The following is a 144,179-nucleotide window of genomic DNA, read 5'->3' on the forward strand; positions in this document are numbered from 1 at the left end:
TCACTGGACTTCCTCCAGTATGTCCATGTCTCTCTTGTATTGGGGAGCCCAGAACTGGACCCAGCACTCCAGGTGTTTCACATTAGTGCTGAGTAGAGGGAAAGGATCACCTCCTTCAACCTGCTCGCAACACTCCTCCTAATGCATCCCAGGAGGCTCTTGGCCTTCTTTCTTGCAAGGGCACATTGCTGGCTCATGCTCAAGCTGTCCACCGGGTCCCCAGGTCCTTCTCCGAAAAGCTGACTTCCAGTTTGTTGGCCCCACCGTATACTGCTGTATGTGGTTATTCCTCCCCAGGGGCAAGACTTTTCATTTTGTTTTGTTGAACTGCATGAGATTCGTGTTCGCCCATTTCTGCAGCATGTCAAAGTTCCTCTGAATGGCAGCACAACCCTCTGACATATCAGCAGTCCTTCCAGTTTTGTATCATCAGTACTGAGGGTGCACTCAGACCCATCATTCAGGTCGTTAATGAAGATGTTAATAGTACTGGCCCTGGTATCCAACTGGACTTCATGCCACTGATCACAACCCTTTAAGCTCAGCAGTTCAGCCTGTTTGCAGTCCACCCCGCTGTCCTACATATCTGGTCTGTAATTTATCCGTTTGTCAATGAAGGTGTTATGGGTGATGGTGTTGAAAGCTTTGCTAAGGTTAATATAAAAAAATGTCCATACTCTTCCCTCATCTGCCTAGCCACTTTTCTCTTCATGGAAGGCTATCAGATTGATATTGAAGAGCTCATCTAGGAAATGAAGCTACAGCTACCTTGTACAATGGAGCTAGATACAGACACTTGAAGTAATAGCGTGTTTCTCTGTATGAGGCTCTCGCTTTACATGACTGTGTATAAGAACTATGAAGAACAGTGTAACATGGAAAGCCATATTCACTCTGAAGGCAGAATTGCTCTAAAGAAAGGAGTAAACTATTCCCTCCCTGCTGGAGGCTACCATAAGTGAAACACCCAAAGACTAATCTGATCGTTCAATTTTGTCCAAGATTTTTCGTTTTGGCTGGAGTAGGGCTTGGACAAAGGTTGCTTTTCTTTATAGGGGAGGATAGAAGGAAACTTTCAATGCTGTATTTATATTAAAAGAAAATGCTTAATTAAAAAGAGTTTAATTGCATTTGTAGCCCAACTTCTATCTACTACTTTCCCCATGGGGTTTTTTTTTTTTGTTACACATCTCAATTCGTAACCCATAAGTCATTTGCTGTTGATTTAAATTTTCTTATCATGAACTGTACTTACTGTTAAAGCTATGGATGTAATTTATTTATTTTACGTACAGTGGAAATTTTGTCACTTTGTACTAGAAACTCCCTATAATGGTTAAGATCATCAGCTGTTCTTCAGCATATTCACGTGTAATTTCTTCAACAGATATATTAAATAAAGATCAATGCTTCACAAAGTAGTGCTACTGTACAAGAGGCTGACTTGTACAGTTATTTATTCACGGCTAGACCTCAGGTTTTGTAAACCAGGTTCAAATGCCAGTGTGGTATCATGAACAGTTTTGTACTAGGGCTGAAGTGTGTCACCTTCATAAAGTCAAACTTATGTGCATCTGTTTAAAAGGATTAGGGCTTAAGTCGGTACTGAACCTCTAAAAACTCATGACCTGCAATTTGCTGATCATGAGTGACAATTTTAATCTGAAACATTCTGCCTAACTCTGGTTATCTGAGCACAGAAGTTGGTTTTCAAGAGTATGTGAGTTTTGAAAGAAACTGTATTGCTGTCTTCCTTATATTCAGATTCAGATGACATAGGAACAAAGAGCTGTAGTAATTAGAGCAGATTAATTCACAGGAAATGAATCAAAGCAGTTATCAATAAGGAAGTTGCATTATGAGAGTAGAGGTTTTTGGATTCTCCACCATGTTAGCATTGTGATGAAAGAATATCTGCATTGGGAACCAAAAGAGATTCTAACAAATGGGAATTAGCACTTGATTGGGCAAAGAGAAAAATATCTATCCTTTTTCGTCATTCTAGGGTATGTTTATCAATCCAGAAGCAGACAAGATATCTTGCTATCATATTGTGTAACATTCCAGCTAATACCTGATAACATTGGGGTTCAGTGCAAGACTGTATTAAGGGGAAGACAAAGAATGCAGATCCATGTATTTAGTGAGATTTTTTCGCCAACATAGGCTCTTCCTCTAGCAGTTGCTATAAAAATTGCTGTACTACTCAGTCTGATTAAAGATGCTGTTGCTGAACTCAATAGAAATGAATGCTTTACATTATGTCTTGAATTCTGGTACAGAGTACAGAGATAAGCAGCATCCGCTACTTGTTTGACTTTTTGGTCTGTCATAAGGCCAAGCATAACTTGGAATGGTAGAAATGCCACTGTGTGATGATAGCTCCATCAAGAAAGATATTTTTTACCTTGATCAACAAATTCTTCCTGCTGAAAAATATTCAGAATGGGAAGAGGGACGTGTGTTTAGTTTTTGCTTAAGGCATGCCAGCATTAATATGGGGGAAAAAGTCTGTAAAAATCTACTTTAGAAGAAGAAAACATTATGTATATGAGTAAAATTATCAGTCATTCGTTTACTATATCTGCCAAAAAGGATAGTGTATTTGGCTGCTCAGACTATTTATATTGGGTCAGTTGCCTAGTTATTTTTTCAAGGAGAACCAGAAAAAACAAAGTGGTTTTATACATAAATCTGACACTAGAACAGGAAGAATTACTAACTAAATAAATGCTTTTAAAAGCTCTCAGTAAGAAAGTTGAAGGCTTATTTTACCAGGCTAGGCGAAATGGATATTCTGAGTTCTCTGAATACTTCTTAGTGAAAGAAAAGGGACAGCTCTGGAAAAGATAATTGGTAGCCAAATTAATCCAGATTGTGCTTCATCGCTAGCCTTCTCTCCTGTCTTCTTGTGAGAGTACTGTATGCTAACACATACATATGTCTGCAAATAGAAAGGAAAGACCTCTGAAGTCCCACCATTTTTTTCTGCTATATTTTTTCTGCCTTATCAAGTAATTTTATCCCCAATTTAGGTCAGAGAGAAAATATACCATAGATCTGTGGCAGGGATAAATGATCACAATGGCTGTTTTACAAGGTGTTAAGTGATTTCCATATTGGGGAGATTTTTAAGCCAACTAGCTTTGGAAGTGAAATTGATACTGAGGGGTCTTGTGAACTCAGACTGGACCAAATGTAAAACCCTTGACTTCATCTCTCACTCTTGGGCTCCACAGGAAGTTTTGAAGCTAAAGTTCAGATGTACAGTGTTAGCTGATTTGCACCTGCCCTGGCTGGACTATACAAGAATGTAAAATCTGATGTCTCAGCTTCTGCTGAAACTTAGAGCAATGACAGAACTATGGTTTCATAGATGATTCAGGAATATTTATATTGCCTCATTTAGACAAGTACTCAGATGCCTAAATTAGAATCTTAAACTCCTTGCTTAGGTAATGAGGAAAGTATATATTGTGAAAGAGCAGCTACTGGCATCTTGGTTATATGATGAAAGTCACTGTCCTTGAGCTAACCATTTTGTTGGTGTGTTTCATAGGAGCAAGGATCTTAAATTAGGCCCCTAAGTAATCAGTTTGAATTCCACCTTCTATGACAGATAATTGGGAGAATTTGTACCCAGAAGTGTTTTAGAGTTACCAACACATGGAAGACTTACTACACAGGTAAAAGGCCTGAACATTTTGTTCATCCTGCTTGGTTAGTGGTAATAGGTGATAGGATTGGTGTACTGACTAGGAGCAAAATATGATGCATGTCATACAAACAGATTTCTGGTTTCAGGACTTCTTTCAGTTTGTCGGTTATTGGCCTAACTGAGTCTAAAGAGAACTTGAATACTACCTTTTTGTATTATAATTGGCCTTTATTTTTAGAAAATGAAAAAATAAGTGCACTTGAATGACATGGGAGTTATTCAGAAATACTTTCAGAAAGAATCTGCACAGGCTCTGGGAGTCCCAAGAACTCACAGACACATTGTGACTTTCCCATATGTGATATCAACTAGGAAAATAGAGCAGTTGTTGGAAGAATGTGAAGGTTATCATGCAAAGCATGTTTATACGGTTCAAGTGAGAGGAAATGATGACAACTCCCAGAGTAGTGGGGGAACTTCCTCTTCAGAATATCCTGACTTTCATTCCCCTTGCTCAAAGCCAGATTAGTCCTGATCATTGTCAGAAGAACCAGGAATATTGTGAATGCACAAAGAAGGTATCTTCAAAATTAATAGTCACCAAAATGAATGCATGTATAGTTATAAAATATAATTTTACTAACTAAAATACCATTTACCTTTTTTTTGTCTCTACATTTGTCAGCTCATTCTTAAACTTTAAATTACTCTATGATTTTTCAAAGATTTTATTTTTCCCTTTTTTTTTCTTCCTGATTAGATATATATGCTTCCCATTGTCCCATCTTTTTGCCCTCAAGTCCCAGTTCATAATTGTTGCTACTTTCTACATCAGCCGTTCTGAGAAACTTCATCATATGGTCAGAAGCCACGTCTTCTAAGGCAGAGAAAGTTCATACTAATTGGAACCACTTCAGGACTTGCTCCTAATAGCTACTGCAGCTCATCACTATTCCCTGTTGTCTTCAAAGTAAAGCTTAACTTTCAATTTTACATTATTAACCTGCTTTTGTTGGCTTTATGTGAGCTGTTCTTTCTAGGGCTGGATGCTATTTCACCACCTTCCTGAGCTCACAGGCACATAACAGCACAAGCACTTAAAGAATATTTTCTTTTGTACTAATATAAATAAATAAAAAGTATGTTCTTCAAAGTCTGTGAGGTTATTGGAATAGCATATCCTTTAATACCAAGAAAACATGTTGGTAGAACAGTTATTTGTCACTTGCCCTCTGTGTTGTGGCTGGTCTACAGTAGGCCCAGTTGTACAACAGGCAACACTCAGAGCCCTGCTTAGAAGTAAGTTCCAGAAGTCCAGATAGATCAGAGACATAAAAATGAGAGCACAGAAAACAAAATCTGTTTGTCCAGAAATAGGTAAATACTGCAATGTAAATTTCAAAATGTTTCTGCGCTTTAATGACACTAGCTTATCAAGGTCAGAAAATAGCCCTCTGACCCTTTCCTTCTAGCATTCATTCAGACCATTAGCTATACCTAAAAGAAGAACCACCAAAAAGATACTTTGTTTTTTTCAAAAGTGTCCTTGTGCCAATAGAAGTCAGAGGAATAGCCTAATTCTTCTGTAACCTATGTGTAAAAGAGGACAGAGACTGTAGGAGGCTTGAGTGCCTGGAGTTAGTAAAATGGAACCTTTGACTATTGTTTTAAATGGAGTTGTATAAACCTTGCCGAACTGAGGGCACCCAACTGTCCCACCTAAACCTGCTCCCAGCTTTCTTGGCTTTATCGTAAACTAGCAAGGTGCTTCAGCTCTAGGTCCAGAAGTCTCAAATAAGGTGCAAGCTTGAACTTCCACATAAATACTGTTTCTAGCCACCTTTTTTGTCAGGGAAAGCTCAAAAGTGCAAACTCAAAATGCTCAATAGGCATAAGGCCATTAAGATGCCCTAAACTTATTACCATTTGAGAACAAACTAATAGCTATTTTTTGAAATGCACAGTTTGCAAAACGGCAATATGAAGATACTCTATCACATTTTTTTGCTGAAAAAGTTAGTTTAAATATAATCTTTCAGAAAATGCTGCTGCAGTATTCATTTCTTTGTATAGATATGAGGTGATTGGATCTGATGTCTTTGCCTGAAAACAAATGTTTACAAATATTCAAGTCCATAAATCTGTAGGGGAAACAAAATACACAAAATTCTTGTTAATGCAGTACATTTTCTGGTAATTTTATAGTCTAATTTTCAGTGGTTCCCTACAGAATGAATGCAGTTCAGAAGGCAATTCTATAAAGTACTTTGTGGATAACTATTATCGGCTAATTATTAGAAATTGCATGTTGTTGTTAATTGCATAAATAAATTGTTTTATCTGAAAGCCATTAAAAAAATGCTGGGTGTTTGAAGCATATATGGTTTTGATGTTCCTGTATAAAACATTTAACTGTTTAGCTCTAAAATAATGGCATGGTGCTTTAAACCATTTTTTTATTCTAATGCATTGAAAAGGGAAAGAAAAAAAGTGAATTTCAAAGAGCTTTTTTTTTTGTGAAGCGTAGCCTGATGAACCTTTACACTGAAATGTAATACAACTGCTGATGGTTTTGGCAAATACTGAAGCCATCTCTCTCTCTCTCTCTTTTTGGAATAATGAAAAAAGAAAGTTATGCAAATATATTTTCACTGCCTTATTAAAATTTAGGGTAGCAGACATACAGAAGATTTGAGAGAGATGGGGATATTTATTGTGAATATTCAAATTCAAAAATGAAGTGAATATATTTGTATGAGATTGTTGTTAAATTTGTGGGGCTGACCTTAACAAACTAGAACCTTTAACTGTTCTTGTTTTAAGTTAGTCAAGGAATGTAAAGGTTTTTTTTCTAGCTACGTGTGTTGATTATGCTGATTTTTTATGTATGTCTGGGCAAAATCAAGTTCTGTAAAAGCTTCTCTCTCTGCATTCCTTCAGCTTTGTAAACTCAAGGACAAACTGAGGTGTTAGGGCTGAGTAGATAAACTTTTTCCATTGACTTCCTCTGGGTCAGAATTTTATATTGAGCATCTAATTGTGCTATAAATCCAAGCAGGTCCTATTTCTCTTCTGAAGTAGTCAGTTACAGTGGCACAGGAAGAAAACACGCTTTACCCAGGAAAAGGGTGTAGCCATGGATATTACCTTAGCATTTCTACAGGTATTGGGATTATGCCTGCCAGTGTAAGCAGTGAGCTTGTCCAAAGAAGAGTAATCTTGAGCAGGATATGAATGTTATTACACATATTGGATATTTTTAAAACGGTTCTGTTTTGTGCATAAGAAAATAGGCCAAATCACACTTGCTTATACACATTAAAAAATAGGAACCCAGGGCAATAGGATAAATGGGACAGAATGTAGATGTCCTTATGCAAATTAGTTCTGCAGCCAATGGTGAGAAATTGACACTTCTAATCTACAGTTCATCTCTTCATAAGGTAAACATCTAAGCTGTGCCTTCTAGACTCAAATGAAATGAACCTCACCTCTGTAAGGTGAATAAATTATTGTAGTCAAGGATGCTGGGAAGATTATGGAACAAACCTCTAGAAAGCAATTTCCAAACACATAAGCACATGCACAGTCTTCCACAATATCCTTATAGTCAAATTGGGGACATATGGTCTGGGTAAGCGGACATTAAGGTGAGTTGGCTGGACCATTGGGGTTGAAGGGTTTTGATCAGCGATAGAAAGTCCAGCTGGTAGCCAGTTAAGAGTGACATCCGTCAGGGATTGTAGCTGGAGCAATACTGTTTAACTAAAGTTTGTGGGCCGTACCTAGTTGAGGAAAGTGACTGATAAGCTGCAGGACAGGGCTACTTTTCAGACAACATCAGAAAAGAACCTGGAGGTCCTGGTGGACAGGTTGCATGTAAGTCAGCTGTGTGCCATTGCAGCAAAGAAGGCCAGCTGCATAGTGGGCTGTATTAGCAAGAGTACAACCAGTAGGTCGAGGGAAGTGATCCTTCCTCTCGCTGTGGCATTTGTGTCCCGTTTGAGGCTTCCCAATACAAGGAAGGCATTGACATACAGATGGTCAGGGAGCTGGAGGATATTCTCTATGAGAAGAGGCTGAGAGAAATGAGTTTGTTCCGCATTAGGAAGAGAACGCTGAGGGGGATCATTTTGCTGTCTACAGCTGCTTAATGGGAGGGAATAGAGAAGGCAGAAACAAACTCTTCTCAGAGGGGTACACTGGTAGGACAAGATTAAATGGTCACATGTTGCAACAAGTGAAATTCTGATTAGCAACAGGAAAAAAATCTTCACTGTGAGGGTGATCAGATGCTGGCACAGGTACCCAAGAGAGGTTGTGGAATTTCCATCCTTGGAGATACTCAGAACTTGCCTGGGCAATTTCCTTAGCAACCTGATCCAATTAAACCTGCTTTGAACTGGAGCTGGAATAGATATCTCCAAAGGTCCTTTACAACTTAAATTATTCTATTCTATGCTGGAAAGCCGAGTCTAGTCTTAATGTTTGTTTCTGCACTACAAAAAAAGGTCTATTTTTTTTAGAAAACTAACTGCCATTTAGTAGTAATCAGCCAGTGATATTACCTTTGCGACTAGATGGATTTTAGAGAAAAAGAATTGTTTCCTGGCATGTCACTTGTGGGGAGGGGGGGAGTGGGATGAGAAGAAAAATTTAAAAAAATTAAAAAGCATGACTAAATGCAGCAGGGTTCAGAAAGTACCACTGAACCCAAATCAGTCTGTGGTGGCTGCTGATGCTTTCTCGCAAGTTGCCTCCTGGTGTCCTCTGTGCTGATTCTTATGTAAGTCACATTGAAACCATTAAAAATTATGAGTATTTGTAGAACATAACATAAAAAGTCATATTACAATTGATGTAATCTACTGCTATCTGGGAATTTTCATAAACTATTACAGTATAATGGTGCCTGCTAGCACTGCTATAATTAATTTAAAGATAGCATTTCCACTAAAACCTCTTATTTTCCAGAGCTTATACATCTGATAAAAATTCCTCCCAGGCTGAAACTAGGTACACAGGGTCTTGACTGTGGAATGAATTATTCACAAACATTAACAGAAGAAAATATGATCATTTCTTACGACATTTTAAAATGGGCTTTGTTTTACTAAAATAAATACGGCAAGTGGAAGCTGGAAGTGACAAATGGCTGCTAGCTTTAGCAGGAAGGGTAAAGAAGTGTCGACAAAGATACTCTGAGTTCCACAAGGAGATTGTAACAGCCACGGATCACACCTCCTTTTCACTAGCCATGCAACCTCAACCAAATTTCCCATTTTAAAACATTGGTTTGATTTACTATATCTCTCTTTTTATGCTTACCAAAAATGTGTCTATGGATTTTTCTTTGGCATACAATAATAGTCGAAGAGCAGAGTGATGTTCTTGATATTTCAAAAGTAATTTTCTTTTCTTCTTTGAAAGTCCTGTTACCAAATGAAACTTTATAGTCCTGTTAGGGAAAAAAGCTCAGCAATAATTCTGTTATAGTCGGTGAAGATCCAGCTGTTGTATTGGAGGAACGTCAAATGTCTACAAGTAGACTGCCATTTTGAAAAAAAATCTCCCCAAATAGTGCCTGAGAGCAGAATGTAACACCCTTCTAACCTCAGCCTCTTCCAGTTAGTGGATGGACCTTTGTTACTTTCACATTAATGAAGAGTCTCAGACCTCAAGTTTTAACCAATTTCTTTCTCCACATCAGGTCCATTGCTTTTGACATTGATCCCCCTTATAGCTATTCTCCATTATGGAGGACAACAAGAAAACGCAAAGAGAAATTCTTTACCCAGCTCATGGGTGAAGTGTCATGGGATATTCATGGGTGAACATCACTTAGGCTTTTGATGTTCACCCCTCTTCCTGAGGAAAATATGACATGGGAAGGAGCAAAGGCTGTTGCCGAAAAGACGATAGACCTTCTTTTAAGAAATCTGGCTTAGGAGATTCAGTTCTCGATGATATGGGAGACAATGAACTTGCAAGGGAACAGGGTCAGTTTGGTCATGATGACCTGTGGCAACCAAGGGATTTGAGCCACCTAGAGTCCAGTGAATTAAAACTCCACAAAAGAGCATGACTATCAGAAGTGTAATGGTGTAATGCAAGACACAGGATTCGTAGCATGTCAGATGGTTTTATAACTGTTTAGAAATTGCTTCAGTTGAGATCTATTTTAGGAAATGAATGTAAGCAATGGTATTTGGATCTTGATAGATATTAGAACTTTCCTAGGAATCAGTACAATGCAGTTCTGTTTCTGATTTCTTGGGAAAGGAAGCTTTTTTCAGAAACTTCCTCAGTTCCTTCTTACTAGCATTCCTACAAATTATGCAGAATTCTGTCTTCCCTCCTTTTCCAAACCCACCATCATATTCATGTTCATTCTGAGAGAGCTGTGTGTTGATACAGTAATTTTTTAGCCTGGTCAAATCAGTTGAGATTCACATAAAAGCATCAAAGGAACTTTGAATGATAGTAGGTAGAATGTGTTTAAAAAAATATTGTACATAAATATTCACTGAAATTTTGAAAGAACACTATGACTGCACATTAGTGTTTACTTTTTCTAAACATTTTAATAAGGATATATACAAGTTTGATGGAATTTTGAAACCTAATTGCAGAGGGAAATGAGACAAAGATTCAAAGCCCAAATTTAATATCAGTTACAGGTTGCATTGCTTATAAGTGTTCTTTGTCACCTATACTTCAGAATTTGAATACCTTCGAATATACCTAGAATATACCTAGAAATACCTTCCATGAAAGCCTGTATTCTAAGAAAGGATTCATCACTGAAAGGACCTAGAACATTTATAAGAAAGCTTGTTAACTTCCAGATGATGTTGAGTAAGACAGTGTATAAAGAGTGATATGATGTATATTAATAAAATTTTATTTGGATTAATAATAATTGCCTTTAGGGCCAGATTTTTAAAAAATGTCCCTTCACTCTGGGTTCACCATCAACTGCAAAATTGTATTTCATGTTGATGTGCAAGCTAGTTTTGAGAACATGAACAATAATTCATTTAGGTATCTGTCAATAACCATTATACACTCTGACTGATTAGGGTATAGGAAGCCATGTTTGAACTTGCTAATCAGACAGTAGCAAATTAATTGCATTTTCTTTGTGAAACTAATTGCTAAATTTAAATGTTAGGGAAAAAAACTGATATATGGATACTTAAACATTTAAATGGAATTCACTACTCAGAACTTTCATTTGAGCTACAGGATTTATATACCGTAATGGTACAACTGCATTTGTAAATCTGTTCTTGCTACTGAAGATGTAACATTAAGATGAATGCTTTATGTGTAGGTCATAATGGCTTGACATGCAAGAACAGGATTTACTCATCCTTTTTAATAAATTGTGTAAATATGAAATCTGTAGGTCTGCTTTAAAATAGAGACATTGATTTATGAAAATGTTTATAGTATTTACTCTAACCATCATTTTGGTAGTTCTGATTGACAAGAAGATTTTATCAGCCTTAGGACAATTCTGCAATTGTGCAATATATGTATTAGCAACAAGTTTAGCATGGTGTTTTGCACAATGTGATTGAAAGTTCATCAGAAGAGTTCAGAATATTGCCTTCTGAGGTGACAGAGAAGTTAGATGCTGAGGATTCTGATTTAAATTTTACCTATAGAAAAATCATAAAAGAGTGTCAAGGCAGAATTACTGTTTTCTTTTTTTTTTTTTTTTTTATTTCATCAAGAAAAAAGACTGACTATGTTTAATGCTTTTAATTCTAAGTCTAGATTATGGATAGTTGTCCATAGGGAAAATGAAGTCACTTCTGTGTCTTGATCCTGAGCAAATATCAGTCATAGTTTGATGTCTGAGAAAGCCATAGTTCTTCAACTGATTTCAGTCTTTTCACTGGCAAGGGAGAGGTGGGAAAATAGGGAGGAAGTTATAAATGGCTCTACCATCTCCCTTTATTGCAAGGAGCAGCAAACATCACTCACATCTACTTTAAAGTACAGATTGTGGTGGATTTGCTGCTACTTGGATTTATACTGGAATATAATCCTTATTTCCTATTCAACACACATGGTATCATAAAAAATAGGGGTGGAAAAGACCCCAGGAGGTCACCTGCCCCATCTTTCAGCCCCAAAGCAGAATCAACAGTACATAAACCATTCCTGACAGTATTTGTCTCACTTGCTTTTAAAAACAATGCAATGACAGGAAAAACACTAGCTTCCTAGGCATTCCATCCCAGTGCTTCATTATCTTACCATTGCAAGGTTCTCCTAATGCTTAACTTCAGTCTCACTTCTTGCAGTTTAGGCATACTAGTGGTCTTATTGCTGCTGAAAATGGAGAACAGTTTATTACATTCCTCACTGTGGCAGGCTGTGGTATATTTGAAGATGAGTATGTCTCCCTTCAATATCCTCTTCTCCATAATTCCTAATCATCATGGTAGAAAGGATGTAGCAGCAACATGAAGGAAGTAGCTCAGGGCCATTCCATTTTGTGATCGTACAGGTTTATGCTACATTTAAGTGACCATGAAACCACAACTGAGGAAAGACTTAAATGAAATCACAGCTATTCAAATGGGGCCAAGTACAATGCACATTATAGTCAGAAGGACTGAATTTGCATCTGCAATATGTGAAACCAAATGTCTCACTACAGAACACCTCACAAAATAGCTGTAATTACCTAATTCTGTATGAAGTCTCAGTTCTGCTCAAGAGATGTCAAGGAGTAGCTGGAGAGTGTCTCCAATACTTCTGAATACACTCAATAGGTGCTGAGTATATTAATATCGTATCTTTTTATCTTATCTTTTTATTTAATGCAGATGCTGTTAAACAACCAGAACACAATTTTGCATTTCACTTACAGGCTTTTGATTCAGCTTCTTTTTTGCATTGCATACTGGCAGAAAGACTTGAAAATGAAGCTTCTGTGATAGCTCACCCAGGAGACTTTGAAATGTGCTTTCATAAGACTTTTCCTCTAGTAAATCTTGGTCACATGTCTGTTGGTGGAAAGTGAGCCACAGTCAGATACGGGAGGAAGGCCACTTGAAGAGAATTGATTTAAAATGAAAGTGTAGCTATGCAGATGATGATTTAAAGTTTTTCTAAATTATTCCACCTTATCAGGAACTTCACTTCATCCCCAGAACATTATTGGCAGGGCATGACCACTGACATCTCTTGTTCTGTGTTGCTCTTGTGTAATTGCCTTGTTTCATTGCTTCAGCTTTGGTTGGAAGGTGTTAAAAAATTTAGTAAGTACTGCTACATAATCTTTACTTGGTATCTACTTGCTTTCAAGAGTACAGTGATCTCCTATTTCCTGCCTGGAACTTTTAAATTTTGCACCTGGCTTGTGAAACAGATTCCTAGACAGCCTTAATTATTTAACAAAAACAATGACTTGGTGTTCTGCAACATCAGGGACTTTTGTTAAATAAAATGCATCTGAGTAAACATGAGACTCTCATCCCTCCCTAGTCTTCCTCAGTTTCTTCTATGAAAGATGAGAATAAATGTATTGACCCTTCTTGCTTCCAGTACCAGCACTGAACAGTTTGTTTCTATATTTTCTTCTTTGTATTGAGGAATTTTTTACAATATAGGGACTGATGGGTCAATAAACTGAGGCCTCCTTTTAATTTATTTGTAAACAGCAACTTTGCCTCCAATGCATTAATGACAAGACATATGGATATTCCACTATGCCCAAAGTTTAAGGCAGGCTCTTTTTTTCAGAAGCCAGTTCCCCTTTTGGAGACATATTTCCTTTTTATAATTAGAATATCATCCTCCCTCAGTTTCTATTGGGTATTTCATTACCCTGCTCTGACTTGACAATGATATTTAAAGTAGAACAAGTTAAAATGGAAAATATTAGCTACAAAAAGTCAGAGAGAAATGTTCTTTTTTTAATTAAAAAATTCCATCCACCTTTGTGTAATTCTAATTAAAATATTATAGGTAGGTTTGGTAGCATTGATGATTATTAGCAGGTATTTGGTGCTTTCTGCACTAAACTCTTTGTCAATACTTACATGCTTTCTCAAGCTGGAACTTTTTTCTAGAGCAGATGAAGAAAATTACTATAGAATTTGTATAAGGAAAACTAGAGCCCTAAAGGCTGTTTTGATTCCTGTGGCTGAGAATGGGTCTGGGCAGCAGAAATGAGGACGGAGCTTGCCTCTCCTGTGCCCTCAATTGCCCACTTGCTGGACCTAAACAAGCACCGGACTGGAAAAGAGAAAGTAGATCAGGGAGCCAGACCCAACTGGAGGGGAACTGTCAGGGGGATGTTGTAATGAGTTGCTGGCAAGGGGGAGGTGGAGACTGTGACTGAGAGCAGGGCAAGGGCAAGGTGAACAGCATCTTCCCTGGTCTGCTGGTTTTCTTTTTTAATGGAAGGCTGTTGGGAAGGGGAAGGACAAGGGAGGTATGAATATAGGTATGATTTTAGTTTCTGGTGCAGTCACCCAGAGCACAACACTGATCCTTCGTAGAGTTATCACAGTAATGTAAAGAAATTAAATGTAAATAATGTATCTTATATAAAAGTATATATAAAAGAAGGGATTGCAGAAGCAAGTAATTAATTTAAGCCACTTATCTTGCTTACTGGCAAATTGCAGAAGTATTTTGTCCTAATTTTCTTCTCACTGCCATTCCAGCTCCATCCTCTCTAATGATCTCCCTGCTGTTTTGGCTCTAACTGCTCTTAACCACATACAAAGGTTGTCTTTCTTTCTCCTATCAGTACCATCCCAAGGCACAGCAATGGGTATCAGGAGGGATAAACTGCTGACTTTTGCTCTTGCATGTATTTAGGAAGGACAAGATAGCACTACATGCTTCTCCTCATCTAGCCTAGAATATTCTCGAGCTGCAGAATTTTTAATACTGAAGCTCTGGAGTTAAACGGAGAACCAAAACTTTGATTTCTGAACCCTGTCATTACTTTATTAATTATTAATCACACAAAAAAATAAATAAATGCTTATTTTAGGAAAACAAGTTGCAGGCTTTGGAGAACGAAATTGTCAGTGATCCTGTATACTCTCTATATGCATGTGTGTGTCTACATAAAGATAGATGGGGAAATGTTCTCAGTCATACTTGCTCTACAGAGGGGTGCAATTTGTGGCTTAACAGAGATTCGCTGAAGGAACGTCAAGGCTTCTGACTTACGGAAAACATTGCGGTCACATCTTGCCAAACACACTGATAAAAATCAGCCTTTGTGTTTCTTTATTTCAGGACAAGACTCTTTAGGGATTTCTGGATTGAGAAATGACAGATGTTTCAGCTCTTGCAGTTGTTGAGGAAGGATTGAACTGGAGAATTAAAAATAATATTTAAGTGCCTAAAGAGAGGTTGGCAAACAGAATGTGGTCTTCTGTATAAAGTCTTCTTGAGCAGTGGATGAAGGGATTTGTTTGCCATTGTAATAAAGCAGTAAATGAACAGGACTCTGTTCCTGTCAAATGAAGCTGGAAGACTGGTCAGTTCAAGTAGAGGTACTTGGGCTTTCTATCCCAGCATTCAAATTGTGTTTTGTTGAAGTGTCACACATAAAATGTGCAATGTCTGTAAAAGCTAATGGGTTTTCCGTGAGGGAAGGGTTATATTTAACCTCATGTCAAAGTAAACAGTAAGATGGCTGTTCATTATTTTATTAATGCTATTAATATAGTAAGTTTATGAATCAAAATGCTAGGCTGATAAAGCAGAAAAAGAAAATTATGAACACATTTTCATGAATTCTGGCAACTTTCCAGTCAGTCATTATAGGTGGGATTATCAAAACACTTCAGCCTTGAGCTAATGCTCTCATTGTCATCAATGCTTGTCAGCCAGAGTGGGCCTCACCGACTGCCTTTGTTTTTGCAGGAGACGGGATGATTCAGGCCCATCGTTTTTTATCCTTTTCACATGCTCATTTTAGGACTAGCCACAGACTCAAAGTGTCAGGCAGGAATACTGGAATATACACCTATTTAAAATAAAGCATGCGGTCATGCGTAATTTGCACAGCCTAGTTGTGTATGAATGCCCTTATAATGGTATATAACAACCATTGTAATGACAAAGACTAAAAATGCCTTTCGAGGCCAATATGCAAGTTATTTAAATTTTGCGTACCATTTTTTAGAGAGGATTTGTAGTATAGGATTCAGAGCTGGGTAAAACACAGGGTGGCACAGGGCTATAGGCTCTCCCATTGATCCTCTCTCTTGACAAGTGCTAGATGCCCAAGTTAAGCTGCTGACTGATTGTTATTGACACATAGTGGATAGGAAAGAAGCAGATGCGGCTCTCCGGGCAGAGGGACCTGTGTGCTGGAGCAGAGACCCTCCTGAAAGACCCTACAGACAGCAACGCCTCAGCTGCAAATTGCATTGTTCTGTTTATCATTTACTTCGTTGATAAGGCTAAATCCCAAGGAGTGGTGGAATCTGCTGCTTTACATAGTGCATACATCCCCTTTTCAGGGTATAATGAATACTCCATCATCAGAGAGACTGGGAAAAACTATGTCACCTCCAAACAGAGGTGGTTTATTCTGGCAGGCACAGGGTATTGTACGTCTCTGGAACTGACTGAGGGATATCCAGGGGGCAGAAGTGTGGTGCTGTTGCTGTTGGGATTATTTCTCCCTTTCTTCTTTTTTTTTTTTTTCTTGAAATAAATAAATAAGAAGGAGGATATTTTAGATTTAAAACAAAGTTGTAAATTTAAAACAACCTCTCTCCATAATGAATTGTCAGTTACTTATTGATTTTTTTAGCTACACAGTCTGTAAACATTTCAAATTAAGTGTGTCTTGTCATGCTGCCTCCCTGCTTGAAGGTAATGTTACCAAAACCCCTCCAAAGCCACATGCAAGGGCCATTGCTGAGGTGTTTTGGGGGATGAGGAGGCTGTTACCAGCTCTCCTCCATGACAGCCAGTAGTGCTGGGCATATGGGAGCAGAAAGGGAGCAAGGGAGCTCCAAATTTCTTTCACTTGCTCTTCTTCACTGCCTTAGCTTATCATTTTTGTCATTTTTGCCCTTTCCGTCTTGCCTGTACTCAAGGGGTCAGAATGTGAAAAGCACTATATAGTGTAAACATCGCTGTGAAATAGCTAATTTGCCACAGTGGCAGGGGGTCTCATTGCTACTCCTCTACCTCCTTTTTCTTTCAAACATTTGACAGCACTTCCTCCTCCTGCCACCTCCTGACCTGAATCAGGGACGCAACGTGTGATCATTTGTTCATCAATTATGTAACATCAGCACGACAGGAGGTTTTCCGAGGTCTGGATCCCCCCGCCCCTTTCCCCCAATCTTTCCTCTCTCCTAAAACTGTACTGTAACACAAGGAAAAACAAAATCCGGACAAATCAAGTGTTGCCTAAAGACCAAGTGCATGTACTGGGGCAGCGGGAATGAGCGAGGGTGAGCAGAAGGGGACGAATGTTTGTGTTTTGAACCTTTTTTGATGCGTGAGTGCTGATTCCCATGTACCGTCTGCACTGAGTCAATGCAAAGTCTTCGTGCCAGTTCTTAGCCCTCTAGTGCCTGAGTTTTGTCACATCCACAGTTTTCTTTCTTTCTCCTGTAGCTTTTATGTGACCCCCGAGCTCATAATATTCCACACGCTGAGTGTCAGCTGAGTCCAAACAAAGAGACCTTTCTACTCTGGCAGAAATTCGTTAAAGTCTCCAGCATCAGAATTTACGGCAGCTTTCTTTTGAAATGCTTGACATTTCCTCACAATTTCTTAGATATACTTGGTGGGTAAAGTGCGTCATCTTTGTTTGAATTTATCACACATAATAAGCCATTTTCTCCCAGTTTAATGTCATCCCCTCGGTAACCAGGAGGTCGGAGGCAACAACGCAAAAACAGCAAATTTGTCAATGGAATGTGTAAAGCTTAGTATAAATTTATCTTGTCCTAATCCCTTGGCCCCTTTTCATACCATGATTTTTCATATGCATATGAGAATTTTCAGAGTATTGGTTTCTCACACATTTCACTGCCCGTGGACAGAGCTGAAATACAGGCTGAGCTGTCAACTTCCATCAAGGCAAATTAAAAAAAAAAAAAAAAAGGTTCCATACAGTAAACTGCATTTCACCCTCCCAACCTCCATGCTCTTTGAAGCTGAACACTGTTCTCTCTATATTTTTTTACTTCCATAAAACTCGCCAGATTCTCTGTAGAAATAAAATCAAATAAATTAAACCAATCAATAACTTTTTTCTTCTGATGAACTGAAGTGAGTTTCACTGAGGCCCAGAAGTCCTGTTTTCTAGAATCCTGATTTAAATAAGAAGAAAAAGAAAGTAAGAAAGAAAGGAAAAGAATCTCAGTTTATGCATCAGGTCGTGCAAAGACTTCAGATGGCAGTAAAACTCACAGAACAGTTCTCTTTGCCTGGGTGCTCTCTGCCTGCACCTAGCCATTGCTGTGACATTTCAAAGTGAAGATCCTCTGTTGCAGAGGTTACCTAACTGTTTATTCTTAAAATAACTTTGAAACTTCAGGCCTGCTTCTTCTTAGAAATTGGGAAAAGGTCAGTACATTTATTAAAGGGATAAATAGCTGATGTTAACTCTTAAAACAAGGTATCCCTGAAGACATTTACTGTAACCAGGAGTTACACTGAGTTTTATTAGACCAATTTTGTGTGTTAAAGGAATCTTGTGATACTCCTGTAGTTCCAGGTTTAGTGTGCTTTTAAAAGAGGATTCCACACCAGCAGGAATAAACAGAAACAATTCCATGAATATTTCTCTAATTTATTAGTTGGGAAAAAATTAATCACACATTTGATCAAAATGGAAATAATCCAGGCATAGCAATTTTTTTTGTTGTTGTTGTGTTGTTTATGAAAAGCTGAAGGTGAAACAAACCAAAACGTGATGGCAAAACTATCCATTAAAACTATCCATTTAATTACCTGATGGCAACACTATCCATTTAATTTAATAAAATTGTCCAATCTAGCTGAGGACTTCACCAGGGCAAGTTCTTAAACATGGATTTATCAATTTGGAGTCCAAGAGAAGTAGCAAAGCAGAAACATACATCTCAAATACCTAAAATACATCAGGTGTGTTAATAATCTTATGTTATAATGTGAAGGTATTATGACAAACATTTTCAAGGGTGGTGGGGTGGGTTTTTTTTCAGTTTTAGTTTTTGTGTGGGCAACATCCCTTTAAATGAATGACAACTGATTATTCAGAGTAACTTTACAGTCTTAACAACTATGTGGTAGATGAACCTCCTCTGCTACATAACCATTAGACTCCAAATACGTTTTGTGTAATCAAATGTTCTTTATTATATGGTTTGCTGGTGGGAGCCGCACAGCAGGAATGATTCAGTATTATTTCCTTAGTAATGGTGGGTGAGGATTGAGAGGGTCTGAGACTCAGACAAACTGTGTCCTGCTTCTCTGTTCATTTCCAGTCTCTTAACAATAGGCACAAAATCTTATCAGGACAGTAACATTTCTGTTCATGGTCCACTCTAGAGCTAGGAGAGAAAAAAGCACACAGCAGTTTAATGTGAAGGAAAACTTGGTTGAGGAATCACAGGACTCTGCTTTGGATTCTTGCTGACTCTTCTAGTCATTAATTTCTTCTGTGATGCAGCTCATCCAGCTCTGCTTTTGGACTCTTGCATCACAGGTCGTTATAGTTAAAGTCAGTGAAAGGAAACATTTACACAGCACTTAGTCATCATGGTATTTTCTGTCAGTGGAGGTCACTGAGTCAATTTACTGGAACTAACTGGAGAGAGGACTGCATCATGTTTTGACTACCAACAACATTTGTGGCTATGTAATCAAAACTAGTGAAATCCAGCACTTCAGCAGATCAAACATTTGCCTTTGAGGATCAGAAATTAAGGCATGCCATTGGAAGTACTGTACAAGTCGTCAAGTACCTGAAAAGAAATTCATCCTCTCCTGCAGCACAGGCACTTGCCTCTGCAGGAAAGGCAATACTAGGACAAACTGACAATTAGTCTCATCTCTTCTGGCAAATCTTGTAGCATTATTAAAGACCAGCCCACAGGTCACTGTTTTGGAGTTAGGTTAGGTCTGGGGTTTGTGTTGGTTACTTCCTTATGGAAGAAGGTCTGTAATAGCTAATAGAAAAAAAAGATATATATTTAATATAATTCCACTGGATGCCTTAAACATATTTTAAAAGATGAACACTGGTATTTTTGTTAAATAATTTTGACCAAAATCTCCAGAAATGATACATTTCACGAAACACATAACATTTATGGAATAAGACTTGAATTCAGGAGAAGAAAATTTATCAAGAAGCCTGAAATCAGTGGGTTAAGAAGCACTTTTTTGTAACTTTTACAGTGTGGTTGCTCATTGTCAATACAAACATTGGCAGTCTTGTGGAAATCTGCTGTTTGGGAAAGGCATTTGGAAGCTAACAAACACTGTGAATTTAACTCATGGGAGGAAAATTGTGTTGACTGGGTTAGGAAAAAGAGTTAGTAAATGGATGGGAGTTTGGGACAAATGTGGAGCTTTGAGTACGTTACAGTATGCTCAGTTCTGTGCTATTCCTTCTATGACCTCTTAGTCGGTTCCTTTGGAGACATTGAAACAGAAAGCTTTCCAAGGGGAAAGCAATGGAAATACAGCTAGTGGAAAATACAGTACCTCCTCCTGTTTCTCTGGGGGACTGTTTAAATCCATTTACATATATGTGTTTGCCATATTTTTCTGGAGAATTTGACACTTTTTTATTTCCACAATTTCAAGCTGCAGTAGAATCTTTGTAATACAGATGAAATCATACAAAATAACCCCAAATAATACCATTGGAAACATTAAAGCAGATAATTATAAGGCAAACAGGCAATTGATTTTGAAGACCAAAATTGTTGACCATTGTTGAAAGGATATGTAATGATCATTACCTTTATAAATTACTACTATGATAAATATCTTACATAGAAAATAAACTGAACACCTGCAGTTTCCAGTGTCACTATGAAGGACCATCAAAGATGATGATGACGACGATGACAACAACGATGACAATGACGATAGTGATGATGATTTTTTTTTCCTGGAGAAGGAGAGGAAGTTATCAATTTGGGACTGGTTCTTTTAGATAGGCAGTATTTTTCTTTAGTTACTTAAAGCATAGTCCTATCTGGTCCTGAGCTACCTACCTGATTTTCTTTTGTCAAACTAGCACATGAAGATTTAGATCTATAGTTTTGGCCTTTATACACCTGACCATGTTAAGAATGAAACCAGAGAACTAGAACTGACAAACCACCTCATTTTCTCCATTCTTAATAGTCTTTTTTTCTCATAGAATGAGCATATTTGATCAACTGGCATTGCCTATGTGAATATGTATGCTATTACAACAGGTAGTACACAGTTATCCATATTTCAAGCGAATATTTTATCACCTGGCAATGGTTAATGTTCTGAGACTCTCTTTGTCATTCCAGGCCTTGTGATTTTACATGGCAGCTGATCTTACTGATCTTTTTAAAATAAGTGGAAACCCAGTGTAACTTAATTGACTTAAACTAGGTGAATGCAATAGGAGACTGGCAGGAAACTGGCGTAAAGGGCTGCGAGTCCAGTGATGACAATGATGATCATTATAACATAGATAGCTGATGTCACTGCTAGTGCAGGAGGATGGAAACATAACATGTGGAGAAATTTTCTAGTTATGCTCCTGCTGGTTTTAGCTGCATTTGAGTTCCTACTGAATGATTTTCAGACACAAACTTGAATTTGAAACATTCTGATGCTATCCACTGCACTGAAGTAACTTTGGAAAATATATGACTGATTGGCTGCCAAGGAGGTCAAATATGGAGTCACTGTGAAGAAATGGGTCTTGACCTCATGCTACATCTGAGCTCCTGTCAAGTTCTCACAGTCAAAGATAAAGTTCTTTTCAAAGCCTTAAATACATTTTCCTTCCTCTGGTGTCTAATCAAAGGTGGAATTTTCTCTAGTAAGTTTCTCATGGTTGTGTCATTCTGTAGCTCTGTTACTCATCATGTACACAAGCAGGGTCTTAAATCTGTGGCCCTTATACTGAAATTGATTTTTCAGTAAAGATAGGAACTGTTGTATTCCACCCACATGGTAGAGAGATTTCTGCACATAAAGTGGGAATGTGCTATCCTGGCAATACATTGTATTTACCATCTATTTACGTCATTCTGTGACCAGTGGGAAGATAACCACTTCCCACTGGAAGACTGTTACAACTGAGTAGTCTGAGGCAAATTAATTACAAACATCCAACTTTTATTTTTTTTTTAAATATGAAGTCTATTTTTGCATTCATATAGTTTTCAAAATGCCTTAGATGTTTATATCTTTTTTACTCGTATAATTTAATGTGCATATTGCAGTTGCAAAGGACTACATGAAATTAGCTGCATTGTGGTGCTTACTGTAAGAAAACATGTTGGAGACAAATGCTGTGGTAAAGTATTAGTGACAAATCACCAAGGACAAGTGAATTTGAGGTTCACTTCAAAAACAAAAAGGTTGTTGAGATTAGAATAATATACCGTACACTGGGAAACTTAAGAATTGGGTCCACTTAGTTCATCAAAAGACAAACTAAGAGGTGACTCAATTCCAGGGTGTAGGACAGAGAGGCAGAAAATGCCTAATAAAAGAGTTCTTTAACCTAATGAAGAAAAGCATGACAAAAACTAACAGATGAAAGCTTAAAGAAGACAAATTTGAATTAAAAATATGGCATGCGTTAATAACAGTGAAAAGGTTAAAAGCTGGAACTATCAGGGGAAATGCTGGATTTTCCATCTTTTGATTTCTCCAGATCAAGACTAGTTCCTTCTCTGGAAAATATGCATTTGTCAAACACACATTACTGCACTTAATATGGTGGTAACTGGGTGAAATCTATGATCTGTGATATATATGAGGTCATACTGCATGATCTAATGGACTCTTCTGGCCTTCAAGTATCTGTGTCAGGGGATTCATTGTGTATCATTTCACAAACTAAGAGGTAGAAGAACAAACATGAACAAACAAAGTTAATACACAGAGTGTGTCCTGTTCTTTTATTTCAACAATGATAGGATGCAAGTGCAAAGTATGCACTTGTGCAGTGTTACTTGATGATAACTCTGAAAGCATGTGGCACTCCAGCTTTGCTGTCTCTTTACAAATGAGACCAATGACCGTTCACCTGATGTTGGACTTACATGAGAAACTGTGACCTGGTTTGAGTTAGGAGTTTATTGTGCGAGCTGAAACTAGGCAGGTTTTATGTTGTTCAAGTTTAATTTTATACATGTTGTGGAACTCTATCTTAAACCAAGCATGAAGTTAGCTCTATAAGGATCTTAAAATGGAGCTTGGTTGATTGTTAAGCCCTTGTTGCTGAGGGCCTATCTTTATAATTTTTATATATTTCTGTACTTATGAATGGCATGTATTGAGAAGCTCTGTAATCTAGCAGAAAGGGATGCAGTGTTATCCAATGGCTGGAAGATGACACCACCAATATGAAATAAAGTGTAATAACAGTGAAAATGTTTGCACAATGAAAGGGGATACCAGTGGAGATGGGATTACCTTATTTCTTGTTGTCATTTTGGAAGGTTGGTTTCAGGCAATTGGAAATTATAGGGTCAATATAGGGACAATGGGGTGAAATATACTGCCCTGAGATATGAAGTCATATAAGATCATCAAATGATTCCTTCTGGCCTTAAACTCTTTGAATCTGTCCTTCATATCAAGCCAACATTATATGCTTGCTTTCCTCCCTCAGCCCCTCTGTTCTACTTAGAAATGTCTTGACTGCTTTATTCCATTCAGATTACTTTAATCAAGTGGAGAGAGCCTCGGTAAAATAGGAAATCTGACCTCCCAAGCTTTAAAGTTACTAGCTGGTAATGGGTGAGAAGTGACAGTAAAGGAGAGGGAAAAGACACTAAAAAATTTGGTTTCATGAACTTCAGATTTATAGATAGCAAGAAGTCAGAAGTAATTAAGTATTACTCTGCGTCTATTACTAAATTCTGTAAGTGACACTTAGCCCAGAAAATATGCTGGCATTTTTAGTAAATGAAATTAAAACAGAAACTGAAATAAGATACTGAGAATAATCAACGAGATAGGGCTGTCATACAAGTTATAATAATGGTACCTTTCATTCTTCTCTGGGGTGCTGTCTTTTCCTTCTCTTCAGCATATGTGCCCCAGAACAGAGATCTAGCATCTATATAACAGTAGTGCTGTTTAACCCAGAACATATGATTAACCGATTCACCTGCTAATGTTGTCAGCTGGACCTCTCATAAATATTTCCTCCCCTTTAGGGACATTGCCTTCTGGAGAAGAACATAGTTAATTAATAGATTAATAAAGAGAGAGAGGGAAAAAAAGGTTGTGATCATGTCATCTGTGTTTAATAGGGCAGTTTTTCCATGAAAATGACTATATTTTGTTCGTTGCTTTGTCCATACCATCAGATAAATCTTCATTTCGGAGATATATCTTCCTATTTACAAAAGGAAAGAGAAGCAGTGTGAAGAAAAGATGGATTCATATCTGAGAGTGGAACAATCATATTTTTCCTTGAAGCTCTGAACTCCAGGTATGCCTACCCTTTCAAGCTAGATATAGAAAATACAGCTGCAAGTGTCTGTCCTGGCTTTATGTCAAAGCTGCTTTAGGCTGGTGACTTTTTATTGCTATTGTGGGCTTGGTTTCTCAATACCCTTTGACAGATGTAAATCAGATTATATAGGAAGCTCACAAAAAGAATTACAGTAAAACAGAGAAGAACTTTCCATGTGTTACTCCAAGTTTCATCATGACAGCTTGCTGGCGACTTCTCTCTGTGAGTCGCAGCCATCAGTTTACTTTTCATTGTCTGCCTGAATGAACATATTGTTATTTAGGTGTGACAAATAGGGAGGATGAATTTAACAGATAAATTTAACAGCACAGACTTTATCTATAAAATGCAGAAACCATAGGTGTTTCAGAAGCACAAGTTAATGGATAAAGAGAGGTTCATATCATCAAGTCATTGTATTTTTATAATTTTAAAATTTTTTGCTAAATATTTCTTTCTGAACCAAACTTGCAGTCAGGTTGACAAATGAAGGAAAATGAGGAGTGAATGAAAGGACTGTACATTAAAGGGGTAAAGATTCCATTTGTATATGCAATGTTACGAAATTAGAGAACATTTTTCTACATGCCGTGCACAGAGAAAGTTAGACTTCTCAAAAACATGGTAAAGTTTCTGTCATAGCTGAGTCTACAGTTTCTTTTAAGAGAAAAAAATTGTCAGCAAAAATCGAATTCCGACTTAAAAATATTAGTAACAATAATGGAAATTTAATCATTAACTACCAAGTTGATTTAACCCACAACAGAATCTGCTTATTAGGAATGGAAGAAAAAGATATATGCTCAGGGAGAGATGTCCAGGTCCTCTGAAATCAATGGATCCTGTGTGAGAGGAACACACTGCCACCTTTCTTGACATTGCTATCCTATTCCCCATTGTCTGTTAAAAAAATAAAAATAAAAAAAAAAAAGGATCATAAAAATGGCATGTTTTAAGTGCATCTGAAAGACTGCTTGTACCTTATGTCAACTTCCCCCCCTGCCTCTAAACACCCCCTCAAAGTCAGCATCTGATGTGTGAACCTTTTTCAGCCTTGACATGCTAGATATATCAGAGACAGTTTGATGTATTTGCAATAAAAAGGGAACTGCAGCAAGCTTGGAACCAGTGAAATTTACTGTTGTGAAAATGATGGCATTTTGATCCTGTGCAAGCCTCTAGCCCCTGCCCCCATCATCCAGAATAGCAGAAAAACAGTTGCTGTATAACGTTTATTGAGGCTTTGGAAAGCACCCATAACTTCTGGGTGCTGTAGTCCCAGGCAGTCTACTTTTTGTGAGAACCCCCAGTGACTCAACAGTAAACTACAGTATACCTAAAATACAGTCTAGACAGGAGCTTGGAGTGGTGTTGGCCACATATTTCTTCTGATAATAAAAAAGAAAATTAAGATCTTTTAGAGGAAAAGTACAGATTTTGTTATAGATTTTCCCTGTATAAGTAATTTTAAAAGTATAAATATTATAAAAACTTCTCTCTTTAAAAGTATGCATTGGTAACCAATTCTACCTGATAATAATAAATCAGAGGACTAGAGGTTCTCTTAGCTTAATCTACAAAGCCCCCTATTTCAAAACCTAGTACTGTACTATGATTTTTTTCCACCCAGGTATCCACAGTTTGTGAAATCCTGAATACTGTTTCAACACTTCCATGAGAAGATTGCAATTAATCAAAGATTAAGATTTTTCCAGAAAGAAAAACAGCAACAGATTTGATGCCACTGATTAAGGCCAGATGCTGCCAGTTTTAATCCAGTGAGTAGCACCTTAGGCCATTGGACTAGCTGGAAGATAGGATGGCAATTCAGTTAAATTTCTTAGGGATGACCCCTAATTTTAAAACCTGTACTCTAGAAAGAATAGGAAAAAATTAGGGAATAATTTACTAGGGTATAAAGGTTTGACTGGTGGATAAAATTACTGTTTAGTGCCTACTGCATTTTCTGCCTTTGGAAAAAGGGGGGAAACGGCCAGAAAAAATTCTAGCTTTGCTTTCAAGAAATTTTAGCAATACTTTATCCATGACCAGTGGAGTTTTTCAAACGCCTGTCAAACAGTGCTGGCCTGAATTCTGAATGTGTTTTCTACTTATACTGTGTCTTGTGCACTAGCCATGTGAATAAATCCTTTTTAATGTTAAATTCAACTGCAAAATCAGCAGAGCAAATAATACCTCCCTGATTGCCCAAGAAACAGAGGTGCAACTTCCAGAAATACTTCCAAAGGATTTTCTGTATTTGTAGGCCATTAGATAAGGAGACTGCAAGGTTCTGCTTGGTTTCTAATTTTATGTCATCCATATACAGTGCAGCAGAAAAACAGCTGAAGAACATGAACCATCTAGTAAATACAAGTCAGCATTGAAATAGAAATGTCAAAATTAGAATAGGTTTAACTATGTTTGGGACATGCTGAATCACAAATGTCAACCTAGGCCATGCACGAGCTATTAAAAAAAAAAAAAATTAACAAAATATCTTTTTGTTCAAGTAAAAAATGAATGACCACTATTAGCACTGAATGTGACCTGTAAGTATTGAGAATCTTTTGAAAATTGTTACAGATAAGCTGAGATGAGCTGGCAGCAAAAATTGGAGATCTCTCGGCTGACAGCAATGTAAAGTATCAGTGGCCTTTTAAAAGTGGAAAAGAAATGCCTGTAGTTAAAAAGATTCAGTAGAGATTCAATGAGTGCAGCAGCATGAAACGCACAGTTGAGCATCAGCTGCTTTAGATCCTGCTGCAGTAGATGTTTAAGGGCTAGTAGTCAAACTGTTCAGCTGTTTTCAGACCAAGATTTGTTGCTCAAGGTAGTACGTACCCGCAGACCTTGTCTTGCTTATGCTTTTATGCCATCAGAGCTACAGCTGCTTTCATATTTATGCAGTGAGTGTAGGACTCAAGGAGAAATATAAGAGCAGGTACTGGTTTATTCAAATATTTGCACAAGTTACATGAACCACAGTGGGTTTTTTTCTCACTTGCTTAAATGGCACTGTCCCTTTTTTTTATACATGCTGAAGATACATAAGGGGTGATAAAAAAGCAGCATAGAAACTTGCCTAGTTTGGAAGGACCTTGTCCCTCACTGTAGGAAAAGAGAAGACTTTTATCTTGGTGATAAGAGGACTGCTGGAAGATCTGGAAGAAGACAGTTTAATGAGAATGTATTTATTTCAACACACCCTTTTTTCCTCCTTAGATGTAGCTATGAAGCGTTTGAATTCAACAGGTCAGAAGATGGCTGACCTTCAGGATCTGAATTGTTCGGGGTTTAGGTATTTCTCTGGTAAAGAGGAGTTTGCCTATATACAACATACACTTTTCAGTGTGAACAGTTGGTATTAATGCTGAATAACTTCATGTTGAATCCACCTATATCAGAAGATTTATGCCTAAAAAGGGAAAGTCTTGGCCAGAAGAGGGTGCAAAATTACCTAGCAAGCAGAGACACATTTTGTGTATTTTAAAGACGACTTTATGGCACACAAAAACATTGAGCAAGAGTAAAAGTTGTGTTGTGCTTACCAGATGGCTGTCCCCTAGCTGAGAGGAGCTTTCTATGAATCTGCTCTTTCTGAATCACACAAAACATCAACAGTGAATGTGATAACACCAAAAGCAGTGCTCATAATAAAAAGAACAACTGCTCAGTACTGAAAAAGTTATCAAGAAGACAGGCAATATTGAAAAAATAAAGTCTCCTGTGTACTACATAGACTGTTTCAGGCTGATGTATGTGCTACATGGAATGCACGTGTGGTACACTTCAGGTATACTCTAATCTGCAAAATAAGTATTTGTATCACCAGATGTCTCAAAATCCTATGATCTTTTGTAACAATGTAGTCATATCTCCAAGTGGCAGTATGATAACTTTATTCACACTGACAATATGCCTGACATTCCACTGTGGCTCCATAGAAGAATAAAAAATAATTTAAAAAAGGCTATTTTAAAATAAAATGTTATTCAACAGTAAGATAATACTCAGCATAAGTCAGAATTGCAAACTGCTCCTCAAATGATGAGCTTTGAGAAGAACTCCAGGAATGCTTCCATCATGTCAGAATGACTACATACTTGAAAAAGCATCAAATAATGATTAATTTCATTACTGATTAATTAATTTTCCCAGATTGCCCAAAAAATGTTTTTAACTTTTTTGCTGCATCATTCACAGTAAATTGAAGTTATTCACTGAACAAAAGTGAAAACAATGTTTTGATCTGTGACTCTTCAAAGAGGACATTGTTTTGAGTTTGACATTCAGAGTTTGAAAGTCAACCTGTTTTGGTGGGATACCTCAGTCTTCCCTTCATGTAAGAAAGTATTTCAGATATAATTACTTTCAGGGTAGCACTAACTGTTAAATACTTAGCTAGGGAGAAAGAAAAGATATACTATTAAGATACGCTTTCCTTTCCAAGACATCACTGTAACTCCAAAAGTAAGTTTGATGGGATACACCATCTCATTACAGGAAAAATGAACCTACTGTAACATCCATTGCAGTATTTCCCCCTCTCTCCTCTGCTCTTACAGTTTTCCTGTGGTATAAAAAAAAACAGTGAGAACTTCAAAGTTACACTACAGCAGTGATACAAAGACAAGTAGATATTAATAAGGCTATGGGTGGGATGTTGTTTATCGTACAGTATTTACAAAGAAGATCCAAGATGGCTGCGGCCGAAGCAGAGTAAATCAGTCCAAGCCCTAACTGTACATACCACAGAGTAAGACATCATAGTCTGTAGGTAAATAAAATCCTTTTGGGTTTCTCGCACAGATTTCTTCAGTAAGAGGAGTTCCAGTAATCGTGGAACTACAAAAAACAGTAGCAACGAGTTGTAAATTCAGGTAAGGTAAGTGCAAGCATTTATTTATTTCATTCTTTCATATAGTCTCTGGATGGCTAGTATTAAGGTAATCAAAGATGTTTCCTGATTTACAGGCAAAAAATGCAATACAGCAAGTTCACTGGTTTTAATCTGGGTGGAAGGTTAAAAGCAGCTCTGTGCCCAAATAGAGAAGAAATAGTTGCAAAATAAATGTAGTAAGGGAAGCACACTTAAATTTTTAATCCTTCCTGGTACCTTTTTTCTTGTCTTCTCCTATAGTGGAAGACTGCTGATGAGATTGCTTGGACTTTTGCCCTCATGAGACCCTGGGCAAAAATGGTGTCATTTAAAGTGTATCTACCTCAGCATTCATCAGTGGCCATCACAAAAAAAAGTCTGCTTGTCCTGAAGTGTTCTAGCAGCCTTGTTTTTTTCCTGGCAAACTAAAAATTACAGATTATTGAGAACAAGGACTACAGAAACCTTCTAGGACTGCTGTTACTCTCCAGTTCTAGGTTATGTCTATTTCTTTTGAGAAGCTTAAGTGTATGAAGGAGTAGGAAATAAGAAGACTTGCAGAAATTAATAGCTAAAAAAAAAATTTAGCTAATGCTAAAATTACGTAATGCAAAAATGTGGTCCTAATTTGTACTGAAGTTGAACACACAGCCTCCCAACGGATCAAATCCTGCTACAATACCTGTTCTGAAAGAGAACACTGCACTTACTGAACTGGCAAGTGGTACTTAATCAGGGACTTGTTTTACATACGTAGGTATGAATCCAGCATGCTGTTGTTTTTCCCAAGTATATTTTTCTTGGATGGGGAAGAGGATTTTTGAACACTCATCCTTGTATGTGATTTCCTATCAAGCTAATCCCAAAGAGCAGATGCCTATCGCTACCCCCAGCCGATGGATTTAGGTCCAGATCTTTAAAGTCATCTGAGTAACTAAAGTAACAGGAAGGGATCAAGAGGGGTTTACAAGCAGTGCCTCTTTTGAAGTCATACATTATGCAAAATTTCCATTCTCACAACAGGAGTTACATTACTCTTAAATCCTACCTCATCTATTTTAAGTTTGACCCCCAGTTCCTTGAAAAGCTACTGTCTATGTGTTGGTGCCTTTTCATCTGAGACTCACAGTCTTCCTGCAGGATCTGGGCTTTGCAACTAGAGATTGTGAGGGACTGGTAACAGTGAAGCACTGACAAGCTCTTTCTCAGCTCAGTGTACCAGAAGTTTATCTGTCTGACTTTGATCCTGAAAAGTTCTGTTACCCACACACTTTTTTCCCTCATTTTCATCAGGTATTTCATGCACAAAACAGACTCAGCTGGTGTTACTTCTCTCAAGAGGAGTTCTGGAGGATTTGCAAGTGAGCTGCCTGGCAGCAGGGAAGTCAAGGTGTTCCCTTTATGGCATTTATTTCATTACAAAATAAAGAAGTGGCACATGGGAAGCACTTCCTAGTAGGGCTTCAGTTAAGCATCTTTGACCCTCCACTACTGAGCAGCTATCTTCAGCCTTGTTTTTCTGGACCACTCCTGGATTACAGAGAATAACCATGCTGCACTTATTTCTCCTCAGTCCCTTTTGTTAGAATAGAATAGAATAGAATAGAATAGAATAGAATAGAATAGAATAGAATAGAATAGAATAGAATAGAATAGAATAGAGCCACCAGATCCATGGTTTGACACATGCAAGGGCCTGTTGTCTCTTCACACTGAGCTTGCATCAAAATGTTGAGATTCTTTAACATGCACTTCAGTTGGGCTATTGATCTCTTCTCCAACACAGGCATACCACCCCTAGGCTCATCCTGAGCAAGCCTGGTTTTATCCCCTTCCCCCTTTGAGTCTAGTTTAAAGCTCTCTCAATGAGGCCTGCTAACTCCTGAGCCAGAATCCTTTTCCCCCTTTGCGACAGGTGAACCCCATCTGTCTCCAGCAGGCCTGGTGCCATGTAAACTGCCCCATGATTGAAAAACCCAAAATTCCACCTCTGGCACCAGCCTATGAGCCACACGTTAATGAGATGAATCCTCCTGTTCCTTTCTGTATGCCTCTCGGCTACTGACGGGATGGAAGAAAACACTACCTGCGCTCCTGATCCTTCAAGTAATCACTCCAGTTCTCTAAAGTCCCTTGGCACCATCCATCTCAATCTATAGCTCTGGTTACACTTCAGCTTTCCTCCAGGCTGCAGCTGCTGAAATCACCCACCTTGTGCCCCCAGAAAAGGGTTTGTGTCCAGCCAGATCAAGTCCCTGTTCCTCCTCGCTGCGTGACCTCATGGAGGTTAGCACTGACACAGAGAGGGGACAGTTAATAGGAGTGGTCTCTGGGCTGCAGGGTTGGTTTCTGCCATTGCCTGAGAGAAGAGTAACAGCACGAGGTTTGTCCTTGGGAGCCGAGTGGCAGAGGACGCTTCAGGGAGGCCCAGCAGCTGTGCCCAGTGCACGGCCACCAAGGGCAGGGACAGCCCCCTGGGTCTCCTGGGCAAAAACTTCAAGTCAGTCTGGGTATTTATTTTCCTCTTGGATAGCTGCTTAATGATAATGAACTGCAGCAGAAGTTCAGATCCTCTCGTCCCTTGAGATGCAATGAGATTTTAATTCCAAGTTATTATATATGAGATTATTACATGATAATATGATATTAGCATCTTTTATTATAAAAATAAAATAATGACCTTAAGAAGAAAATAAATTGATATTATGGATGATAAATAATTATTACTTCCATCTATTTATATATTGTATGATCTTTAGGTCTTTCAGAGGATGGGCTTATTTAACATTAAAACAATTCTGCATCTCACACTGAAAAACGTTTGTCTATATTGATAATAGAAAATATTATTTACTCCAGTAACCACTCTTTTAAGACTCCGTGAGCATAGCTTTGCTAGATTAGAGGTGACCATTACAGCACACATCCTATAACAATATCCTCTAATAAACCCATTTACCATAGTGCTTTTTGAGTAGCAGTGGCCACAAAAAAATTAAGTTAATGAAGGAAGATACCAAGAAGTCAGTGTGTTACTGAACTTAAATAAGGCTACTTTTCCATGACATCTTGGAGAAGACTTTTTGCTGCAAAAGTGAGGTACTTACAGGAGCAATGGTTACTCTGTATGTAGTGGTGGCACCTTCAAGAAGCTGCTTACTTTTGATGCAGGCAACACTTAATAGAGAGACGTACAAGAAAATAATGATGTTTGGAGCAAAGGGAAAAGTTGTGTATCTACATGCAGACATACACCTAATGAACCACTGGAAAATCAAATAATAAAACTGCTCAAAGCTAGAGGCTATCCACATATTCATCCTGAGTTAACAGTTCTGGAGCCTGACTGGAGGCAGTGTTTATTCATGTTTCGTAAGTTACAGGAGTTGCCAATCAGGTGGAGACCATTAACCATTAAGGAGATCATTAACTGGGGAATTTGCAAAGAAAAATGACCAGTAGCTTGAATCAGAAGACCTCCCTTTGGTACTCATTCATATACAATGTTCATTTAGCAACCCCTGCAAAATGTCATGCTTAATAGATGGTGAAGGTTGTTTCCTTTTCTGCTTTTGTTGCTGAGATACTAAATGCTTATTATTTCAAGGTCCTTCCCAGTACTTTTCTAACACTTTCTCATCGTTACTCCTTCATTTCTGTAATATACTGTTATATATGACTATTCCAAAAATCTCAGAACACATCATAAGATCCTACTCATTACTGAACTAATTTATTCATAAAACTGTTTTGCTTACAAGGCTGTATATGTGTCAGTAGCTCACAAAGCAGCTTCCACTGAATGCTGAAACTGTTGTATACAACCATCCTCACATTTCTTCTGAGTTTAAAACTGGATCCCAGCTGTGGATTTTTATCCTTGTTTATGGTAGAAGTGGATGCTTGGAATCTGTTATTGTCTATCATAAGTCCTTTGCTCATCTGGTTAAGTCCAAAGTTCAGGCTTGTAGGTGACAGAAGATTTTATAACACTTTCTTTCTTTTCCATAGTTTCTTATAGTAAAAAAAAAAAAAAAAAAGTTAATTTGACTGTATATGAAAAACAGCAGAAGATGGCAAACAGCATGAGTAATGGCTAACAAGTTGCAAATTAAATACCAAAGAGATAAGCGCCAATAGGAAAAAGCCTAAGCATATCAAATTTTGTTATGCCTCTAGGGACAGGCCAGTTTTGTTCTTCCATATAAAACTATATATAAAACTCTGCTATTAAAACATTGTTGTTATATTTTCTTTTTAAAGAGATGGCTTTAATAAATGTAGACTGTTGGGTTTTTTGGGTTTTAGGTTTTTTTTTTCCTTAGCACAACTGTCTGCGCACAAAAGAAGACTAGGAGCATGGAGAAAAGTTTGCTAGCTGATCTTGACAAACAAGCCACATAGCATAATAATTTAAAATTTTTAGACTTTTTGACCATTTGACTTACAGAGGTTCATTTCATACAGTTCAGAGGACCTACTAAGGCTAATATGTTCATAGCATATGTCTCTTACCCATGATTTCGCTGTTGATTTTATTCCATGTATAATTGTACAGTAGGAAGATACAGTTGAGCATATGATAAACAAAAAGAGTGATCCTTATTATTCAAGTTTCTCAAGTGCTTCCTCATTGTATGGATTGCGAATTTTGCTATTACAATCCTACAATGTAGAATATTTTGAAGAACCTGCCACACGTTTTGGCCTGCAAATAATTTAATATTCAGTTTATGCAAAAGGGCTAGATAAGATGGGCTACCTTAGATTCTTCACTGGGATTTTAATTGATTCAAAGAAGGATTTGTCTATTGGAATTGCAAACCAAAGACACTAATTCTTCTTATCTTCAGTTGCACACAGCTTTAAAAATGCTTGGTTTGTGCACTCGTTGCTGACCCATCAACTTTGGAGGAAGGAGTCCCATCAGCTTCATTAAGTGTTGGCTTAAGACAATAGTAAGGCCATGAATGCAAAATCACAGGACACAGTTTCAAAATTCATAGCAAGAATCCGATGGGATTTCACTGATTTTCAATAGCAGGCTGTTCTCCATGTTCTCTGTGTTCTTCTCATGTTAAGGCCTTAGTGAAGCTCCCTGCTGGCTCTTTTTGCATTTTCTTTCTCTTACTCCATTTTCTTCTTATTGATCACTCTTTGTTCAGTTGACTATACTAAGCAGACAGCTGATGCACAATAAAACAGGTACTTGATAATGAAACATCCTTGTGTTTAGGCCTGTAATAGTCCTTTTGCCCCATTAGGACTAGCTGGTTTCTTTGTGCATCAGTCTTTTTTTGTATGAGAACGGTCTTCACAGGCAAACACACACATCCCAGCAGTTGGCCTGTATTCATACTAAGTTGTGCAATGATACAGATCCAGTTCCCCAAAACATCTCATGTTTCACCTTCATGAGGGCAGAGCTGGTGGGCTACAGCAGTCTAAATCCCATCTCTTGCTGTTCCAATGTTAGGTGGTTTTGCTATGTGGAAACCACTGTTGAAATACACCACTGCAGACCTGTCACAGGAAAGTAGATTTATCTGTAAGTGGGGAATAAAAAATAGATCCTGATGGTTTCCTGGCAGTACATTTCAAGGTGTATTTGCTTTATAAAAATAGGTAAACATCAAAACCCATGAGTATATGATACACCTCTACTTTGTATTCTAGGCTGGTTTTCTCAGCATCCTTCTGATGCAGAGAAATCTACTCCTGTCCCGTGACGTTTCCTCAAAACGTTCAAATCTTGCTTATATTGAAATTATATTTTATTATGTATTATATTACTAACCTAAATGTGTATTTTTCTATGCAAAACAGAGGCATGTGCAGCTTTAAAAGAACCTTGCTTGTTCTTGTATTTCTGCATTTGCTTTACATACGAAAAAAGCATTAAAAAGTATAACAGAATGTGAATGAACAATATTACAAAAGAATAAAAATACAGTGCTGTGTTTAAACCTCCCACACTGCAATTGAGTACAATTCCAACAAGCCACAGGTGTACACCATATGCATAGGTGAAAATGTGATTATGAGAGGTCTGATGACAGTTCTGGGTCCACAAAGCATTCATCTCAATATAAACATCTGTTAGGTATTCAAGGCAAAACTGTGCGGAATATAGAGCTATAATTGAGGTTTTAAATGCAGAGATATCAGGAAACTCCAGGTTATTGCCCCAACAGGAACTCAAATTTGATCACATTATAAAAAGATAGTATTTTTTATTAGTGTACATGATGCTAGGCTTCATGCCTTATTATACTGAGATGGAATTGTTTCAGCTTAACAGAGTGTAGGGACTACTGACTTGGAGTGATGCACTTATTTCTCAATTATGGGATTGATGCACTCTTCTGGCAGAGGGGCTCTAATGAGCTGGGCTGTTGTTAGCTGTCAATATACATTGTGAAAATCCTGTGGTTTGATTGGCTGCTCCCTGTCATAAACCAGCAATAAATATGATGTCCCCAACTTCTGTATTCCTCTGCTGACAGCTGAAGTTGCCAAATCCTTTGCATTATATATAAAAGACCCTGTTATCAGATGCTCATCATTTGGCCAAACTTTAGCCATGCAGGATTAAATTTCCTGTGCCTTGTGTCTGCCTTTAGGCGAATGTCCTTTTTAATTTCTTCTAAAACCATTTCTGAGAAAGAAATAAGGGAAAACTATATTAACCACACAAGGTCTCTACACAGTTCTCTCTTCATGTCTTGCTGCATTTCCAAACGTGCATACTGAAAGGCAAAAAAAAGTCAGCCTAAACTGCTGGGCACTGAAAACCTTGGCGTTGTGCAGTTCAGCAGCCTGGGACAAGAGAGGGTATATCATCTCTCCTCTTTCCCTCAGCATTTTTATTCTTCTAACCCCAGATCAGCCATGTGTAAACAGGACTAAGGACTCACTCCTACGCCAGATCAAATGGCTTTTCACATTGTCATGCTTCCTGAGATATCAGCACTACACATATAGTTTTGTGTTGTTTTCTAAACAAATATTATAAGGGCAATCTTCCTAGCACCAAGGTGTCTCAGACTAAAGGTTTACTGTGCCCTCTCAGATGCAATAGCTCAATATCATTAATAATCAGAAATCAGGAAAACACCAGCATGTTACTTTGGAAGCCAGAAGTGTCTTCATGCCCAATAGCTGAGGTTTGGACCACTGTTTTGGTCCATCCTGATATGGACCTATATTTTAATGAAAATTCACGCTAAAAATATCACTGAGGGCTGTCAGGTGGAATCTTTTGTGCAGATTACAAAAGTATTTCCTTCCTCTTTAGGCCATTTGTCCACAGAAGGATGGGGTTGTTGTTAGGCTTTCCAGTGAATATGAGCCAATGCTGTCTTTGGTGGAAGAACATCACCCGCAAGAACAAGACTACAATCCATATCCTTACCAGTGCCAACACAGTGCCAGGGAGGCTGCACTAAATGGCACTGGTTAAGGCTCTAGTTTTGTGGGTTTTTACTTTAACAACAACAGAAAACCTGCACAAAAAAGTTAGGTGCAAAATTTTCCTAAGCTTTTCCTTTAAGGAAAAATAGTAGTGACATTTTTAACTAAGCCTTTTCCAGGAGAAAAGTAGCCAATTTTAACCCCTCCAGCCTTCATTCATAGAAACAGATTTGCCCCCCATGCACACATCAGTGTATCTTTGTGAACTGAGTAGAAATGAAAGCAGAATTTGACTCTATGTAATGAAATCTATTTTTTCCTCCAAAAAAAGCCTGTCAGGTTACAAATGCAAACTCTTTCTAGTTAATTTTCCTTTCATTTTATTTCTTTCCTGTTCTTTTTCCTCCTCCCCCCCCCTTTTCTCTCTCTCTCTCTTAAGCAGAATGAAAAGAGTTCTTTAACCAAACAAATGTAAATACGTAAGTGGTAGGGATTTTTTTAAAAGTATGTTTTTCAGTTCATCTAACAAAGACATATCTGTCTGCTCGAATGATTCCTTACTGAATATGAATGAGAAGCCCTTTAATGAGGTACGGTAATTAAGCTCTGGCAAGCCCCCCTAGCCCCCTGTCAGCAGCTTCCCAGGCAAACAGCCATTGAATCCGATGATTGACAAACCAGACGCTGGACATGTACTGTAGCTGATGGGGAACAATGGGCTGGGGGGCCACGGTATCTGACGTACCCGGCTGTTTCAGCCCCATCAAAGGGCCGGGCTCCTGGGGTGTCTGTCTTGCTGTCCTCATGGGCCTGAGCTGCACGTTTACCTGCTAGACTCTCCTGGCTCCTCTCAAGGTGTCCGTCCTCGGCAAGTGCAGGTTGGATGTGCGCCTTGCCCACTCCGCGTGTGGCTGCGCAGGAGTGGGTTCGCTCCTCCGGCACTCATGTGTTGCGACGCTTGGCTCATAAATCTTTTTAATTGTTAAAAGTCTTTAACTATAGAATAGGATTCATTATCCATTGTGTTTGCCAAAATGCTATTTAATAAGTTGCTTGTTTTATTAACCCTGACAGAAAAGAAAACAGGGTTCTTTATCTCCAGCTGTTGGAGACAGATATGGGATTTGTCTGAGCAGTTTTGCTTAACACTTTGCAAAATGAGTGTGTTTAACAGGTTTGGGGTGACTGGCCTATGGATGAATTGCACACCTTTCTCTTCTGTCCCGTACCCTGGTTAAACAGTACCCACGTCAGCAGCCTGTGTATGTCTCAGCAATCATGCAGGAAGGATTGGTAAAGAAAAAAACATACCAAGAAACAGCCACAACAAAAAATTCTTGAAGCCCCAGTTTCTACCACCCTGTAACTCTTGCTGTATGATTGCTCAGCAGCCTAGATGAGAAGGATGCATCTTTGTTTTAATTGATTGTAGCCATATGGATTGGCATTGTGAGGGACTGCTTGTTTTCCAGGCCAAGAGGTTAATTTCCTTCCTGTATGTCATCCGTTCTATAACACATGCACGTGCATTACACTGTCCTCGTGGTCTTTTGGAAATACAGGTAATGATGGCCTGGATGTAGGCTTTGTAAAACAAACTGGAAGATTATTTGAAACATATGAAGCCAACTTGCATTTTGCAAGCATATACAGGGAGGAGAAATGTACTTTTCAGGGAAGAGATGGAAGAGAATGAATAATTTAAACATTTCCTCTTTCCTAAATAACACCAAAAATATGTGCAAATATGTAGATATGCAAACATTATCTGAATAAGCTGTTAGTGTCATTTGTCAAAATTGGCAATCTTCTGTTATTAAAATTGAAAGCTCACCACTCTTTCTTCCTTCCTGGACTTTTTTTTTTCTTCAAAAAGCAGAGATAAATCCCAGTAGTACAATTAAAACACTAGCTAAATATTACTTTGTTGGGCTTAACGATAGATTACAATGTGTGCATAATGACCCAGTTCTAGTAATATCATCTGATTTAGTAAGGAAATCAGAGTCTGCCATATGTTCACCAATAAGGTCTTAGAAATTCTTCTTCTTGTTCTTGATGTCTCAGCCAACTGCTAGCAAGGATGCTGTTTTGTCCTGAAATCGTCTTGGTTTTGAGCACCAAGCACATTAAAGTCATAAGCATGTGGCTCATTTTATCACACCACCTCTAGGAATGAGCAGGGGGTGAATTAACAACCTGCCACCTGCCTGCCCTGAGTACCTTTATGCATGGAAGTGTTCCAATTGCAGGCCAGTCTGAAAACTGATTTCCTGTTAACAGCCCCAGAAAGGTATACACTGTGGCTTTGGGAATATTTAAAACCATGAAAATTAATCTTGACATTTCCACTGAATATATTAGCACCCAATTGGCAAGATTATTTCACTCTTGTGACAAACCAGAGAGCAACATCAAAACCCAAAACAAGAAAAAAATCAAAATAGGTAGCAAAGCAAGACTCTGCTCTGCCATTTAACTATATATTTGTTACATTTGATATGTATTTGCCATTTGTAGACTCATGAACTATGATGCATTAATGAGCAACATATCTTTACTGTGTATGGGCCAAATCCAGACAGCGATTAAACACTTGCTGTGCACCTGTATCTACCGTGGATCATAATGGAAGCTGCAGATATTCATCATCAATTAAACTTTGATTGTCAGCTTGTTTATACAAACCCTTTTTTCTTACTAGCCCTCCTTAAATTTTGTCAGACCCATGTGCATATTAGACTCTGTTTTCCTTTGGCAGGCAGACTGGACTTTGAGCTGCCACTTAGTAAGTGTCTGTCCTACCCACCCTTGACTCCCATTTTGAGACAGCAGGAGCTGTGAAACTTAGCATCACTGCAGGCTAGCAATGAAGTGATCATATTGGAATATGAACTGCTGATGATGGGATTTTTCGACAGCTGACAATGATGACCTACAAATTGAACCAGTGTCTTCACTGTTCCATCAATATTCTGACAAGTAGGAGATAATTTTGTTCTTCTGTTTCATATGGTTCGCTGTTTTACAATTCTTTTTTTTTTTAAATTAGTTCAGGGGTTTAATTTTGTGTACTTAAATAACATATTATCATTCTCTTCTTCCAGTGACTCTCTTGATCTCGTATTTCTTAGAGTCACGGAGGCAAAAAACTCTTCTGGCAAAACCTAGTATAACTCCTTTGGTATTAACGGAGTTGCAGTAACTTATTCCAACATTGAGTGCATCCAGTATTTGCATATATATATATGTAAACCTCTTCGTATATGTGTAACATTTCATAACAATTTATAGATCTGAACTTTTATCTAAAATGTTTGTTTTAAAGGAAGCAAAGTTGTTTAACAGTGCTAATGACTTGCTTAACTTGCTTCTAGATAAAGAAATCTACCCTGAAAGAGGGTAAACTTAGATTGGCTATAAGTAAGAAATCCTTTATGATGAGGACACTGGAACAGGTTGCCCAGGGAAGTTGTGGATGCCTCATCCCTGGAAGTGTTCAAGGTGAGGCTGGACAGGGCTTTGAGCAACTTGATCTAATGAAAGATGTCCATGCCATGGCAGGGGGGTGGACTAGATGATCATTAAAAAGTCCGTTACAACCCAAACCATTCTGTGATTCATTCTATGATTCTATGTGATGTAAGGTACAGAAACTAAGTACTGTGTAGTAATAAAATTTTGTATTTTACCAAAGTATTGTCCTTATATAAGGACTAGAGGAAAAGAGAGATGGAGGTAGTAAAAGCACAGTGGAAGTCTCTTTCATCTGAACGTTTCACTTCTTTCCAGTTTGAAATTGCAGCACTCATTCCAGAGATATCAGCAAGAAAAGAGAGTACTCACTAGTTATTACAGGTCTTTTTCCATCAAGATAGTCGTATGAAATGCTTAGCTAATTTTTCACAAATCTCTCTAGCACATTGTGAACAGTTAAAGATTCTAGTTAGATTGAAATGAAATTAGCTGCTACAGCTTTTAGAGTCCCAAAGCTTTTCATGTTAGTGTCTGTTCGATGCAGTAGCATAAGACTGGGTGGACAGTTAGTGCAGATATCCTCTTTGCACACCCTACTTCTTGGACTTCTTCCTGAGCATCCATAATTGATAACCAATGGAGACAGGATATTTCAGACTGGGAATACAGTTAGTGTCTTTGTATGGTCCTTGAATTTTTATGATGGACTAAATCACACCTATTTAGTGTGATAAAACCAAGATATTTCTCTTGAAAACTCATGAAAAGCAGTCATTTCAAGATGTATTCTTAATGTTTTTTTTTATTGCATGAACCTCGTAAACAACAATACATTAATTTATTGATATTAACAAATGCAAACTGATTAATTTCTATATGCTTTGTGTTAAGAAGGAAAGAACAACACTGAACTCTAAGAATGCAAACCTGTAACACAGTACATGGGGATGTGTTTTTTAAAAAAAAGACTATGTTAATAATAATAATAATAATAATAATAATAATAATAATAATAATAATAAATAGGGCTTTAAAAATATTTTGTAGTCAGATATAGGAAGAAAGTTAAAACCAAGCCTGCAAATCTCCTTTCTTCCAGTAAGCTGGACCTTATTTTCCTGCCAAGCTATCATTTTTTTTTCTGTCTTTACAGTTCCACACACCTATCCCTGTTGTCTAATACATTGTTTTGCTGGGCTTTTCTTTTTCATGTCTCTGCAGTTGCCATCGAAATACCAGAACCTCTTCCTGTTGGTTATTGTTCTTTCTCCTTTCCAATAGATGGTTACTAGGTTTATTTCGAAGGTCAATTAGTCATTAGTTGAATTTTAAGGGCTTTATTGTTAGGCTAATGCTTGTATCTTCAGACCCATGGTCAGTTATCAGGACTTCATCATGTAGGCATGATAATGAAAAGACAGTCCCTTCTCTGAAGAGCTTGAAGAATAAACGATATAGTGAAGACAGGAAGAGCAAAGTAACGGGGAAATTATGATTCGTGTTATTGTCCAATTTGTGTAACAGGAAGGGTTTGACTGAAGAACCTGGTGCATGTGAGACTGTCTGTCATTATAAGTGACAGCAGTATGCCTACTACACACTTCTTTGTGCCTAGATCCCTGAATCAAGCCACTGAGCAGCAAGCGGTACAGAGGCATTGCCACAGAGCTGTGTCTGAGCTCATGAGCCCTGCACAGTGAAATAAACTAGAAGCTACTGACATAAAACTTAGACCGAATTTTTCAGTTCTGGAAGTTGCTTAATTTGTATAGCCTAATAAAACTGGTAGCAGGCATTCTCCTTGCCCTTAAGGTAAATGTTGTGACTGCAATGTAGTGTCAAAGACAGCCACACTAGCTTTAAACTGGCTAGACAAGACATTGCTAGCACTCTGATTACTTTAATGCTAGAAGGTGGCTACAGCAGGGGCAGGGCCAGATAGCTCAGAAGGAAGTGCTGGCTGTTGAGATATTCAGAGCAGAAACAGAGAAAACCTGCCGGGACCCACTGAGGAACCTGCTGCCTCTCACTCTCCTCTGGGGCATTGGTACATGGCAGGGTCCCCATGAGGAAAGGCTGAAAGGCAACAGCCTGGCTCTGCAGCTCCAGCAGTGGTGGGCTCCTCAGTACCGTGCCATCCACCATGCCATATGTTTTCCCCCATGCTTTTGAGAGTGGCCCATAGCTTAAGAACTGCTACAGACTCTATTTTCCTCTGCAGTCCTTACCAGGAAGCAGCTGGTTTTCCCAGTTGCCAAGCCAGTTTCTTCAGAACTTGCATTTCTCCATGGCTTGAGCAGACCCATACCTTATCACTGCACTGTGTGCATATCAACTATCCCTAACTAGAACTGATGGGAAATTTCTAAGCACTTCAACAAACAGTTGTCTGTGATAGCCCAGAAAATAAAACTCATCTTCCAGTTTCTTATTTCATGAGTCCTTTATGTTGAAATGCTTCAAAAAGGCTTTTCTTCTCTTATACTTCACTCAAGTCACTTTCTTGAGGGTAGGTGATTATAGAAATAATAATAAAAAAGTTGGTAATTGCTTTTTTATTTTATAGGGACAGCACTGATTTTATTTTCCTCTGGCAGTGAAGTATTATTAAAAGTTGTTTGATGTGATTTTTTTCTTGCACTTTTAAAAATTTCAGCAAATGCTCAGTTAAGTATTTTGTTTGCTTTCTGCTGAAACAAACATGTCACCAAACTCAATAAGGGAAACCCTGAAGGTGGATGTGCTTTTTTAATTTGTTCACTACTGAGCCATGGTTTTCATTGAATTTTGGAGAGTTGACTCGTGTTGGAGGGTAGGTCCTCATTTTAAAACCTTGAAATCCTTCACACGGACAGCTGTTTTAGCTAATGTAAATTGATAGACAAATGTAAATTCCTCATGGGAGGCTTGGCAGAGCCTTGACAGGAGTAACCAGATAATCAGATTGCAAATCCACTGCGTGTAGAGAGCACTCTGAGCACAAGAGTCTCTTCAGACCAAACCATTTGTTTACTGTTCCAAGGTATGTGTTCTGAGATCTTTGAGGGGAGGTGCACAGTCTCTGCTTTTTTGCTCAAGTGGAGCTTTGCAGTATGGGTGACGAGGAGTGTTGTATAAAAGACATTGAGAGTATATATGGCAGAGAATTTGGTAGAACTGTTGTGTGTAAAAAAATTGCCCAACTTTCTTAGAAAGTAATTCAGAAGTTAATAAATTTTGTGTCCAACTGCCCTGAGTTTCTCTGCTTATTGTATTATCTCTGATGTTTTACAAATTCTGTATCCAGCTCTATAGGAGTTGCTTCTCTCTCTCCCTCTCCCTCTCTTTTTTACTTCTAAGTCAGTAAACTATGATGTATGTGTCTCTCCCTGAATAACGTTATTATATGATGCTGCTGGAGCCCTGAATAGCTTGGCTGTGGACTGCTGAACCCTTTGAATGTAATTGTTTTAACACCATGAAATGAAGTAATGCATAAAATTGATAATAAACGGATATCTCTCTGCCTCTGCATGCAAATGAGCACTTAGCACCAGGGCACAGATGCCACCATTGTTTCCCCCCTGAAAATGACAAAGTAAGTGAAAATATCTACCAAGAGCTTAGAAAGTACGGTAGCTGCATTTTCATTATATTTTAGAATTTCACAGAGTTGGGAAAGCAAACTCTCCTGCCAACATTCAGAAAGGGGCTGGATAATGCCTGCCTGTAGTACACTGGAACATACAGCGAAGCAAGGTTTTGTTGATTTTTTTTGAAGATAAAGAATATAGTTATTAGTGATTCTCTTCCACTTTCGTGTTTTCAATTTTACAATCTCATTTTTGTTTTTGAAACAAAGACTGTATTTTTTATCTCAATGTCTTGCCTCCTCCTCCACCTCCTCTAAAAAGTACAGCTAGAATCAATGTGTAATACCCGTTAATCTGCAGTGCATATTAAACAGGCATGTTTGGAATACCTTGGGTCTGGCTGCAGCTTTGGGTTTAACCTTTGGTTGTTTTCTAATTTATACTTTTACTTAATAAATATATCCAGGAACTAAAATGATTACTTTGTTTTAGAAATGTTGTTCAGGCTTGGCTTGTTTCTCTTTCTGCTTTAACGAAAGGGTAGAAATCCATAAAAGAGGGGTATTATTTTACGGGTTAATCCTTCCATTTTCAAACATTAGCTGTATTGCTGTTCATTTCACAAAAAGATCTTAGAGAAAGAAGGTCTATATTAGCTTGTCATATATTTTACTTTTCCTCCTAGGTTAACAGTTTGAAATTCCTTATTATGTGACTCAAATGTTTATGAAGCCTTAAATAGCAATAGATCATATTCATATTTGATACCATCATGGTTTTCACAGAGGTTTCCTAAGAGTGCAAAATTAACTCTGCACTCATCTTCTAGCTTTATGATAAAATTATCACTTGAGTCGGTGTCCAAAGCTTTGTTGCAGTCCAGACATATGACATTTGTTGATTCTGCCACATCTGAGTGTGCGCTGCCCATTCATAGAGGACTGCCTTCTTTTTCCTTTTCCCTTTTTTCTTTTTGCACATTGCTTGATTCCTTGCTCCAATACTCTGTAGTTTCATGTCTACCCCTTCCTCCCCTCTGTCACCTCCTCCCCTTGCACCCCAGTAGCTCTGCTCCAGTTTGGAGCCTCATCCCTCATCAGTAAGTCCTCAAGATAGTCCCCTGTCTGTGCAGAGAGCACTTCCACCTCTTTTGTGAGGTACCCAAGGATGACTTTTTTTAAACATAGTTGATTTGAAAAGACAAACTTAAATAAAAGTTTCATTTTATGTTAATTTAATTCACTCCAAGTGTAAGCTATTACTGCAAAGGCCAGTCCCAGCACCTGGCCTTTATCCCTAGCTGCGTGTCCCAACTGTATCTCCCATGTTAGATCTGGCAACTGTGTGGCAAGTCAGATCACTGTGTTGATCTGACAGAACTCCCCTTTTACTTTTTTTTTTGGGACATTAGGGTTTTTTTGTCCAGTCACAAGCTGACCTGACCCACTTGTAGTGTCACCATTGCCAGACCTCATGCAAGAGAAGTGGCAGAGGAATGTAATCAGGGCTTGGGGAGAGAGGGGCCACTCTTGTCCACAGTAGCCTGCCTTTTTATCAGGGTGAGTAATGTGATGTGGTACCTTAAATTCTCATTAGTTTGTGCTTTCTCTGTTTCAATCTGAAGACCCTTTGCTGATGCTATTCAACTCTTTAGTCATCTGTCCTTTCACTTTGCTTCCTTGCTCTATTTCAAGTCAATGAAGTTTTAGCTAAGCCAGGTTTTTTTGTATATTCTGTCATTCCTTTCCACTCGTATACTTGGCACTGATATGATTGTGTTCATTTTTTCAACTCTGCTATCTTAAACTCCCATTATCAATTCTCCAAGTTTTTTAATTGGTATTCTTGAAAATCATCATTTTTATTTTACTTATATCTGTTCTTCGCTTTCTAATAATCACAGGAACCATTTCATGGCCTCTCCTACCTATTTCAGCTTTCTTCTTCATATTCTCAACAATTTCTTTCCCACCATTTAGAATCATCATTAAAAGATCTTCCTCTCCAAATGCTTTCTCCTTATGAATCAAAAAAACTATTACCAATGGAAGAAAACTGTCTCACCCATTAACTCTTTTCCTGACAGATACAGGGGTGGTTGAAATACCCCCTTAAGACTGAGGCCAGAGTCTTGGATTAGTCTGGTAGATACTCACAAAAAGCTTTGTCTACTGGTCTGTGCTGTATCCCTTGTCCCAGCAGCACACTATTCTTCTACTTTCTAGTCACTGCCAACAGACTTTCAGCAGCTCTCTCTGTCCACATTATGGATAGTTTTTCCTTACCTTGTGCTTCCTGAACAAATTATAGTCTTCCATATTTATAGACTGGTCATGAGAAAAAACCACTGACACTCCACTCCATTTTACTAATATTTTGATCACTTAGGAAAAAGTCCAGATCCTCCCATTTATATCCCTTGTTCTTGTACCAGTATATAGACATCTGGTCAGTGGGATTGTCCAGCCCTCCACATTTTGTTTCACCTCTATGTTAAGATTAAGCTTGTCCTCCTTGTGTTATTTAGGCCTTCTCAAGTGACTCCTGTTTTATTTCAGCTTTTTGCACAAGTCCACACTTCGATCGTAATTTGCAGTCTTAACCTGGTTAGCAAGGGATAAACAATAATACACCTACCTGTCTTGACAAGGACTTGATGCTTGATGAACAGTTTATGAACATCATGAAAGTGTTTAACAGAAGTGCATACTTTCACTAAAAGATTATCAATGTTCTGAAATGCTTTACCTAGCAGTGAATGAATAGATGATATTATTTCCCATTTAGAAGCATAAAAAAGTATTTAGTTAAACAGTACTGTTTTGAAGTCTTTGGTTTAAACATTATAACATTATTTTTAAATTTATTTTTTAATTTTGCCATATCATAAGTATTTCTATGTATACATGTATGTCATGTCCAACGCAGTCCTCCCAATGCAGAGTGAGAAATCTGTCTCCTGAGAAACCTATAGAGAATCATAATTCTGTACTTAAAATTAGATCAAGTTTCCTCAGGCTTTCAATTCCAAGAATCATTGATCAAAGGGAAGAGAGAGAGATTATTAATAAGTTGTTTTCAGTGATTAATGATAAATGGGAAAATGGGATCTAATAAGAATAAGTAGCAAAAGAAGGTATTTGATGGGAGTTCTTTAAATATCCCAACTTAGCTTAAATACCAGAGATGGGAGAAAAAAAGAAACCCTGTATCTTCCAATAAGTAATTCAGAAAATATACACAGTGAACAGATACTAAAGTCATTTTATGAAGTGTTTAACTAACATACAAATAACAAATCCCTGAACCATACAAATCTCGTATCATATTCAGTGTGGTTATGAGTATATTTAGTTGATTTATGCTGCAACATAAAAATCATGAGATGCTTTATGCATGGCTTTGATATAGAACTCAGTGAAATGTGATACTTTTTCTTTGAAATTCTGTTGCTTCCTCAAACTTGACCCTCCATGTAAAACCAAGGAACATCATAAAGAAATCATCTTCACTAAAACAAAGAACAATGTATACATACATATATTTCACTCCTTCCCATCCCACCCCACCTGCTCAGAAAATATAATTGTCCCTTTAAAGCGAAACTATTGTCTTAGGATAAGACAATCTGGACAGCTTCTCAAATAATTGTCTAGGAGCCTATCCAAACTCTGGTTAAATCAGTAGGCTGTTCCTCTGCTTTCTCAGTACCACGGTTGTGGATTTGACATGAGAATCCCTTCACATTATTGTAATCACCCTCCACTTTAACATAGAAATAGTGTCACCAGTTCTGATAAAATGAGAACAGAATGATTTCAAATTCAAATCACAACTGAAGAGTTATTAAGCTAAAAAATACTTTGTTTTTCTGTATTTTGCTTTCCAAATATACATACCTTCAACCCCTTGTTTGCACAGTGACACCAAATTGTTGCCTGAATTAAAGCTGTGCAACAGTATATTTAACAATATTGAAGTACAGAAATACTACACATCTAACAAAGTTTGGTTTATAACTTTTCATGGATTATTCACCTAACAGTCAATGATTTGAGCTTCGCTTCATTATGAACTCCAGAATAAGATACATTCTTCAGTTCCTTCTCACTGGCATCGTTCAGTTCTTCCTTAGAGATTATATTTGAGAAACAAACAAATACTGTTGGCAGCCCATGGACTTGTATGCCATCAGTGATAACAGTACTTCCTTTGTCTGACTTGGGTGTATGTTTATAAGCTCCCTGGGTTCTCTTTTACTTTGCATACACACAATACCAATCATGAGGATCTTCCACCTCAGTGAGACTATAAATTAAGATCTCATCCTTGGTCATTATAGATAGTAAAAGTAGTTCAATTTTAAGGAATTACAGTTTCTTTCAATGTGGCTTTGAAAGAATCTTGTTTCCAGATGGCTTGAGGTGGCTAGACATATTCTCAGGCATACAAAATCCTATGCTCAGGGATGTAAGTGTGTAGGTTGAAGGGTTCAGAAGCAGAGGTGTGTTATGAGCTCTGCTGACAGTTACTGCTATACTGCAAAAGAAAGTAGAAGGCTGAAAAATGAAGTAATGTGCTCAGTCTTTATCCACTATGCGTACTTGACGTAGAAACTTAATGAAAGCAATGCATATTCATAAAGAGCGAAGACTGAGACAAAAAATAATAGAGAGCAAGAATAACACAGACTAAGGAACAGTGATGCATATTGTCTTTCCCAGTCTTATGTTCTGCAGATCTGTCTGCAGAATGAGAATAATGAGAATACAAATAGTAACTCTTTGTCTTCTTATACCTTCTGTCTCTCATATATTTAATACTTCACAAACTCACTGTATGCCAGAACCTCCCCTCTATAGATTTTTAAAAACTGTAGAGATACTTACAAAAAACTTTAACATTCTTGGGCAAATGGTAGGGAGGATTTTCAAAGCAACTTAAAGGAGTTGGTGTCCAAACCCTCCTGAGAATAGTTTCAGCCAATATTACTTTGCATTCATGTTACTTCAGAGTAGTTTCAGGAGCTTAAAATGTAGGTATTGTCTACTCTATCAGTGATCTAGTAGGTGTCAGTTCAGCTACTACCATTGATTAGCCAGAAAACATGTTGGTATTTCTAAGAACAGATTTTGCTCTTCTTGAGATTAGTGTCTAATAACTGCTGGGGCAGTGACATGTTTTACTCTTCTCCAGGGTGCTGTGTATTATGCCTTGACAAATAACCCTGGATTAATCCTAACTGAAAGTACACACTTAACTGAGGCACCAGGGAAAGGAGGCTAGTTTCCCTAACCTATGGCCATTGAGAAAGATTCACATTGCAAAACAATTATTCAGCCAAAATAGTTGTGAGTTGCCTGTAGGAAATATCCGGCTCTCTTTGTCTGTTGGCTGCAGAAAAAGTGTGTGGCAAACGGACTTGCAATTTGGGCACCTAATTCAAGTGTTTAGATAGCGTTCATCTAAGCCACAGTATCTAGGTCTCTCCCTCCTTTATGTTCTCTATGCTATCCAGCCAGTTACTGTCCTGGTTGCCTCTATACCTGATCAAAGAGCATGGACTCTCAAAGTTGATCATCTTGCTTCTAGCAGATGAACCAACCCAAACAACTCACACCTCCTTCTCATTACTGTGGTTCGTTTATGTTACCTGTTCTACCTAATGCATTACCTTTGGTTCAATTCGATTTTGTTTAAATTAAGCTTTACTAAAGTAGTAAGTCAGATGTGTTCCGCTTTGGCCTCACTCCTCCACTATTGACATAAGTAGGAGAAGTAGCACTAGGTCAATGCTTATCACTCTTCATAGATTTTTATTGCCAAAAAAGGTCATTGTGATCATCTTTTCTTACCTGCTGTGTAGTATTAGCCTATAGTATCTCACTAAGTAAATCATGCATCAAAGCTCCTACCCTGTTACAGTCAATGGGTATTTTGTCATTCCCTTTAAAGAAAGTATGTTCAAGCCTCAAGAGTAATTTTGTTTTTAAGAATTTGAGTGACAAAGAAACTCACATCTTTTGCAGAACTAGTTCACTTGTTTCTGGAAATCCTACTCTAGAAATCTTGCTTAAACAATGATCTTAACCTGAAGACTCCAGATAAATTAAGCTCACGTGAAAACACTTTATGGTCATGTGAATTCATTTCATTACACCAAAGGTCTATCTAAATCCCAGGAATTTTATCACAACACGTACATTAACGAACATTTTCCTCAGTGGGTGTTTTTGATTAAGCCTTCTTGTAACAGAAATAATTTCAAAGTGCTAAGAATATACAATCTTTTCTGAATGTAGTAGTGGGCTTTACAGCCGTAACAGTCTGTAAGATGCACAGTTTTTAAAGAGCAGTAGCATCTTTTGTTACTTAGAACATGTAGTTGGAAAAGAAGGTGCCAGGTGCAGAAGCTGAGTCCTGAGGTCTGGTAAAGGGCTTATAAATGTTTGTATTTGCAAACTACGTTAGCTGGTCAAACAAAAGACATTAGTTCCTCTCAGAAATAAGAAGTCTCAGATGGTAGATTTTTACCCATACCCTGGCTACACAAAAAAGGGTGGTTTGCTAGTAATATTTGTAACTCCTTAAAGAGTCATTTATACTAAGATTCCGGCTACTCGATCTCAGCTACAGTGTAAGGCAGAGATATGGGTAGTTGCAATCAAAATTCTTCCTTAAAATAATTAAGAACCAGAATGTGTGGTGGACTGTGACTTTTTTTCTATTTTAGAGACCAGAGTGGAGAATTCTTTGGAGAAAAGAAACTTATATTCTGTACTTGCATTTTTTTTTATTGTTGATATGAAGCCTCAACAGCTGAGGACACCCATGAGCAAGGCCTGCAAAGCCCCCTGCAAGGGGAAACTGTAACAGCAACACACAGTGGACACTGTAAAAAGAAACGACGAGTACTCATAGTGGGTGACTCTCTGTTGAAGGGTACTGAGGCACCCATCTGCCGACCTGACAGGGAGTCACGAGAGGTATGCTGCCTTCCAGGAGCTAAGGTTCGAGACGTGGCCGAGAGGGTGCCACAACTCATCAAGAAAATGGGTTATTATCTGTAGTTACTATTTCATGTAGGCATGAACGACACTGAAAGCCGAAACCTGGGTAAAATCAAGAAAGACTTTCAAGCCCTGGGGGTGCAAGTGAAAAACGTTGGTGCCCAGGTTCTCTTTTCCTCCATTTTGCCAGTTCGAGGGAAGGGGTTAGCCAGAAATAGGCGCATAATGCATATCAACTCCTGGCTATGTAGCTGGTGCTGTCGTGAGGGTTTTGGCTTTTACAACAATGAGGCATTCTTCGATGACTATAACATGCTAGGGAGGGATGGAATCCATCTGTCTAGAAGGGGCAAGGGAATCTTCAGCAACAGACTGGCTAACTTGGTGAGGCGGGCTTTAAACTGAAGGACTCAGGGCGTGGGGTCCAAAACAGAAATGCTCATGCCACCACGTCCAACTGGGGAGTAAGGCCAACCACAGTGGTGACGGGTGTTCCTTAGCTGTCTCCCAAGATGTGTACCAGAGGAGCAACCACCTCAAGTGTATGTATACAAATGCACACAGTCTGGGAAAGAAACAGGAGGAACTGGAGCTCCGTGCCCAGTCAGAAGGTTATGATATCATAGGAGTAACTGAGACATGGTGGGACAAGGCACATGACTGGAGAATCATGATGGACGGTTATAGGCTGTTTTGCAAAGACAGGCAGGGAAAAAGAGGTGGAGGAGTCGCACTCTATATTAAGGAAAACCTCGAATGTATCGAAGTCAACTATGGTGATTGTGAGTGCTCTATTGAATGCCTCTGGGTTAAAATCAGAGGGGTCGTCTCCAAGCAGGACCTTACAGTGGGCATCTGCCACCAATCCCCAAACCACAATGATACAGCCGATGAAGCAATATTTGGGACACTAAGGGAAGCTTCTGGTCAACAGAACCTAGTTCTCATGGGTAACTTCAACTACCCAGACATTTGCTGAAAGAACAATACAGCAGTTCGCACATCATCCATCAAGTTCCTGGAATGCGTAGAGGACTGTTTCCTCTTACAAATGTTGGATGTGCCAACCAGGAAGGAGGCACTACTGGACCTGCTATTCACAAACCAAGAAAACCTGCTTTGTAATATCTCGGTCAGTAACAACCTTGGCTGCAGTGATCACAATATTGTGGAGTTCGGGATCTGGCTGAGCATGCTGAAGGTTAGCACCAAGACAAGGGTTCTAGATTTTAGAAAAGCAAACTTCAGCTCGCTCAGAACTCAGTTGAGAGGGATTCCATGGGAAGCTTCCATGGAGGATAAAGGAGCCAGTGAGTGCTGGGAGTTCTTCAAGAATGCTCTCTTGGAAGCACAAAACCAGTTCATCCCCTATAAAAGAAAAGGAAATAAGTAGAGCAAGAGGCCCCCTTGGCTCAACCACGAACTCCTGGGTCTGCTTAAAGCCAAAAGAGATGCATACCAGAGATGGAGAAGTGGAAGATTGTCCACTGAGAACTACAGGGGCATTGCCAGAGTGTGTAGAGATGCAGTTAGAAAGGCAAAAGCTCAACTTGAATTGAAACTGGCCAGAGACGTCAAAAATAACAAGAAAGGGTTCTTCCGATATGTAAGTTGCAAGCAGAAACAGAAGGAAAACATAGGCCCACTGTTAAACAGTAGAGGTGAATCAGTCACCACAATGCTGAAAAGGCAGAGGTTCTCAACACCTTCTTCACCTCTGTCTTTACCAACACTGTTGGATCCCAGGCTTTGGGAACAAAACTCCAGGAGGATCCAAACATAGACCCACCATCAATGAAGGAGTTAGTATGTGAATTATTACAGAAGCTTGACCCCTACAAATAGATGGGCCCTGACGCCATACACCCGAGGGTGTGGAGAGAGATGGCTGATGTCATTGCGGGGCCACTCTCTATAATCTTCAAGAAGCTGTGGAGATCGGGGGATGTCCCAGAGGATTGGAGGAAGGCAAATGTTACCCCTATCTACAAGAAGGGCTCAAGGGAGGATCCGGGTAATTATAGGCCCATCAGTCTTACTTCAATCCCCAGGAAAGTCATGGAACGGATCCTCCTGGGGGCCATCACAAGTCAAATGAAGCACATGATTGGGAAAAGCCAACATGGCTTCACAAAAGGCAGACCATGCCTGAGAAATCTGGTGGCCTTCTATGATAAAGTGACCTGCTCGGTTGACATGGGGTGAGCGGTCGACGTTGTCTACTTGGACTTCTCCAAGGCCTTCGATATGGTTCCCCACTGCCTTCTCCTGGAGAAACTGATGCATTATGGCCTGGACAAGTGGTCTGTGCAGTGGGTGAGTAACTGGCTGACGGGCTGCACCCAAAGGGTGGTGGTAAATGGCTCTTTTTCAAACTGGCAACCCGTCACAAGTGGGGTCCCCCAGGGATCGATATTGGGCCCAAGACTATTCGATATCTTCATAAGCGATATGGATAACAGCATCAAGTGTAGCCTGATGAAGTTCACAGATGACACCAAATTGAGTGGGGAAGTAGACACTCTGGAAGGGAGAGCCAGCCTGCAGGAAGAGCTGGGTAGCCTGGAAGAGTGGGCTAACAAGAACCTTATGAAGTTTAACAAAGAAAGACAAGTGTAAGGTCTTGCACCTGGGAAAACATAATCCAGGAGTGCAGCACAGACTGGGATCCACCTGGCTAGACAGCAGCTCCGTGGAAAGGGACCTGGGGGTCCTGGTGGACAGGAAGCTCAATATGAGTGAACAGTGTGCTGCTGTGGCCAAGAAGGCCAATAGGATGCTGGGTTGCATCTAAAAGGGCATCACCAGCAGAGATAAAGAAGTCATTATCCCTCTCTACTCAGTGCTTGCCAGGCCACACCTGGAATACTGTGTACAGTTCTGGTCCCCGTTATACAAAAAAGATGTGGACAGGCTGGAGGGGGTCCAGAGAAGGGCCACCGAGATGATCAAGGGTCAGGGAAGCCTGCCATATGAGGACAGGCTGAGAGAGCTGGGTTTGTTCAGCCTTGAGAGAAGGAGGCTTAGAGGTGATCTCATCACCATGTACCAGTACTTAAAGGGGAGCTACAAAGAAGATGGAGACTCCCTTTTTACAAGGAGTCACATGGTGAGGACAAGGGGTAACAGGTACAAGTTACTCCTAGGGAGATTCCGACTGGACACGAGAGGTAAATTTTTCACAATGAGAACAGTCAGTCATTGGAATAATCTCCCCAGGGAAGTGGTTGACTCCGCTACGCTGACCACGTTTAAGACTCAGCTGGACATGGTGCTGGGCCATCTCATCTAGATTGTGCTAGAAACGTTGGACCAGGTGATCCTCGAGGTCCCTTCCAACCTGGTATTCTATGATTCTATGAATTGATTACGTATTTTCAGCTGGGAATCAACTTTAGGCTGCTAGTTTGCTAGATTGCTTACTGGAGGAGTTAGTACCATCTTCTCTGATCCAGCAGCTGACTACCTGGCAAGTTCATGGAGAACATGGTAGACTCTTGTTTAGCCCCTACCTCTGCCTAAAGTGCCTCATCCTACGGAAAAGTGCCATAATCATGAGGTTTTGAGGGTGTATTCCTCTCAGTCTCCACTGTTGGTGTCAATTCAGTTTGTCCAAATAACCAGACCCATCTCTAGACCCATTGCTACCCATCTCTCCCACCTCCCAGGTGACTTTCAGAAAAGGAAATCAATTTTCCTCTCAAACTCAGGGCAATGTTTAAGTTCAGCTCACCGAGGAAGTGGTGGGCCTTTGTTCAAATCTTTCTATGGACCAAGCAGGCAGCAGAAATGAATTAGGTTCTCCATCTTTAGTGCCTAGTCACCACGCTAGAAGCTCTTCATACATTGGATATACAATTCTTCCATTATCATTAAGATAGGGGGATGAAAGAAAGGAGGGTGCTGGGCCTGGTAGTAGGATACTCTGCTGTGAAAAGCACCTCAGCTGGCTTCCTCCAGTGATTGCTTTATTTCTACAGATAAAATAACTTCAACAAGCAGACTGAGAGCTTCCTGCCTGCCTTCTGCTCCTTGCATGTCCAACCCACCAGCAATTAGTGTAGTCCCTGGGCAGGAGCAGGGAATGTGGTTTCCAGGTCCCTCAGGCAGGGAACAAAGCTGAAGCCAGATTTCCTGCAATGCTGGTGAGCTACAGGGTAAAAGGCAGTAAAATTCCTTTTGGGGAAGGAAAAACTGAAGCAAAAGTGCACTTTGTGTGGTCTGATTTTTATTAGCCAAACTAAGGCATCCCCTAATCACCTGGTGTTACTCCTAAGGCTGCAGTGGACTGGCTGGATCAGAGTTTGCAGTGGTGCATCCTTTCTGTCACTGCAGAAAGTCTCTCAGAGTACCTACTTTCTCTGAAGATTTATCAGTAAACCTGTTACTAGAATCAGGGTTCCTTGCTTGTCTAGACTCTTAGTTTTCATCACTATAATAAGTAATCTTGTTTAACATAAATAAACCTGATTTCCCCTCCTATTTGTACTATGCAAAATGAAATCGTTTCAGGGTATCACCTGTATGTGCTTAAACATACTTTAAACTGCTGTGACTTTTGAATTTTGTGATTAAATGTAATTGTGATTGATTACCTGCTGCCAGTCTCACCTGACTTCTAGTACTCTCATAGAAATTAAAGCTTTCATCTCAACAAGAATTACCAGTTAAAATAATTTGTAATAAGCAACACTTTCCCTTTATGTATATTCAGTAATTCTAAGAGAAGGACATTTTATTGAATGCACTTGATGCATAACTGTAATGGAAAAAAGGAAGGCAGAGCCTACTAAATTTTCAGCTCTGGGAGGAGATGGATTCAGTCCCACTGTATGTTGTTTAATATACAACTCCTTCCATTCAGTGTAATAACAAAAATGATCTCTTCCAGTGAGAACTATTTTCTTGTTGACCTCAAGAAGAGTGTAGACTTTCCTGGTTCATTAAAAATAAATGTCAAAGCAAGATTATGTATAAATGTGTTTATAGCTGATGACTTCATTTTCTCATAAAATCGTATGTACAGTTTTAAACCACCTGTGTCATGGTGACATGTACAATCATATTCTAATGACATATGACAGACTTTCCCTCTCCCCCCCTCCTTTTGGCCCTATGCAAAAAGTCTTGATTAATTCCTACTGCTATGAGGGGAAGAAAGAGGAGGAGATCATTCCACCTGGGGGCAAGTGTTGGCAACTGTACTTCAAGGACAGTTTCATCTTTAGGGACAGGGAGTTTTGTCCAGTTTCCCTAAGCCCACTTCATGGCCATTGCAAACGTAGAGAAGTTCACCTTTCATTATTTAAAAAAATAATTACTTTAATCCCTTTGACAGTGTTCTTATGAATAGATGTGGGACCTAAATTTAAATAATAATCTCCTTATACATACAGGTACTATAGCAGTACTGGAAAATAAACGCTATATTTAGCTGATGCCCCTATATTTAGCTGATGCCTCCAGCCTCTATTCTGCTAAACAGTCAGAGGGACCTGTGTTCTGTCATGATTGCTGAGCCTGTAGTAGTTAAATGGGACATGGAGCCCTTTGAAAATCTAACTCTGGACTTGTGCATGCAGATCCTGAAAATCTGGATCATTCTTAATCTAAGCAACTTGCTTATACCCCTGACTGAAACAAGCAAGGTTGTTCCCATCGTATTCAGTCTTGCTCTACACTGAAATCACTGTTGGATCAAAGACATGCTTCTCAAATGACCAGGGTTCCTGGATTAGTGCTTTGGCTCATGTATCAAGACTTGGAGTTGAAGGTCCATAATTTTCACTGTGCTTAAGAAAAAAAGGGATAGTATCCAAGTAATTAACTTTGGCTTTCTTTTCCTACTCTCCACTCCTTTTTCCTAGGTCCACCTAGGTGCACACCCTGTACAAATGGTGCATTGGTATTTCAAACTAATGTATGCTTTGCTGGTGACATCTCCAAACTCTGCCCCATATACACATTATGCTTGAAGAGGTAAGGTAAGACCTTCTTTTTCCTATAAAACCATCTTAAATCTTTGCTTCTGAACCATGTCTTTGTTTTGATTTGCTTTATGTTGTTTACAGACTTTAACATTTAGTCTAACCAACACAAGACTGTGAGAGTAAACACATCTACAGTATATTTTTTTTAATCTTTCTCCATCTGAGGAGAAGGCCTGTTTATATAAATTTCTTTTCTATGAAAATTTTTAAAATGTTTTAACTTACACGAATCCAGGCAAGGTTAGTGTTTTCCATGGAAAGAAAGGCACACACTAAAAGAGTACTTGGGGCACCAGAATATTTACTCTAAGTTCCTTAACACAGACAGGCAGTAACTCACATTATATGTCTAAACAAGATTGGAAGAGCATGGTGTTTGTGCAGGTGGGTGTAATGAGTGCTATGTGGTTCTTCCTCTCCAAACTCCGTTTCAAAGCAGCTGAACACAGAGGTGCAAAGAGGAAACAGAGAATACACTTCTTAAAATGCATTGGCTAGTAAGTACACCTGGGCTGGGTTTAGAGGACTCATCATTTCCTGCTGATACAGGTTTGACTTCTGTGGTCTCTTGAGCAACAGGGATGTACAGGAAAACATGGCTTTCATGGACCACTCCATGGTTTGAACATTTGGTGTGCTTTCAAACAAAGGAGGTAGTCAGAACAGATAAGTGTTGCGGAATTGCCTTCAAAATCAGTTAGTCTCCGTATAGACTTTTCAGGATGTGTGACTCTGTGTCATGGGACAAAGGACATAAGAGAAGGGGAGGGTATATTGATCTTAGCTGCTTCTTTCCCTCCCCCTCCCTCAGATGGGGTACAGTGGCATCGAAATAGGCTGTACACTTTGCTGAAAACATTGAGTGCCTACGTACATGGAGATGTGATATGCATCTCTAAAAAGGAATAAAAATAGTCTAGACATGGTGGTATGTAAGAGAATTACAAAGTGAAAGAAGAAGAAAAGTTGTTCCCATACAACAGGGAGGAAGTGAAAGTGCCAGGCCTAATTTTACTTTTAGACAATTCTGTTGATCCTCTGTGCCAGGGTACACTTAAAAAAAATCTAACAAAGTTCAGCTTCTGAAGGATATTTCAAATTATAGACACCAGCTTGTCTTGACTGCTAATTTTTGTTAGTTTACTGTGCTTCGTCTTTGAAATCTTGCCTTGTTTCTCTCTGTGGAACTTCAGCTCTTCTGGAAACTTGAGGATATTTGAAATGTGCATATAGTGCCTAAGGGTTACCATTATGCGGTTACGGAACGGAGGCATAAAGAGGTGAAGATCACCTTAGACAGAGCTAACTATGACAGTTTTTTCCACTTTTTGGGCGGTAAGGGGATTTTCACGGTGAGTTTTAGTTAGAAAAGTTACTTTAGAATAGTTTTTTTTTTAAAATTCAATGAATAAATTTATTTACAAAAAACCCCACAGTTTTAAGGAGAGAATGAGAAACTAGTTCATCTGGTTTCACCTCTTGCATATCTGAAACTACTTTGTTTCCTTCAGTAACTTGATTTAGAGTAAAATCTACCTTGTGTTTGGTTATAACTATCACAGCATCCAGCCTTGATTTGAAGCAATCAGGAGATGGATAATCCACCATTTCCTTTGGTAGTTTGTTCCAACAGTTAATCATTCTCACTGTGGCTTATTTCCAATTGGAATTTGTCTGACTTCAGCTTTTAGCCATTGGTTCTTGTTATTTCTTTCTGTATTAGATTAAAGAGGCCTTTACTACCTTGTATTTTCTTCCTGTGAAGGCAGTTACGTACTGTAATCAAACCACCTCTCAATTTTCTTTTTGATAAGCTAAATGGATGGAGCTCTGTAAGCCTTCCACTGTAAAACAATTCCTTCAGGCCTCAAATAAGTTTTGTGGCTTTTTATCTCACCCTCTCCAACTTTTCAATATATTTTTTAGAAAGTGGACACAAGCTATGTGTGCAATATCTCTGTCTTGTCCTCTAGAGACATGGTCCTAGTTGCCCTCATGTCTCTTCTGTTTATTCACCCAACAATTAGATTAGCTTTTTTCCACAGAATCAAAACAGAAGCTCATTGAGTTATGTGCTCACCATACCATATGTACCCTTTTTAGAATAACTCTTTAAAAAAACATAGTCCCACATTTTTGTTTGCTACATATCTCACTTGGAATTGGCTGTGTTACTAGCTGGACTCGGAGTGCCAATGTATTCAGGTCATTCAGTCTACAGGCCAGCCAGCCTCCTCCTTGCTTATTGTTTTGCCAGACTTTTTGCTATCCCTAAATTTTAACCACAGAAATATTTCCACAAATATGCCACTCTTCAAAGCACTGCAAGGACCAGACACTTGGCCGATTCCTCATGCTCTGAATATGCACTTTGATTAAGGTGTTAGGCCAAATGCTACATTAGATTTGCTCAGAGTAGAAAGTTAGGTTCCCTACAAAAAGTAACGTACAACTAAGTAGATACAACTAAATATTTCTTCCTTCAGTTAAGTTTGTGAGGCCAGTAAATATTGCTAGTTATATTTTTTCCAATAGTGACAGCACTAGATGTCTTTCAGCTTCCCAAACTGCTTCAGTATTCTCTGTCAGCTCTCCTTGAATTCTTACACATGGTCAAGTCCACCAACTTAGAAACTTCTTTTTGCAAGTAATTATTTTGTGTCCTTCTGACTTACTAATGTAGTGCTTCCTAATGCATCAGGCTCATGTGACACAAACATTTTATCTTGATGTTTATACAAACAACACCAGTACTCATCATTAAAATTCAAAACTGTGTCACTATCAACTAATGATAATGCCAATCCTCTGCTAGGATTTCTTTCTGGTGAACTTTTAAGGATTCATTCTCAACAGTTTTTGCTTGTTCACTGTTTCATCCAAGCCTTAGTCCCCAGTATCCTTATTTTCTATACTAAAGTCTATATTCTACTAATACTTTACATTTTTTTTAATGTTTTTCCTCTATTTTGCCACTGTTAGTACCCTGTTGTAGTAAATGCTTTCACCTTGCTATTAAAATAAGATGGGCTTTTCCCACATTGATGGCAGTGGAAGCGGGAGATTTTTGGCCTTCTGATAAAGCCTGTTCTTCAAATTTTGTTCACATTTTTTCTATCTATATTTCAAATCCCCTTTTTTCCTGGTAATGTCAATCTTAGCTCTAGGAGAGAAACCCCACATCACTATGCAGTGCCCTCACCTCTCACTACCATCTTAAAAAAAAAAGCTACAAAACATTGAAGGTAGAGTCTTGTTCCTTCTTCATCAGTAGGTCTTACAAGTAGATCAACAGAGGTAAACTACTGAGTCTGGTCTTTGCAGATGCTATGCTGACTCGCTGTCATTGCTTTATGTGCTCTTCTTACTACTTTCACCTACTCACCTTTCACTTGGGTTTTCTCCCCATTACATTATCCAGTTAACAATAATTGAGGTATGACGACTTCAGGACAGGAGCACCTCCTCTAGTTTACTGGCCAGCTGGGAAGGAATCAATGACCTGAGGTGCAGATGTGGCCTGTAAGCCCCAGCTGGTCATTAAAATGGAAGAAATGTGCTGTGCTGAGTTCATTATTACTAGAATAAAATAGTTTAAAAATATTTTAAGTGTACCTTTAGAAGAAAAGGTTTCTATTTTCTTTCTTGGCTCTGCACATGTGACATTGCAGGCTTTGCTCAAAAGGTTTTGTAGTATTAATGGTCATTGCGTTGGCAAAACAGACTGGGCCACTCCACCCCTGCCAGGTTTTTTATTTATATGTCTTTGAGTTAGACACTTCTGTCACTGCAATGACAAAATCCATCCTTTTGCTAATGGTCTTTGTTGACTTGCCACGTGGCCAGTAACGTCATTTTTTCTTATATGACATTCATATGAGGAGGCAGGAAGCTTTCTATAAATTTATTTTCACTGGAACGAATTGTTTGGTTTAAAAGAAAGCATGCTGATTCACAGTTGATGCGTGGTGTTTCTTCTACTTTTCCCCACTGCAATTCCCTGTCAGGCAGGTAGACATGTTTCTTTGTCTGAACATTTGAAAATTAAAAACCAAATTTACAAAAGCATTTACTTATTTTTTCTCCAAAGCTCCATTTGCAGAAATTGTCATAGGAGCCCCAGTGCAAGTCAATTGGATTTAGATGTATTAGTAACTAGCCCAGGTTTGGGACTTCACACCTTCATAATTCCAAGCATTTACTGTCCTGAAAGATTTGTGGACTCTCGCTGACTGAGAACCCACTCTGTGTCTAACTGCCTCTTGTATACCTGAAGCCTTTCACTTGTGTTTCTATCTACTGAATGTTTAAGAGACTATTTTTGTGATGCAAAAAGTATATTCTTATTTTGAAAACAAATGTCCTCTGGTTTTGCCACTGGCCAATGATGGAAAATGTCACCTTTGGGCGTGAGATCTTTCAGTCCATTAGGAGTGTGTGTTTTCAGAAGGAAACTTAGGGTGAGAATACCGACCAACGGGGCATTTGCTGGAGCAGATGCATAAACTGTTGAATCCATCAGCTGCATGATGGTAGTAGTGGCTCAGACTGAAATCTCAAAGAGTAAGAGTTGGGAAGAAATATTTTTTCTTTCATTTCTGAAGGGAGATGGTAACAAGTTCCACAGCGCTCTTTGCGTTGCCAAATAAACCTGAGAAATCACTGTATTGTGGATATTCAGTTAAATAGAAATAAGACTAATTACAGCCCATGTAATTACATATGTTACACAGGCTTATGTTTGGCCTAGTTAGTGCAAAAAGTCTATGCTCAGAAATGTGAACCATATGGAGCATGATACTTTTGTCTCTACAAAAATTAGTTCTGACATATAACATGGTTTTGTTTTCTAAATTTAACCAGCCTGAACATCCCAGCTTAAATCTTGCATATGATTAGGTTTATAGAAACCCAGTAATATAATTAGCAATGGGCTCAAATCAAAATGATAGAACTGAATATTGCATACAACAAACTTTGGAGAAGTTTGGATATGGGTTTGAACTTTTCACCTTGGACCCAACTCTCACGAAACTGTAGTATATCTGACTTCATTTTATGGGTACAAATTTGCCCTTGTAAAACTCACACTCTTGTTCTATCACATACTTAATTTACAGTGGAAATCTGATCACAGTCACCTCTAATTATCCGATTTGCAGCACTACTTATTGCACACAACTTATTTGCAGCACAGCTTATTACCGAAGGGCAAAAATAGGCTGTAAGCCTTACAGATGCAAAATACATATAGCAGTATTCAGAAACATGCTAGGATTCAGGCTTTTGGAAAACCCTCAGACTAGTCCACAGTTTCGCACAGCTTGTTCAATGTCAAAAACTTTTTTTTTTCCTTTAATTTAAACCAGCATTTTCTTCAAGGCAGACTTAAATGAAAAGCATATTTTTCTCACTGTAGAAAATGCTGAATTAGACACCAAGCACGGAACTCTCTCCAGAAAACAGACTGGGACAGGTGGCTGGTTTTTGGACAGGAAGATGGGTCCAATGCTTGCTGTATTTTGATCTAGACCATCTCAACATTGCAGTGCTTCTGGCTTTGTTAAATTATTTTTTTCAGTGTCCTTGCTTTCAGTGCAGCATTTGACAACTGTGCTTGCCAGGTGCAAATGAGGACAGAGTAAGCTCAACTGTTTTGTTCTTATTGGGAAGCTCTCTGGTTACCCCTCCACTCCCCTGCTTTTTTCTTACCTCTCTCCGCCTCTCTCTTCCCCACATTTGAATTTCTCTGTGCTCAGCCTTTTCTTTATTGTTGCTTTGTATTGTGACTGGATTTTTTTCCCCCTTCTCTTCAGTTTCACTTAACTGGAACATTAAGTAATCCTAAAGTTCTGCTATGAATTCTGAACGACTCCAAGTTTTAAGTTAATTCAAAAATGAAACAAACATGTTTGTTTCTTCTCAGCCAGGGGATGTGATTTTTTTAATAGTTTCTCGAGAGTATATAGTATCATATCTCCAATTTGAAGGTATCATATTTGACCACCTTTTAACTCATGACTTCTCACTAAATGCACTACACAGAAAGCATGCTGAACTTCTGCAGTTCAGTGGTCTTAGGCTAAAGTTAGATTTTAAAATTAGAAGAAATAAAAAGCCTAATTCTCATTCATGGGAGATGAGAAAAGGATCAGGCTTTATGCTGGTTTGGACAACAACTTTTGAGACCCTGAAGAAATGAAAAAAATATAAATCCCACATAGGTCCAAAAAAGGACAGGGATTCTTTTTTTTTTTTTTTTTTTTTTTTTTACCAGGGTGGTGTGTGCATGTGTGTTCTTGTGATAAAGCTGTGAAGTTTTTGGCTGCCCTTTTCTGGCTTCTGTTGTTTTCTAGGGGCTCAGTGGGATAGATAGTTTGTGCTGTGACAGGACATGCCAACAAATTGCATCACTTCTGCCTCGGTGGCCGAGGACAATGACATGCCATATGCCCATGGCAAGAAATGAATGGGGCTCATTTACACTGGCACTGGGTGCCTTCAGCCCTGTCAGTCTTCAGAGGCTATCCATGGCAAATTGGAAAGTAGCACTGGAGTAGCAGCAGCATGAAGAGATGCAGCCTGAAAAGCTTCCAGCATTCATAACTTTATGAACAACATGCAGCCTTGAAAGGCAAAAAAAAAAATCCATGTGACACCCTGGATGCACTTATCCCATCCCTTTGCAATTTAACCTTTCATTCTCAGAAAGAAAGTGAATCACCAGTTGTTTCTCCCTGTGTGTTTCCTGCATGCCACTAAAAAACCAGAAAATTAAAAAAAAAAAAATCTTTGAGTAAATTCCAGCTGCAAGGAGAAAACAAAAACACAGTGGGTGTCATGCTTCATGCATTCAAAATAGTTTCTTCGCTCAAACAGACTGCCGCAAAGATTTGCCCCAAAGTTGACCCCATTGCCTCTAGTTTGCACTCCAGCAACAACAAAACTCATATTTGACCTCTGACCTTCCTGGCAACACATCATTTGTTTCCATGTGTTGAAGCAAAGGATGATGGGTGATGATTAAAGAGCAATGGGTCTGTTGGCCTGAGACACTAATGAGGATGAAATGAGAAGGTCAGCGATCATCCTCACATGGCAAACTAGGACATGGAGCTAATCTGTTGTTAATTGTCCTTTACATTTGTTTTAAGGGCAGTGGCAGAGATAGGTGGCAGTCATATGTCTCCCTTCTTTATAATCTCTATAATTAGCATGTGAAATAGAGTTAGGCTTGCCTGGGGAAGCCTGAAATGTGCTTTGCAAGTGGTTTATTTTGTGTTATGTTATGTTATTTTATTATTCCATTTCCAGTTTGCACAAATCCAGAGTTGGCCAGAAGTAACTGACTGGCAAGCGTGGAGACAGAACTTGGCCCTTTTTGTCCCTTTCACACAGGTCACAGTCCGTAAGCTACATAGTGCACGCTTTCTGCTCCTGTTCTTCCCACCGGTGGATCTCTACCTAAATGCGCTGGGGCTGCTCCTGGCGCTGGTAGGCTGCTTGGATTTCTGTGCATCTTCTTTTCTTCATCTCTCTCATGAGCCAGTTGGCCCAGTACTGTTTATCTCAAAGTTACCTAGGTCTGAAGAAAGAGCATCTGATCTTCCCGCACTGACCGTCCTGTAACTTCTGTGCCCTGTTGGCCTCAGCTGACATTAAACTGAGAAAGCAAGCGGAGAATATTCTGCTCCCTGAACCAACTGCAAATGCACAAGCCTCTCTTATAAAATCTCAGCAGCCACAAGTTAACAGGGAACCCTAATTAAATAAGGTATTGCTGGTATCAAAACAAATCCATCTTCGGGCTGCTGGTATTTTTGGCAGAGCTGGCACTAAAGATGTTGGATGCAAACACTTTTCCATTACGAATCCACCTGATACATTCCAGTGAAAAAGGGAAGCTAATGGCTCCTGTCTCCTGTTTTGCTGATTCTTTCAGAGGAAGAGAAAAGAAGCCTTTAAGTACGTGTTTTACATTTTTTGATGCTCAGTACACAACTCCTCCTTCACTTCATCAGCTGCTAACTGCTCCTGATACACAACAGCCCTATATATTATAACTTGTTTTGTCATCTCTGCAGAGAGAATGTGCATTCCCACTTTCACGGTGGTGTCATTTTGGTAGGATTTCTTATTTTTAATTTTTAACTGTATTCTCCCCCTGCACGACTAATGGGTATGTTCAGCCTCTCAGAAGAAAACAAATCTTCTAGCCAAATGGCAATCAGCTGGTGAGCTAAAGCCTGAGAGCTTTAAAGTATTTGTCTAGTGAAGAGTTTACTGCAGTGCTAATCATAACACACTCATTAATTACTCATTTGGATTAAGCAGAAGGGTCAGAGGAGCCATCTTGACAATCCATGCCTATCAGTGCCCTTTTCCTGCCAATTAGTACAAAGAATTTCAATGGCTGCAGCCTCTGCTTTTACACCTCCAGCACCACCTGCCTTCACCCTTTATCCTGCATAGCACATTAGCCAGCACACGGGTTTCAGTTTCAATGCGTCACCTTGTCAGGTATGAGCAAAAAATGGATTACAGGCTAGAAAATAATCTGGGCTAGGAACCAGGAAAACGCTAGTCTCAACTTCCTTCTCTGGGGTTTCTGAATGGGAGTCTTGAAGTGGATCTGTTTTTCCGTCAGCCTTTGGTACAATGAGAATGGCCATTGTACTGATGTGATTTGTGGTCGTCAAGGCTAAACAAAAGCAGAATCCCAGATGAAAGGAGATGAACAGCTGTTCTGCTGCTATAGCACACATGGGAGAGGAAGGGTAAGAATGCTGGCAGGGTGAAATGGGGGATTTCATGTCAGCCAGTTAGGTGTGTAAGTTGCAAAGCAAACAGCATACCTATCCTTGCCCTTTCCAGACCAAAAAGTACGTGATTATAGGTGCCAACACATTTCAATCTTGGAGACTATCACAAAAGCTTCTGTTCAGGCACCTCTTACAGCCCTATATCAGGAAGGTCAGCTCTCAGCTCTGTCTGGCATTTCTGGAGTGACTCTACTGGTTGCAGTAAAATTATCCTGGATTAATGCCAATGCAACTGTTCTCTTTTTCTCACATAAATTCTTCTTTATTATCAAAACTTTCAGATCTGTTCACAGCCTGGATGAGTTCACATTATTAGGAGAAAACGACTGGAATTTTAGGGACTCCTGATCCACCCCTTCTGCACTCCTGCAATACATACTCTGTTCTTCAGCAAATTCTGGTTTCCCTTTGAAATATATATGTTCTCAAGTGGTCTCAATACTTTATTTAAAAATGTATACAAAATTGAACTATTGACAACAGATATCCCAACCTAACCATAAATATGCTTAGATATATTCTCTGTTAGTTTGTTTGTTTCTTGATATTCTCCAGCAAGCTAGTGGGCTGGCCAGGACACCAAATCCAGGTAATTGCATACTGAACTTCTGCCCCAACCTTCTTTTAATTCACAGGCATTGCTGAGTTCTCATGCAACTGTCTCCCAGTTTGGATGGAAACTGTGATGTCTTGGATGCAACTGCTAGCAAATGCTGCCAGTTTAATGGCACTTACATTCTTTTCAAGCTTTCTTCTTTAGCCACTGAGGAATGTCCTCTTTTTATACATTCCCTCAAAGTCTACTCCAAGTTTGGGTAGAGATTAACATGAGAATTCAGGATGTACAGGAAAGGACCGTATTTTACAAGTTCTGTATTGGGGGAATCAGTGATTTTCTGTGTATAACAGAGATGGAGGAATATGGTCAGGACCAAAATAAGCCTGTGTAAAGGTATTTCTTTGCATGATTTGATCAATCTCCTCTGCTTGCTGTCATGCTTTTCCCTCATATTTTCCAAACCTTGAACCTGCATGGGTTTTAGTCATTTTAAAGCCCACCTCATTCTTTTTGTTATACTTCAACAACTTAGTCACCTGAAATATCTGAGGAAATGAATCCCAGGGCTGAACACCAGGGCACTGGCCTGAAGGCATCCCTTGTGAGGTGTCCTTGGCTTCGGAGTTTTCATCCCTTGGTTTCTTCTCCTTGATTCATAAAAGGCTAAGTGTTTTAAAATAAAGTGTCCCCTCAGAAGTAGGGAAGTAACTGGGTGATAAAACCACAGCATGAATACAGAAGGCAGTGAAATTCCTTTGGGATGGGCTCCAAGGTTGTTGGCTTACCTTATTTTCCAGGAGGACTGGTGGAGTTTTGGAAATGTATGTAGATGACCAACTGTGTGGTTGTTTTACTACTTTTAACTAAAACTTTGATTTTAAGCTTCTAACACCTCCTTCTTGGACACAAATAAAACCACAGTTTAAAAGCTGCAAAGCCAGATCATCATGTTTTAGAAGCAAATGTACTAGCAGAAAACTACTTGCAATACTGGCTGTGCATTTGTTACAGACATACAGTTCCTTGAAGTGTATGCAGCATAACTACATCAGTGTCTCTTCCTTAGGTAAAAAGAAAGAATGCCAAGCTGCTTACAGGACACAGCTAAAATTTGAATAATTGGGATTAAACCACAGAGTAAAGACTTTGAAAAGCTAATGATTCAAGAACTGCAAGCAGGAAATGAATACATTTTGCAAACTAATAACTTGCCTATGACTTTTTCAAATAAAGAGGGGGAGACTTCTGTCTAGTAAATTACTATCTGAGAACCCGTTGCTCATATCTGCATCTACCATACTTGCTGTGTCCATTCAAAACAGTGCTTCCACTTGAACACATACAAAAACTACAAGTCACGTAGAGAAATCATTGGCCACTTTGTAGAACCTTTTGATAAAGGTAAATCATACGCATATGCCTATCTCATGAACTCTCCCTCTGTGTTAATCAACAGAATATTGTGTTCAAAATGAAGCTACACCTGTTCTGTGCCACACATCTCAGAGGAAATTATGTTTTAACTCCTGTAACCAGAAGCAGGGACAGGTCAGAGGCACATTAAGTGAATAATCTGCTTGTTTTCTTTGACATAAATCAACTCTATCCTTAAAAAATCACAATGAAAAATATCACTTTTGCACCTTTATCTGACAAACAGCAGGGTCACAAACTGTTACAGCTTTTTAGCAGGAAACTGAAAGAGGAACAGGATTTGCATCTCTTTGGATGTTAACCTAAAAATACTGTTTCCTTAAATTCAGTAGGTGTTTATTAGATATTTCTACTAATCAGCTTAAACATTTTTGCAAGACATTGGCAATTAATTCACTTAGCAGAAGCTGGAATTCACAGGAATCAGGAATTTTACTGACAGCATGCCCTGGTAGGCTAGGTATGCTGGTATGCTGATAAAGGTAACTTTACCTAGTATGAAGTTAAATTAAGTTGTGAACTTCCCTGCCACTTCAAGAGAATTCCTTAGAGATACAGGGATTTATTTTTGTTTGCTGTGTTTTGTGACCTGGATGAATTTCTGTTACTAGAAAGGGGCAGTGACTTGCACATCCAAAGTGGGGTGAAGTAGGGCGTCTAGTTCCCAGATAGTCAGCTACTGCCAACCCAGGAGACATCTGGACTCACAAGGTGCTTAGAGAGCTCCTCACCTGCCTGGAGTTCAGGTGCAGGCCCAGGTGATGACAACCTGAGCATCTTGGTGCCTGGGTCACACCTTAAGGCCAAGCAGTCATTTGATGATGTACAAGAGTGGTCCAAGGAGTGCAGCCCTTTTCTAGAAGAAAACACTTGACCATGACTTTCCGCTTTCTGTCGGACTCAGTGGATTATTCGCTGTGTGGTCACATAGTACTCACGGGAAAGATATTCCTTTTCACTCCTCCATAAAGTATTTAACCTTGAAGAGGTAAAAGACGTGCACTTTAAGCTTCTCAAGCTTTGGTGGGACTCGAACCTGTCTACTCTATTCTAGTTAAGAGGTTCTGACCACAAGCACATGAGATAGATAGGTCATATGTCAGTGTTTAACTGAGATGACACTTTAATGAAACAGTAGACGAGGAAATGCATAAGTAGGGAAACACTTGCAAAAGAGGAAGAGAATTGCCCTTTCCCCCCAACCCTGTCTGCTGCTCACCCAACCCTTAATAAATAATTGTGGTTTTAAACAAAACTATTTAAAGAACATAGCATTTCATTCTTAGTTTTTTAAAGGATCAGTTACACATGCAAGTGAAAACGATGCTACCACCACACTTCCATCACTATCACACTTTAAAAGAATGAGCTGGCAGACAGAAGCAGCAGATGCAGACAACTACCTTTAATTAAAGGTTCTGGGCTGCAGACCACAGGAAGGAAAAAAGGGGCTTCCACTTAAGTTAGGTCTCTGTTTGTCAGGAAGGACTGTTTAAGACATACTTTCTTCTGCAGCATTTCATATTGGCTGGCTCTACGCAGCTCTGTCCTCAGTGTATGGATTTTTTTAACAATTTATCTGAGACAGTTACTATTCCCATGTATTATATAGGTAGCCCAAGCATCTAGGAACCTATTACTAATAGTGAAAATAAACATCCATTGAATCATTCCAGAGATAATTAATTACCAGAACTAAATAAGTAATTAAGAATAACAGCTTCACTTACTCAATAAAATTTAACCCATTAAAAATATGTCACCAGTATCATTGTCGCACATGTCACTGGTGTTTTGGATTCTCTCTTGGTTGTCTTTGTGTAACATGGTTGCTTACAGACATGATGTCATGACTAGCATCATGAGATAAAACAGAAGGGCTGAGTCAGTCTCTCATGCCGATACTGCCAGTGTTCAATGAACACAGGTTTCCACAGGTCTTGAGTTACAGGCCATGAAGGAATTCAACCGAGGAAGAGCAAGAAGAGCACTAACAGCCCAGCTCTTCTGTATTTTTTTTTCTCTGTGCACTGGCTCACAGCTCTCTACCAGTCTAATTGGTACAACGCCCCAGTCCGTGCTCCCTACTTTTGGCACTGCCAGACTCTGACTCCTGGGTGCCTGTGGGAACCTCATTTTGTGGGAGCAGATTCTAGACTTATTGCCACAGACCAAACTTGTGCCAACAGCAGCTGATGCAAACACAGGGTAAATTTGACCCGTTATAACTAGATTGACCTCATGTGAATACCTCATTCAAGTAACTCAAGAAAAGCTATTCAGCACTTTACAGGCCAGAGGTTTAATCCCCTTAAGTTGCTCTGGATAAATGTACATGGCTAAAAAAGTTTACGTACCTGACCTAGAACAGATGGTGCGTATCAATAGTATACAGACTTTCTAGACACTTCCTATTTTTACACTGATGTGCCTGTGCATTTTTACTTTTTATAGATGCTAGATGCCTATCTAATACAGGTAAGACCGGGGTATGTTTGAGAGAGAAAGAGACAAGGCACGGGTCTGTTTTAACTTCTTTGTCTAAACATTAAGCTTCTATTGAAGCCATTTAGCCAGTCCTTTCAGCTGACTTACGGTGTCAATAACTCAATAACAGGCAGGAGCGTATAGCTAAATATACCTCATCTGTTTTTACTGGCAGACAGGGTGGGGGCATCAATGAATTGCATTTTCAGGCACTTATCTTTAGAGCACTTAACCACCCAGTCCCAAAACCGCCACAGAGAAGGAAGGAGACTTCATATCCTCTGGAGACTTCAGAAATACTTTGAATCGGTCCTTAAAAGCTAGCTGAAATGAGTAGCTTTAGAAGTATGGTTGAAAATTACATATTCTGTGCATTCAGCAAGATATAGAAGCACAAGACTGGTGATAATGTATTTTTTTGGAAAGATTTTTAAAGGTAGTTAATGCAGAGTGTTTATATTTCCCATGGTAGGTGTCCCATGCATATAGGTACTGGGAGATATACAGAGAAGCACAGGCAAACTCTAGAATAAGTAAATATCTGACTGCATCCAAAAATAGCTCTAAAGACAGACTTAGATTTTAGGAAGCAAAACTGTAAGAGCAATTTCATTCTCTTAAATTTTGTATCTCAAATTTAGCGTTCAGACCCAAGAAGTATGACCTCTCTCTCTCATCCCCTTTCTTTGCTGCACGTTGGGTAACTAGCTGTACACTGCTCTCTTATTTTCCCCTGCTTTCTTTGCAGAGAGGCTGTGAGACCGGCACATCGTCCTTCCATCACTGCACAGAGTCTGGTGTACCATTAATCAGGTCAGCCAATCAGCATGCAGGGATTAGCATAATGTACAGACACACTTAATCAGGTCTACTATACAGTTAATCATGTGTATGCTAATAGTTATGGAGGATTAACCATTTAGGACACTGGCTTTCTGTTCTGATTGGCTGTGTTTCCTACCTGTTAACTTTCCCTCTCTGATTTTGTTGGGGTTTTTTTTCCCATTTATTCCTCCCACCCAAAATTGTGACTGCTGAAAGTGTTTCTGTAAGGCTGCCCGTATAATTAAGGATATATTTAAATAATGGAAAAAACCACCAAAATCGTGGGCAGATTCAAATGTTGGATTCACAAACTGATCTCAGACTGATAAAAATATTATTTTTTATGGAAAAGAAGTATACATGACTTTGCTTCCTCAGAAAGTGTTCTTGATCTCAAGAGCTATGAATACAAACTACAATTTAATCACCAAGCTATGTTAATTTCCAAGATAGATTTTGAATTTGTGAACTAACTTTTAACGGCAAAGGTCTGAATTTATTCACTTTTGGTAATCAAAAGCAAAACACAGCAATAAGATTCTTTGGCTATTCACTGGAAATTGGTAGAGAGAGAACAAGTAGCAGCCAAAAGTAATCCTTCAGGCCACCCTGTAATTGAGTGTTTGCATATAGCCAGGGCTATCAATGCAAGGGCTGAAGGATTCAGTCAGAAGGAAGGGTGGAGTGCTTAGGAGAAGGGGTGGGGGGAGAGGCTGAGTGAGAGGCACAGAAAAAATGAGCCTGCCAGTGGTTAATTGAGCATATAGATTCCTAATGTGTCAGGCACTACCCTCTCAGATGAAGGATGACACTTTTTAGGACGCATCTTCCTTTGTTACCATTTTAAGACTAATGAAGCCTGCAATTCATAAACCTGATGCTGGGCACTTATCTGCTGCCAGGGCAATCAGTATAGCAGAAGACTATAACGTTGTGTGTACAGGTTTTAAATATATACTTTTTGGCCATATAGCACAGAATTGTGGTGTGAACAGTTGCAGCTCTGGATAACATTTCTAGAGGGGAAAAATAATTTGCAAATGCAAGAACACATTACCCAGATACCCATCATGTAGCTAATTTTTAAAATTAGATAGTCTTAAGTGTTTAAGAGAACATTTTTGTATTTTTTATTTCTTCTCTTCTTTTTTCTTTTTTTTTTCTTTTTTTAAGTGAACCAGGCCTGTTTACTTTTATGGTCGCTAAACAGCAAGGCTCCATTATACAAAAGTTGTGGGTTTTTTCCCCTGCCTTCAGGTCACTCGTTAATGAGCTGAGCACTGGGAGAGGATGGAAGCGATTACAATGGGATACAGGCAGAGACATTTACTTCATGTTTCCATAGACTTATGAAAGTGAGCAAGAGAAAGAAGTGATGTTTATCAGCAGTCCACAGAGACAATTTTCTTTGGAGGGTGATGAGAGCACCTTACAACCAGTTGGACAGAATGGGGGTGCCAGTCAGAGGAGCACTGGGACCCACCTCAGCCCCAGCTTGTGTAGTCTCTGACCTCCTTAACCTCTGCAGGGCTTCCTTTATGAGCATTCCCAGCCAGATGGTCGAGTCATCAAACCTTTATGAGCACAAGCTCCTTTTACCATTTCACAGTTTCTTCCAGCCTAAAAGCAGGGAGGGTAGACGTGTGAGGAAAAGAAGCTAAAAGGTGTTAAAGATAAAAACAAGACATAGGGGTGCCTTCTTTCTGGATTAGTAACTTAGTGTGATGTCTGTGGTTTTGGTGCTGCCTGCCTGTGTTGATGTTATTATGAATGTGTTTAGATCTTCCAGTACAAAATGCTTAACTGGAAAAGCATAGAATTATTTCCTACCATACACATTTGTTTTATTATACTACTATACGAGCATTTAGATTTTTTTTTCTTAAAACCTCTTCTGTTTCTGATTATTTGGGACATTTTTAATCCATTCATTTTTGGTGGGTTAAAACTGCAAAAGATCATGCTCTTGTTTCAGAGGGCTGATCTGTAGTGGCAGAGAATGTTACTTACCTTCATTGGCAATAGGTGACTTAAATTACATCAGGCCTGAGCCCAGCAAAGTGACCTTGTTAACTTTATGAGAACTACACTCCAGTTTCCACCTGCATCCCAGGGAAACAACCTCACTTATGAGGAAGTCAATTTCCAAGCACTCCTCCAGGAGGAAAGTTAACTCAGTCACCAATTCCTGGATTTAAGGGTTACACTTTTCCAATTAGAGAACACGCACAGAACAGCAAAACGTGTAAAACCGCAACATTGCCGAGACATGCTATAACCATCCTTTGATGCACAGGGCTAATTTTAGAACCTTTGAAATCAATTCTTATCACTAGCAGGTAAAGTCAAAAATAGAAGACCCATGAATCTGGGTGAGGTCAGACTCCTTTACAGGTTCAGGTTGATTGGTTTGCAATAAAACCACTGAGATCTGCTAGTTTTTAATGAGGTTTTCTCTGAAGAGGTGAACTTGGGGTTGTTCTTGAGGGTGTGTTTCACGTGTCTGTCTCAAACACTCCCTCTAGACCTTTCTGGTTTCCCACATTAAAAAACATCAGGTGAGTTGATGGCTGTTCGCCAAGGTACAATGTATTATATCAGACCTTATACCAAGCCTGCCTTAGTGAGAGAAGGGCAACACTCCTTGGATGGTGCTCATTTTCTGTTCAATTGATTTCACTTGCAGATGATGCAGCCATAATAAATAATTCTAGCAAAGGATCTACCCTCTACTTGTGAAAAGGGATTTTGACTCAAGGGCCAGTGAATTTCTTTTGAGGAGAAGGTAAGTAGTATGTACTGTGGAAATTTACTTTGCCACTTTGCTGTAGGAACAGTAGACGCCGAGATGAGACTGAAAACTGTTTAACAAACAAAAAAATTACCTTAACCACACACGAGATGTACCTTGTAGAAGGTACTAATACTAGCTGTACAGTTTTGGTTCAACTTCTGTTATTGTTCTTTTTTAGATTTGAGGATGTGTAGGTGCTGTATGCTTAAATATCTTTTATTTTCTGTTACGTTAGGAAAAAAATAAAGGATCTATTTTTCTGTCTTCCCATGATACCACTAGGAGATACACAGAGCTGCCCTGGCAAGGTAGCTGGCAAATTTAGTATCCTCACCTTCTGGCAGATTGTTTTATGGGGTTTCTTATGAGGATCAATTTTGAATCTGAAACTTGTTTAATACATAGCAAATACGTATTTGCTAACAGGGTTGCCAAGAAGAAGCAAAAATTTAGCACAAATAGTATTGATTTTAAAAATGTAAGCAGCTCATTAGAGAGTGTATTTTGCAGTGCTCACCAAGCTCGAGGCTGGGGCCTGGAAGATGCTAAGAAAATCAAACACAATATAATTTGAGTAAATGGCTTAAAGACTATAAAGTTCATGTTGAAACAGTATTTTTAATATAGCTTTATTACAGTCATCTGGATTAAGTTAATATGTTTGAAAGTTGTATAAATGTTTTGTAGAATATCATGTCCACACTTACACTGTAGATGGTTAGCATTGGATACCTACTTTCATCTTTTCTTGAGAAATCATCCTCACTTGTCCCCCACCCCCACAATACGTCTTTTTTATTTTTTTAAGAGGAAAAGTAACTCTCCAGACACACATAATGCAATTTTTTCCAAAAACATTAAGGCTGGGACTGGCTGAACCTAAGAAATTCAGAGTTAAGTCTAAAACTCTGTCCTTAACTCACCCCGCTGTGCTTAGGTATTATAGCACATATGGTATGAACCCCCCACTGCTCTGAGGCCCCCTGATTAAGTGCTGCAATACTGTACCTAGACACAATGTGGTGACTTAAGGAGAGAATTTCAGCTTTAACTCTGAATGTCCTGGTTCATGTGAGACTGTTAATGTTATTAGAACATAAAGTGGGTGGTTTAATGCCTTATATATGGTGCTTAAAGTCAGCAGCAGCTGCCAGGGACCAGGTTCCTGCACTGGATTTTGCTGGGGGGAGGGGAAATCGATTGTTTTCCTTGCAGTAAAAATAGAGCACGAGACCGATTTCTAAATTAAAAGAAAGTTTTATTCACTGTGGATGAGCTACAAGAAAGTAGTGCAATCAGCAAAACAGAAACAAGCTTGGGAGGGTAAAGCTGGATCCTTCGACAGTCTGAGCAGACTCTAACGGTGTTTTTCTATAGTGAACAAAGACTGGGCTCGTTCTTTGGTCTTTGCATGTTTCTTCTCATTTAACGCTGCTTGTCTGGGAACATCTTACGAGATATTCCTAGTGTTTGGCAAAATCTTGGGGTCCTGACCTCAGACATTTTATGGATGCTGCTTGTGAATGCAACAGCAGTTTGGACAGAGAAATAGGCTACACAAAAAAAGCAAGTAAAACCATAAGGATTTAGCCACCAAGTTTTTGATGACAGAGTTTCTAAGTCTGAAATGTTTACTTGTGCAAACCAAAGCTTTGTTTCACAAGCAGGCTAATGTTACTGACTATTCGCAGAAGAAGATCCTATTCAGTGCTAGGTTATTACCAAAAAAATTTCACTAACTGAAGATTTGTAAATAGAGTTGGAAGAGTTTTCCACAGTAAGAAAGCAAACATCAGAGCCTTCTCCTTACTTGGTAAATAAGAAGGATTCAAATGTGAGTGATTGAAGTAAATAAAGATTCAAATGTGGTATTTCCAGCTTATTGATCAGAGGTGATTCCTAAGAAGTGTTAGGCTGTCAGAAGTGTGCAGCTGCCCAGAGCACTTTTGGCACCCCATAAGGCATGCTAAGGTACATGTAAACTGTATCCCAGAAACACAAATAAAAGGTTTGCTAGAACTTTTTTCTTCCTTAGTTTGAATACACACGTTTTTCCTACATCTTGGTCTGTGGGGTGCAGAGGAGTGGGGCAGAGGAGTTGTCGCGTTGGCTTAAGAGACTAAGGGACATCAGCTTAAAGCAAGCAGGTCTTGAAGCATTTCAGAGTGTGGTGACTGTGTCCTGAAGTCCTTGTTTCAAACTGACTCTGTGTGTGTGAGTATATGTGTGTGTGTACACATTTTTTTTCCTCTGTGTCACCTCTCCCAAGTGTACCTTCAAGAAGTTCACTAATACTTCATTTGCAAACAACGCCTCTGTTGATACATGCTTGTTTGCTGGCTGGGGGTGGGAAGAAATGTAGAAATTCAAAATATTTCCCTTCCATTCTTTCACTACTTCCATGGGCATCTAGGGATAACTCCAAGTTACGTAGATACTCTTCACACACACACCCTCAGCAGAAAGTTTTACCTTCTACCGCCTTGAAATGTCTCTCCCCATGTTTATGTGATGTGTGCCTGGGGCATATGTTTTCCTGATGAGGTCTTCTGGCAAGTGCAACAATTCCTGCAGCAGCCTGCAGTCACACTTCTGAAGGCCTCTGAATTTGTTTGGGGGGCAGAAGGTCTTTTCCATGTGTGAGAAAGCAATGTTTGTTGCAAAAAACTTGAGGAGCCTAGGTAACTGACAGGGGAAAAAAAAGTATATTTATGTTCTTATTAAAAAGGTGTTTAAATGAATATTTCTAATAAAATTAGATATTTGTGAGTCACAGAAACATGCTATAACACTAACACAGGCCCACTGAGAGTAGCTGGAGAGAGCAAACAGGATAAGATTGGTTGAGTTTTGCAGATTATGCTTAGAAATACAAAATGGAAATATTGAAATAATATAGATGAACGCAGAGGAATACATTGTTCCTTTGTCTTTGGGAAATACCTGCAGAGAGCAAGAAGTTAAAGAGGGATGGGGTGGGTGTTGGGGCCGAGAATGTTTGAGTTGCACCTGTGGGGCTTTAGTAGGTTTCTGGCTCACCAGTTTACTCCTGCGTGGCCTGGATCCTTCACACCGGGATAAATTTCATGTTACGAAGACAAATGGAAATGAAGAGCTGTGTAATTATTAGTTTTGCTGCGAGCCGATCAATCATCTGGGATGAACTGCTCACAGAGGTCACGCATGACCTTTCGGCAGGAGTGTCGCTGGCACGGCGGCCGCGGTTTGCTGGCAGCAGCCGTCCCCCGCTGGCTGCATTATCATGGGCCTGGCAGCGCTAAAAGGCGGGCCTGCATTCCTTGTCACTGGGACTCTTATAATTATGACAAATGACTAAATGTGTTATTTTCAGCAAAGCAACGGCAGTCAAAAGGGGTACTTAGGGTTTGTAAGAGGTGATGGCTGGCGTGGCTTTGAAGGCTTTTCCTTTTCTTGACTTAGCGCAGACTGAATCATACATGGCCACCCCACTGGTAGCTGAGCAGCGTGTGAAACCCATTTCACACGTCTGCGCTGCCTTACAGCTGCGATGCCCTCTTTTCATTCCTGACAAAACCAGAGCCGGTGGCTGCTGCCTCTTCAAAACAGGCACACGGTTTGGTGGGGGAAACTTTGCTGGCTTTGTTTTAATCAGGATGAATGGGAAATCCCAAACACTGAAATGTATTTTACTGGAGTCTGGGAGGGGGGGGGGGGGGGAGGAGGAGATCGAACAAAGCCCAATGAGAAATGTAGCCCCAATGATATTTTTGACACCAGAGCAAGCTTCTCCATCCATAAAGACAATGAAGATGGGAGTAGTAAAATGTAGGAGGGAAGTCATTTGAAAAAAAACCAAACAGACATCAGCAATGTTTAGTGTCTGAATCTTGTAAATAGTCCACAAAATTCCTCTTGCATCACTGAAAATCTCAAGACTAAACATTCCAGAGACAACTTAAAAAATAGATAGGTCAGGAGTTTGAAGCTCAGTGTGAGATAAATGTTACTAAATTATAGTAATGTGTGACTTAATAGTACAGGGTGGAGGAAGGACTGTAAATGCATGGCTTGTACCACAGAAAATAAGGACTAAACCAACTCTTAGACATAATTTGGTGCTTCCCCTGCCCTAAGCTTACACAACAGTATTGCTATTGATATTTACAGATATGGGTCATGTTTCATTCCCTTAGCTAAAATGATACACATGCATACAAAACATGAAGTAATGCTGATTTACAGAGTCTGAAGTTAAAACACTTGATGCTTCTTTGAACAGCAGAAAAACTACTTTCTGCTGATTTTTTTAAAATTGTTGGTTTTAAACTATGTTCAGGGACCCACTGTATTTTGTCCATTCACAAATACTATCAGGCAATGGAAGTATCACGAGTGAATATGCCCTCTCGCAATTTCCTTTGTTATCACCAGAGGTTGTGTAATTTGGGTTGCATGACTTGGACGAGGGTAAGCGTTTAGCTACTTTCCAGCTTTCAACACAGTGATGAAATCTCTGGTAAAAAAACTCAGCCTGGTGGACAGTCCCTGTCTCCTGAAAGATTTGTCCCAGCAACAGAGACCAGATAACCTACTGGCATGTCACGCAGCATGGCTCATGCCCAGCAAGACAATCCAGTTCCTTGACATGCACTACCTGGCTTATCGCACTTTGGATCATCTCTTTTTCATGGCTTTTCCTGGCTCACCTGAAGGAGAGTTGGCATGCTTTGTGCTTTGCACAGCAGGGGCACAGGTACAGCTTTGCCTCGCATTGCACAGATGTTGGCATCCTAATTCTCCAGTCAGCTGGCAGCAGAGGAGCTGCTGAGGGCCCATGGTAGAAGTGACAGGAAAAGAGGGCTATTTACCCTTTTTCCTACCCCCTGCCATTGCCTCCTTTCTGTTTGATTATGTGCCCATTTGCAAAGCTGGGCCCCCAGGCGGAGGGCTTGGATTACAAACAGCTTGACAGTGACACTAATTTCATATGCCTGCCACCTCATCCTGTGCCTGTAAGGTCACCTGTTACATCTAGCAGTTATGACGGAATATTTTTCCGGCAGTTTATTCAACTTGTGAGGCATCACTTGGTAATGGGTCCAGACTGGCTCAGCAAAGTCTTAGAGATCCTATTCCACAAGGCAAAATAGGGCAAAAAATTGTTACTTTTACTTGTTGGTGCCGGATTTCAGGTACCTTCAGTAGAAATGCAGATGTAGGTTAATACTAAATTCAGTGTTCTTTGAACACTTTTGGTTATTGTTTTTGTTTGCTTTCATAGGGATTAATAGAGCATGAGAGCTTGATGACAAAAGAAATAAGCATTTACACTGGGGAAAATTTTAATAACCTACTCTCTTCACACCTTTCATACTCTTTGCACTCTACATTTTCATTAATCCTGCTAAATCATATGGGCTACAGAAATCACTCTCTTACAAACTTGCTTCAACATTTAAATTACCATGGTTGTATTATTGCTGTCACAGTTTATTCTTTCTTGCACCCAGATCCTAACCAACACACTTCTAAACAACAGAAATACTCCAATTAAGCAAAATTATTAAGTTTTGGGTTCATAAATAGCAAATAAGATCACTGTAGCTTTTAAATAAGGAATTTACCTTAGGTGATAGGCTATTCAACATGCTCGTAACTGATTTATAGACAGAAAAGCTTTGGGGGCCTAAGGTTTCCCTACTTGTCTCTTTCTCAAAACTTTAAAACAAAGTCAACAAAAAGTCAACAAAACAAATTCAACATAAACCAACCCTCAAATAGTGACAAAAAAGTTTTTATTGCATGTCCAAAGTGATGGATGGGAGCTGTGTATGGACCAACCTGTGTCCATGCTAGTAAGCTTGCTTTGCATGCAGAGCAAGTTGGGTCCATGCAGTCTGCCTGTTGGGAAGGGTCCCTAGCACATGGCTGTTCCCCAGCCATGTTTGGGAGGATTTTGAGTCAACGTTAGTTAGCCTGGGCCAAAATCTTGCAAGGGGCTGTGCTAAGAAAGGATTGATATTAGTCACTGGCAACTGGGAATCTTCCTTGCCGCTCTTTAATTTACTAAGGTAAGATAAGACCCATGTGCGTCAAGGCCTTTTTGGCAGTCTCGTAAGTACATGTTCATCTCACCGACTGCAGTTGCCACAAGTGGCCATTTTATTCCTCCTGTACTCAGTGCAGAACATCAGCATCTCCAGATGGGTGATCACACCATGGCAGTGCCTACGGACTGTACAGACTGTCTCTGTACATTGACAATAAAGAAGAATCTAGGCCCAAACTCAAAGACTTTTAAAAAAAAAAAAAAAAAGCAGATCTCAGACCCTGCTGTTTTCTTATTTGGCAATTGAGGAAGCTGGGTTGGCAGCTCTGTGGCTTGAATGCCTTCAGATTTTCCATTTTCACATTATTTTTTCTTATTTTTATTTAATGGGGTATCTGTTTAACTCTGTTTTCTCTGATAATGGCATTTTGAAGGAAAACACTCAGATCATTTTTTTTTTCCTTTTGTTTTCCTTCAAAAAACCCAAAAAGGTAACACTCACCCAGAATATAGTAACTTAATTTCAGAAGAAAATTGATTTCAAAAGTTTGTCTTAGATCCAGTGTTTGAATCTTCCCATTCTATTTATGTTCTACTTTTTCCTAGATTGCATTTTTCAGTTACGCCTTCATTGTGTGCTTTCAGTGTTAGGAAAATCCACCACATTTTCATTTTTAAATTCTGAGAATTCAAACCCTTTTTGAATTTCACTTTTAAATACAATAAGAGAAGGAAAAAAATAGAGACACTTTAAAGCAGTTTTTTAACCTCCAGAAAGTCTTGGAAATATCATGCTCTGCTCCAAAGCCCAATCCCTAATTTCAGCATGCTCACAGTAAATAGGAAGCCTATTAAGTAAATGACAGATAGTTTTTGAGGGTTTTTTCTTTTGCCAGAGTTTACAGCTGTAGCGAACAGTTTGATGCAGCTCTAATTTCTAATTATGACATACTGGGAGTGGAGGAGGTTGTCAGTTTTGCTTGTTCCTTGGTGAGAGACAGAATGATTTCATACTTTGTGCTGCCAACCAATTCATCCTCCTCTATTGCAAAGCTAAGAATAATCACTGCATATTACTTGATAAACAGATGTGATCAACATTTCAGAATTGCTACTAGCTTGTCATCAACACGGCCAACCAACAGCCCAAAAAAATAAATACTAGCCCAGTTCAAGATATGAGTGCACCCATGTTTTTTATTTTGGGGAATGAATTCAATGAGCTTTACTATAATCTGTTTCTGTGATGGGCAAGTTATTTAGGATAAATGTGTCTTTTTCTGTCTTCAGCTTCTACCAAATCAGTTATTACAAAGACAAGATGGGGCGGGGGGATTGGATGTTTGGCATGCCTTAAATGAAAACTGAAATTGCTAAAGTGTTTTCAGAGCACTTCTTAATTCAGAAGAAGTGATCCTAACGTTAGAAGGGGGATGCTGAAGCAAGAGCAGTTTTGTTTGCTAACGCAAACAGATGTGGGGATAAACTATTGAAACTAACAAGTGTATTTAATTCCCTTCAAAACATGGAGGGCTAAAGGCTGAAACTGTATAAAGGGGACTCTTGAAGTGGACCAGCTGCCCAGGCCTTTTAAGTAGTCTGTACCAGCATCTTCCCCCATTTGTCCTGCTGATTATTGCTTGATTGATGAGCTGGTGTGTGCAAAGTGACCACCTGAAAGTTCTGCAGGCTTTAAGAGCTTCGTCAGTGCGTATTTGACCCTTAGAGGCCATGGATCAAATATCAGGGTTATATGCATTTCAATAACTTTGTTTTGATACTTGAAGGGGAAAAAAATTATTCACACTAGGGGGAACGAAGGAGATTAAATATTTATGCTTGAGAGCATCTCTGAAAGGATCTCAAGTGACTGCTGTCACCAGCCTCCTGGTCAACTTTTCTTAGCTTGAGCCCCTTCGTCTTTTCATCTCAGAAGGGTAAAATATATATTATTGTGAAGAAGAATAGCAGAAAAGCTTTTGTAGCAGACTGTGAAGGGATTTTCAGTGAGTGGCCCCTTTTGAGGAAGGAATGGGGGTTTCCTGAGAAATGGGTATTCCACACTGTAACCCGACTCAACAAGGCTCCAAGGTGGCCAGTAATTACTCAGAACAGGGTAGAAGTTTCATTTTCTGCAACTTCACAGACAGCAGATTAAATAAAAGAAGACTATCCATTCCCCCCCTGCCTGGAAATAAAAATTAAGGGAGGAAATTGGGAAATTTTAAAGCAGTTCTTATTTAATGAACACTTTTTTTCCCCCAAAAAAATTTCTGTTTTCTCAACCAATTGTTGTGGTATGGAAAACATTCAAAAAGGAAACAAAAAGGATCATATGCGAATATGACATTCTGTGTGATGTGAATAATATCTCACCTGCAAATTTCAGAACATTGATAGTGAAATTCATATAATCTGAATTTGCCAAATGATTTCCGCATAAATACACTTAACATACAAACATATTTAAGAAAATCCCTAAGTTCACTCACATTTATTTTTCAAAGTTTAATGTTTGAAGATGATCTTTTAGATCCTAGTGAGTGAAAACATATGTTTATACAAAAATGCACTTCAGTAGCAGCATACGTTTCACTCTAATTTTGCAGAGTCTTTTCTTCTGCGGGATCTCATCTTATGACTAAGAGTAAAACAGATTGTTACATAAGACCTGTAATCTACACTTTCACATGCATTTTAATATGGTGTGTGTAAATGCAAAACCAGTTCACTCTATAGAGATTGCGCGTACATAGATGTTTAACCCACACACGTACGCAGGATTGAATGAGATAATTAGTACAAATGTCACATGCACAACTCCCCTGTCGCCCCTCATTCCCCTCCCTCACCCCACCAAAACCAACCCAACCCCTAAGCAAGCCAGAATAAGGACAAGATTCCTGTGTAACAATCTCATTCTGGGAAGAAAGCTAATGTTGTTGGTTACTTGTGGAAATAAAAGTAATGGTGTGGTTGAATTTCATCCCTGTCTATTTTGACTTGAGCACTGTATATCCCTGTACTGGGTGTGCCAGCTGGCTGTGAAGGGTGATCCATCCCTATTCAGCACATCGCACAAATAGCTTCTGTGCCAACAATTAACCTGATACTAATTTAGGGAACTGCTTGCAATTTGAGTTGATGGAAGATTCAAAGGCCCACTTGCATCACATGGATTATGGATATTTTATTAGTTAGCCATCCTTCTTGTTTAAAATCTGCATGGAATAGCCTGAGTTTGTTTTCCAGACCTTAAGTCATTTTTATGACTCTTTTCTGAACCTTTTCAAATTGATCAGCCTACTTTTGAAGTGGATTTAGCAGAATATGCTGGTAATGGCCTGCTAAAACATAAGTAATGTCCCTTGCCTACTTGTGTTTAAAGCTTGCCTTTTCCACCTCTCCCTTCCTCTGTGTTTTACATTGAGGATTTGCATTTACCATCAGAGTCATGCATCTGAACAGAGAATATCTCTATTATGACCAACTATTGTCTAATATGATCTCCAGATCTTTTTCAGTATTTTGGGTTTTTTTCCCAGGTTTACTTTTTTAAAAACTGACAGGATTATCTTGCTCTTCAGTGTGCCAAAATTTACTAAGTCTGTATTAGTAGCTGCTATGATTCCTTAGCCAATTCTTATAAGGCTTTTGGATGAAATTTGTGCAGAACCTCAAATTTTAAAATATTTACTTCTAATTTGAACTTGTTAACACACTTAGAAAAAGGAAAACAGAAAATATTGCCTTATTTTATAAGATATTATGATATCACTACTTTTGCTTTTTTAAAAAAACACAAGCATACACATTTGCAATCGAGAATTCTGCCTTTTCTGCACTCTGATTGGGAAACTTTCCATCACTTTCTATTACAGTGTGTTCCACTGTCTTATCCTATATCACATCAAAATGCTGTGCTGCCATTATTGTTTGACTTCCTCACTTTCTTTCCTGTCCCTCCCCCCATTTCTAGTATATTTTAAAATGTTACTTTTTCACCTTTTATTAGATGGGATAATTTTAAATGAAGCAGACTTCCTGCAAGATTACAGTATTGTGCAGTTTGAAAAGCCCAGCGTTGCATAATCAAATGATTTCCAGTTATACTATCATTACGTATCTGTTTTTCCTTTCCCACTCTATTCTACTCATAGCTGCTTTCAGCTTTGGCAATTCTCCCTTTTGAAGTACCACACGTACTTCTTGTTTACAGTTATACCTACATCCACATGTGCTATTGGACAGTAATGGATTTTGTGCATAGATCACTACAGACTATTTCTTTAATATATGCTTTCCTTGGCCTTCAGGAGTTTGTTTCCTTGGCTTCTTAATTTATGATGTATCAACTTACATTAAATCATGACCTTGCTTGACACGATGCATCATAAATGTTGAACTCTTTTAATGAGTATGTTTGTGGCATGATCAATTTGGATAATCCATCTTAAACTGAAAAGGAATGAGCACAGAATGACTTCTTGAGACTATTTAACATTTAAATCTAATTCAATAAGGGGCAATATGCTTTGACATATAAAAATCTAACACAGTCCTCCAAGTCAGTGTATTACGGAATGGAAGATGTAATAAATTCATATGTAAGTCTCCCCAAAATATGCAGTGTTACAAAGCAGGTAACTTCTGCCGCTATAAAATTCTGAGTGTAGTTACTGAGATGAATGACGGTTTATTATGCTTGTCATGAAGTCCAATATAACAGATTGTGTTTGAATTAGACCTTGTATTTGTGGACATCTGATGCTAAAAAAACATTTGTCTTTTAGGTAATCATGGCCCAAAGGCCCAAACCATATGATGATTTGCAAATGAAAATGCTAATGTTTGTTACGTTGAGCTGCAAGCCACTGACTCGATGCAGATCACCAGGATGTTCACATGGGTTTTCTCATTTCTATGGTCTGAATTCAGTCCAGGCCTGTAATGGTAACAAATGCTGACTATTGCAAGCATCCATGCTACCACTAGTTTAACTATGAATTTTGCTAGGTTAGATAGTTTCTCTACAACAATATATGCCACCAGACTCGTTACCCTCGTAAGTAGAGAAAACAGCTTCACATTGTCACTGCTCTGCACTGGGGCAAGGAGAGACTCTAATTCCAATCAGTTCCTGTTCCAATCAGTGCAAAAGTCATTAACTGACTGAGTTGATGTATTTTATCTTTAAAACCCGCATACAGAAGGCTACAGCTACAGGTATCCAAATTGAGAATGTTTTATTATTTTTCTCAGTTGGATGATCAAAATCCATCCTTTCTGCAAGACTACTGCTTCTCACAGATGTCTTTATTGGAGGACCAGCCTTCCCTCTTTCCTGCACTAGTGTGGTCAGGGCCAAGTTACATGGTATTTCTCCTATAGCAAGGATGATTTAAACATTCTCTATCTAATTAGCCCCATTTAAACATTCTCTATCTAATTAGCCCCATAGTTGCCCGTATGTTGTGGCAGCACAACTATTGGCTCAGTCCTTGCCCAACTAACAATCTACAGAAGAGGAAATCATCTCTCTTTGGGCAGATGTATTCCCAGGCTACTTTGCCGTGTAACAGAGAAGTGTGGCCCAGTGGAGCCAGTGGGCGGAAATGCGGATCTGGTAGTGTTGGTGACAGCAGACTTCTTAAATAGGGCTATGCAACCAAATGTGTAACCTCCACCTGAATGCATGTGGGGACCCTTGGAAAAGGTGCTATATATCCTGCTTAAAATAGCTTCAAATAGCAGTCTGAAAAATTCTTCAATTTCTCTGGGCATCCTGCACTTCTCCAAGTATTTGCTGTCCGGAAGTACAGAGGATATTTTAAATACTAATGAAATGTACCTCTCCCAGTGAAATGCATTAACAACATTACGCAGCAGCTTTTAGGAGCTGGAAGAGTGACTTATCCAATTGAGACTACAGAGAGAATTTCAACAGGCACAGTGTAATCATCCAGGCTGGAGTTTGGCCAGGACACAAGGATTAACACTCGGATGCATGCTGCAAGGGCCTTGGGAATGAATCTTCTTTAAACTTGGATTTCATCTGGAAAGTAGCAAACTTCTGCAGCCCTGTCATTCAGACCTGCTTGGAGGAAAGAGGGCTGCCTCATGAATCATCGACTCTGCTTCCTGCAGCAGCAAGACTTTCCTTGGCAGTTTGACCAAAGTATTGAGTCTAAACCTACTTCATGAATGAAATGGTCAGGACATAGGCCAAGGCAGCATAAAGTACAGGTTAAAATCCTTCATATTGCTTCTAACTTACATGTACTTTTTTTAGAGAGAGGATGAATAAGACAATTCACTGACCACAGTGAATGCCCTTGAGTAATACCATGGAGGGAACCCTGGTTCTATTGAAGCCAGTAGCAATGTGCCGAAATACTGACCTGGAGCAGGGTCAACGCTTGGTATGTTTGTTGATGACTTTATTTGCAAATGGATTTCTTCAGTGTTGCATATATATTGCACAAAGCAATATATGCAAGCAGAAAGTGGATTGCCCAAATCTGCAGACATTTGTGCCCATGCATGAGGATCTTAGATACCTAATTTTATACTACCAGTTCAAGACAGCAGCTTTGAATTTCCGTTAATATTCCCAGTAAGATAAGGTAGAGACAAAAGAAACAGTCTGTCTCCAAAATTTTTCAGGGGATAAACCTTGTCTTCTGTGCTGTGGTGCAGAAATCCTCTGAAAACAATAAGTGGGGGGGGTTTATCTGCTTGGTTGGGGGTGGTTGTTGGTGGTTTTTTTTTATTATTTTATTTTATGTATAATGGCATGTTTAATGAGAAGCATGTATTGTCACACCATTAGGTGTACAACATATGAGTATAGGCAAATACTGCTGCCGGGCAGGACCCATAGTGGTAGGATCCTTCTCCCCACCCTCCTTCATTCCTCACAAGCTCAGAAACACACAGGGATGTATGCAAGTTGAGTCTGCCTATGAAGTCTGTGTCCTATTAGGCAGAATAGGGTTGAGTTATGCTTGGAAAAAAATATACATTTATTGCTTTAGATACTACTTCAAGTGAATGAGTGCCTTCAAGTGCCTCAAGTAGTGGCACCATTTCTTGAGGCATTGCTTTGAGTATTTACCATGCAAGAAAAACACAGTATCCTTATCTCTGAGATCCTGTTATCATTTGTATGATCATTGCAACTGGAGCTTGCTTAGCTTCTTTGTGCTAGCCACTGCATAAGCGTATATAGAATTATGTCTGCTGCATTGTGCAGTGCAAAGTAGGATATCAGATCTAGTTTGGATATAACTGCATTTGAATGGCATTTTTTCTGGACTAATTTAGTCACCTGAGAAGTTCCTTGTTCAGTTAGCACAAGCATCCCTCTCCATCACTATATTGTATCATGTATATGCACCTAAAGTGACAGCCTGTGCCCTATGAGGCCCTCATTCTAGTGGGTGTGCTCCAAGTATGAGAAAGTACTACACTGTTTTCTCTTCCTGATGGCAAATTACAATGTTTTAATGACAACCATCATATGTGATAAACTTTGAGAGAGAGATGAACTACAATGCAACAAAACCTAGCAACTGCTGGTCATGTACAGTGTCTTTAATGTGTCTCATGCTTTTTAACTGCAGGGAAAGAGTACCCTGAGGACCCAAACCAGAAGAGTCCTCATCTTGTGCTAAGAAAATCTTCTTAATATTCGTTCTTTAATTCCATCATAGTCGAATGCTAGCTTAGATGGCAAGCTGTATACACACTTATGTGCTTTTTATCAAGGCTTAAGTACTGGGTGGTGCTATGCTATGTGCTTGAGTATGGTACCCACTGGCCAATAAATGAACAATGAATAAGCTTCATCTGTGTAATTGTAACCTTTCAACTCACACTTGTTTACAGCTGCTAATTCCACTTATGTGTCAGTGCTACAATGCTACATCATCACATACCTGAGACCATCATGCATCATGATCTCTTACCATTCACCACTGGAAAATTTCACCCTTTAAATTCACTGCCTGGATTTATTTCAGCTGCCTGAGATTTGCTGTTATGTGTACAAACCAAAATGTTTATAGGCCTTATAAGAGCAGAACACTGAATGTTTGTCACTAATTTGTTTCATCATGTTTCAAGCTAGAGAAATTTGACAAAGCTGCTAAATCGAAGTGAGTCAGAGCTTCAGCATTCCTGCAGGATTCTTTTGTGAACAGAGGCTTTTAAACAGTTTACGATGTAATCAAGGCAACAGTGGAAAATCTTCTGGTTTAAAAAACAAAACAAAAAGGAATAAAAATGCTAAACACTTGAGCAGAAAGTAAGCCTCCCCTATGTGCAAAGTAAATGATTTAGTGATGTTCTCTTCACGTTAAATGAGGCAGGAGATCACAAACTAAAAAACACTTAAATATGATTTTAAAATTAATTATGCTTCACCCCCATAATAGTATTTAAATTGCATTTAAATTGGTTATGCATGCATTGGGTTTGTTACATAGTAAATGCATTTTTGTTTGGAATCTAGGCTTCATTTGTGAGATACACTCAGTGTGATCACTGAGTTCAACGTAAAGCTCATAGAAGGAAGTGCCAACAGAATCAGGAGCATATAGTGTGATAACTGTTATGTGAAGAATGTTAACTCTGTTGGGTCAAACACTTTTTTTTTTTTTCATTTGCTACACTGCATTATTGCTGTAAACTATTTAAAACTAATCATATTCAGTGTAAATTTTGCTGAAGCAAAATACCTTGTTTCAGTCCATGATCAGACTGAGAACATTGAAATAGTTCATGTAAATCCACAGTTATGAAATAATGCCAACCATCATCACAACAGTCTCTGTCTAGTGAAGAGGAAGCTCCAGCTTTCCATTGACACAGCTATTATTTTCTTCTGCAATAGTGATACTCCAACTATTTGCCTCACTACCTTTCCACTAATGAAGGTGAAAGCCCAACAGTCCTGATCAAGAGGCAGGGATGCATGCTATGTCCACCACTTTATCTATACAGATCCTGGTGGATTTGATCCCAGTCAGAGTTTGAGTTGAAGAGGGTGAAGGTTAAGTGGTATAGCAGTGGTGTGTGCTTGGGTGCTGTTACTACCAAACTGGTCACTAGCATTTAAAGAGTCAGGACCGTAAGATGAAGTAGATGCAGACTAATTGTCACTACCTGGGCTTCTGCCTCTAGTAATAATAGCACAACATTTATCATATGTTCTGGGTTTAAGTGTTTAGTTTCAGAAACAAATGAATTTATTCTGTAAAAGAAGCTTTAAATAATTGACCTACTGTGACCACAACTTTAAAATTATCTCTTATGCATTGGCTATGCTGTACTTTTCTCTCATGTCTGATCTACATGGAAATTGTTGATTTAATCTAATAGATCAAGTCTGTGGTTTTGGTCCTGCGATAAATCTTCATTGATGATCTGCAATGAAGGTCTGTCATGTATTCAAACGTTTGGATTTCAGGCATTTGTGTTGTACTCTTTGTGTAAACAAATGCTTATTTCACATTCAATCTTCCCCTCACACTCAGTCTGACTGGCATACAACCTTGGGGATGCCAGAAACACGCGCCATGTGCTGAAGGGTCTGTTTCTGGGCATACTTAGCTCTTGACAGCTCTAGGTATGTGCATGTTTCTCTGTCACGTGAGACCCAAGAAGATGCACAAAATGGGCATTTCACCACAGGGCTTCGTCTGGAAGACATTCTTGTATCATACTTGCTGGACCAGAGAAGAGAAGGGGTATCGACTTTTTCTTCTTTAATTAAAGAACTCTCACAATGTATGAGAGAGGGAAATTCAGTTCCTTATCCTGCACTTCTTACAGTTTCAGGAAAAGATATTAGCAGGTGAATTAAGAAAAGGCTGCCTTAGGTGCCTGCTGCAGATTCTTCAAGACTGTAGATTTTAGTGGTCAGTAAATGCCTACACCTCTTAGCTTCTGTGCCTAAATACTTTAGAGATTGTCTCTAAAACACAACTTTCTCCTTGGACTTTCTGAGTAGCTTCAGGGTGGCTTTTGTAGATTATAGTCGTAGTTGCCTCTGCAATATGGTGAGAGGTGGGCAGGGCCTTGAGAAGGAACGTAGGTGCCCAACTGGTATTTATAGTTGCTTACGTGCAAAGCTAAGTACTTGAAAACTTTTTTCTGAAGGTCTGCCTATCCATTGCACCTCCTCAGTTCTGCCTCAGGCCTGAACCCTTTTGGATTTGCAAGGTGGGATTTCCCACACCCATCTCACTGTAGGGTCTCATGTGAGTCAGTTGATTCTTTGACTAGTTGCATAGAAATTTAAAAGTGAGATTCTGCAGCACTTAATATTGAGCCATGAGAATCCCCATCACTGGCTTTGTAAGGGAAACAGCGTTACATTGTTGTTTCGGTGTCTTGAGGATAAGTACATGCAACATGCAGCATGTGTTTTGATGTGAGAGAAATCTGAAGGCGTGTACAGATCATTGGTTTTGGAGTGTCCCACCTGCCCTGCCACGCTCCGCTCCCTTCCCTGCAGCACCCCAAGATGCTCCAGCATCGGGTGGCACTGAAAACAAGGGCAAGAACTCATCAACCAAAAGGGAGGCCTGGAGTGAGGAAACCTGTTTGCTCCTATATCTGCACATTGTCCAGTGATCTCTCCCAATGACCTTTCCCTCCGGGGGCTTTGTATGCAGGAAGTACCTCCAAGTGTTAATTATGATTGATTTGCCATGCTTTTAGATGACTGTTTATATCATCCCTTGCCCTCAATGACCTTTCTGAGACCACTCAACAGAGCACCCCAGTCTATACAGTTATATAGAAAAAGGAAAATTCTAATGATTGTTGTAAAATTGTCCACATTCACTGTTATTTCTTGCAAAAATCAGTCTCAGTTGACTGAGGTTGACTGACAAGTGTGTGTCTGGATTAAACAAATGGTATCTTCGAGGAATTTTGCTTAAAAGGCCAAATAATGCAAGAAGTACATAATTTCCAAATATAAAAGACAAGAAATGTTTATCTGACTTATGTAACCTGTATTCCCTTTCTTTTGAAAAGGAAAGCATTAAAATATGGAGTGGTCAGTTCATAGCATGTGTAAAATGGGTAATATTTGAGGTGGGGCAAGGGGGCCTACTACAAGGGGCCAAGTGCTTATCTTTTGTTCTTGATTTTTCAACAAATGGGTGACTATAATCTAGCTGTTCAGAAAATAAAATATAAACACCACTGAGTATAAGATATTGGTAATAAGTAGCTAGCATTTTAGCTTTTTATCATACCTGTAGCACTGATTGCTAATATTGATTCAGAAATCTGTTTTGCTGCTCTGTTTTCTTTTTTACTCTCCAGACAAAGGAGGAGTTATTCTTCAGTAAAGGAGCTCTTAATATACTGAATTTCACAATGCAGTCACCAAACATCTTGATTTATCTTGATTTAGCTCGCAGAATTCTGTAGGTCTAGCTTGGTGGTGCCCTGTATCTGTCCCTCTGTCATTCAAATAGAGTGCTTACTTTATAAATGCATTTCTGAGTTTTAAAAAAGTAAAAAGCTGTACCTCATTCTTAGTCAGGCTGCTGGCTTCTTCTCTTTACCAGTAATATGTTATATTTATCGCCTTTATGACTTTCATCAGGATATCCTATAGATGATGATATTATTATTATTATTATTATTATTATTATTATTATTATTATTATTATTATTATTATTATTAAAAATAAATTTATTGTCAAGGCAGTGTTTACCTCCCAAAATAGCCCACAGAAAATGCTGTCAGAAATGATTCCTTGACAATGACAGTGAGATTGACAGGACTTTTTTGCTGTCTGAATATAAGCACAGATAAGCAATTAGTGTTTTCCATACAGAAAAGGCTGCAGTCAAAATAATAAGCGTGATACCTGTATTAATTACTGGTTTAGCTATATCTCAGTACAGCTACTGTTGATCTAGATTTTAGTATTGGAATTCAGTCTTCGGTAGTCTATAGCAGCTTGGACAAATGACATGCCTCACAGAGGCTTTGGAATTTTTACGTCTCATTTCTTGCATTTTTCTAGAATTTTACATAGAAGTGATGGGGTTCTGCAGCTTTGTAGTTTCGCCTTCAAATATATACGAACTACTTACCTAAAGGTAAAGTGATTTTGACCAAAGATTAATCTCACATGAAAGATTTTTTTACCCCATCGAGAGAGACACAGTTTAAGAAACTTTTGTCTCTGTCCCAGGCTTCCATCTTCAGCCACTTGTTCCCCTTCTTGTACAACAGTTAAAAACTCTTTTCAGCGAGAATAGTCATACTGTTTGTGGGATGTACTGTGAACTGAAATGGCCTCTGATTTCTTTGAGTGTACTTTGCATCCTCTAGATCTCGATTGTTATAATACTTTCTTTTTTTCCTTTTTTGATTAGAAATGGATCTAAGTTAACATCTTCCAGGAGAATAATTACAGACTTTTGAAAGAGTATATATTTCTTGTGTTAGTTCTGAGCTTTCCGCCCACCTCCCTCAATTTTCAATCCTTTTGACTTGCACAAGCAGCTGCAGCAATTAAGATATAGGTGGGGGAAAAGAAGTAAACTGGTGAAATGTGAATTTAAGCACATGTCCTTGAAAGTCCTTGTGGTTGGTCAATAATGCTAGGAAAAATGCTGTGAGCTAAATCTTAATTCCTGTGCAGCTACACAAAAGGAACTTGCATTTGGACCCAAAAGGTAACTTTCAGCTGCCATAAAGGCACTGTAGTTCCCATAACATTGGGCAAAAGAGGTACATGGGGGAAAAACAACAGTAAAGGCATGTAAATCCGAGGGAAAAAAAAAAAAATTGTGTTACGTCCTGAGAGGATTAAAGCCTAATATGGTCCCAAGCCTGTTTCCTCCTGGCAGCAGTGTGACTGCCAGTATTTTTGTTACTCATAGCGGTCATGGTACCTTGCAAAGGTCAAGCAAGAAGAGTGAGTCTTGTCAGCTCCACCTGGCCATGGAGCATTGCAGCAGCACAACTGTGAACTCAACCAGGCAGGCAGACACACAGGTGGGTCCAGCTTATGCTTGCTTCAGGTAAAACTCATGCTTGAATCCATGCAAACATGTAGACGACCTACGATGTCTCTAAATCACAGGTGAATAAGAGTTTGCACCTAGGGAGCATGATCTTGTGCCAATAGGCAAAAGGCAATGCATGTAATAGTCTTATTAGACCTCAGAGATGGATACCTTTGAGCTGTCAAAAATTGTTCTCTTTTGTGCTGCCAACATCAGAGCCTCATAGCATCAGAGGACCAGAACAAAGCTCGCAGCAACCTTTCCTGCTCTGCTCACTTTGGACACTAACCACCCATTCATCTAATCTACTTCAGATATAGGGGTAAAATTCAGGCCCTTGCTAAAGCTAAAGGAAGATTTGCTATCTCAACCTATGGACTCCAAGCTTCACCTAAAATATACAGGTTGTCAGGGGTGGATGCAATGGTCTAAGGTATCCTACATGAATTTACCTCAGTTGAAAAAGAAAATAAAACGAACAATTTTTTTCAAGAGTGCTCATGGAATACTTCCAGAGAGAAAGAAAAAAACAAAGAAACTGTGAAGATATATTTGTATGTGGTCTTCACCATCTCATGGTGAACCAAATCGAACAGTTTTTACTCGGGCAAAACTTCCATTTGAGTTGCTGGGAGCTCTGCCTCAGTAATCACTAAATAAGATCTGCAGAATTTGGCTCTAAGTTTATGTTTGTTGCTGGTTCCCAATGAATGGATTTTGCTCAGATACATCACTTCAGTATCTAGCAATTTAATTCATTTACAGAAATGTGTAAATTCCACCAAATAAGCTTTATTCAGGCAGGTTATTTTTTTTTCTATAGCCTTTGTTTGGCCTTAATAGGCAGGCTATCTCTTGCATTACTAAACAGATCGGACTCCAGGAGTATTCTCACGGGAGAGTGGAGCGTTGCAGCCTCTGATAGCAAAATTCCCAGCCTCTCTCTGCCCCCTCCCTTTCTCCCCTAGGTTAAGCAGCTGTAAAAAAGCTTAAACCATTTCAGTGAGGCAGACCTGCAGTAGGGCCACACCGTACCTGATGAATCTGTCAGTCTCCTTGCACAGCTGTTTCCAAAGGCTGTCACTATATTGCTGGGCCTTAAGAGCAGTCTCACTGGATTGCCTTTGCACTCTTTCTCCCTTAAAAAAAAAAAAAAAAGAAAAGCCTATAAAGGTCAGACCAAGGACACTTCTGCAGCAGGCTGCTCGGCTCAGCCTGGGAAGTTACCTTATTACTTCTCACTTTTTACCTTGTCATTTAAAATCAGATTGAACTTTATACGCTATCAGAGAAAGTATCTCCAGTGAATATACCTGAAGTAGATGCACTGTCAGGTATCAGTTGGGAAGGAATCTGCAGCTTGACGAGATCCTTCCTGGAGCTGCTGCTTTATCCGCTCATATTTACTGCTGGGAACCATCATCTTCCCAACAGCTGCCCAGCCTTTGCCTTTGGGCGGTATGAACCCACTTTCAGGAACTATTTTTATTATTATTTATTATTCCTATAGTGCCGTAAGTGTGCGTGATGTTTTCCAGACTAATTAAGAAGACAGTTCCCTGCTCCAAGCAATTTGCAATCTCCTTTGAACAATAGTTTACTACTATTGCCCTCCAAGCCAAGCTCTAGTTGTATAATTATAGATAGATGGAGAGATAGAAAATGCACAAACACATATGGAGATAACACCACAAGAAATAGAGAGAAAAAGATTAATTTATTTGGTCTGACTGATTCAGTTTGTGAGGAATATACAGGTATAAATCCAGCCATGAAAACTAAAAACTTTCCTAACAGGGGAATGTTTTGGGCCAGCACTGCACATGGAGTAAATGAGAGTAATCCTCTGGAAATCAATAGGGCACGGAGTTACACAACTGGAGAATTTGCCCCTTCAATGGAAATGTTTGTGGGAATCCTGCTTTGCCTTTCTTCCTCTAACATGCGTTGCTGCAGGACACGGGGGCGGGGGGGGGGGGTGTGTGCAGTGGTGGGGCTTCATTGGTTTCGCGGCTTCTTTTGGCAAAGGGGTGGGCTGACTGAAATCTTTAGGTAGACAGCAAAGGTTGATGGATAATTTTGCATAAGAGAAGTTCCCAGTTTAAAACCAAAACCCAAAGCATCCCCACCAAACACTATGGCTAATCTTATTTGCATTAGAGATCACTTTTGTTCAACCTGGGGAGGAAGCAAGTTTGAGAGCCGCACTTTAATACTTTCATCTCATAACAGAAGATTTACAGGTATGGACCCAAACCAGTGTTGACTCCCTACTAGTTTAATGCAAATTAGGAGATGAATGCTCATAGGAACAATACAGAAATGCTTCCACATGACTTCCTCCCACTGAATTGCTGATATAAGGCCCCTCTACAGGGTGTAATACTGACAGCAGGGAAAAGTTTCCTCTAGCCTCCCCCCCACTTCTTCCTTCTGAATAAAGTTATTAAAGTAGATCAGACTAATTAACAGTAGCTTATCCCTATTGATTGAACCAATTCCTGTTGTGGAGGTGCCGTAAGAACGCCTTTACTTTGTTGTGAAAAACCTGCATTAGGGAGGATGGTATAGTTGGTTGTTTACTGATTTCTCTTAGGGATTTTATCCATTATTCTTTATGTCTCACGGGCATGTTGAAGCCACATGTGAAAGTATGTAAACATGCACATAGAGGTATCCTTTGCTGAATCGTTTTTAGTTAAAGTCTAGATATAACAGGGGGAAGTATAAAAGCAAACAACAGCCCTTAAAATGGCTCTACATGCTTTTCTTTTTTAGTCTTGAATATTTAAAATTACTATCATAAAAAATCACCTTATGATTTAGTTTAACTAATATATTCTAAGTAAAATATATTGGAGAATATTAGGAGAAAGCTTAGAAGCAAAATGTTCTTGTTTAAAAAAATCCTTAACCTTGTAAATTATTTTGTTCTAATACCACTACAATAATAATCTAATTGCTTTAGGTAACATACGTCTCTACAGTCTGCTTGTAACCCTGTACTGGTAATAAATTTACACTGTATTATTGCTCCTTATACTTCTGTCTGTAGGATATTTTCCCAACTAAGAGCAGTTTATTGTGGAACAAAAGAGGAAAACCAATCTGCTTAATGGCATACTAGGCTTTTTTCCTCTTTCAAACAGTATCGCTAAACTACTTGGACACTGGAGTATTTCAGCATTCGGGTAATGTAAAACCTCTTTTCTCATCTCAGCTCAAAAGTGTAACTAAACAGATACCAAAGGATTTAAAAAAAAAAAACAGAGCACTATTTGCAAGCTCATTGTTTGTTACAATTTGTCAGTTTACCGAACAGAATCAAAACATGATTTTTCCTGCATTTCATTTTTCCTATTTTTTTCCTGGCTCTTATACTTAATATTTCAGCATTAAAGTAATATTTAGATGCTCCTTAAATAACATACTAGTTTTCCTCTAAATTCTTTATTCTTAATCCTTTATTATTATTATTATTACTATTTTTAATTAGGACTAGTCAAATACTGTTGCTGTCTGAGGCATGAACTAATTGACTCACAGGAATAGCCATTCAAATTCCAGACAACTCTCCCACCTCCAAGAATTTATTATTAATAAACACTGAGTCAACAGGGTTAGGTGGCTGTTGTTGTTTTCTTGGTTTTTTGTGTTTGTTGGCTGGCCTTCATGAGCAAAATGCATTCAGGATGGGCATGCAAAGCTGCCTCTGCTCCTTAAGGGCTGAGTGTCCAGGCAAGAAGTACTTGTGAGCCCCAAGGAAAGCTGTGTGTGACAGCCCTGTGTGTAGGCAGGAGATCACACTGGGGCTGCCTGGAAAAGGCCAAAATGCAGGTATAGCCCTGTATATAATCAGAAGGGCTGCACAAGCCCAGAGATGTCAAACACTAGCTGCTCATGTCTAGGTCTATCCTGGTATCTATTCCAGGTACTCCAAATATGGTGTGTTTGCTGCTGTGCGCTTAGAAAACCTTGGAGCAGCAAAGTGCTGGCTAAAAATTTGAGAATATGCATTATGAAAGCTTGCTGAGTCTGACCACACCGCACTGCTCTGCTCATTCCACTCTCAACGCTGCTTTATTAAATTTTGTTGAATTTGTATTGGAGTGTTTAAAAATAGACTGTGCAAGAAGCTTGTATTGTTCATGGGGCACAAAATACAGTCCCTTGCTGATCCTCTTCCAGTATTACATTAAGCATCTGACTAACTTCTCTCATATGTAGCTCTTCCTTTTAGTCCTCACCCCAAGGGGAATATAATGCGTGTAATCCAATGTTTGCGTTATAAAAAGTTCTGTCTATAGCCAGCCTGTAAACCAAGAATCATCTTTAAAAAATTAATCTCTTAACAGTTTGGTTTGTCCATCCAAGCAGGCTCATGGTTAAAATGTATATGCTGCCTTATTGCAGATAAGGTCTGGTTTTAGGCAAGGACGTGCATTTCAAAACCTATACATCCTTCATATGACTTGTCACTCTTCAGCCAAACCCATGAGTCTTGTTTCTAAATGATCAAGGGCTTTGCCTAGCAGTAGGAGGAACTGTTAATCCTTTGGTTTCATGATCACCCTCTTTAAACAAAAAAAAAAAAAACAAAACACCAAAATAACCAAAAGGAGGAAAACTAATAGGCCAGAACATCATTGTTGAAAAGAAAAAACAGCAGCAGCTAAGCAAGCAATGTGTGGACCACACAGCCAGCAAAAGAGATACTGTAAAAAAAAAATTGTCATTCACTTGAGCCTTTACTAGAAGGAAACTTAGGTACTGCGAATTTTGCACAACCTTGTGCTTCCTGTTGAACATTTTAAATGGGTTAAAAGGCCTAGCAGACACCTTTGCTTGGATTCATAAATAGGCTCCCACCTCATATTAAAGGCCTGAGTTTAATTTGTTTAATATTCCCACCACTAACGATGCCTATTTAAGACATCCTTTTAAAAGTTTGTAACATTAATTTAATGGAAAAATGCCAATACTGCTCTAAGAACTCTATTAGATTTTCTCCCTGTTAAATTAATGTTACTAACTTTTAATGGATGTTGTAATTAGACGTTATTATTAACGGGAATATTACCCAAATTAAAATCAGACCCTGAGAGAGAGACAACTACGTTTACAAGTGCATTAAGGATTAGTATCTGGACATTATACATACAAACTGGTGGAGCCAGATGGCCTTCGCTTTGTTTTTCCCCTGTAACCTGCTACAGAACCAGGCACACATAGTTTTGTTAGCACATAATGTCTGCAAGAACAGCACAACTATTAATGCACCCACTTACAAAAGGAAGTGATGGTTTCTCCACCAGCTCTGGAGTAGGAAAGGGGAGCTCCATCTCCCAATTTCACACTCAATTTAAAGGGTCACTCTCAAACTGGCCTGATTGGGTTCGGCAGCTTGAAATTGATTGTTTTGGTTGTAAAGCTTGCCTGCCTTCCTAGCCAATTTAAAAAAAAAAAAAAAAGAAAAAAAGAAAAAAAGACTGCTAAGCTACTAGCTTATTATGAGCTGGAGAGCGGTGTGAGAAGGAATGTCATGAATTCAAAGCTACTGAATCCAGTCTATTTAGGGCACGGGGAAAATGACAAAAGTGCCGTTGTTCGTGAAAGGTGAGAGAGACGGTCCTTCCTTTTTCTTCTCTACATCTATGGTTCTGGCCCACTTTACCTGCAAAATTTCTGCTGTATGCTCTTACCACACATGCATGGGTTAGGAGTTAGGTCTCAGCTGAGGAGAAATGGGACCACTTTTACCAAAAGCTCACAGTTATCTCAGAAGCACCCTTCTGCCAGTTTGGGAGTATTTTTTCTTGTATTTCTGTAACAGCAATGTACCCCTACATGGGCAAATAAGAAAGTTCAAATGCTTTTGACATTACAAGCATATTCTGAGCTACTGCTCTTGATTTTAGACTCCTGTCTATTTTTTTAGAAAAGAAGCAGCCTGGCTGTATTTTGGAAGAGAAATGTATTTCATCAGTTTATGTTGTGAACAAGCTGAGTTGCTGTTCAGCAAATATGGGCTGAAACACGTGTTGTTTTAAAAACAAAGAATTCAAATCCAGTAATAGCTGATTGAACAATTTGATGCAGAGAAAGGAAATAAATGAGTAGAAAGCAAATTTAAGAAATTAGAGAAACAATATGTGTACTTAACATGATGCAATATGACTTGTCCTGTCCTACAAAACATGTAATACAAATCTTTCAAAGAAGTAAAAAGTAAAGATGCAGACTTTGGGCATAGCCTATTGGTGCTCTGGTGCCCCCTTTGCAGCAGCAATTCTTTGCTTGTGTCAGGTCTGTAGTGGGATCGGTTTTCCCAATTTCAACTCCAATGGATATGTCCATGAAACAGAAGGCCCAAATTTCAATGAACAAATAAAAAGGGTTGGTTTTTTTAGCATTTTGATTGCTTGCTAGACCTACGTAGCAGCAGCAGTTATTATTCTGGAATGTGTTGCTGCTGGCTCAGAGCTGAATCTACCAGAATAAGGACAAAGCTAATCAGTTATTTTCCTTCATAACTGCTTATTGACAAAATATAGTATATTCTTTCCAAGGTGCAAAAGGGTTGTATGTTTCAATATGTAGTTTTTGGGGGGGGGGGGGGGCGGGGGAAGCCATGAATAAGCATTTCCTTTTTCTGTTTGGGTTGGGCTTTTGTCTTTTCTTGGCTCCACCACCCTGTTCTTTTAGTGAACAAAACAGAAAACGTGGCGTGGCAGAAAATGGAGAAACAGCACATGAACAACTCACCCTCCCTGATGAAAGAGATTTTACTTTTAGATTACTTAGTCTTTCCTTTAAAAACTTGTAAATGATTGTTAGGAAAAAAAATTCTTAGTTAAATCAGAGGGAGGAAAAACCCCAGCTCCAATAAAAGAGCTAATGTCAATAAAGTGTAATTATATCATAGACAATCTGTCAGAAAAGAAAATACCTATATCATACCCAGGAGTTCCTCAGTACTTGCCATTGTAAGCCTGGCAGCCATTTTAGTGCTAAACCATGACCCTTGGCTCCCTCTCCCCTCCACATCACTCCCACATCAAGGAAACGTTTCCTTTTTACAGTAATCAGCATCTTCCCCTGGCAGACTTAAGAAGTATGTACCTATGCTGTCCTACAGTGGCCTTGAAAACATGTCACAAGGCTGAAACTTTTTTAAGTGACAAGAAATTCTGAAGAAAAATTTCACAAACAGCAGCAGTTTCCACAGTTCCTTGACCACCAGCACTGCCAAATGCCCATGGACATAAATACACTTTGTGCAAACAGGAGAGTGTTTCAGAAAAGGGGCTACACCTTTAGTCAAGTTCTAAAGCCAAAATCGAAGCAATAAAGTTATAGTAGTCTTACTCTAATCACCCTAATATTAATGTCATAGTAAATAGGGCGCTCTTGCTGTTTCATAATGAGGTTATCCATGGATATCTACAAGACAAAATTTAGTTTAATCTTCTGTAGTTATTCCATATTATTATTTTAGTCACAGCTATTAAATAAATCACTAAACAGATGTAAATTGAACAGCATTCAGAAACCAGCCTGGAGCGAAAAATCAGGTCTTTTAATATATTTTTTAACTTTCATCTCTCAAGCTTGAATTTCTATGAATAGTGTGCCAAAGGATTCTTCAAATGCCAAATACTATGTACTCGTAAATGCTCAATAGGCAAAGTGCCTCTGCATTCACATCATGGGCTTTATCTTTGCTGCTGCTGTGTTTTGGCTTTCTATCATTGGAAGGCTGGTAGATGTGAGAGCAAAACATGATGGATGTTTTGAGGAATGAGATAATAATATTATTATGGTACAAATAATAATATTATTATATAAATAATAAACTTTGTGCCCCATAAACTGTGCACACTTTGAAAGGTACACGGAGTACAGGAGAAAGAATGAAAACATCACCTTTTCCTTTGACATTTCTGTCTTTGAATATAAATTAGACAATGCTGTGCTGTGGTAGTAGATTGGGTGCATAAACAGATAAATCTTTCATCCGTCCTTCATCCTTTCTGTTACAGCATATCTTACTTTTTCTTTTTTTCTCCTAGCATTATAGCTGATCAAGCTACTCCAAGAGTGTCCACTCCCCAGCCTGCAGGCTGGATGCTGATTGCTGGAGGCAATGCTCCATGTGCTCCTCTTTTTTCCAAGAGGCGCCATGACGGACAAGGTTCTGCACCAGACAACATTTTCAGAAGCGCCTTCTGTACTGTGGCCTTTAGGGATGTGTGATCTCCCCCCACCTTCATGTGGCCAACTGCGCATCCGTTGTACCATAAAAAGGTAGGGTTCCTACGTTGTGAGGCAGTTGCGCTTCCACCCACAGGATGGGAGTGGAGTGTAGATAAAGCCTGGACCTCTTCTGGTGACAGCACTATGGATATATCTGTCACAACAACCTCTCTGAAATGCGGGTAGACCCTTGTGATGGGCACCTGGCACATCAGCTGCAGCCACCTGGTTCTTGGCCACGTAATGAACGAGCATGCCATTACATGATTGTGGTATACGTGCCAAGAGGATCCTCACTGAAGTCTGTTGGGCATCTCTGAACTTTGCAAGTTTGCAGTAATCTTAGTGTGAATACAGGCTGTTGTTTCTCCTTCTACACCTTACAGGGGAAGAGAAAAACAGAAAGTGATGGAAATGGGAAAAAGCTTACAGTGGGGGGGCTTCTGCCCTTTCTACATTTGCCTCCAAATGACAAGCTGTCACCAAATCTTTTGCCACACTTTTTACTTCCTCTAGCTGTCTACCCCCAATGTGAAGAGAGAAAGATTTATGTGGTTTTTAAAGTGAACCTAGATAAATTTCTTTAAACTGGGTGACCTCTGACCCTACCTCATCTTATCCCTCCCCTTTTCGCTCAAAGCCCAATTCCTGTTGACTTGAATGAGAGCAGGATCAACCCCTCAGTTAATTATGTCTGTTAATATTACGTGGCATATTAGATTGCAAGTAAAATGCATGAAGATCAAAAAGGAGCTAATCAGCACGGGTAAAGGAAAAGGCATTGACGTGTAGAAATCGGTGTGACTGGAGCATCCCCCTTGTTTGTACTCAGGCTCGGAAAGCGTGGGAGGAGGTGATTTCTCAGAAGTGATGCTCTGCAGACCCCTTTCCCTACATCCTCCATTCACACGGATTTAGTGAGAGGACATGTGCAGGACTTCAGGTCTGCCTCTTGGACTACCAGACATTCCCTGCCAAGGGTCAGCAGCTAACAGCTACAGCTCTGAGAGTGGTGGGAGATATCATCCGAAGCACAACAGTATGAGCCAAAGCTAATAAACACGCCAATATCTGAAGAGGATAACATGTCACTGATGCTCCAACTTGAATTGTAACTAGAAAAAAATAAAAAGACTGGTGAACAATCTCATTTTAAACTCACAGCATTCTTGCAGAATTCAGATATTAGGGAGATGAAAAGCTCATTTCATCAAAATTACAATTTAAAAACTTATTCAAAAGAAAACTATGCATGCAGGTAAAAATCTCTGAATTCATGGGACTCTGGATTGTTGGTCTGCCTGGGACAGCCTTAGCTTTTCAGCCACCTTTTTTTTTCCCCTCACTGAAACCAGAAAGTTAAATTATTTTGTTCAGTCTTGTGTCTTCCAGTTTTGTGCTCATTCATACATACACAAATCAGGAATTTTGTGAGGAAGACCAGGAGCCAGAAAAGTTAGCTTTGATCCACTTTGAACCTCTTGTGCTTCTGTTAGAGCTGGCATTTGTAGTGCTTGAAAGGATTCAAATTTTTTACTGTATAACTAATGAGTGAAATCACAAGCCCGTCGGGGCAGCGTATCAACAAATCTCGGTAACTAGCGAAAGAACTCAGCACTGCTGTACTTTATTAACTGTTCTCCTCACTATAGGTGACAACCATGGAGTCCGAGAATGCAAGAACATGTCTTCTACTGCCAAGGACCAGCTGACACCCATGGAGGCACAGAATGGGAAAGGCTGCATACACCAAAAGGGAGGAAGTTTATAAAAAGATTTTTGTTTTCATTCATGCTGTGACCTAAGTAACGTCCCAGTTTAAACATTAAAGTCAAGGTCATTAACTTGTCACAGTGATTTCTAGTTTAAAACTTTATAGTAAAATAAGAGTTAAGAAGGCATGAAAAGGCTCATTAATTGATATGATAAAGCTTGCTGAAATGTAACCCTTTCCATACTTTATACAGCTAGAGACAGTGATTTTAAGTTATATTGTTGAAACTACATGCGTTGTTTAAGCAGTGACTGATTCATGTCATACCTTAAAGATGAGACTATTAAAAAAATGCATTTCCAAGAAAATAAAATATCAAGGGTTTGGTCCCTCTTTTGCTAAAAATAAAAATATTTTGTGAAATCATAGTTTGTACTTAGAAAATGTAGGAGAAACAGGCAATCACATGTTGCTCATTGAGTTGCAATCTGATGTCTGCAACAGATGATTTACATAAGAAAATTGACCATGTTTCATGCATCACTATTAATTTTTACACTTTATAATAGGCATGATTTAAGCCCAGGCCAACATACTCTTTTGACATTGATGTTATGTTACTGCCAGTCTCAGTGTTAAAGTGACATTACATAATTTCATTTTCATTAAAAAATCTGAATACAACATCATTCCAGAGATAGTAAAATTCATTCTAAATTTTGACTGAAAGTAATAATTTGCATTTTCTGTGGGGTTTAATCTTTTCTTTTAGCTGGGTATGATATTTTTCTTTCCATCTTAATACAGACACTTTCAACCAGCTTCATTTATTAATGATCGTGAAATACCAAACACAGTATAGAAAACCTATCTCATATTTAAGGGAAAATGGCTGATAACAAAAAGTCAACATTTACCACAAACTGTTTTCCTTAGTTAGAACAATCGAGCATAATGGCACTTGGGTTTTGAAAACTGGAGATTGCCAAAGTAAATGAGCTGCAGTATTGGTCTTGTTAGCCCCTATCACTCTCCTCGTAATTACTCTTTCTGTCCCAGAGTATCAAAGGTTTTGTTGAGAAATATCTGGATTCCAAATGAATCACTCACCTTTGTCTCAAATTGCCTGTAGGACAGCAGCATCCCAGAGCAGTGGGTAGTCTATGCCTTTGCTGTTTGAGAAAGAGCTGATAACTTCCAGCATGTCTGTGCCTTGTGCTCAACAGTTCGTTACGTACATTACCAGTGTAAGACAGAATTGTGACATTATTTTCCATGCTCATTCATGCTCTTCATACCAATGACTCTCAAGTAGCCATTGCATCTACGGGCTGGTCTTTAATCAAATTTTATTAATTGGCATCTATTGTTATATAGGAAGAACAATGTCAGATATGAAAATAAAAGGGGAACAAGTAATTCATGAAGGTTTTTCTCTCATTCTGGTGAATGATTTGGACTGGTGGGAAAAACTTTATTTAGCAAATTGCTTGATTGTCTTCTGCAAGTTCAAGTTTATAGTGAGCAAATGCTTAAAAAATTAAAATGCCTTTTTTAAGTCAGAAAGCAGGTACACTGGTAATACCTCTTCATTGCTTCTCAATGTTTGTATAAAGACAGCCAATATTTACTTCTTACACATTATTCCATCATCCCAGTATCAGGTCTTCAGCTGTTGTGGTTGTGAATATTGAGTCCTGCTACATTCTGATTAGATAAGGGGGAGATTCTTTTTCCTACTTGTAAGGAAGCAAGAAGTCATCACTGTAAACAATGGGCATAATGTCTACTAAAAACAAATGTACAGTCACCCGCCAATTTGCATATCTTTTCTGCTAATATATCCATTGATGTTTTTATTTAATAGAACAGCAGCTACAAAATGGTGCATTTCAGGAACACAAAGATTTCAAATCACTCTAGGTCAGGCTGAAATAATGGTGACTTTTCCCTTGACTGTAACAAGGGCTTCATTTCACCAACAAGGTTTAGGAGTCTCTCCCTCTAGGTAAAAACTTTCCAAAAAGCTGATAATGATTTATTGTCTAATGGATTACTAGGGGATGAAGATGTCTAAAAGAAAACAAAATACTTATGATGAAGGGAGGTATGGATTTACTTTGCTATGCTATGGTATTATTTTGGTTTGATTATACTTATTTTCATTTCACCATGGGTAAAGTTTATATGCCAGATTGCTTTGTTTTGTTTTGTTTTGTCTTTCTGTGCATAAGGTATACACAAACTGGTAAATAACTACTGTGCTATTATAGTATATTGAAGATAGATAAAATGGAAAATAATTCTTTTACATTTCAACTGAACCTTGAAATAACATCTGTATATTTAGTAGTGACACCTAAAATTATACAACATCAGAAATAATGATAATGGAGAAATGTACATATTCATTATTAGTTATGAAAGAAAACATATGAAAAAATTAACATGTGCTGATAGTAAATGTATTTAACACTGATATACGCCACCTACCTTCCACACTTATGTGACCAAGACCAGCAAAGCACTGGAATATGCTTGAAATTAAGTTGGAAATTAAGATGTATTCCAGCCCATAATTAGCTGGATCCTTGCAGGAAGAGTCAGACCCTTCTTAATTCTTTTCAAAATTTCTCATTACACCGAAGAATTGCACTGTGCTGGAAACCAGTGAACTGTCTCTCCAGCAGAAGTATTTCCTAAGTGTAATGCTATTTATTGAATACAAGCATTTTAGATGATCATTAGCTTTATTGTATCTTCCTGTTTATAATTTTCCTAAGTTTGCAGAGTTCAAAATGAAAACTACGTTTTGTGTCACATTACTAGCAGTTTTATGCACAAACACAGTGAATTAACTGTTTTGCTGTAAATCAATTTAATGGTTTTCACTATAAATGTAATTGGTAATTTTTTTAACGGTAACTAACACTTTATAATACAGTATTTCTATATATAGCAAACAGTTCAAGGGACTTAATTACACAGTGACAGAGACTGTTATGTTCTCACTGTGTAATTTTAAAAATTGTTTTTAACAATAAGGAGCAATTGAAATTTGTCAATTTAGGAGTGATGAAAAATGTTTTTGACTGTAAATGCAGTACTGAAAGTGGTGTTTTACCAGTAGACTTGTCACCTTGATGTAGCTGGATGTCATAAAAACAGTTTAAAACTGTAAATTTAACCGTTAAATCTAATGGCAAAACTATTGTTGGCTAGTACTTGTTAAAATGCAGGAATTAAAAATTAGATGAAGACATAAAAAATGAGCATTAAAATTGTATTTTGGGGGTTGCTTTAAGTGTATAGCAATTAACACCAATGGAAGTACTGCCATGAAAATGATATCATTCTACACCACCGAATTGTTTAAAATAAACTCTAAATATTTGGGACCCCGCATAGAGAGAAGCAGAGCTCCTTTTCATGCCTAAAAATGAGGCTAAAGTTAAAAGCATTTATAAAAAAATGTATTAACCCCTACCACTACAACCACAACACTGATTTTGGTGAGCAAATCATTATTCCCTTGCACGTGTAAAACCTTGGACTGTAACTTCAGTAGGAAAAGCACTCAGGGTGCTGCTATAGAAGTAAACACAAAGTAGCTCCCACTTTCTTTTCGTACCTCTCGTACCCAGCAGTGCTTCAAGTGCCGTATCACTTTGCACTGCACTGATGTTAAGGCGAACCATGAACCATGCACATATGCTTACACCAGTTATGGCTCATTAACATCAAATATCAGACTTGGGAGGCTTAGGTAAACTAAGGCTTCCAAGCACAGAAAAAAAATGCCTGTGGGTTTCCTGGTTGGGAAAAGCCCTATTGCTTCGTAAGGAAAAGTGATGATTGCTGATTGTGCACAAAACTGTCCAGCTGGTTCCCTAGCTTCTCACTCTGCCAAGCACAGAGCGCCTCTGTTGGTTGGAAATGCGGCAGGGGGAAGTGCAAAGGAAAACATGTAGTACTAAATGTACTCAAGTGCTTCCTGACTGAAGGGGGAAAAACCAAAGCACCATTTCAAGCGAGAGGAGCACAGAGGAGAGGCAGAGCTAACCACCACCCAGTGTTGGGTGGCCTCCTTGCTCCCATGTAAATGTAGGACTGCAACTCTGTTTCTACACACTGCATTATTTTGATCATTTACACTAATAATGAAGAGTCCTTCTAATCTGCAGGCACTGCCATTGCTTTCTAGCTAACTCTCTGCCAGGATGGATGCAACATCCAGTTTCACCAAGAGGAACAGCCTTCCAAGGAGCAGACCTGCACCTGAAGTCCTGGAGCTCCTAAGAGGACTCACTTCTTCCCCCAGTGTTTCACGGAGCTCAGGAGAGCCACTTGTCACTCGCGGGCAGCCCTGCCATTCCCTGCTCTCTGCGCCCACTGGAGGAGCAAGTCACAGAGCTGAGAGCAGAAGTCACGGCATCCAACCACCGCTAACTCCCACATTGTCACAGCTGTACCCACCTGCTTGCGAGAGGAAGGAAAAGGAGCTCGGCTGGGGGCTGGGAAGGTGGTGAGCAAAAGGCAGAGATGGCATCCAAGGAGAATCCTTAGGGAAAGGAGATTTGGGAGACATACAGAAAATGCACTCACTGCACATCTGCATCAGTCCTCAGGTCTGCCTCTCTCACTCGAGTCTTCTGAGCACCTGCCTCATCCTTATGTGTGCTTCTCTGTCATAAGTGAGATGGCATGACTCTGCTACATCTATGACAATGTCCTCCATCATGGACAAGGGACCTTAAAGGCTGCCGTAACAATTATACAGTGTTTTGCTCAATACTAGAGATCAGATTTTGCAATAACAGAGACAAAAAACTCAACCAGCTCTAGCTTATCTGTCTATATCAGTAATAAATTCCTACACAACATGTGAATTCAGCAACTGCATTGCCACTTTTGCGTAAGTTGTGTAGGAATTAGCATGGTCTGTGTTGGGAGAATGGTCTGTAGCCATGACATTTGGATCCAGTGAGAGCAATGTCTTCAAATAGAGGGTTAAACTGAGGGTTATGCTAGCCTGTACTCTCTTAAATGAACACTAAAAAATGTCTGAGGGCCAAAATTCGCTGCCAACTACACATAAACAACTCCAACTGACTTCAATAGGAGTTTCCTGTGTGTATCCAGGAGCAGATTTTAGAGCTAAGAGTATGCATCAAAGTCTAAATAGCAAATGTTAGTGAATTGACATTCTGTTTATTCATTATTTTCAAATGTCGATAGGGGTTTCTCTGTCTAATATAAAATGATTTGGTTGTCACATTTTTAATGAAGGCTTTTAATTACTCTTGATATACGGTATTGTACCGATTGTTTTGCACAGTTGCTTTTGTGCATTTAACCAAATCTCCTGTCTATAAGAAAACCTGCCTACATCAGGGTTTTGGCCAAACTCAGCCTTTGTCATTGCTTTTGTACAGATGATGTTTTCAACTTTTAGCAGAAAGCATGAAAAGGAAGACCTATATTAGACTTGCAGTATAGACAGAGGAAAAAAGGACTTTGTTTTATTAGAAGATGTATCTTTAGTTGCCTTTTGATAAGAGTAAGTGTGGTTATACTGAGGTCCTATATGAGTCACTATCTAATTTCTTGGGGAGACAGTTGCAGTTTTAAAAAATTATAAGCACGGGGGCTAAGCTTTGTCACAAAATGAGGGGGCCTGTGGCTTACACTGTCTTTGGAAGAGTGGCTTTGGATCAGTCCTTTTGCTGCCCTAAAAGCCCAGGTTTTAATTGCCACAGAAAGGAAGCAATGGAGGGTGGAAACCATGGCACTCCCGGGTCTCATCCACCACAGCACCCATCACAGGGCAGACCCAGGAGCTCTCAGGTCAGGCGCAGGCTTCTTGCATGCATTTGACCTGGCTTTCTGTTGGACGGGGCATGGACATTTTCAGAAGGACATCCAAACATATGAGGCATTTGCATATCTGCGAAAGACTGCAATGCCCATATAATGAACTGTGGGCCCATGGGATAAATCACATTTATGGGCATTTCATTTCAAACTGTTAATGTTTAAGCAGGGAGCGGCAGGGACAAGACAGGGTCTGGGAGAGGTATTGACTGAGTGGAGAGGGGCAGCAGAGGACACCAGCTTCCCTTCTGCCCGCATCTATTACCACACAGAAAGGCTCCAACTTCCTCAGCCTCGGTACTTTTAAGAGCCACAGGTCTTCATGGGTCAGGTCCAAAAGAATGAAGCGACATCTCCATTCCCAAAGCCAAAACATGAAGAGTACCTGTCAGTCTCTCAGTGTGATTTGCAAGCACTATGTGAAACAAGCAAGAAGACAATTTTGAAAAATGAAAATAATTGCATATATTTTTTATATTCAGAAGTGCATGGGCATATGAATGAATGCATGTGTGCAAATATGTATCTATGTATATATTATAGGAAAAACTAAAACAACATGCAAAACACAGGGGCTGGAAAGCAACTTGACACCTGTACTGGTGGCTAGTTTCTTACAGCCTAGATAACGTACCTCAAATATTAATCAGCTTTTATGTTTCAAATTCTAGTGCTCTTTAATTGCCTTAATACAGAAAGTCTTCTACTTTGGTATCATGGAAGGGCTCACATGTAACAAAAATAAACACATTAAATAAATAAATAAATAAACCCAATCTCCTAGGTACTAATTTGCCATGGATTGTATTTAAGTCCTCATCCATTATGTGAATTAGAAGTGAAACAAACACTGGCATCAATACTCCATTGCAGCCAGACCAGCCTGAGATCCAAGTGAGTGTGTGTCCTGGACAGTTTGTATTGATGCTGTCCTGAGTATCACGCTCATCAATAATGGAAATAATTGCATTTTAATAATTAAAAAACCCCCATCATTTTCACAGAGGTAGAAATGATGACTTTGTTCCCTCCCTGCAGTTTATCTACCTTCTAATGACAAGAATGATTCACCAAGCAGCTCATTTATGAACACACAAATGCACACAAAGAAATTTGCTTTTATTCAGGTGAAAGTGTATCAAATGTCCTTTAAACAACAACTTAGTAATACACTGCATTGGGAGCTTTGAAATGAAAGGTGAAATTATGGAGGAAGAGTAGCCACTTCCCTCCTGGCCCTATTTTTTTTACTGTCCTGATAATGGGTCAAGACAAGTCATGAAAATTCTTATTGTGATTATTTTGCTTTGAACTTTTTGGGCTAATTTGGTGTTCCAACACTAAAACCTTCAAAAAATGGGGATGTTTAATAATGCAATAATGTCTTGCTGGATACTGGCTGAGTCTGTACAGCATTTTAATGCAGATACAGATAAAAAGTTTTGTCTCTTAGTTCTCACGTTCTTGTGGTTTTGTAGTTCTTAGTTCTTTATTAGTTTTCTCTCTCTTTTGTTTTTCTTAATTCTTTTAGGTACTCTCTGTGCAGAACGATCTTGTATTTATTTTGTAGGCTTAGGTCTGTCTTGTGTAAAACTAACTATATCACGATATAAACATGGTCATAATCTAGCCCCAAATTATCTTCTCACTACTTTTTTTTGCTGCTGGACAAACATTGAAGGTATTTTGCCCAGATTGTGGCCTCTATCTGGGGTTTTGCAGGTTAAGAACATCCTAAACTGACATACCCAAATTCCTGAAAGTGGAAAATAAATAAACTAATAGAAAGGAAACAAAAGTGTCATATAATTTGCTTTGCTCTCTGGACACTTTCTTATGTTGATTTGAAAGAGTGCATAATGAAGAATGAGTGGATTGCCTGGCTTCTGCAGTAGCTAGTGTAATTTAGATTCTTGCTCACTTGCTCTCTCCCTTTTGACTACAGTCCGGATTCAAACTGATGTGATTATGTTCAACACAAAACTATGCATGAAACTCAGAACAAATCAGACACCGACTTTAGAAGCTTATGGCTCTCTGCCTTCATATTGGCCAGTATCTGAATTAACGTCCAATGAAAAGTCCTTTAAATATATGTGCTAAAATTTCCCACTGAAATGGCAGTTTCTTAGATGTCTGTCGCTTTTTCACACAACTGAAGACAAATGTATATTTTATAAAACATTTATAAACTCTTTTCACTGCAAATCAAAAATTTTATGACAGCTCTGTCCTAAAGAGAGGTTAATTTTTATCTCCTGCAAAAACAAACTCAAAAAGAAAACACTTCTACTAGATCCAGCAAACAGAAATAATCTACAGATATTCCTGAAACTAAGTGGATGCATAAATACTTTGCTACCTCAAGCCTTTAAGAACATATGCCTCTGGACCAATATTTATTTGTAATTTTGTGTTTGTCTATGTAACAATAATTTATTAAGAAAACCATCATCTATATCTCAAAAAAAAAAGAAGTTGTTCCTTTATGTTAGAAACATTTTTTGTTAGATGCAAAAGCAAAATCTAGATGAATAAAGCCTATTCATCTAGATTGCTATAAAGCCTATGCTGTGGCTGTATAATCTATACTAAAATTTCAAGTAGGGAGTTAAGATTTTAAATCCTTATTGAGATTAAAATCAGGAGTACCAGATATCAACATAAATATTCACTCGCAAGCAAAGGATATTCTCTCTCTGAGCAAAGGATGTCCTTCCATTATGCCAAAATGAATAACCTAAACCCTTTTTTGTTTCTTTACACTCACTGTTTAGCTTTGTGTCATACCTATTTCTTTCCTTAAAGCTACTTAGCAGATTAATTCAGCAGAAATAAGCGCCTTATTGTTGATTATATAAATGATTCAGGATGTTTGACATATTTAATTTGACAGAATGGCACAAATTGCAGCCTTACGCCGTGCTTTGCTAGTCCACATGCACCAGGACCACCTCTATGATCATTGAAAGTTCAGTTAATTCAGTAGCACTTTGCACCAAAGAGTTTTACTGCAATGATTAGGTTTTCAAAGATAGCAGCAGGCCCTTCCCTCCCAGCCCAGCTTCTCTTTCAGATTGTAGTGAAAGTGAACAAATAAAGAGGGGGGAAAAAAATGAAAATACCTGAAGAGAATAAAGAACAAGGGTGATGGGGTAAGATGGATTACTTGAATTTTCCACCAATCACTGAACAACACATTGGCTAAAGCATTGATTGATGAAGTATTTAAGTCGTCAATCTCACATCACAAGCCTTTTTACAAATGTCTGCAGAAAGGGGCTGACATCGAGGTGGTATCAATGGAAGTTGGCTTTGCTACGAAATATAAGAAAGACCTCTAGTCCACAATTTGCTCCCTCGCAAGACGTTCAATAACCACTTTCGACGGCCACTTTGCCAGCAAATGTTTCACTTAAAATGTCGGTATTCTTTACTCAGGACTGCTGTCCACCTCTAAATTTATAGGCCTTTACTATGGGAAGATTTACTTTCTTTTAGTTTTCGGTCAGATTATTTTTCCCCCATGCAGACTGCTTTTCAATTTACATGGAGGTTTTCTTGGTGGTTACTTTTTTCTTTTTTTCCCATTCCTTAAAAGAATTACAACCAGTTGTTGTCTCTTCAGATATGTTTTAAAACAGTAAATCAGTCATTGCCAGAAATCTGTGTTTGATTGAGAAATCAGCTTGTTCTGGCTTTTTATTTCCTTCCTTTCCTTCACTTTTCTTGTTCATCGACATTAACCTAAAAATAAATGACTACACAGGACTTTAGTTCAGTATCTGCAGAAGCTGTTCCTGCAGAGACAGGTCACTTCTTGGTTACCATCAGCATCACACCATTTGTTCCCTGAAGCCCCCTTCTTCTTCTTCCAGGGGAATATGATAAATGTAAGGAGCAGCTCATATCAAGGGAAAGACAGCCAAGCAATTCAGATTCCATGAAGGGAAAAGAAAGGAAAAAAGCCAACAAAAGAGACTACATACCCCAGCATGAAAGAGCATCTTGATTTCAAGTTTTCTTTCAGGAGTCGTTAATATTTTATGAGACCACACAGAGTGTTCCTCCAGTGACATTTTTCTAAATAATGTAATGTGCAGTAAAGTATCAGACAAAGGGGAGGAGGAGGGAAATCGCCTTGTTTAGATTTAAAAAAAAAAAAAAAGCATTTGAAACCAAGCATTCTCAAGGTTGGCTGGTGCCTGACTCCAGAGCCCCAATCTTTTGTAGGGTCAACACTTACCAGGGGAATGGTGCCCAGGAATAAGGAGAATACTTTATTTTTCTGTTTTGGTTTTTTTTTTTTTTCTTTTTTTTTCCATCTTACTTTTCTTCCTTTCATTTTCTTGTTTCCTTTTTCCTTTAGGAGAACCTAAGTATATGCTGCAGGCTCGCTAGGCTCCCTTCTCTGTATCAATAAAAAGTGATGGGACAGGGAATGTCTATAGAAAACTGCAAAAGAAAGACTGGCAAAAGCACAGTGCCTCCTATTTCCTTCTTTCCTGACCCTCTCATGTATGGAAGCTTTTCTCGGAAGCAAATTTTGATCTACAGTTCTGGATGCAAACACCCCTAGAGTTTAAGGAAGTCCGTGGGTAACTTACACAACAGGTCCAGGACCTCACAGGTCTCCCAGTGCTGCAGTAGTTGACGATAACTCAGAAACCCTACTCTGGACCAAACTGAACCCCCAGATCCTCTCCTTTATAACAACAAAGATTGTTGTTACAAAGCAGAGAGAGTCCAAACTTTCAGGACTACTCCAGTTTTTAGTTTCTGGGTCACAGATTTTCCTGGCCTATTTGGGGGCTTTCACTCTGAAGCAAGTCCAGGTTTTCATTATGACTTAGTGAGCGACCATTCCTCAGTTAAACCATTTTAATTTGCAAAAAGCAACAGGGTAAAAACATTCATGTAAGAGTTGAACTGACTGGTTGGTAATTTGATAGCTTGTAGTTTCCCTACTTATACTAGCTCGTGTTGATCAGAGGTCTTGGTGACTTATCTTGTCGCTTAGAATCTTAAATTTTAGAAGAACAAAATGAAATATTCTACTTTTTTGTTATTCATTTCACACTCCTAACCCTAATGGGCCTTATGCAGCTGTCCTTCTGAAAATCTGGGTTTAGATGTACAAAGAAACCTTGACACAAGTTCTCTGAAATCAGCATAATATAATAAATATAAGGTATACTGTATGGGGGTCAGCATAGTGCTAATTCCTAAATAATATTGCTTAGATAAGACTTATTTTAGAATGTACTAAAATCTAAGTAACTGGGGAACTGAAGAAGCAACCATCAAAAAGCATAACTCGTGTAACACAAGACTGAAAAATTATACTTACTTTTGTTTTAAATATGCAAAGTATCTAATTGACATCAAATTGTGATAGATAAACAAAATCACTCAGCAGCAAATTGAATGTGCTTCCCTCCCTTTGAATTATTTAGACAGACACAAGTTAGTGGTCACCATTGTTGCACAAACACACCGTATGGGACCAGAGTGAATATAATGTACTGTAGCAGTAATGCATGAATCAGACAACTTGTACAAAGCTGCAACTAAATTTATTGTATTAAATAAGAATCCAGCTCACCACTGCAGTTTATATGAGCAGTTAAAATGGTTTGCTTCTTCCCATTACATGACAATGTAATCAATGGAATAAATCACCGGCTGGCAGAAATCCTACATTTGAAATATCGCACATGTTTCCTATGGCACAGCAGAAATCTTCACAGGAAAATAGAAAGCCAAGGAAGTTGATAAAAGGCATTTGTATAACTGCTGTTGCTGAGAATTGCACCCAGTTAGGAGTTAAATTGCACAAGCTTTGATCATTCAGACAGACAAAATACATGTAACCTGATCTTAAGGTATGCAGTGATATTGCATCAGAGAGAGCAATTACATAATTACACCCCAGTCATACAGACACTTGTACATGTATATGCTTACCTTCACTAATAGGAGTAGTTAATTGATTTAATTGTTTTCACTGCTCCTGGAAGTAAAATTAAGACACACTTACATGTTTACAAAATTCAAGTTCTGTAAAGCTGCTTTACCTGTACTTTTTTTTTTTTTAACATGTTCATGGATAACATGCAAGTGTGCAGTAACAGAGGTAGCTGTCGAACTGAGACTGTGGATGGGAAATAGTCAGAAGGGAAATTCTGGTACAATTAACATCAGTGGGAATTTTGCCATACTTTTATCCTATGATTCAAAAACAGAAGAAGTGGACCAGTTGAAATGTTTCTCATAATTTATTCAAAATACCATGACAAATGTTTTGTAATATGATAAAATAAGATAGATGTAGATAGCTGTTTAGCTGGCAAGATTATCTGATGATGTTTACCTTCTTCACATGTGACTTTATTTCAGCAGCAAAATAGTTGTCTTCCCTTGATCACATTCACACACGTGGTTTCTCCAACCTCTTCCTTCTGCTTTAGGAGGTAGTACCTCTTCCTGCATTTGTTCTACCACCCTCTAACACACTTCTGAGGCTGGCTGCTTTACGACCATTGTCCTCACCCTTTTCCTCCTTATTCCTAGTCCTACCTTCATACTTGTTCCATTATTTTACTTTATAGCAAGTGGCGTGCCGAAATCTCACCCAGTCCACTTCTACTCATTCATCTCCACTGTCATTCCTCAAGTCGTTTTAAGGGTGAAGGTTACTGTTTTCCACCTGAGCTCTCTTCAGGTGCTGCTGCCATTTCCATCCCAGCACTGCCAGTGAGCGCGTATTAATTGGCCCAGCATCACTCCCCATAGAGCCTGCGTGGCCTGGGAAATATTGAATGCTGCCTGGTCAGAACAAGGGTGTTTTTTTAAAAACCATTTTCATTAATTTTCTCCTCTATAACTACTCAATAGTAGTGATGAAATAAATAAATATATTGAATCAGAACCTCACTTCACTGGGTCTTAATTGGTGTGTCTTGAATGAATCTATGCCAATGTGTAATGAATCTATATTGTTCTTCACAGATATCATCCCACCCTCTCGCTGCTACACACTGAGGTGGAGTAGACTGCATGTCTGATTTGTGTAGCCATGGTTTTGTTTAGTTAGCGTGTTAAAAAATAATTAACTATGTATAATAAAAACTGGTTTCCTTCTATATGCTTTAGAGCTGGTTTAAACTCAGAAGGCATCATCACGATAACCGAACCTGACCAGTCAGGTGAAACAGGCCAGTCAATTTCTAATGTGAGAGGACACCTGCTTAAGAAAGGAGGTGGGGAGGGAAAGTAATCTTGTCTATCTGTTGTAATTCCTTTTCAGATGAAACGTGCACTAAAGCTGATAAGGTTGCTAGAACTAGAGAGAGGTTAAATTAGACAACCAAAATACTGCATTTATAGCATCTGAGTTCTTTGATCCCAAAACTAAAGTACATATGTTAGGAGCAATGAATTCTTTTCTTGCATAGGGATTTCAAATATCTGTGACATCTTAGTATTTTAATATTCTGTGCATTTTTCTTTCCTAAAATGAATCTGAGAAAGCTTTGACCTACCTCTTCCCAAAAAAGAAGCTCTGAATTTTGCTCTAACAGCAAGTGGAGTAAGACACAGATCCCACCTCCTTTTTCAGACTGATATCTTTTAGCAGAAATTATGAGGAGAGCCCACCTGTAACAAGACAGTAAAGATCAGTGGAGTAATGGGTAAGTGATTAAGTTTTCTTTGTGTTCTTAATGTCAAGGATTGCACTTATTAAATTGTATGGGCTTAAACTGCTAGCCAATGAAGACCATGTCCTGATAGTTGAGCTCATAGCCATGCTGATGAGATGCCCGGTTAGTTAAAGGAAAATAGTTTGTATCATGTGGAAGGATGTTTGGCTCTGTTCAAACCAGATTCCTTCATGAAGGGTCAAAGATGTATTTTTCAAAGTGACACAAATGGGATTTGAACTAGAATTTTCCTGTTTGAAGAAGCATGGGAAAAACTGAAATGTGAATTAAAGCATGCTGGATGTATCTGTGTGCATTGAAGTTCCTATTCCACATTAAAAATTATTTTTTGTACTTAACTCTGAGTTAACTTCTGTCCATGGACAGACCTTGTCATTTGATAATCAAATGTAAATCACATCAGCTAAAAGTTTCAAGACCTAAAACCTAATTTGAAATGTGCAGCAGCTATTTTGAGATCTACTTTTTTTAGTGAGGAATTAGTGGAAGTTAGACATGCAAATACACCATAAATTATCTTACTTTTTTTTATACCTTATGTCTAATTTTGCCCATTGAATGTAGTAACATGTATAATGGCTGGTAACTTTTAGGCTATTATGCCCCATTTCTTCACCAATTATAGGAGAATGGCGATTAAGCAGTTCTTAATTTGAATATAGGTGACTAGGGCCTATTTCTGTTGACTTTCTGTTGACTCTCAGTGCACTAGGAAATAATGGCAAGAAATCATACAATCATCGCCTGAGCTGTAAGTCATTGACTGTGAGCGGCCAGGTGAGGGTTTCACATACTCCTGAAACTTTGGTCTTTCCCTGCATCTGTCTGCTTGCTTAAGTCTGCCTTACAGGGCAACTCAGTGCCAAATATAATTGGCATAAAGTTACTTCCTTCACTTCCTTCATCTGTGAGACACATTTACCAATCCTGTGAGCCGGCAAGTATTGTTATACCTTCCCAGTCTTCCTGGTCTCACAGAGCAAATATTTCAGAGGCCAACAAGCTGCATTCCAGCCCCTCTTGGACACCATCAAGCACCCTTCCCTAAGCTTTGGCCTTGAAGACCCAAGGTATCTCTGTGGCAGTTACAACCTACAGACCTGTCCCTGTCAGTGCAGAGACAGGACGTCACTGGGCCCCTACGCTGGACAGACCCGTGTCTATTCTGAGATCCTGGGGCATTGCCTTTGGATACTGAGTCATTGTGGAAATTCTTAGGACCAACTGTACTGGAGTACCTGCACAAATGACAACAGGACTTATAAAAGTGCAATCGAACGATCTGGCTGGCAATGAAACTCAATACGTGTGGAATCCTATAATGCCACAGGTAGAGTTCCTTTCCAGAAGTGAGTTGCATTTTAAGGTAAGGGGTAGATTTTACATTGAAAGTGAGGCCAGGGGCTTCTTATTTTTCCTTTTTACCTTCCAAGACCTCATTGGTTTCAGCTCGGTCATTCACATGGGTCCAAACTCCCAACAGACAATTATGGTTGGGAGATAAGATTTTAATCCAGAACATCTTTGCGTTTCAGGTGAATGCTGCTTTCTGCAATTCAGCCAGCAGCATTTCTAGATAGAACACTGAAGCTGCCTACATTACTTAAGCAATTAAGAAGTTGCAAAGAGAGACACTTTTTTTCTCTATGGAGGAGAAGGTGGAAGAATGAAACTGCCCTTCAGTTCCTTTAAAATACAATATGAGGGAAAGAGCTTTCTTTATCTAGGAACACCTTTCTTTTCCAGCAGATGACAACTCCAAATACAAACACTTTGAAAATGCAGGAGGGGTATATGGCCTAACATATATGCCGGCCTGGATTCAACAACCCACTAATGGCTCTGGGCCACTTATTCTTTCCTGATGTGAAAGCACGGCACTTTAGCTTGTGTGTTTGGCAGCGGGAAGCCCCACAGGCTGGGGAGAGCTATTGTATGTACTGCGCGTATGAGGGGGAGCATTATGTTTGGTACAGGGGAGCTGCTGAGGTTTTTATACTCTCATTACTAGAAAACATTTCTGTGTACTTTTCTCTGTGTTTTTATTAATCCGTTTCATTTCATGCTGTCTCCCCTCCCACATCTCTAACAGCTGCTCACATAATCTCTCACCTACAGTTCGGGAAGACACAGTAGGCAGATCACAGTATATACTGCGTTATATTCCTGGACGTACCATCTGCCTTCTCCTCTTGGACATTTTTGCAACCAACTATTTACAACAACAGAGGGTCTGGCTGCTTAGGGCAGATCCTTTGCAATGAATGTCTTGTAAATAAGTGAAAGTTAAAAAGGAGTGAGTAGCAGAAACAATCTTGCTTTAGTTAAAATGCTTCTGCATGGTTACCAAATGACTCCTACTTTGAGAAAAAAAAAAGTGAAATGTGATTCTTGATGTGTTCCTGATGCATCTGATTTTATGACTTTACCTCACCTCTTCTCTTCCTAAAACTGGGAAAGGTGGAGAGGCATATAGCTGACTGCCACAGGGAACACGGTGACAATGTCATTTATTCTTAGACTTGCTCACAGCCAAACCTTCATTCCCGCCCTCCCCCCCAGCCCTTCCCCCCCACCCACTGCCATTGACAGTAAGGAGTCAATAGCAAAGGGCTTGAAATGTCCATTCAGTGAGAAGAACAATGCCTGAATTGTCGGTTTTAATGAGAGATCCCTCTGGCTGCTTTGAGCCCCTCAAGCCAAGTATGTATCTCTATTTGTCCTCAGAGCTTTGCAGAGCAGCTTGGTGATGGCACCCTCATGTAAGGCTCCCTTACATTCATGGCACCACTCAGTGACCTTCTCCATACTGCCATCATTCAGAAACTGCCTCCTGCCATTCACATCTCCTGTTGAGGAAAAAAATATCTAGGGGGGCATAGGACCTGCTTACCTTAACATGAAGGAAGCTCACCACAAAGCTTTGGAGCAGTAATAACATTGAGATGTCTGCTTTCTCCCCTTCCCTCCTCATGTGCAGTTCCAGTCAAGCAGCATTGAATGACCCAGTGTTTTAATTCCCGGGTAAATGGACTGACTGGTTGGTGTATACATAATCTGCACCGGGGGAACCAGTAGTGGGGTCATGTAATTTCATTTCTGACTCATACATCCTGTTTTCTTTCCCATAGAATTTGCGAAGTGAGTCACAGAGGTGGGTGCCCAGGTTATACTGGACAAATGATGCCAAAGTACCCATGTACACACTGGCCAGAGCTAACACATGAGAGGTGAAAGTCTGCCTCAGCTCTCTCCAAACTGTTGATTCATGCAGTGAGCAGACCGAAGGAGGCATTGCTGTTCAGTTGTGGTTAGGGCTTTCTATGAAAGCCTTTGAGGAAATATTAGGATTAAAACAGATGAATGCTTATAACATCTTGCTATGACTCCAGGAGCAAGGAACTGCACGTGGAAATGCAACAGCTTTACACTCCCTAAATCATACTGCACAACGACTTAAAAGATCAAGGTCCTAGAATATTATTCCCCACCCCCATCCTTTATGACATGAGACTGCCTGGCTATCCAAGGAGGTATAGAATTTTTAATTCCTGCACCAAGAAAATATCAATGAAATCATTATGCCTTTAGCCTGTATGGGAGTTTTTTTTGAAACATTCTCTGTCACCCCATGAAGGCATCAATAGAAGTTAAATTGCTTTATACCTGCTTGGAACCCTTACTTCTGTATTTGCACTGCAACAATTGGTTGCTACAATCAATAATTTCCTATAATTCCTTTTGTGAGCAGAACAATAGATAGGAAGTCATTTTTACAGCTGATATTTAGTCAGAGACCAGTTCACAGAAGGAATTACAGCTTTTTATTGTTTTCTGCTGAAGCGTTATAAGATTGTTGCCATTTTTCGTTTTAAGATGGATTGTGGTTGTTTTCGTGAACACTCAGGGTCACAAGTATTCGGCTGATGTCCTGTGATGCCTAGCTAGTGCCATGTATCTGAAGCTGTTTGCTTGCCACTGAAGAAAGATTTATGTCTTCAGCCATGCAAAGTGAAATAGCTGCATTGTGGAGAAGAAGGCAAATGTTTGCTTGTTCAAGTTTGGCTCTTATTCATCTCCCAGCTGACTAAATCCATGAAGATAAACATGGCCTGGCTTCCTTAGCTCAGCAATGACTGCTTATTGTCTTCGAATAAATACTGCAATATTATTGCTCCACACTTTCCTGGCCACTGGCAGACTGTGAAAACAAGCTGAAGTGATGCCGTAAGTCATAACATATACAGTCCCCGTTGTCATTAACCCGGGGTAAAGGAAGAAAGAATGATTCAGAAGTCAACTTTGTTTTAACCCTTTGAATTGTAATCGTCTTTTTTTTTTTTTTTTTTTTACCTCCTCTAAACATGATTGACGTTTCCTAGGAGCTCCCTATCCTTTCATAGGTTAGGAAGTATTAAGTAGTTGCACTTTCCACTGGCTGAGTCTAATCACATTCCTATAGATGAAGTTGGCTGCCCCGGACACCCACAGCTTCCCATTTATCTTTTAAAATGCAATCTACACTTTTGTAGATGAGCTCATCTTGGGGAATGGCAGAATGAGGAGGACAAGAATAGAAGATGGATTTTAGAAAAAAAACAGCACATGATAACACTTGCATTAAAAGCATCATAGCAAGCTGCCCTAAAGAAAAGAGGGCTAGAGAGGGGATTGGAGGAACGTTATATTTAGGAAGCTAATTTGAGTGCAGATGAGGAAGAGCCACAGTGAAGATTCTGAATTGTCAAAGTCTGACTGGCATTTATAGCCACATGATGAGAAAAAAAACCTGTCCTGCAAATCCTGGTAAGAAAATGTTTTATGTAACTGGCACGTCTTATTCGCCATCCTAGACATCAATGTGTAGAGCTTTACAGAAGTAAACAAAACTTACTCATACCAGACAATAGTGTGACCAAGAAAGAGAGGTCTGCTTGGAGATCTCATTTTAATAAGCAGGCACTGGCATTTTGGGGACAGAAATGAAAACACCTGTCCCAGTGCCATTCCTTTTCTTCTGCATTTTGCAATTTACTTACCCACAGACGACTACTGCCAGAAAGTTCAATTCTAAGCTGTTTGCCTGCTATGATTTTGGAGTTGCAGTTTATCTACTGATACATTCAAATCTCCTGAACATGTCAGTGATACAGTACTATACACCTTGGCTTTTCTTTGTACAACATGTTGCAACATTGAGGAAGATGAAGAGTATACGCTAAATTCTCTTTTACCCTTAGGCTACTTCTCCACCATGTTACTGCTGTGCCACTAATGCCATAGAAGGGAAGGCACCTTATATCCTAAAGTGAATGGAAATACATATTTATTTTTCTTGTGTCTCATACATTGTCAGCAAAACATTAGCATGGCTAAGCATAAATGAGAATAAGATGCTATGCATGCAGCATAGCAGATATTTGTCTGCTGCAATCAGTTTAGGATTACTTTCATCATATCGGAGCAGAGGATCTATTGCAGAGATCTACCTACTGACACGCAATGTGCTTGATTTTTATTGTGAGACTCCCATGAAGGAAATGCTCTACAATGGGTATCATATTCTAGATGGGTGAGTTGACATTGGAATTATCTTTTAGCTGGTATAAGGGTAATTCCCTTCCATTCCTATACACACTACTTATGAAAAAGGTTAGTCATTTCAGTTACAGCAAACGTGAAAAAATAGCAGTTACATAAATATCTCACTGTAATTGAATTGTTCCTGTCACAACTCCAGTGCTGAAGCTGGAGTTTTGTGTCCTAGATCTTGGAAAGACCTTTGGGCTGGGAACAGATGTTCAGATGCTAGATTATTTCTTTTATAATTTGTTGTGGTTATAACATTAAACATAAATGAATAAATCAAAGTATATTTACAAACCACACAAAGGGAAAGATTGGAGGTAGGGGGAAGAGCAATGTACACAAAAAGACATTGTCGACATAAAACCATACCAACTAAAGTGACTGTGGAAAAAAGCATTAGCAGGAAATTAAAAGGAAGTTTCTAAGCAGTGAGTGAGAATCTACAGTGGCTTTCTTGTAAAACACAGGAGACAAATAGTCCTTCTGATTATAGGTCCAAAGATGTATGTGCAATAGTTAACCCAATGAAAGAGGGTAAATATTAACATCTTATCACTGTCTTGGGTGGTGATTAAGGAAAGCTCTGGGCTAAGGGTAACAACAGGTATGTTAATTAAAATAAGGAGAAAGAGCTTATAAAGGAAAGGATAACAGTAACTTCTGAAATCATCTGTATTGTCTTGTAAGTCTCCAAAGGGCCTCATGGAATTTAGTCTTGTGTTGCTTTTCTCAGTCTTTGCCAATAGCACTGCCTGAAACACCAGCTTCTCCATCACTGGTAGTTTTGGACAGGGGAGAGCAACACTCATCTCTCTTTCTCCCATTTTTAGGGAAACTACAATCATATCTTATTTCTCCTACAGGTCTGCCTTTGCTGAATGCCCATTTTGTAGGCAAGAGGAACAACTTAATGAGCTGTCCCTGTTTTGCCATTATCTACTGACTTTTGTTATAAAGGCTTCAAGCTGTAGGATCCTCTATCACAGGTTTTCTGCTTTTCTTTATTGTAATATGAATAACAACTTACAGTGCCTCTTGTTTTAGCATCATTGTTTGTACAAGCTCTAGTTCCGACTATTTATTAACTCTTCAGCAGATGAAATGTTTCAGTGATGTTGTAATTTGGTCATGTCAATGGGAATCTTTACTTAACTGTTTTCCACAGGAACACAGCTCTGAAGTATTTCTTGAACATATTTACAGGAACAAAATCTCACTCCAGCCTTTGTTCTCACTTCTTTTTGTCCTGTTTCTTCCTTAATAACATTTTATTTATGACATGTATCTTATGGTTGAAAATACAACTTTTATTTTTCCTCCTTATATATTTCCTTTTTTTTTTGTTTGTTTTTCTTTATCTACATTTTACTTCATATCTTGATTAATCATTCTGCTCTCCTGCAGTATAAACTCTCTCATTGACACTTATTCTCTGACATGCTTTAATCCATAAACTGTCCCTGAAATTCCAAGTTCTATATTAAAAAAAAAAAATAATATCATTTATACCTTCTTAGCATTTATCCACAGTGGAAATTATTTCCTCAGCGTGTTTTGAATTTTACTTGATGGTATTAACCATGGCTAGGGTTTCTTTTCAAACCTTTTGCTTCAACTTTGGCTGCCACTAACACGCCAAAAGTTATATTCTCTTTTTTGTTCAAGATAATATTTCAGTCATTGCATCCTGTCCTTGAAGGGTTTCTGTGACTTTTCTTCTTCAGCATGCAGGTGTATATGTCTTGTTTCTTTTTAGCAATGTTTTTTCTTCTAAAAATATTTGCTGAATGGTTTTGTCACTTACACATATAACAAATGATGTATCCAAAGATAGGGCACTCCTGAAGCCCTGGCTAGCATCTACACTATGTAGTTCTTTAGTTAGAAACTTTCTGAAAGTTTCTTTGTGTTTGCTCCTATGGTTTGCTGACCTCAGTCTGCCTGTGTTGTTTCCTATCCAAAACTTCAAACCTGCTCTAGGTTATGCTCTTCATCTTTGCAAATTCTAGTGTATTTACTGAAGTTCAAGTCAGGATCTTCTGGCTGTCTTCTCAGTTCTGGGTCCTTGGTCTCCAAAAACTGTGCATCTGACTTACCAGTCTAAAATGTTTCATATGTAGCTTAGGAATTTCTCCAATGAGATTGATATTGTTCAAATGTTTCATTTACCTAAACACACAATAGTGCAGTAAGTGTGCAAAAAGTAAACATTTATTTGCTTTGTTACATGACTTTTTTGCTTTTCCCACACAATTTTTTCTGTTAAACCAGTCTGTGCCTTTGCCTTACTAAAAAGCCATTTTCTGCTCATTTTACTTCCATTTAGTAGCTTTATTTTCTCTCATGAAGAGACACAGTTCTTTCCTGAACCTTTTCCAGTTCCTAGTTGCTATTCAGGAGGGTTTCCTGTTTTGGATGAGCTATTTTCTTAGGCCCCCACCTCTTCATCTACAAATCTATTTGTTGTGTATTACTTCTTTTCCTCTGGAATGCCATACAGTTTCATTAGACAGTGATTAAGATGTACTATAAACTGTAGTAGTTATAAGTTGTGGTGGATCTTTCATGTAACAACAGATGGATTAGCAAGCACTGCAAGAAAGTTCTGGTGAAGGATCCACGTGTCTGTCCTTGGCAAGTTGTTCGTCATCTTCCTTACCCTCACACGGCCATTGCCAGCAGTATGGCACTTCGGAGGGCACACCAGCGAGCACTGCAGGGCCCTGGGGGTGCCCCAGCCCTTCCAGCAAAGCTCCTTGCACAACCCACCTGCCTGTACTCAAAGGTCAAAACTGCATAGGCAATTGCGTCAGCTGGCTCTGAGGGTATTACCAAGATAATGTACTAGAAAAGTGTTAACAGAACCGAGATAAAAAAATAGCCACTAATTTTCAGTGTTTAGTTCAAACAAGATAAGACTTAGCTTTATGTGATGCTGCATTTTAAAAGCATATATTTAGCCCTTCATGGGCTAGCAGTCCCACTAATTTCAGCTGTGGGTGTGCAACTCGGCATTTCTATGTATGGCACAGTATGATCCTCCCCAGTATCCCAAACCTCACAAGTCGTACATGAAAAACTTATTCTTAGTGACCATGGAAGTGGCTTGAGACCTTAGAAACTCTGCCAAAGAGGCAGGAAAAAGTCTAAATCTCCGAGCAGCACTCATATACTTCCTCCCTTCAGTTCCCTTCCTCACCACCATAAATAAAAGACTGGATTTCTAACCTTAGGTGCGCTGACAGTCACATCTGAAAACCATCTAATGCATGCAAACCTTCCAACTTCTACAAGTGGTGCAGGGCTCTAGCTGTTAGTGTCCCCTCTGCCACCCAACTTGACTCATTCAGGACTGTTCACTGCTCTGAGTGAGGTGGGGAACCTATGGCAACGTGATGTTCATTTAGGTAATTAAGGACTACTTCATGTAAGGGGGTTGAAATAAAATAGTACGCATTTTTTTAGCACTTTTAACTTCGCAATGCTCAACTTTGCAGATATAATAATGCTCCTTTATAATGCCACTTTTTCTGCAGAGTTAAAAAGTGCAATAAATGCCACGATATTCTAAAGTTTTGTGTAATGTGAAAAACATCTTATCTGAGTGCTTCCCAATTTATTAGTTTACTACCACAGGAAACAAAATTTTAAATGTAGATAACTCATGGTATACACCATTCTAATTTGTAAAGGACAAACTCCAGTTTTCACCCATGTTCAAGTAACTGAACATATATTTCATATTGGTTATTTAAATTATTTACCCTGCACCACACTGTTGCCTTCATGAACGATTAAGGAGATAGAGCATTCAATGGAAGAGGAAACAGGTGCTTGTGGTTGAACTTAATGGAAAAATGGACTTAAGCACTGGACCAGCTTTCTGGTAGGTATAAAGTCAGTGAGGCTTCATCTATTTGTACCAGCTGTGATATCTGAGCTACTCTCAAACATTTAAAAAGCCTGTACGATAATTTTAATAGTATCTAAAAAAGTTTTTGTGTCTTATAGAAGATGTACATCTGTTGGGGAAGAAGAGAATTTTACTACTATTCACAGACATATAAGGCATGTGAAGGATTAGGCAGTACTTGAGAAATGCTGGCCCGGGAACTATTAAACAGTGCAGATCCACACAAGTCTGTTTATATACATTTCCTGATACCGTGGGGTCCCAACCACAAACTGAGTTATTTAGTTAATATTGACATTATTTAAGAGAATTGCAAGTGTTTAGATTGCCATGGAATTAAGAGTGCGTATCCTGTGCCTTATTTTCCCTTTTGTGACATTATTGATAATACTTCCTCACCTAAGAGAGGTATTAAGAGAACAAGTGCACAAGTTTCTCCTGAGGCAACAGGAGCCACACCACTACTCACGCAGAAAGCCAGCAGCTTAGCATTGGTCCAAGGGGACAGCCTGCTCTGCTGGAATCAAACCCTGGCTTAGGCACTCTGCTGGGGCAGGCTGTAGGTAGGTGCTGGGGCATGATCACACAGAAAGTCCGCATTGGTTTAGATCCCAGATAAATGCCTTCACCTCCAGTCAGGATGCATGTGTTGAGATTCACATATATTTTCAAAAACATTACCCCCAGGAAATAAAATCAAGTATATGAGTCTCTGTTCCTTCAAAAGACTACATGACACAGTACAGTTCAGATACAGCACATAAAAATGCCATCCAATTATGCTGATGAAGCTACATCTCAAAGAAGTGTAGCTGTATAAAAACATTCCTTTCTGTGGTGAATTTATATTCTGACAATAGCATGAATATCAATGGGTAATTTACACCTTTATAAAGGTGATAAAGGAGAAAAATGTAGGTGTAAAAGGTTTTGTTTGTTTAAAGCATCAGAAATATTCCATTGTATGACACTATCTCCTATCTTTTTGCCATGTAAGATGTAATCATTTACATGGTGCTTCCATACTAAAAGAAGCAGCATAATCTCACCCTCCCAAAATGACCTGTTTGATTACATCTCACACTAATGACTGCTCCTATCGTGCTCTCTCCTTGTGCAGCAAGGAGAGATATCAGGGGCAAAATGGGTAGGGCCTGGGACTAAAGGACTTGGATTCAGCCCTGGCTCTGCTTTGTATCTGCCAGTCTTTTCTCTCTCTCTGTGTGCCTCTGTTTCCACAACCATCTGTAAACTCTTTGGGGAGGAGATACTGTCTCTTTCTGGGTTTTTTGGTGTTTCCACATGCTAGACCAATGTTATTCCAGTCTTAGGGCAGGTATCTACCCCTTACTATAATATAATTTTTGGTGGTGTTACAAGAAAGCTGAGTCAGACATCATTTAAAAATAAATATAAAGCAACCTTGGACTAAATCTTCAGATTCAGTGTCTCTTGCTTTCTCTCAGTACTTGAAAAGGCTTTTGTAGCCCCTGTTCTTCAAATTACCTTTTATTGTCATTGTTGTAAAAAGGTCCGATACTGGGAGCCTAAAAGCTTGCTGAGCCATTAAGCCACATGGTACCCTGAACCTAATGGAAGCCTCTGAGTGCTATGATCAATAATAATGTTAAGATTAAACATCATAATAATTCAGTAAGTAGAAATAATTTAATAATAGGATAGGTGATGCAAAAAATCAGTCATACATGTGAAAAATAAAAAAATTGTTTCTTAAATAGGAAGGCATTTTGCATTTTGATTTTATATTTTTAAAGGCAGAAAAACTGTTTCTGTGTGAAATATTTTATTTGGCTGAATCATTCTAAACTATCACATTGCCATCTTTCTCTGCCAAATGCTTCAGTGTTTATCACGGGGACTAATCAAGCTCAGCCTTGTCAAAATTCTTGTGAAAATAGACAGATCTCAGCTCCTGTGTAAAAATTTCCAAAGTAAAAGTGAATTCAGCACAAGCAAAGAAACGATTTAAAGCTCACTGGGAAAACAGGAAGTCTCTTGTTTCCTATGCCTGTCCTGAACACCATTTGGCCTGTAAGTCACTGAAGAAATGTGACTTGCCAAAGTCCAGTCAGTCTCTGGAAAAAGACCAGTTTCAATGGTACGTTGCATCGAATATGCGTGTATCATTCTACTCATTCTGAGTCTGTTCCAGTAACAAACTTCATGTACAATTGAGCATATTCCACTTGCAGAAACAAATGATCTTTGTTTCATAATTGTTCTAAATCCTTTGAAGCCTGTAAACTTTGCTTGCTCTTCTAAAAGAAAGCACACTCTTCTCCATCACAGCTATCTTGTCTAGTGATGTCTTTGTCCAAATACTTTGCCAATGCCTTATGTGATACAGGATCATACACATAAGTAGTGTATTTATCAGCCTGGCTAAGCTGAGCATGCATATATTTACCCAGCTTGTGGGAATTCCTGCCCAAGGAGGAACCATCATAACAGTCAGAGGCACATCCATAGCCTGGGAAAGAAATTTCATCTCTCACATGCTTTTCACTTTGATTTCATCAATACATTTGACATTGGGAAATGAAGTTTATTGAACCTCTGTATTCATCCTTTGAAAAGCCCCTCCCAGTGTCAAAGCAATAACTCAAATGGAGACAATTTCAAAAGGTTCCCTCACCAGAATTGCAATTGTTCTTGAAAGGTGAAAAATCGTAATCTACTTTACTGGAGTGCTCAGCAGACCTTTTTTATCTTCTCTTTTTTAATCTGCAAGATTAAAATAACAAAAAGAAAAGAAAGTAACTAGTCTTTTCAGAGAAGGGAAAGGATCAAATGTTCTTGATTATACTCCTGACCTTATAGATAGTACCTTTTTCTGTGGAGGGGGGAGTGGAGAAGGCTATGCACTCAAGTTTACATTTTTTTATGTTGCTACAAAGACAAAGGTCCAATTTCTCTCACCAGTTACATCCATGTAAGCCTCACTTACTTGAAGGAAGTGAATATTGACTTAGTGAACTCGTAAGAGAATAAAGAAAGATTTTATTTTTCCAAAGCTGTGGGAACTTGGAAGGTGTTTACAGAAAGCAACCTGATAAACATTAGTTAAAGGCCAGAATCTGATAACACAATTTTTGGATAGGTAGTGCTTTACAGCAGGTAACACAAGTGGTCCCAAGGGAATCGGAAGTTCTACAGTCCTTCACATGTGAGCAAGAAAGGGTTAAAAATATCAGATAACATTCTTGCTTGGCCACTGCTTCACACACACCTACACACAGGAACAAATCATGACTTAATATGTAAGACTGTGAAAAGCCAGATCTACAAGACCAGCTTCAACTAGTGACTGAGAGTAAAATTATAAACATATGTTGCTACATGAACATAATATCAGTATAAATATGTAACTATAGGAAATCTATATTTAAAACTTCCCATCTTCATCATGCACAGCAAAAACTGGGGCAAGGTTGTTGTTACCATTCCACTGCAGACACTTTCTTGAGACAGAAACAGCATGGCAAAGCCTCATCTCGGGACCTCATTAAGACTCAAGCAGCCGCATCCTGCAGCTGCTCCGTTCTATGCTAATACAACACATGCAAGAGCCACAGTTCATAGTCAGGTCCCAGGCAGGCACCTTCCAGCAGGACTGTGGCTGACCACAAGTGCAGGGCTGGGAGCAGAGGGATTGTCCCAATGAGAGCAGGGACCTCCAGCCATGCCAACACTGCACTTGGCAAGGCCAGCAATTGAAGGGAGAGACGTGGTCGCTGCTTGTAGGATTGCTGGCATGGCATGCCAGAACAATGCACAGTTTCTGGCTCACGTCAAAGAATTTAATCTCAGACCAGTCTGATAGTGTGGATCAGGGACACATAAAGCCTCCAAAAGCTTGTGGAATTAAAATTATTTCCATAGCTGCATCTCGACTGTTGTCGTGATTTGTAACTGTGAAGGTGTCTCCTCTACAGAAAGCACCTCACATGGAGAACCTCTCCCTTGTCCCCCTGTCATAAGCCCATGGGGTCAGCTGATATTCCAACCTCTTTGGACATAACAGTTATAATATGTGCTGTGCTATAAGTAATGTCCCACTCTGTGTCCATACAAAGATCCCATGGGCAACATTGTAAAGCAAAAATAGTCTTTCCACTCTGGCTCTGAAGTTTTCTGTCTACTCTCAGTATCTTTAACTATATTTCAATGAGGGATTTTTTTTTTTATTTAATAACTATTGTGTTCCCTTTATGATTACAGGGTAATGAGTAATATTTCAGTCATTTATATTCTAAAAGCTGTGCATTATTGAAACAAATGCATTCTGCCCTATAAATTCCCTTTTTAGGCTTTCATTTGGTCAGATTCACAAAAGCTTAATGTCAGATTATTATTTCTGGCATTCAGTCATCAGCAAATAACATTTTACCTTAAGATGTGATTCTCAGATACTAAACACCAGAAATAATTGATCATCATGACATTCCTTTGTGAGTTTCAACTTTCATTTTTGTTCTTTTAACAACAGATTTAGTCATTTCCTCGTACCGATGGCTGTGTTTCATTAAAACAGTGCTGCTTTTGCTATTATGTTCCCCAATAGAAGGTTCACTCTCAGTACCTTCTGCTGGACAAAGCCAGTAAATTAGTACCATAAGTGCCACTGTATTTTTCAGATCCCCAAATTTGAGAGTGAGGTCCAGTGTTTCCCATGAAAGCCCCATTAGGCCTGGGAGAGTTTAATCTCCTAACTCATTCTCTTTTTTTTTGTAATTCAGTTTATCAGATATGCCCTTGTCCCACCACACCTCCCAGAATGTTTCCAGTTAGAGTGTTTTCTACTATAAATTCAGGATGTACCGAACAAGTCAGCATCAGCACAGACAAACTAGCCTCAGTCAAATTAATTGAAAAAAGAAATCCACAAAAACAATGAAAACGAAAACTCAGTTAAACACAAAACATGTATTGAGGAGAGGATTGAAAAATTTTATAAATTCAAAACTTGCAGATGCATGCTTGCATAGAGCTACAACACAAAAGCTCTTGAGCAGCCAGTGGAACAGAAGGCTGGGTTTTGCCTACTGCTGTGGTCCGTATATCAGTGCTGGAATTGGACATTAATTAGCACTTTATTTGCTGTTGTGCTCCTTTTCCTACAAATATTTCCTTTGGGGCCATGACAGCCATTTCCTGCCCTTTCATCTTCCTCCCCTCCTTCTCCCTGGTGATTGAACTATTAGCCTCATGTACCTGTGACAGGCTGAATACTAGCTACTTGTGGGAGAAGCAAAGGGATAAGCACATGCAGGGATAAAGAATATAATGCAACTAGGAGTACTTTTCCCAGACAAATAAAATGTATCATCACCAGTAAATTAAAAAAAAAAAAAAAGAAAAGAAACAAAAATCAAATGCTAATAGCATGCTTCAAAATGTTCAACATAGGTAAAACTTTCAGCTCCATAATTTTTTATCTTAGGCTAAAATAGCCGGGAACAGAGGTGCTATCAGCTGTTGGGAGAGGATATGCCAAAAGGCCAGGATTCAGCAGCCCTGTAGCTAAGGGAGAATTTAACTCGATTTAACATGTGTTTAAGGCTTAAGCACATGCTTAGATCCCAGCAACATTAATCAAAACTAAATCTCTGCTTAAATGTGTTGCTGATGGAAATACATGGTGGAAGCAAAGGAATGATACAGGAATATTAACTAAAGACAGAGTGCTCTTATTCCTCAAGGTTTGACTTCCAGCTGGCACATATGCTTTTGAAAGCTTTCTTAAACTGTCCTTCCTCCTTCCAATTTGAGCACTAGAGATGGAGCTTCTGAAAGGATTGCACCCCCACTTTCAGCATACTCTATCAGTGCCATCGTTCTTCATTTCATTTCTGATCACTGAGATGCACGGCAGCAAGTTCTGCAGTCCCTACCCAGGCAACACTTTTGAAGTCCCGGAGTATTTGGATTGGGCCCATTCTAGCCACCTGGGCATGTATTAGTCTCCCAGATAAAAAGAGAGTTTTAAAATGCATAGATATTCCTGTGTAATTATTCCCAACTGTTGTTTGATTTTGTCCATGTGTCTCACAACCGATTCTGTAGTTACTTCTGTGTGCAACTCACGTACTGTGTTGCCACAGTTCATGCAAGTAAATCCCAAGATCTCCATCTTAGGGCAATTAACTTATTTAGTTAAACTCAGAAAAATGGAACAAAATGATCGTTCCCGGTTCTGCAGCTTCCCAGTTCAAATCTAAGTAGAACTACTAAAATAGAACAAAATGTGTATTTTGTCTTTGTTCCCGTGTATTCATATGCTCTACACAAAAACCCTTGGAGGAATTTCAAGTAGGTGATTGCTGGTAATCATTTTGTTTAAATGTGCAAGGTTGCACAGGACCTCTGTCTGCTAGGAAACAGAATGTTCTCACTCAATTATATTAGAAATCATTATTTCAATAGTGGAAACTTCCACAGTAAATAATACAGACTTTATATCGTATTTAAGAAGAAAAAGTGCACTCTTTAAAATCACCAGGGACAAAAAACAGTCAGGCTGGGGAAGATTTTCTCTTTGCTCTCAGCAAGTAAAATTAAGCTATGGGGTTTTGGCCATAATGTGGTGGTACCCTATGGAAAAAGTTTAAAAAAAAGAAAATTACTATTGTCAGTTAGATACTGAAGGGAAAAATCTTGAGATACACTTTTAACTGTTATGCTCATGTGTAATGCTATTTTCATATATATATATATATATATATATATAATGAAAAATAATGTATTTTCAGAGGTGGGGTTGTTTTTACTTAGCAAGAAGGTTTTTGTCATAGGCATGATGCAATATGCTTTCCAAGGAAACAGTAAGAGCCTGTAAGCATTTACGTTGCAGAGACTTGTGTAGCGGGTCATTGATGATATCACCCCTCAACTCTCCTGAGAGCCCAAAAAGGGTTATTTCTAACTAAAGCTGTTGTTTAATCTTGTTAAATTCTTTCATTTCTCTGCAATTTAGTTGTAAAATCCTTGCAGCTACAATCTTCTTACTGTTAAACCTACATAAATCTGAAATTGAAAATTTTATTTGTATCCTGATAAATCATTCAAATTTGGGCTTCTAATTTCAAATAAATAATCAAAATTAATGCAGATACCTGTTAGAAGTCACGGTTTCCACTGCTTTTCAGTTATAAATATCACAGTCTTATTTTGCTCTTCATTCCTAGCACGTGAGTATCGTGAGACAAAAATATCATAAGCATTAGAAAGGTATGTATTTTGTAATCCTCTTGCACTGCAAGTCTAGTTTTGCTCTGTGCAGGTTATTGTTCTGTTTGACATCTTTGTCATAATCATCTTCATGTATATTTTCTCAAATCATCAAGGGAAAAAAAAGAATTGTCTTCAATGATAGCATGCAGTTAATTGCAGTGAGCAGGCATATGCATTATTTTAAGGGACCTAGCAGATTAAATAAATTTGGCAATAAACTCTTTCTATCATGAGCACCATCTCACTGCTCAACTTTTATTACGCTGACCATCAGTTTTGAGAGCACAACCTGGTCCCATTTGAAGTATTTGTTTCCTGTAAAAGAGAAAGCGGGAAAACCAGAGCAAAATAAAGGAATTCCAGTTAACATCCTGAAGCTTATTTAAAGCTTTTTTTTTATTTTCTGTAAAGTGGATAAACTTTGTGCTGAAAAGAACCTTTTCCAAACTTGCTCAGTTGGCAAATTAAGAGAAAGTGTTTCTGTCAGTCTTTTAAATTCACAACCTTGAGAAAGGATCAGGCTCATTTATTTGCTTTTCTTCTGGTGCCATTCCTAGAAGAACCTCTTCTTACTTGGGCATCCAGTGGATTTCCAGAGACATAGGATCAGGATTCAAAGCTGATATAATTCTGTAGGAATAAGTGAAGTGCAGTCCTCCACCCTGGCCACCAAAACTGCAGCAGTAGGCAGGAAGAGGCTGCCACTTGCCTGGGGGAAAAAACAGCTTTGGTAGGCTGGTCACAAGAGCACTTCCCGATGTTACTTTTTAAAAGAACGATTCACAGAAAATAGGATGAGAGTTAGTGTCTGTCTTACTGAGACTTCCAAAGGTAGAGATGTGGTCCAGAATACATAAACACATTCAAGGTGTGCTGATTAGAGCAGACTTCATTTTACATGGACACTTACTAGTCTTCCGTTGCACTCTAGGGAAGTATTTAGTGACTGGATGTACTACATCCAGCACCGTCAGAACATGGTCTCTTGGAACTGCTGCAATATGAATAATAAGTTGTAAGAAGTGCCTCGCAACATCTGCTCATTTTCATGCTGTGATTCCCATGCAACTATGAAACTTTTGTGAACACCCATGCCACCTGATTGTGAAGAGTCACCAGTGGCTTGGGTGATGCACAGGACAGATTTGAGAACACAGACTATAATAAAACAGTATGTCACACTGATCTATCTATATACATGCGTTGCTCTGCTTTCTTTGCCTTTGAGGACTAGATGTGGTTCTTCCAGAGGATGGAAGGAGTAGAGAAAGAAAATTTAAAGAAGCCTGTATTTGTGTGAAAGCCACCAATGTCCTTGTTTAGAGCCAATATTTTAGTAGAAGATGATAAGTAAAATAATCCTGCATGTTTAATTATTTTCTTCAAATTTAACAACAAAAAAAGACATTTTGTAAACCTTAGGGCAGATACTCAGTAGGTATTAATTACTATGGCTTCACTGATAGCAGTGAAGCAATGTCAATGTAGATTAGCTATAAATGTGCTTCCCTGGCTCAGTTTTAATTCATCCTGTAGTTTATGAGAGACATAATGAAGTTCAGTTCATTTGAACACACATTACCAATCATATGAATAAAACAGGTTTTGAGGTAGCAGTTTTCTGTCATCTAGACATCTTTGAAGTTTTTCTGTAATATTACAGAAATCAAATGTAGGTACAATATAACAGGAAGAAAGAGGTAGTATTAAAGTTTTAGACTTGTCCACTATAAGGGGTGCATCTGTGGCATCAAGCATTTGCCATGTCTTCTACAGATTGTAAAAACAGTAGAGTAAATAGATGCCCAAACTTTTGTGTCACTATGTCCACAAAAGCAACTAAATATTTCCTTTTGCATTTTATTGCTAAGATCCTTAGCTGACAGCCTGCAATTGTTCTAAAAACAATTGAAAATCAGTGCTACAGAGAGAATACTTTTGTATTTGGAATCAAATACAGCTAGCACAAAAAATGGAAAGGCGTGAATATTTATAGGGGTGAAAAAAGTCCAATTTTATTAGTATAACCATTTTTATTTTAGAGGAACTGTGCTGATTGATGGTAGTTCGCAGTGGGAATCCACTCTGAGACTGCTCTGTGAGAGAAGTGTGCCTTATGGGGACTCCTGTAGTCCTGGCCCATGATCGTACTCATCACGAGTCTGTTGGAATGCTCCAAAACACTCAACCCTTTCCCTTGTGTCTTTGGGTTTCCTTTGCAAGGGAACTAAGTTTCATGGGGGGTGATACATGGCTCCATTGCTTCCCATCATGGAGTTAGGCTGCAGCTTAAGTATATGCAGCAGGAAGGTTAGCAGGGTCTCCCGGCAGAGTCTTTGTTCCACAGCATAGACTGCATGGGTATGTAACTTGATTGTTTAGCACTGTTTATGACTTAAAAATAAAAATACATATCCATCCTGCCTATGTAGAATATGAGCAGAAAGTGATGATTTGCACTAGTGTGAAATGGTAGAGAAGTATATACAGTGAAGCTTGCTCAGTCCAAATCCACCCTCTTTCCATCTTATTTTGCATTGAGGAGGGGAGTTGAGTTTGTACAGCATTGCAGCACAGGAGCTGTCGGACATCATGGTATAAATACAGCATGTTGGGCCCCACCATCCAGGAAAATGCAGCTTCTGCTTTTCTGCAGTAGACACTGTGTGCTTTTTCAGCTCAGGAAAACTGTGGATTAAAATCAGCTTCAGTCTTCAAAATAGCAAGGGGGTTTACATATTTCTTTCTTTATCCCCTTATAAGGAGAGAGGCACAGAATTCTGTGTGTGTGAGACAAAGGAGTCTTATTTAATTTTCACCTGACACCTCAGGTACTGTGTAGCCATTTTTAGTGTCAGAAGCAAAATTAAGTGGCTGCCAGCAAAGTTGAGAATAGTCCATGTAAGAAAGCGGTGTTTTTGGAAGTGTGACCAAGTGTTTGTTTTATTAATTATTTATTTTATAAATTATTTATTTATTTTGATGCAGCACCCAGTGAATGGCACCTGAGACATTAACAGGAATTAAAAGGGAATAAAAGCTTCAGTCACAGAATGAAGTGCAGACCTAGATGGATGCTCAATTAAAGGTAAGTGAATGGATTGTGAATGGTGTCCAGAACAGTATATGTAAAACAAAAGGAGAGGCCTGCAGGAGAAAACCAACCTCTGCCATCAAATTCCCCTCTCTCCACAGCTAGGGACAGCACCAGGAGTACCCAGAGTGACACAGCAGCTTAGTTCTGAGAAGGACATAAGGGATGATGTCCTGGTTTTGGCTGGAATAGAGTTAATTTTCTTCCTAGTAGCTGGTATAGTGCTGTGTTTTAGATTTAGCATGAGAATAATGCAATAACACACTGATGTTTTAGTTGTTGCTAAGCAGTGTTTACACTAAGTCAAGGACTTTTCAGCTTCCCGTGCTCTGCCAGTGAGGAGGTGCACAAGAAGCTGGGAGGGGGCACAGCCAGGACAGCTGACCCAAACCGGCCAAAGGGCTATTCCATACCATATGACATCATGCTCAGTATATAAACTGGGGGGAGTTTGGCCAGGGGGCAGCAATAACTGTTTGGAGACGGGCTGGGCATCGGTCGGCGTGTGGTGAGCAGTAGCATCACTTGTTTTTCCTGGGTTTTTTTTCTCTCTCTCTTTTTGTTGTTTTCCTTTTCATTACTATTTGTTACTGTTATTATTATTATCGTTGTTATTATTATTATAATATTTCAATCATTATACTGTTCTTACCTCAACCCATGAGTTTTCTTACTTTTGCCCTTCTGATTCTCTCCCCCACCCCACTGGGGCGGGGGGGTGTTGGTGAGTGAGCAGCTGTGTAGTGCTTGATTGCTGACTGGGGTTAAACCATGACAGAGGGCAATGCAGCGAGGACCTGGACACCAACTGTGCCCACAGTAAGTACCCTAGATAGGAAAGAGAAGAAATGCAAGCAAATATGAGTCAATGCTCAGTCAAAAAAACACCACCACAAAATACAAGTGCAGTAACAGAAGCTAACTGAAAAATGGGGGTCATGCCTATAAAACTGTATCCTTGATTTGTGTGGATAATTTGCAGAACTGACAATGTTACAACGCTTTTAATAGCAACACATGTCCATAGATTCTGTATGAAGCTGAACATCTCTGCTTATATGTCAAAATTACCTTGCCCATTCCAGACATACATTATTCAGCAGAGATCATCCATAGCATGTGTTTGCTATGAGTATGCCTCTGAAGTTAATCAGAGCTCAAGGGAGTCTTCAGAGCTGAAAAATAAATAAATAAAAGGGAAAAAAGGTCAGAACATATAGGCTTTTTCCTGAATCATTTTTCAAGTAAGAGTGTACTGGAAAAGGAGGTTCATACCCAGCCAGAAAGGCTGATCAATATGACTGTTGATCAAGACCCTAATCATTGGTGTTAGACCCTAATCATTGGTGTTAGACCTATCATCCTCCCTTCTTCAAGAAAGGCATACACTCTACACACAGGTTGAGTGAAGCAGCTTTCTGGTGTTTTCCTCTAAATAAAGGAGCAAAGATGGTAAACAGTGTGCACAGTGCACATCAGTTATGAGTCAGGTGAAAGCTGAAATGGGTAGAAAAATTCCAAAGGATGGTGTATTTACACCAGTACCAGCATCTTGCCACGGGGAAGATTGGTCCTCACTGGGCTTTTGTTATCAGTGAAGCTTTGAACATTCCCAATAACGAGAAAATATCATGACTGTGAGAAGGAAAACTGAGTGAATTTATCAGATTATTTAGAACAGTTCCCCTATTCCCCTATATTCATGTAGCAATGGAGAAAAGTGTCAACTTCTATCCTTCCCAGTTAACAACACAAAAATTGTTGTGCTGGAATCAGCTTTAATCAAAGTGAGTTTATTATCACCAAGCTGACTGTCCCTGCACCCTCATGTCCCTAAGGTGCCAGTCCTGCATAATTCCTTGTGAGCTATGAAAAGGGAGAAATGGGTACACAGGTGTCAGTTTGTCACTCTTTCTTGAGGGACAATATTTTTGCAGCACTAACTACCCTCAGAGGTGGCTTGACAGGCGTTTAGGCAATCTTTCTGGCCTGCAAAAATCAACACTTGTTGGCCATCACTAGTCTTATGGGGCATAACAATCTTAAAAAATCATTTTTTACGTCCCTCTAGGAACTGAAAAGTTCATCCAGTATAGAGTAATCATTGTTTGATTGACATATAGGCACAATTTCTCTGTCCCTGACTCCCACTTCATATTAGCTGCTTTTTTAAACTGAACCCAAGTAACAAGAGGTATGAGTTAGGAGGACTATGATCAGTGTGCACCAAAAAGGCTGACAGGATGCTGGTCAGAAGCCTGGAGTGCCATACTTGCTATTGTAACTTTATTTCCAGATTCAGATATCAGATTAAAATAATCTTCTATCAGGATTAATTGGGAAGAGTTTTTTCTTGTTTTTTCCTGGCTTACATTAGATACATATATATCTAATAACAAATAAATAATATAATAAAATATATTATATATATAAAATAATAATATAATATATATAATGTAATACAATAATATAATATATAATAATATAAAATATTTATAATAATATAAATAATATAAATGAATAGGAATAGGAATAGGAATAGGAATAGGAATAGGAATAGGAATAGGAATAAATATGCATTTTAAAATTCAAAAATACACAGACTTATATACATATATATGTGCATGTGTGTATTTTTAAATCCACTTGGGGTTCATCTCTTTATCTAAACAACATGTGGAAACACTTTTCCATAAAATATACTTCATACTGTATGCTTAATACAATCTGTAAAAAAAGCACTGTAGAAGAGAGTAGTGAAATGCACTGCCATACTATGCGTGGGCACGTTGTTTACTTTCTAATCCACAAAGCCAGTTCCTTCCCAAGCCTGCAGGAAGGCTGGAGCCTTCAGCTGGTGCTGATCTGGCAACAGGGAGCACCAGCCAGCGTGGCCTTGATGGCGCCTGGCACCTCTTTGCGTTCAGCCCTACGCTTCCTGACCACCCTCTCTCCCTCCCTCCCTCCCTCCCTCCCTCCCCCGCCACTCGAGCCCTTATTTTTGGGTTGCAGGAGGTTGCGTTTCACCGGGCACTCATGCTACCTCGCCACTGCTGGGGAGAACAAACGGCATCCCAGCCTGTAAAACTGTACTTCCTAGCAACATGTTTGAAACTACAGCTGCCTGATATGGCTAATGAATTTTACAATCAAAAGCTAAAGTGAATTAGCTGTAGCAGATGTTTTTACTCTGGGAACTACCAGACCTTTCTGGCCGCTCATTTATCCTTCAAGAGGATAAAACTCTGCACTTCTATTATGTGTTGTCATTGGAGCATTGCACAACTTTATCAAACTTTTTATTCTGGAAACTGAATTAATTTTCTGCAAGGGGTTTTTTGTGTGGCTCTTTAATCACATTTACTGGGGAACATGTGTACTGTAAAGTTGGAGAGCCGATTATGGCTTCTAGAAAGGCCACTTTCAAAAGGAAGCTGCCCTCGCTCCTGAGGCCTCCATTTGAAGGTCCTCGGGTTTTGTGAAGAGGAAAAAATTAATTACTATTTTAATAACGAAGCCAAGCCTGCTGAAAATCCTCTTAGAGAGTAGCTGGATGATGTAATGGCTAGCGGGAGGGATATTGAAAACAGTGACCACACAGCCTGCCCTTCACTCTCCTATTCACTCCCTGTAAGATGATACAGGCTGCTGGGTCACACATGAGGGAATTGAAAGCATAGCGCTGCTGGCTTGGGGAGCAGGGGCTTGGAGGCGATACAGCCATGGGAGGTCATCTGAAAATTAACATCTGCCGTCACCTGCCCTGCAAGATAACCCTGGACCTGTGGCTGGGAGCACACTTTTCCCCCCGACCCTGCCCCGCCGTACAGACCCCACCGCTTGCCGGCAGTCCCAGTGGAGCAGGGACCCAGGGGTCGGTCGCTGGTCTTAGTGAGCTGGCCTGCCAAGGGGTGCATGAAACCAGTGCTCAGATGTTGCATAAACCCTGCTGTGTAAACACACAAGAAGCGTTGTTGCCTTACTGCAATTAAGTGATTCAGAGGTACCCTCACTGCACCTGGGGCTTTTTTGCATGCGGGATGCTTGACTCTTGACCCACAGCTTGCTGCAGAGACCCCCATCTCCCTCCACACCCCTCGTACACAATGCTGACTACCATCGGGGGTGTGAGGAGAGCTGCAAAGGGATCTGGTGTACCTGGCTTCCCTAATGGGAGCTCCAAATTGAATGTGGGGTCACACCACAGAAAAATCAAACATGCTTCCCAGCCCAGAGGGGCAGAGACTGCAGCGAGCACCAGCCTCTGGCAGGGACACTGGGGGAAGCAGCAGTTTGCCTGACTGAGGGCTCCTTATGGGCTTTTGAAACCTCAGAGAGCACAAGCAAAGAACCAAAGCAAGGAAAACTCCAAACACTGCTGTCTCTTGGCTGTCATTCAGCTGTGGCAGGTTTGCTGGCCTGCTGTCTCATCCTAAAACTTTCTTTTTACAAACATTAATAAAAATGGGACCAAAAAAAAAAAAAAAGCACAGTGTGAATGACTGACAGGTAATGGATCAGACTAGAAAAACAGTTAAGAAATAAATACATAATATCTTTACGATAATTAGGAAATACGACTATATTCTTTTTTTTTTTCAACTTACATATTTCCCTCGTCCCCGAAATTACCTTTGATATCAGAAAAGATTAAAAGATTGTAAGGCACTGATGTGAACCTCTCAGTTAGGATTATAAATTCTGTGACAGAGCAATTCCTTTGATATCAATATTTTATGAATTGCAAAGAAAAGCAGGTGTATAAAAATAAAACCCGCATAAAATATAAATTATCATTGTGCAAGTTAATGCCAGCCGTAGGCTACAATAACTTGCATATTTTCTGTTTCTGAAAATCTTTCCAGGCTTTTTTAAAAGCAGCATAATTGCTTGCTAATATATAAAAGCTATGCTCTTGTGGGAAGCAGAATAGGTTTTGGTCACAGAAGAAACTTGGGAATTTCTGCAATAGATTTCAGTTCTGATTCTCCTTAACTTTTCATGCCTCTCCTTTCTGATGGGGTGAAATACAACAATGTGTGGATGACAGTGTACCACCTACAACTTCAAAAGATTAGGAACTTGTGTACTGCCCCATCCTTTGCAGAGGACTGCATTTAATGCTGTATGTATAATTCCACTGGTTACAGTGAAAAAAGAGGCTTAAGGGCAAGTTATTCACAGAGACCACAAACTGAACTGCAAAAAATTGCCAGCTGGCCCAGCCTTGCTTTCATTTATCTCCAAAGCCACCGTCAACCCACTGTAGCCAGACTTCACAGGTAGAGGAGACAAGGGCAAAAGGAAGAGTGGTAGGGAGAGGGCTGCCCATATAGCTCCAAGGGGAGATCCCAAAGGTGCAAGTGACACCTGTGTCAACTGCTGTTCTGTCATCCTCTCATCCCACAGGTCCTCTTGTTCACCCATGTGGCAGCAGCTTTTGGGGTGTGGGGGTACCTCCGAGCACCCCTGAGGTTGCTGTCTTGCCTGGGCTACCATCCTGCCTGCTTCCAAGTTCAGACAACCTCACTGCCCATGCACTGTCCAGCTGGGTCTTCACTTTTCCCCTTGGGGATCTCAGAGCCACCAGTGCGTTCATCTCAGCTCTCAGGAGAGGTTTCTTCTCCTTCCACAAGCAGGAGTCACCACATTTTTTGTTGGCCTCCATCAATTACTTTTCTTTCCTCTGATTTACTCCAGTGCTGGTTCCTCATCCACCTGAAATTTTGATCACCCCGCAAGGTAGAAATGTCTCCTTTCAGTCTGCTGGTTCCAGACAGTCCTAGTAAGCATATGGTGCTGCACGCACGCTCCCCAGTACGGGCACAGGCCACCACCCGGGCATGGCTCCAGGCCAAGGAGAAGTGGAAAAAGTATAATTGAAATTGTCTTTTGGGGGCTAAATCCATTCTTACTTTCAGGCAAATATTTTGCAAGTGTTCCTGAAGTTGACTGAATTGCTTTGGTGTCATTCACATGTTTCAAAGGAGAAAAGTTTGAAATGGAAAACTAGCAAAGTACTTATCTGCAAATGCTTCAGCTGAAAATACTTTTGATGCTATTGAAAAAAAGTTTAAAACTGAAAACAAAGCAAAACTTCCTGTTTTGTGCGAAACACCTTATTTTCCATAACACAATGTTTTCTTCGGAGATCACAAAGGAGTACATCAGAACATTTACATCTGTGTTAGAGAAAAAAAATATGATGGACATATAAGAGTGACATTTCATGAATTTTGTACTTGTAATCTGGGGGGGAAACAGCAAAGGTCCTACATTTCAAAGAAATTGAAAGAAGAATGATTTTAACAACCACAGCACAGAAATCTAACTTCTTTCTTCCTTGCACAATAACAGAACAATAATGGAATAATAGAACAAATACTAAGCAATAAAATCATTAAACGTGTAAAAGAAGATGAACCGCGTGTTGTAAACAGCTTAATTTTATAAAGAGCAGCATTCATCAGACAAACTTAATTCACCATTTGCTTGATTTACTACTTGTGAGTGAGGAGTGATTTTATTCTAGTTTTATTATGTGGAGAATATATGCACGTAATTATGAAGTGAGAAGACGTGCTTGGGTGTTTACTTTATGAAATGTAGCATCTGGCACAAATCTCATCAAGATGAAGTAGAGGTGCAGGAAAATAAGTCCCTCACACCTTTTCCCCCACCCCCTGTATTAAAAAAAGAGAGTTTGGTGTGTTTCACAGGTCATGCTGAAGAAGCAGGAATTGCCCTGATCAGGACTGATAGATTTTATAGAGAAAGTGTGAGTGGTTAGAATTTAATGAGAAAAGAGACACATTGTAGGGGTGAAAGGGGGCTAGCCTGTATTTATCTACCAGTGTAGGGACTAAAATGAAAACTATGAAAATGGTTGCAATAAACAGACAATTCAGATGAACGTTACCTCTTTTAATACTCACAAATAGAAACACATATGTTAAGGTGAAACAATCCCAGAATTAGTTGCAATAAGTGTATTCTTAGTGAAAGCTGAAGGGATTGATATAGTGGTAAATGAAATCTTTTCTCTCACAAACACATCATCTAGGTACAGCAGCACTGTAATTCTCCCTAGATGGTCAACACATTTTGGTGCTATCCTAAAGCATCACTAAGTGTTCATTCCTCCAAAGTCTCCTCAGCTTCTCTGTGAGGAAGACGTGAATCATTTAGGGCCCAGCATCACCTCACACTGGAAGCAAGTTGGATGCAGCACACGCTGAGAAAAGCTGAAGTAATTAATATCCTTCACTCCAAAGTAGAGTCGCAACACCAAATGAAGAGCACTGGTAATGATGCAGGCATCCTTACTGCAGTGCGTAGCTTCAGGTTGCCAAACAGTGGGTCAGAAGAGAGCATCCCTTAAGCCTTACCAAAACAATCACCACAGCACCTGCTGCAAAGCTGAAGAGGTTCAAATCCCCTTGATTTTGCACCCCAAACCACTTGCTGAGGTTTTGGGCCAATGCAGTGCAAGAAACTCTCTGAAGGGGATGAGCCTCAGCTCTTGTGCCCTTGCCAGTGCCCAGCCAGGCACTGTTCCTCTCCCCAGTCAGAGGAACACGTGCTGCAAGAAGAATGAGAATGAGAGAGGAAAGCACTTCAGGAATGAAGCTGGCGATCTAAAAGAGATGGGATTATTTATCTGGCAAAAGGCGTAGAGGCAATCACTTGCCAGAACTTAAAGTAATTCAGTATTTGCAGCTGCGAGCAGGGTATCTCAGCACATCCACAGTAACAGCAAAAAAGGGAGACACTCATTTAACTTATCATATGGTTCTTTTTCTTCTATAAAATAACCGTAAGAGTAAGCTTCAGGGGTTTATTTTAGTCATAGACATGTAGCTTTCAGAAAATGTAAAAGGGAAATCTGTGTGACCCTTTCCTTGTGATAAGCTAGAGTATCATATAATGCTGCGTACTTTACCAATTGACTTACAAAATGATATTTGGATGTGAGAAGGAAGGCCTCAAATAATAACTTCCCTTCTTTTGTGGTGGAGCAGCCATGCAATAGTAATTTAATTTGCTCTTGAGAAAGATC

The 144,179-nt window shown here is 39.1% G+C and overlaps 1 long non-coding RNA gene across 1 annotated transcript; it reads left to right on the forward strand.

Annotated features, from left to right (window-relative positions):
* The first annotated feature begins 73,479 nt into the window (after window positions 1-73,479).
* Window positions 73,480-102,758, forward strand: LOC148057524 (uncharacterized). The gene is made up of 3 exons (XR_015700036.1): window positions 73,480-73,615; window positions 100,775-101,009; window positions 102,611-102,758. It is a non-coding gene; the product is annotated as an uncharacterized LOC148057524 (long non-coding RNA).
* The last annotated feature ends 41,421 nt before the right edge of the window (window positions 102,759-144,179 follow it).

The sequence above is a fragment of the Nipponia nippon genome, unplaced genomic scaffold (assembly GCF_047370975.1).
Source record: "Nipponia nippon isolate SJK-2023a ecotype South Korea unplaced genomic scaffold, ASM4737097v1 scaffold_1, whole genome shotgun sequence".
NCBI classification, from domain to species: Eukaryota; Metazoa; Chordata; class Aves; order Pelecaniformes; family Threskiornithidae; genus Nipponia; species Nipponia nippon.